Genomic DNA, 108,574 nt, shown 5'->3' with positions numbered 1-108,574 from the left:
TACTGCACTCAAAAAAAATTATTTTCTAATATAAAAAAATTAACTTTTTAACTTCCCGCTAAGAAAATTGAAAATTTTCAAAAATCGGTTCAGGTTATTGTTTTCACCCCGTTTTTCGAAAATCGAGTTTTCATCAGATCTCGACGTTTTGAGGTCCTAGGAAGCTTCCCTGACTATTTCCGCGGTGATGTCACCGTGTGTGTGTGTGTGTGTGTGTGTGTGTGTGTAAATCTCTCATAACTTTTGAACGGATCATCCGGATCGATCAAAATAAGCAGCGTTCTGAAGAGTTCCTTTGCCCCTAGAATTCTGATACTAATTTACAGAATTTGAGTCGATCAATTTTGAGAAATCTCAAAAATAAAATTTCCAAAAATTCGTTTTTTTTAAATATCTTTTAAACGGCTGAACCGATCAATTCCAAAAACTAATCAGCTCTTAACCTCAAAAAACCACGTCGATTGCCACCAGTCCGGTCAAAATCGGTTGATTTGTTCGGGAGATATCGTTGTCGAAAAAAATTGAAAAAAATGTTTTTTTCAGAATTTCTATGAAATTTGTGGTCTGACCAGTTTACGCTTAAAGATTTTTTAAAGAACTCAAAAGAAAAAAAAGAACTCAAAAGTTATTGCGGTTTGAAAATTCAAAAAATAGTGTTCTATAAAACTTCCATTAGCCTTTTGAGCTCTTCAAGCTCAAAAGCATAGAACAGCAATTTATTTGAGCTCGGAGAGCTCAAAATTACACAAAAATTTTATTTTCAAGCTCGAAGAGCTTAAAAAATAAGTGAATTGTTGAGCACTTAGATATGGAGGTAGCAGGAAGTTGCAGGGATGGCTTTTAGGGTCAACTGTTTTCCTAATTTTTTTTTTATATATAAATCTTGAACTAAAAAAAGTTATTTTTTTGACAGACCAAAGAAAATTTTTTTTTTTAACTGAGAATTTTATTAAGCAAATTTTTGTACAAAAAATTTATAAAAAAAATTTTTTGCTTGATTGAATACAATAAAATTATTTTCTTGGTTTAAAATTTTTTATTAAGCTTTCATAATTTAAAAAAGTGTCTTTTTTATTGATATAATTTTTATTTTATTGTTTTACAATAAAATTCACTGATAAAAAAAATTTAATTTGATATGAAGTAAAAAATTTTGAACCAAAAATATTTATTTTTTTGTTTTAGAAATAAAAAAATTTTTTTCAGCTTTATTTATTTTTAAAACTGGCTCATTAATTAATACTATCAACTTTGAAGTCACTATGTAACTGTCGTGACTTGTGAACTATAAATAAACAAAATTTTGCTTTATTAAATAATGACTTTTGTTAAATTGCACTGTACTTTCTTAAATATTGACGTTTTTAAAGATATAAGCTCATTCTGATGTTACACTCATCAAGAGTTTTCATTCGAGTACCCACATGCATTCTGATATATTTTTCATATATATATATATATATATATGAAAAAATGATGTGGGTACTCAAATGAAAGGTCTCGATAAATGTAATGTCGGGGTGAGCTTATATCTTTAAAAATGTCAATATTTCGCAAGATATTGTTAAATTTCATTGTACTATCTTAACTATTGACATTTTTAAGGATATAAGCTCATCCCGATGTTACACTCATCAAGAGCTTTCATTTGAGTACCCACATGCATTTTGATATATTTTTCATATATATATATATTATATACATATAATTTTTGATATATTTTAATTATATATATTAATTATTTTGATATATTTTTCATATTTATATATATTATATACATATAATAGATATAAATATATGACAAATTGATGTTGGTATTCAAATGAAAGGTCTCGATGAGTGTAATGTCGGGATGAGCTTATATCTTTAAAAATGTCAATAGTTCACAAGATATTTGTTAAATTGCACTGTACTTTCTTAAGTATTGACGTTTTTAAAGATATAAGCTCATCCCGATGTTACACTCATCAAGAGCTTTCATTTGAGTACCCACATGCATTTTGATATATATATATATATATATATATATATATATATATATATATATATATATATATATAGATATAGATATATATAGATATAAATACATAAAAAAATGATGTAGGTACTTAAATGAAAGGTCTTGATGAGTGTAACATCGGGATGAGCTTATATCTTTAAAAATCTCAATATTTCACGAGATACAGTGTCATTTGTTAATTATGTATCTAGAGATAGAGCATTTTTGAATGCAACTTAAATACTTATCATCATACATTGACTATTGGTGAGAATGATATGAAACTATGAAAAGGCACAACTCCAGGTCAAGACTTTTCTAACGATACCAAATTTAACCATAAAAACCTATTTTACCATATAAATACACTGACCACAAAATTTTGCTTATTTTCTTAATAATATAGATAACTTCAAATTTATTAATAAATTAATTTGATCCAAGACAAAAATTTGTTTTTAATAATTTTCAAAATTTTTCGAATCAATTTAATTTTTTTATCTATTATAAAAATTTCTGTTTAAGTAAATAAATAAATAGTAATAATTATTAAAATTTAAACTTGTATTTCCTACTATTTATTTTTCCAGCGTAAAACTCAGCAAAAATAAAAAAAAATAACCCAACTAAATAAATGTATCCGATAAATTTGTGAGCTACTTGCAGCGTATATATGAGTGCCAGCGGCATGTGTACAAGTGTAATAAATAACAATACACCGCTGCCTACAGCCGTACAGAAATCTACATGGCTTCTACCTTATATCCGAAGAGCCGCGACGCGTCATTAAAATAATTTATGGAGAAATAAGAATCGAAATCTTTTTTTTAATCCTTACCCTTCTTTCCTTCTTCCTCCCTGTAAGCCTTTTTGTACCTTACGCTTCCTCGCATCAGAGTCCCTTCATCATTTCTCCGGTTTATTTTATCTTATCCTCCTTCTTCCTTCTGTTCATCCACTCTCATCAATATTTTATTGGTTTTGAATAATCAATTAAATCCGAAAATTTTAATCATCCCAACCTAAATATAATTACAAAACAATCAAAATTAAATAAACAAACAGTCGAAATTAATTGCTTTCTTTTTTCTTATTTTTTTATATTATTAAATGAATTTTTAATTAAACATTCTGTACACTTGAAACAAAAAAAAATTCATATGCGCTGAGAGAAAAAATTTATTTAAAAAAAATTAACAATTTAATCATAAAAAATTAATTTGTTAAAAAAAACTTTTCTGGGGGAAAAAAATTTTTTTTGAATGGAAATTCGCATTTTCTTTAATTAAAATTAAATTAGCTGAAATCTGAAAATTTTTATAATTTTTTTTTATTGAAAAAATTAAAAGGAAAAAATTTTTAAATAAAAAATAAAAACATATTATGTGTAATCAAGTATCGATGTATAATTATTATATAAAATCATGTGTCATATAATATTAAATATTAAATAAAAAAAAGAAACTGATAACGCATTCTGTTGGATAGTGCGTAAGATGAAGAGGTAAAACCATAGGAGGGCGTGCGTGAATAAAATAAAAATAAAATAACAGAATTATTCTCAGTTGGGGGGCTATTTTCAAGACGTTAGGTTACCCCTCGTTGTGAGGAGCGCGCGCGACTTGAAAGTTTCACTGACCACCTGGTTTTTATTTAAAAGCATCCATTTTATCTTCACGTTTATCGACAAATTTATTTCGAGATAGCCTTTACATGTATTCTAACACCTTCCTAAACACTAACAAATTTGTTTCTACCTTCCTAAATTAATATGTTACCGTGTTTATTTAAAATTCCTCGGCTCTGATATATTATTAAGAATTTTTTGTAATTTTTTAGTCGTACGCAACGGAACTTTAGATAAATTGATGAAGATTTGTCACGTGCTTGTTGAAAGTAGATACCTACCACCTAACAGTTTGATAAATCGTAACACATTTTTTTTAAGGTTTATATTGGTGATTATCTGGATGCGTGGATCCTTGGATTTTAAGTTGTAAATAATTTTTATTTCAAGATACCAATTTTTTTTTATTAGAAAAAATTTTTGGTTTGAAAATAATCTATATTATTAAGAGAATAAGCAAAATTTTGCGGCCAGTATATTTATATGATAAAATGGGTTTTTATGGTTAAATTTGGTATCGTTGCACTGATAAAAAAATTAACTTGACTCAAGAGCCAAAATCTTGAACCAAGAATACCATTTTGAAGAAAATAATTTTCTTGAGTCAAGAGAATAAATTCTTGAGACAAGATAAATTTACTTGAATCAAGAATAATTTCTTGACTCAAGAATTTATTCTCTTGACTCAAGAAAATCATTTTCTTTAAAATGGTATTCTTGGTTCAAGATTTTGGCTCTTGAGTCAAGTTAATTTTTTTATCAGTGCACTGATAGAAGGATTTAGTTCTATTTAATAAGATTTAGTAACAGATACTAAATGATTTAGTAACAAACCTTTCATTACCAAATATTTAGTAATAGGTACTAAATCATTTATTAAAGCTCATTTAGTTCCACCAAATAAATATTTAGTAGTATTTAATAAATGATTTATTGGTACTCAATAAATCGTTTATTGGTAGCAAAAAAATTAATTTTTTAACTAATTTTAGCGTGTAACCTAACTTTTTAACTTTTTAAAATAAATAAAAATGATTAAAATAAATAATTTTAAGTAAAAATATAATGTATTATAAAGAAAAGAATCTCATTAAATTATATTTTTACGTTTGAGACATTTATAAAATTTAAAATTAAACAAATTTTTAACACATCAATAATAGACAAATTAAAAAATGTAATCTAAGCTCCACTGAGAAAAGACATAAATAGAAGATATATATTGGGAGTATGTGCGTTTTTAAAGGTTTAATAAATCTCCCAAAATCGAGCTGAATAAAATAATCTAAGTTAGTGAATAAGTTATGTATCACATAAACATTGGAATTAAAGCATAGCCATCTACCGACAATATTTGCCAAAGAAATATTTAGTACCTGTTACTAAATATTATTTGGTGGAACTAAATATTTATTTCCATGTAATAAGGCTTTGTTCATATAAAGAAATCATTTATTAAGCTGTAACAAATAATATTGATAGGTACAAAATATTTGTTTTTCCCAAATAAATGAATAAAAATTGTATTACTAAACCAATTTAGTACTCTGTACTAAATCCTTCTATCAGTGTGTGGAAAAGTCTTGACCTGGAGTTATGCCTTTTCATGGTTTCATCGATAGTCAATTTATGATGATAAGTATTTAGGCTGCATTCGAAAATGCTCTATCTCTAGATACATAATTAAGAAATGACCTTGTATCTTGTGAACTATTGACATTTTTTAAGATATAAGCTCATCCCAATGTTACACTCATCGAGACCTTTCATTTGAGTACCCACATCAATTTTTCATATATTTATATGCATCATATATATGGATATATGAAAAATATATAAAAATGCATGTGGGTACTTAAATGAAAGCTCTTGATGAGTGTAATATCGGGATGAGCTTATATTTTAAAAATGTCAATGTTTAAACAAGTACAGTGCAATTTAACATAATTAAGAAACCACCTTGTATCTTGTGAACTATTGACATTTTTAAAGATATAAGCTCATCCCGATGTTACACTCATCGATACCTTTCATTTGAATACCCACATCAATTTTTCATATATTTATATGTATCATATATTCATATATATGAAAAATATATCAAAATGCATGTGGATACTCAAATGAAAGCTCTCGATGAGTGTAACATCGGGATGAGCTTATATCTTTAAAAAATGTCAATCGTTAAGAAAGTACAATGCAATTTAACAAAATTCACTATTTAATAACGCAAAATTTTATTTATTTAGAGTTCACAGCTCACATAGTAACTGCAAGGTTGCTATTTGATAATAATTTTATTCCGATGGATAATTTTACTTCTTAAAATTACAATTCTGGTTCAAAGATGAGAGATAGAGTAAAATTGATAAGTACCATTTTTGTAGAGAGTAAAATTATCAAAAAAAAGTATTTAAAAATTTTTTGTATCTTCAATATTTGACTAAAAGTTGAGATTCAAAAGTTTTTTACATAAATAAATTGACAGAAAAAAATAACACAATTGTGACAGATCTATTTAGAAAATTTGTGACATTTATTTAAAGTTTTACCATTGAAATGGGAGATCCAATGAGGCGAATATTAACCCGCTAGAAGGTCTCACGTAGGATCGCCACCACAATTAGTATCCCGCTGGTCTTGTTCTTATTCGATGGGGGTCCTCATCGATCCTTTTATGCAATAGTATAAGTACATATAAGGACACAGAGCGTATATGTGTCTCTATAGGGTGAATAAAATGAAGCTGACAGTAAATCTAGTGTAGTATTGTGGCAGCCTTTTTCACGACTCAGAACCAGGACGCGCACCCTCTTTACTTCCTACTTCTTTTGTCCTCGCAAGCGACATTACCATCCAACTGTAGACCGAGATCATGACCGAAAATTATTACGCCTGAGTAACCACCAAAAATTACTAGGGTCGTATTTACTTAATTCGGACATTAATTTTTTTTCCTTTTTTTATCATAGATATCATCAGATATATCTCGTTATCATTTGTGCTACCGCAAAATTTATTCATAGAGATTGAGTCTTATTTATTGTTAATTATTATTATCATCGATTATTATCGTCAGTTTACGCTCGTTTTTATCGAGATTGTATCAATTACATTTATTGTATCGATGGTTATATAAAAAATATTTGTAAGTACGACTAATAGTAGCTAGAATAAGAAGAGGCGAATTTTGTTTGATATCTATTATAATTTTATGCAATTTTTTTTTTATTGAATAATAATAATAATAATAATTGGCAAAATTTAACTAGTAAAATAATTTTTAAAATAAATCAAACAAATTTTAACCTGTGAATAACTTATATATAATTGATGCAAAATTTGAGAAATAAAATTTTTTAACAGCAAAAAAAAATGTTTACCTTAAAAAAAAATAATAAAAAATCGATTTTAAGTTACTTAATTTAAAAATATTCCTTTCTCATTCATAAAACACACATATAAAAATTTATAGATGAAGAACGTCGCGTCGACAGACGACTATAAATTAAAAATCGAAAAAACAACGATCATCAGTAGGCGGTGATCTCATGTTAAACATAAAATATACAGCAACTAACCCATGTCATACGCGTGATATTAAGTAGCTATTTACCATATTTTAATTGCTGTATTTAAATTTAAAAATGATAAACGAAATTTTCTCCACATTTACTATATAAATCTCTTTAATTCTCTCTCCCGGCATATTATATATTTAAGTCCTTGAAGCAGCTCACTATATCGGCTTTACTTGTGCACAAAATCATTATTTTATTTTTAATAGCTTCGTAAAATTTCGACAACTAAATAAGTTAATAAAAATATTAAAATATATATTGCTAAAATTCATAAATAAACATAAATTAAAAACAAAAAAAATCTTAAATATTAAATAATATGATTTATTGAAAGGCTTTAACAATTTAAACTGGTATCCTTAGAACAGAATGAAAATAAATATCAATCACATAAGATTTAGTTAAATGAATACCTATTAAAATGTCTTATTAATATTGTAATAATCTTTTAATGCATGTAAATCTAAAATCAGGACAAGGCCACCTCTGAGAATGTTTTATGATCGGTTTTATAGATTTTTTTATGCCGCTATCTTCGTCCTAATTTTATTTTAAAAATAATTATTTGAATTATTTTTTAGTCCTGTCAACAAATAATTTTACTTTTTATTTTTTATCATTAAATTATCCGTTGTTTTAAATAATCTATCAAGTGCGAGATTTATTTTTTTCTACACATGAAAAAATGATTTATTAAAAATATATAAAAAAGTGTGAATACAAAATATATTTATATATATTATTGATGTAATATATAAATACTTGTACACATGTGAATAGCTTGAGGATCATGTAATGGTGCTAGTATGACGATGTAAATTATTTATTCACTGGTGACGGTGAATAATAGCCGTGTCTTGGGTGCTAACGCATTCGGATATATGTTATTGATCACCAAAATATTACGATGTGGGCGTATCAATCACCAACGGACTAGAATAAAATAAAATAATAAAAATGAGATATTATGAGTGAACAAGAAATGATGAAGAATAAGATTAAGAATAATAAGAAGAAGAAGACTGTAGAAAAATTTCAAACACTTGTTATGTTGGGAAGTTAATATTATCTTATACGATATATATACGTTTTATAAATGGATCGTCGATCGGAATGCATCTTACCTGGTGATTCATACTTTCATCTATCCATCATATTGGCTACTTGATTCTTTGACTGCATCATTTAACACTTTCTATATTAAATACTTATATATATTAATATATTTTATATTATGATCGGTGTCTATTTGACTGGGCGATGAGTTGAAGAATTTTTAAACTCTGAAAGAATCTATGTTGTGTATGTAAATGATATCAAGATCCGTTATTTAAAATTTTTAATTTTTATTTTAAAATTAACTTAACATTTTTTGTTTAAATATTTTATCAATTTTTTCTATTAAAAAAAAATAATAATAACTTCTTAACCAAGTTTATTATTATTATTATTGTTATTATGATTATAAAAATTTTTTAAAAATTAATCAAAAGATTTTCATCAAAAAAATTTTTTAAGTTAAAAATAAATAAAAAAAAATAAAATTTTTTTTATATTTCTCCGAACAACAATTTTTTTTATAAATCCTTTGATTATATCCTGCTATTAGCCATATAAATCTTTATTACATCTTAATATCTGTTTATTCGTTCTACAATCATGTCCGTATTACACATAGAGTTTTTTACAGCCTAGTAATTATAATCAAGGAGTACTAAAAAAAAAATTTAGTTACTTTGTGAGCAGCAAAGCGCACTCTGTGATTATATACAAGCAAACATACATTTTGTCTCGAGATATATTTCACGTGAAAACATTTATGAGCAAAAAAGCGGATGGTAGCCGTTTCTGTCACGTTATAGAGATCGTTTGCATAGTTGATTGCTAAATGTTGTGAAGATATGTACATAATTTTTTTTTCGACTGCTAAATTATCCAAGATTAAAAAAATTACCCTTTGTACTTGATATTTTATCTACTTTTTTTAATTACTTCAAATAATTTCCGCTTCAGCATCCAGTTTTTGGTGGAAATTTTTTCTTTGATCATTTATTCTCAATAAAAATTATATTTTTTTGAAATTATAATCTATATTATTAAGAGAATAAGAAAAATTTTGTGTCCAGGATAGTCATATGATAAAATCGGTTTTTTTTAGTGAAATTTAGTGTCATTGCAAAGGCCTTGATTTGAATTTGTGCCTTTTCAAGGTTTCATATCAATCTCACCGATAGTCAATTTATGATGATAAATATTTAGGCTGCATTCGAAAATGCTCTATCTCTAGATACATAATTAAGAAATAACCTTGTATCTTGTAAACTATTGACATTTTTAAAGATATAAGCTCACTCCGACACTACACTCATCGAGACCTTTCATTTGCGTACCCACATCAATTTTTCATATATTTATATATATTATATATATGAATATATGAAAAATATATTAAAATGCATGTGGGTACTCAAATGAAAGCTCTTGATGAGTGTAAAATCGGGATGAGCTTATATCTTTGAAAACGTCAATAGTTAAGAAAGTACAGTGCAATTTAACATAATTAAGAAACGACATTGTATCTTGTGAACTATTGACATTTTTTAAGTTACAAGCTCATCCCGACATTACACTCATCGAGACCTTTTATTTGAGTACCCACATCAAATTTTCATATATTTTATATATTTATATATATATATATATATATATATATATATATATATATATATATATATATATATCAAAATGCATGTGGGTACTCAAATGAAAGCTCTTGATGAGTGTAACATCGAGATGAGCTTATATCTTTGAAAATGCCAATAGTTAAGAAAGAACAGTGGAATTTTACAAATATTTTGTGAATTATTGAAATTTTCAAAGATATAAGCTCATCTCGACATTACACTCATCGAGACTTTTTATTTGAGTACCCACATCAATCTTCATATATTTATATATATTATATATATGTATATATGAAAAATATATTAAAATGCATGTGGGTACTCAAATGAAAGCTCTTGATGAGTATAACATCGGGATGAGCTTATATCCTTAAAAACGTCAATAGTTAAGAAAGTACAGTGCAATTTAACAAAATTCATTACTTAATAAAGCAAAATTTTAATTTTTTATAGTTCACATGTCACAGCAGTCACATAGTGACTGCAAGGTTGCTAGTAAAGATTAATATGTAAAAAATTAAATTTTTTATTTAGAAAAATCTTAAGCTCATAATATTTAATAAAATGGTAAGAAGGAAGAAAAAACAGCAACAAAATAGCAAAGGACTTACAAACAGCAATCACGGAGGTAAGTGCTAACTGAATCAAGCAGTCGAGCTTGAAGCGTTTCTCACCCTTAAAGTTATCATCAATGTAAGGAAAGTGAAACAGAGTACAGTAAGAGTACCTAAAAGATAAATTAAATTCATCCGCCGGCTAAATTTTAGTCATCATCAAATATCCTAGCAAACTAATTCTCTTTTCAACTCATTACATATACTTGCCACTTTACTATTCTACAAACAAAAGTCTATCATATATATGCATTGCACGATAATTCCACACGAATAAATCACACTGGATAATTTAATTATCATTATCGTTATTACATAAATTTAATAAAGACAAGACGGGAGTATATACCTACAAATGAATTGTGTTTCGTGTTTTCCTAACGAGTTTATATATATATTGTATATATGTGTGATACGTGATATACATGATTACCAATTGATTGTACAAATTTACTTTGGCTGCGTAGTTATAGTCGGTTTATATTTAATATAAATATTAGCTCAAGTGTATTTTCTGAATATTGTCAAATATTATTTTAGTTTTACTTTTTAATTATTAATATTTGCTTTTATTTTATCAATTTACTTTTCTATTTTTATTTCAAAATTTATAGTTTATTATAGTAATTATAGTAATAACTATTTTTACTTAAGCTTTCTTAATGATAATCGTCTCCATGTTTGATGTAAAAATATGTCTATAAATTGTTAGGTAATAACTAGATGCAATCACCATGCGATAGCCGAGATTTACGGTTTATAAATAATAAAATTTTAGCTTAAGGATTTTTTTATATTTATTTATTTATTTATTTCTTTATTAACAAAACCTGACAGCCTGTATGACCAGTTATGAGGTTACAAAAAGATACATTAATATATGTTGTAAAGTGTTTTACACATGTTGCAATAAGTAAATAAAAAAAAAAGAAAAATATTAACAAAATCTAAGTTATAGATGATAGGTGTTTGACTCTGACGTACATAATACTATATTTATTATTAAATTACTATAGATTAGATAAACTCAATATAATATGTACACGGTGAGAAATTTCCATTATTTTTTATTCTGCATGGATTTTAGATATTACAATGGTGCATATTACTAGTGAACCTTATTGACTCAGAATAAAATTTTACAATGGCCCATAGTAATTTCCGAAACAAATGAAATCAGACATAGTAAATGGTAGAAATTGAAATGTACCACAGTAAAATGAAATATGCAATAATTTAAATTTCCGAATGTACTATAGCAAAAAAAATAAGAAAACGTTTGTAAAAAATAAAAAATTTTAGAGTAAAAAATGTTTTTAGCAATCAAAAAAAATATCGAACCAAACAAGATTTTTTTTGTTTGCAATAATTTTAAAAATATTTTTTAAAATATAATTTTTTTTCATTTTTAACAATGAACGTAGGATTTATTTTGGCAGTTAATTTTATTATGAATAATTATAAACACAATATATAACTTTTAAATTATTTTTTATTATTATTAGAAGTGTCGGTTGCAGATTAACCATCAAATGTTTGTTTTCATTTTAATTTTTCACGGTAAATTATTAAATATTTTATTATTTATGAATCTTACAAATTTTCATTAACTATTCAGGTGTTGATGGATTTATAAACTAATATTTATTTAAAACTTAATGTTTATTGATATAATAAACTTATATATGTTTATTAATATCATAAACTTACTGATAGCGTCTGTAGACTTATGTTGACAAAACAAAGCAGCACGAAAAAATGAAAGAGCGCGCGTCGCGACTGACGCGCATACGTTTACTATGGGACATTTGAAAATTTCATAGTCACAATTTTAAATTTAAACCGAGTACACGTGACTAAATGTGAAACTTTTTTATAAATTTTTATTGTCGACTGAGCAACAGAAATTTTACTATGGAACTATAATGAAAAGTTTTAAGCACACTAACAGTTTTTGTTCTGTCAGTTTACGAAAATTTTTTATATATGTTTATGTAACAGTTGCATGGTTAAATTTACTATGGTCCCTAGTAAATATTGATTGGTACAATATGATATTCTTAAATTTTTATGGTAATATTTTGAATTGAGTCATTAAGGTTCAGTCTTATTATGTATGCATAGTAAATTTCTACAGAAATTTCTCACCGTGTATGATTATTTAGGAGCTGGAGTATGATCATATGCTTTAGCTAGTTAAATTGTCTAGAGTATTTAATACACCTGTTTTGAGCCAGGTTTCAGAAAAAGCATAAAAATCATACTCAGCCATACAAGTTTTGTAGAATATACTATCTAATTTAGTATTAAGTCCCCTGACATTCTGATAATATAATGTCAGGCAAGATGAGGTGGAGTTTAAGAAGCTGAGTTTTTGGGAGTCGAGGCTAAAATATTCCGACGATCCTTGATTATCATCGGTTGACAATCCTCAAATTCCGTTCCCCTGCTGCTGTCCGTTTCTGGAGTTGTTGACGTAGTTTCTTTTGTTCGCTCCTTTGAAGATCTGTTCTGTCGTGAACAATCGAACGATTCTCCACAGACAAGAGAGAGTTCTTGGCTTTCTTTGCTTTTATCAATCCATTTATAATCTAATCAACAGAAGCAGGGTTAACAAAAGTAACCTTTATTGGCCTAGGGTGGAGTGAGTTTGATGAATATTTACCCAGTCTTTATAATTACACTCTCCATAGCTTGGGTACTTTTTAAATCCGAACAAAAACAGTTTCACTGTAAAAAAAATCGCGCCAAGTCCACGTTCATAAGACTATCAAGAAAAAAAAAATTTGTTTTTTTCTTTACAAAAATATATAAAATAAAAAAATCCAAGTAACCGATATGATTGTTTATGATTTTCGGAAGTTAAAAAAAATTTGGTACAAATTTAAAAATTAAAAAAAAAATTTGGAACGTATTTAGTATGCTCGGTTGCAAAATATTTTACTTTTAATGAAATTCGTTAAATCTATTTACTAGGACATTAAAAAAATTGAAAGACACAATGACGCACACCAAGTACGTTCCAAAATTTTTTTCTTAATTTTTAAATTTATAACAAAATTTTTTTTAACTTCCGAAAATCATAAACAATCATATCGGTTACTTGGATTTTTTTATTTTTTTATTTTATATATTTTTGTAAAGACAAAAACAAATTTTTCTTAATAGTCTTATGAACGTGGACTTAGCGCGAATTTTTTACAGACAAACTGTTATTGGTCGGATTCTACTGCTTTTTGTAATTATAATAAAAATTTACAATTGGTACCAACTTAAATATGGCGTTGGTTGCATTTTTTATAGCAAATTATCCCCTTGAAACTACAGTTTATGTAAAAATAATTCCAGCGCACCCTGGCGGGTGTAGATGCAAGCTGTGAAATATCTTTTTTTAACTGTAGTTTCCCATCTAATGAAGGATTACTATGCATTCTCGAATTATTTAGTCTGTGGCAGATCACTTTGCCCATCGAAAAAAAGTCAGGATCGAAATTTTTGCGTTGCTATAGTTTGTGCTGATTAAATTTAATAATTTCAAGTAGATTAATTGTTATAAGTAAATATAATTAATTAATAACTGTCAAATAAAGTATGAATTACTGTTATAATATACAATTTAGGAAAAAAAGTACCGTAGAATTAAATAGAATTTTGCAACCTCAAAATAACCGTTCTGCTTACAGTAAACACAGTCGGTAGTCTGGCGCTCCGTTTACAGCAGATTTGAACGGAACTTGGTGCCAGATTCTACCGAATCTGTGGATAATTTTTAAAAATAATAGTGCTATCACAGGATCAATTACAAATAATTTAATGGACAAATGTGACGGAACAAATTTATAGAACCAAAAAACTGTTAAAAACTCCTCCAAAAACTTGACATAAAAAATTGACTACTAAAAAATATATAAAACCAAAAGGCACTGATTCTTGTCTCGACCTTTCTGATTTTATCAAATTAAACTATAAAAATTCCTTTAAAAATAATAATATGCTCGTCACAAAATTTTCCTTACTCTCTCAATTATTTAAATCATAAATAACTATCGCTAAAAAATATCAAACCCAATTTACGATAGCGATATACTCGTTACTAAATTTTTCTTAGTCTCTTAATTATTTATATTAATTTATGATATATAACTGCATTCACGTGTACAAAAAAAAAAAATAAATAAAAAAATAAATTTTGTTTATCGCGAAATTCGAACCTATTTAAAATTACTTCGAAAACTTATCATAATAAATAAACTATTTTAGAAAATCATATGAAACATTGAAAAGGCACTAATTCAGGTCTCGCCTTTCCAATCATACTAAATTTTATTTATCGAACTCATTTTATCACATAAACGCAAAAGACAAAAATTTTCTTATTCTCTTTATTCTATGTAGACTAGCAACCTGCAGTCACTGTGCAACAGCCGAGATTTACGAATTATAAATAAAAAAATTTTGCCTTAATGATTTTTTTATATTTATAATTACACTCTCCATAGCTTGGGTACTTTTTAAATAAATTTTAAAAATAAAAGTGCTATCACAGGATCAATTACAAATAATTTAATGGACAAATGTGACGGAACAAATTTATAGAACCAAAAAACTATTAAAAACTCCTCCAAAAACTTAGTATAAAAAATTGACTATCAATGAAAAATATATAAAGCCGTGAAAAGGCACTAATTCTTGTCTCGATCTTTCTGATGATACCAAATTAAACTATAAAAATTCCTTTAAAAATAATAATATGCTCGTCACAAAATTTTCCTTACTCTCTCAATTATTTAAATCATAAATAACTATCGCTAAAAAATATCAAACCCAATTTACGATAGCGATATACTCGATACTAAATTTTTCTTAGTCTCTTAATTATTTATATTAATTTATGATATATAACTGCATTCACGTGTACAAAAAAAAAAAATAAATAAAAAAATAAATTTTGTTTATCGCGAAATTCGAACCTATTTAAAATTACTTCGAAAACTTATCATAATAAATAAACTATTTTGGAAAATCATATGAAACATTGAAAAGACACTAATTCAGGTCCCGACCTTTCCAATCATACTAAATTTTATTTAAAAAACTCATTTTATCACATAAATATGAGGCAAAATTTCCCTTATTCTCTTTATTACATAGATTAATGAAACTAATTTTTAAAATTGCAGTTTAAATGCGGACTCGGTATGATGCATCGATATGAAAAAAAAAAAAAATAAATAAATGTAGGAGAAATTTATCAAAGATAGTTGACATGCACGAGAGCATCTGAGAGGAGCGATTAACGATGTTACCACAAAAAGTACGAAGGAATTAAAATAAAAGTATCGTAGAGTATTGTGTGAAGTAGTTGGGCCGATTTTACTCTTGATAGTTCATATATCAAATGCTTAGGCGAGGCGGCGACACATAAATACTGGTGTGCGGTGTATAAAAGTGACTACCGAGGTATAAATGATACTATATACCAGATATTATTCCAAGAGTCAGTGGATAAAATATACCGAACCTGTCTCTTCTATACTTGTGCTGGTATTGCGTAGGTTTCTCCATTTTCGGGGGACACTCCAGAAATATTCGACTATTTTTTATTTTTGTCTCTATAAGCATACTCCTCTCATAATATAAGATATTACTCTCCTCTATTCATAAGCGAGACAAACTTTTATATATAATATTTTTTAATATTTTTTATTATTTTAGCCAAGGACTAAACCAAAAATGACTTATGTCGCCGGCACTCTTTTAAACACTTTCTACGACACTCTTATTCCTACCATAAGGATTATTTTTATTGTATATATTAAAAATAACATATACATATGTATATATATATATATATATATTCCTCAGTTACTCCATCTCTTTCTTATCTCTTTTTCCTTGCAGTTATTCATTTTGTCCAGCACCCACGGGAGTCCCCCGCGACTAATGCCCACCCTTGTGTGATTTCGCCAACCTCTGTAAGAATCTTCGTATCAATGATTTGTGAGGTCCAAGCTAAAAATTATTCCACCAACTGGACTCGTTGAAATTCTATATATATTTATCTATATAAAAGTTGATCGATTTATAAAAGTTGACATTTAATTTAAAATGTTTTATTTCGCTGGATTTTAACATTTTGACATTTTTTGTCACTAAAAATATTTTTTATAATTAATTGTAACTTTGTATAAATAACACAGAAAAAAAGGTTCACTTGAGCCAAGAAAATATTTTCTTCCTACTTATTTTCTTGAGCGTAAAAAAAAAATTTTTTTGACAAAAAATTTCACTTATTTCAACAAAATTCATTCTCTTGCTTTAAGAAATACGTATCTTGATCCAAGAAAATTTATTTAAGCTAAGAAAATTTTGTTGTTTTGAGAAAATTCAGCCTCTTGCTCCAAAAAATTTGGTTCTTGATAGAAGTAAATTTTCTTGTTTTGAGAAAATTTCTCTCTTACTCCAAAAAATTATATACACAGTAAAAAATTTTGCGTCAATGCGTCAAAAAATTTGGTGTTAAAAATTTTTGTGTTAAATATTTAACACTTTTTTGTGTTAATTTAACACAATAAATGTTAAATTTACATATAAAAGTGTTGAATATTTAACACAAAAATTTTTAATACAAAATTTTTTGACGCAATGACGCAAAATTTTTTACTGTGTATAAAAATAGAAGTAAATTTTCATTAATATTTTTATTGATTAACATGTCAAATATGGGAAAATCAAATAATATTGAATCATTTTTTTTCATTCCATATGTGTAATTGCACGCTAAAATAATATAAAATGGGTATCAAATATTCAAGAGAAAAATTTTCTCAAGGTGAGAAAATTTTTTTCTTAGCTGAAGTAAGTCGCGCTGCTTCCCTAAAGTATCTAAAAATCTTGATCAAATATAAAAATTTATCGTATCAAGTATTTATGATAATTTGAATTAAGAAAAAATAACTTCCACCAAGAATAGAACTCAAGAAAAATTTTTACTTCGGCCAAAACAACTTTGGTCTTCCTTCTGGCATCCTAAAATTTTCTTGAGCCAAAAATTTTGTTCTCCAGTCAAGAAATTTTTTTTATGTGTAATAAAAAAAAAACTAATTTATTAAATACTAGCCTACAAAATCATAGATTCAATCGTAGAGAATAGAGTGATACAATGAAAATGAGGGGAAATTAATGGTAGTAAGGTTTGATTTGAGTTTACCATTTGTATCTAAATCAATCCCTAGGGTAGGAAACTAACAAACGCCTTATGTCCGTTTCTCAGGTTGTCATTATCATTATCTAAGCTTAACTCGCATATACAAAACCCTTACATTGATGTCTCAGAGTCTTAGCACGTACAATTTGCACCAACACAAAACAGATTAATTTCCACGTACTTGCAAGTAACTTTGACTCTGGCGGTTGGTCTTTTACATTTGGCTGTTTCCAAAGTAATTCAATAATCTTGGACCCCTAAAACCCCCTCGGCTTTCTCTACTCTGGTGTTCTGTGCCAGAGATCTAGCTCTAGTTCTGACGGATCTCATTACTAGTTCAAATGTTATTCTTGTACAAACCCTGCAGATTATTCTTTTGAAACAAATAATCTATGTAATTGAGAGAATAAGAAAATTTTTGTCTTTTGCGTTTATGTGATAAAATGAGTTCGATAAATAAAATTTAGTATGATTGAAAAGGCGAGACCTGAATTAGTGCCTTTTCAATGTTTCATATGATTTTCTAAAATAGTTTATTTATTATGATAAGTTTTCGAAGTAATTTTAAATAGGTTCGAATTTCGCGATAAACAAAATTTATTTTTTTTTTTGTACACGTGAATGCAGTTATATATCAAAAATTAATATAGATAATTAAGAGACTAAGAAAAATTTAGTAACGGGTATATCTTTATCGAAATTGGGCTTGATATTTTTTAGCGATAGTTATTTATGATTTAAATAATTAAGAGAGTAAGGAAAATTTTGTGACGAGCATATTATTATTTTTAAAGGAATTTTTATAGTTTAATTTGGTATCATCAGAAAGGTCGAGACAAGAATCAGTGCCTTTTGGTTTTATATATTTTTTAGTAGTCAATTTTTTATGACAAGTTTTTGGAGGAGTTTTTAACAGTTTTTTGGTTCTATAAATTTGTTCCGTCACATTTGTCCATTAAATTATTTGTAATTGATCCTGTGATAGCACTTTTATTTTTAAAATTTATTTAAAAAGTACCCAAGCTATGGAGAGTGTAATTATAAATATAAAAAAATCATTAAGGCAAAATTTTTTTATTTATAATTCGTAAATCTCGGCTGTTGCACAGTGACTGCAGGTTGCTAGTCTACATAGAATAAAGAGAATAAAAAAATTTTTGTCTTTTGCGTTTATGTGATAAAATGAGTTCGATAAATAAAATTTAGTATGATTGAAAAGGCGAGACCTGAATTAGTGCCTTTTCAATGTTTCATATGATTTTCTAAAATAGTTTATTTATTATGATAAGTTTTCGAAGTAATTTTAAATAGGTTCGAATTTCGCGATAAACAAAATTTATTTTTTTTTTTTGTACACGTGAATGCAGTTATATATCAAAAATTAATATAGATAATTAAGAGACTAAGAAAAATTTAGTAACGGGTATATCTTTATCGAAATTGGGCTTGATATTTTTTAGCGATAGTTATTTATGATTTAAATAATTGAGAGAGTAAGGAAAATTTTGTGACGAGCATATTATTATTTTTAAAGGAATTTTTATAGTTTAATTTGATAAAATCAGAAAGGTCGAGACAAGAATCAGTGCCTTTTGGTTTTATATATTTTTTAGTAGTCAATTTTTTATGTCAAGTTTTTGGAGGAGTTTTTAATAGTTTTTTGGTTCTATAAATTTGTTCCGTCACATTTGTCCATTAAATTATTTGTAATTGATCCTGTGATAGCACTTTTATTTTTAAAATTTATTTAAAAAGTACCCAAGCTATGGAGAGTGTAATTATAAATATAAAAAAATCATTAAGGCAAAATTTTTTTATTTATAATTCGTAAATCTCGGCTGTTGCACAGTGACTGCAGGTTGCTAGTCTACATAGAATAAAGAGAATAAGAAAATTTTTGTCTTTTGCGTTTATGTGATAAAATGAGTTCGATAAATAAAATTTAGTATGATTGAAAAGGCGAGACCTGAATTAGTGCCTTTTCAATGTTTCATATGATTTTCTAAAATAGTTTATTTATTATGATAAGTTTTCGAAGTAATTTTAAATAGGTTCGAATTTCGCGATAAACAAAATTAATTTTTTTTTTTTGTACACGTGAATGCAGTTATATATCAAAAATTAATATAGATAATTAAGAGACTAAGAAAAATTTAGTAACGAGTATATCTCTATCGTAAATTGGGTTTGATATTTTTTAGCGATAGTTATTTATGATTTAAATAATTGAGAGAGTAAGGAAAATTTTGTGACGAGCATGTTATTATTTTTAAGGGAATTTTTATAGTTTAATTTGGTATCAGAAAGATCGAGACAAGAATTAGTGCCTTTTGGTTTTATATATTTTTTAGTAGTCAATTTTTTATGTCAAGTTTTTGGAGGAATTTTTAATAGTTTTTTGGTTCTATAAATTTGTTCCGTCACATTTGTCCATTAAATTATTTGTAATTGATCCTGTGATAACACTATTATTTTTAAAAATTATTTAAAAAGTACCCAAACTATGTATAATGTGATTATAAATATAAAAAAATCATTAAGGCAAAATTTTCTTATTTATAATCCGTAAATCTCGGCTATCGCACAGTGACTGCAGGTTGCTAGTTTCAAATAAAAATTTTTATAGTAATTTAACTTATTAAATTAATTAATTAGTATTTAATCTTTAATTATTAAATAAAAATTTTTTTACAAATAAAATTATTTTTAAAAATCGCTCAGACGATTTGAAAAGAATTTTAAAATTTATTTACTGCAACTTGTAATCGAGATATATGTATCCTTAAAGTATAAAAAAAAATATAAGTAGTATCAAGAATTCAGAGTAGTCTTATAAGATTTTATGTATTATATTATTAGTCTTATATATGTATAGTCGTTCATAAATATATGAATATATAAGAGACTGTAGAACTACCAAAAAGGATTCACTCGGCAAGTTATGATTTAATATCTCATATAACCGAGATACTCAACAGCGAAATCACAATAAATATGCCTCAGATGATTTTAGTGTGCGGTAGCTCTTTTATTTATAATAACTAACTTATTAAACAATCGCTTAAGGCTATTTACCAACTTTTTTTTTAGTAATCTATATCAATATTAATTATTTCACAAAAAAAAAATTCAAATAAAATTACCGACGACTAAATGACTTCTATTTTCGTTATTATTATTATCATTATTATTGTAGGAATAATGAAAATAATTCTTGTGAAAAACAAATGTAAAATCATTGGTCTGCAAACGTGAGAAAATTTACAGATATATAATCCATATAAATACAAGAAGTCCAAATTGCGGATAGATATCGGCTCGATGAACAATTGTACACTGCCTGCGGCTATGTCGGAAACCCGCATTAAAAGTTAGCGCACAATCTTTTATTTAGGCGCGTGGCTGCATCTTTTAATGCGTGCATTCGCTTCAATGATTTTAGAAACGTGCCAAAAATATCATACATACGTATGTGTATTTATTGAGATTTTAAATCCTATTATTTTTTATGAATTTTTTTTCTTTAATTATACTGAGAGAAAAAATTATTTTTAAAAAAATTAATAAGAAATTAATATGTTTAAAATTTTATTTTTTAGCTGAAAAAACAAAAATTATTTTCACAGTAACTTTCTTGTTAAAAAAAATTTTTTTTTTAAATCTACAGACTTTTTTTCAACAAGAAAATTACTGCAATATAAATTTTCATTTCTTCAGCTTAGAAATAAAATTTGAAACAAATTAATTTATTATTAAATTGTTCATTTTTTAATAAAATAAATTTTTTTTCCAAGTTTTAAAAAAACTTTTTATTATTTTTCGATTTTAATTATTAAAATAAATATTAAAAATATAATTTAAAATTAACGATTGAAGTTAAATAAAATAATTTGAAATTTAACTATCAAAAAATAAATTTTTTTTTTGCACTTGAAAATAATTTAAGTATTTAATTGAATAAATAAATAAAAAGTAAAATATTATCGCGCATGTGTATTAAACACGTGCAATAATCTATCAATAGTAACACGAATTATTTGGTTTAGTTTAGTGAAGTCAAAGACCAACGGCTTAGCACGTGTCACGTAAATAATCCAGCTCTGGAGATATAAAGAACATATTATCAATGTTTTATTATATTATGTCAAATGAAAAGTACACCAAGCACTCGCCTACGCGTAAAGATAAAAAGGAGGATGAACTCCGCGAGGTCAGCCGGCGTTATCAATGCTCAGGAGCACTGGAACATCCCCATATGTCTCTTCTACATGTCCCTATGTCAACGTAGCAACCCTCTCGAGGAGGCGGAAACCTTTGGGATTGCACAATCGCATGCTGATTGATAATTTATACGGTGCGTGCAGGTTATTTGATTATCCATCTTCCCCAACTGTGATTTGGTCTATATATTTTATTTTTTCTTCTTACTCCATGCCCTCACATGATCTCTTTATGTCTTTAGAAGTTTTATTCCAACATTTATTTATACTTTACGCATACAAGGATAAATATAGCAGAAGTACTTAATAGTTTTTTTTACAAAAAAATTAAAATTAAATTATTTAATAATTTTATTATTAATTTTTTTGTAAAAAAATTAAAATTAATTAATAATTTTATTATTAATTTTTTTGTAAAAAAAATTCAAATTAATTAATAATTTTATTATTAATTTTTTTGTAAAAAAAATTAAAATTGATTAATAATAATTTTTTTATGGATAAAAATTAAAAAAAATGGAAATTTGATGGAAAAATAAAAAAAAAATAGTATTTTAATTATTTTTAAAAAATATAAACTTAAAAAAATTTTTGAAATTTCTTCACAATTTATTTCTTTTTTTAATTTCTAATTTTTTATATTTTTAAAAACTAAGCGTTAGTATTTTTGTATTTTTTGTGTACAAAATTAGCGATACTTATCAAGAAAAATTTCTAAACTAAAGAAAATTTTAAATATTAAAAAAAAATAAATAATAAGATAAAAAGATAAATTATTGAAATTTTTTGCAATTCATTTTTTAATAATTAAATTTGTTATAAAAATTTAATAAATTTTTCTTTATAATTATTTTCATTGAAAATTTTCCTCTTGATTTAGATATATGTTTTATTATTATTATGATTCTGATAATAACAGTAATTTTAATAACCATTTCAAAATAATTCCCATAAGTATTTAGCAACAGAATGTATAATAAATAAATAAAAAAGCTAAACAGGAACAGGGGCGTTGTGAAGAACTAAATCATTGCGGGATGTTATGTCACAGAGTAAAACGAGGGTAGTGAAGAAGCCTTCGCTACATGCGGGCGGAATTGACGGCGATGACAAAACGCGTCGTCAACGAGCTGAAGCGAACAGACGAGTGGTAAACTACGGCGTTGTACTGGGGGTCGCGGTGCCGATGATGACATAATTGGTATCATTCGGGGTCTTCTTTTGAGATGAACCATCCGGCAATCTCACCCCAATAATTTTCAATGAATAAGTGTAAGTCTTTTATTTGATGTTGTACTCCAACAGACTACCTTGCTATCGTTCACTTGCCCACATTTCCTCAATTATTACTTTATTTTTATTTTTTATCATTTTATTTTCATCAATACAGTTCATTTATTCTCATACAACTGTATCATGAATCACTATTTTTTTTTATCATTTCAAATAATAATTACTAACAACTTTGCAGTCACTATGTGACTGCCGTGACTTGTGAACTATAAATAAAATAAAATTTTGCTTTATTAAATAATGACTTTTGTTAAATTGCACTGTAATTTTTTAACTATTGATGTTTTTAAAGATATAAGCTCATCCCGATGTTACACTCATCAAGAGCTTTCATTTGAGTACCCACATGCATTTTGATATATTTTTCATATATACATATATATAAATATATGAAAAAATGATGTGGGTACTTAAATGACAGGTTTTGATGAGTATAACATCGGGATGAGCTTATATAATTAAAAATGTCAATATTTCACAAGATAAAGGGTCATTTCTTAATTATTGACGTTTTTAAAGATATAAGCTTATCGCGATGTTACACTCATCAAGAGCTTTCATTTGAGTACCCACATGCATTTTGATATATTTTTCATATATACATGTATATAAATATATGAAAAAATGATGTGGGTACTTAAATGACAGGTCTTGATGAGTATAACATCGGGATGAGCTTATATAATTAAAAATGTCAATATTTCACAAGATAAAGGGTCATTTCTTAATTATTGACGTTTTTAAAGATATAAGCTTATCGCGATGTTACACTCATCAAGAGCTTTCATTTGAGTACCCACATGCATTTTGATATATTTTTCATATATACATATATATAATATATATAAATATATGAAATATTGATGTGGGTACTCAAATGAAAGGTCTCGATGAGTGTAATGTCGGGGTGAGCTTATATCATTAAAAATGTCAACATTTCACAAGATAAAGGGTCATTTCTTAATTATTGACGTTTTCAAAGATATAAGCTCATCTCGATGTTACACTCATCAAGAGCTTTCATTTGAGTACCCACATGGCATTTTTTATATATTTTATATATATGGTATTTGTGAAATATATAAATATATAAAATATATGAAAAATTAATGTGGGTATTCAAATGAAAGGTCTCGGTAAGTGTAACATCGGGATGAGCTTATATCATTAAAAATATCAATATTTCACAAGATATAAGGTCATTTCTTAATTATGTATCTAGAGATAGAGCATTTTCGAATGTAGCCTAACTGCTTATCATCATAAATTGACTATTGGTGATAATGATATGAAACCATGAAAAGCCACAACTCCAGGTCAAGACGTTTCCAACGATACCAAATTTAACCATAAAAACCCATTTTATCATATAAATACACTGGCCACAAAATTTTGCTTATATATTCTCTTAATAAATATAGATGACCGGAAAAAAAAATATAAAATTATTTAAATGAATTAAAAATATCTCCAGTTTTTTCCTTAATTTCGCAATTAGTTTATTAATTAATTAAATTTAATTATTTTTCGTTCAATTGCTGGCCAAACTGGACCTTTTCTTCAAAAATAATCAATCACCAAAGGGTTTGCAGTGACTCCTATATAAAAAAATAAATTAAAAAGTAACTAAAATACTAAAAATAAAATATTTATCAGAATTACCCGTCAAACTAAAGTTTGCATATTTAATCATTTTGTAACCATCACCAGTTTCACGTGAGAAATCGATAGTAAGGATTTTATAAACCTTATCTTGTTCAAGTTTTCTGTAACTTGGAATACGACAACGTGCGCATCGTACGTAAACGGAATTCGGTATTACTTGTGATCCACTTGGCTGCGATAAATTGTAAGCGACCTGGAAAGAACAAATAAAATTACCACATTTTATTTATTTTCTTTACTGTAATTTTTATAGAAAAATTCCAGGAATATTTCTACTCCAGGAAAATAGTCGCAATTGTCTATTCAAATCGGCAACAGACTATGCTCGAGCATTTGAAGAATTTTAGCTCCAGTTATTATGTAGCTCTACCTTTACAACTCTATTATTAAAAGCTAGTATTATCAAAATATAAAACATTGTTATCTTTGAATGAAAAATTAAAATTAAAACATAAATTGAATTAAAAAAAAATTGATATTTTATAAAGTTATCGTGTTTACCCATCCATAAGGACTTGATAAATCCACACCATAAACTATTAAAACCAATTTTTTATGTAAAAATAACAATAAATAGATTTAAAAACAATTTTAATGAGTTCAACAACCATTTTTCTTTTTGACGGTGTGCTTTTTATATCAATTTTATGTATAACAAAATTGTCAGTTACGATTTAAAATGACGAAACATTGAATCTTCATTTTTTGGCTCTAGTAGAACATACCTACGCGCTTAACGCTTGCAATATTATCTATATAATTGAGAAAATGAAAAATTTGCCTGCACGGAAAAAAAAATATTGTTAAAATGACTATCCAACGTATCCTCAACCGACGTTTCCTTAAAATAACAATCCGGATTTCTGATTTAAGGATTCATTTGTTTGACTTAAAAGCATACAGAGAATAGCTCTTGTAAATATATGTAGTTTCGTCAAAACAGGCAATTGTTTCGTTAACGTGAGGATCTGTATAATTGAATTAACTAAATGTAACGCTAAAATAATGATATAGATCGTCATTTTGATGATACGCTGTATAGCTGAATTGGCTATACAGCGTATATCTCTAAAAACAAATGACTATACGGCGTATAAGGTACCGGCGGGTAATAAGGCCTAGCTAAGGGAGATTTTGAAAAAAATCGAAAATATTGCATTTAATTATTGAAATGTAACGTTAATTTTTAGATTAATACATAAGCTACAAAATATAATGAAGTAATGGTAATTTTCACCATAAACAAACACAAAATTGAATTTTTTCAAAAACCTTGCGAATAGGCCTTATTTTACTACTCAATAAAATTGGTATTATAGATCAATCATCACTTAAATTTAGCAACAATACTTCTAAAGATGTTGATAAAAATTAGAACAATGATTTTAAATTATTAAATATAAAATTATAAATAATGTTTACCATTTACTCAAACCGTTTTTTAGGAATTTTCCCGCGCTACTTTAGCATATGACGGATGATGAAATATAGAAGACAGGGAACATTGTATCGGGACTCTATAAACTTGTAGCGACATTTCTATGCTAGACGCTTCTACTAGAGAAGCCTTTACCGGAAGCGGTTATTTTAAATAACATTTCTATCACTTAGGCCTTATTACTCGACAGGCCTTATTACCCGCGGGTACCTTAGTCAGAATAACGATACGTATCCTTATTCTAACAATATTTTTTTCTCCGTGTGGTATATTTATATGATAAAATGAGTTTTTTAAATTAAATTTAGTATCACTGGAAAGGTTGAGACCTGAATTAGTGCCTTTTCAATGTTTCATTTGCTTTTCTGAAATAGTTTATTTATGATGATAAATTTTCGAAGTAATTTTAAAAAATAGGTTCGAATTTCGCGATAAACAAAATTTATTTTTTTATTTATTTTGTTTTGTACACGTGAATGCGGTTGTATGTCAAAAATTAATTTTCATATAACCTGCATTGAAAATGTGAGTTTCAATGCCTGTTGAGCCAACCGAAACTAGACAATTTCAGACCAATGCGACTGTGCCGGGCAGGTATCAATTATTTCTTCCCGGCGGACAGAAAATGACGATTTTATGTCCGCGAGGTGAAGTTGCAGCTTTATTTTCAATCCTATCAATTGTTTGTTTATTTTATACCTTTATAATTGTCATTCTAACCGTTAACTGTACTGACATATTATAATTCTGTTATTAAGCATAAATAAGAATGATAAAAGAAAACTTGTCAATTTACGAATAATGTTTGGTAAAAAATAAACTATTACTTTCTATTTTATTATAAGTTTCATAATAAAATGGTATTTTCGCTGTTCGTCTGAAACTATCTAGTTCTGGTTGGCTCCAGACATTGAAACTAGCATTTTTAATGCAACATATGAAATAGTATCTTACACATCTAGGGCAGTAAAATAAGAAATGTCTCAGATCACATGTAATTGTTGTCCGAGGCGAAGCCGAGGTCAATAAACATGTGATCTGAGGCTTTCTTATTTACTGCCCGTGGTGTGTATACTATTTTTTTGCCCTCCGGGCGGAAAGTGGCAACTTTCGTCCCGCTGCGCTAAACAAAGTTGCCGCTTTCCGCCTTCGTCGGACAAAAAAATAGTATACACTCCACGGGAAGTAAATAAGAAAGCCTCAGATCACATGTTTGTTGACCTCGGCTTCGCCTCGGACAACAATTACATGTGATCTGAGACATTTCTTACTTTACTTCCCTAGGTGTGTAATATACTATTTCTCCTCGATGGAGGCGGAAAGCGGCATTTTCGTTTAGCGCAGCGGGACGAAAGTTGACGCTTTCCACCCGGAGGTGAGAAAAAATAATGTGTGACGCGGGATGAAACACGATTTCAGACCGAGTGATGCCAGCCCTCACTTCGCTCGGGCAGGCAACTTCACTCTGGTCTGAAATCGTTTTGTTTCATCCCTAGTCACACAATATACTATTATATAATTAAGATACTAACAAAAATTTAGTAACGGGTATATCTTTATTGTAAATTGGATTTGATATTTTTTCAGCGATAGTTATTTATGATTTAAATAATTGAGAGAGTAAGGAAAATTTTGTGACGAGCATATTATTATTTTTAAAGGAATTTTTATAGTTTAATTTGATAAAATCAGAAAGGTCGAGACAAAAATTAGTGCCTTTTGGTTTTATATATTTTTTAGTAGTCAATTTTTTATGTCAAGTTTTTGGAGGAGTTTTTAATAGTTTTTTGGTTCTATAAATTTGTTTCGTCACATTTGTCCATTAAATTATTTTTGATTGATCCTGTGATAGCACTATTATTTAGACAAAATTTTCTTATTCATAATTCATTTATTAAATTGGAATAAAAAAATATTTTTAATAAAGATGATAATACTCCAATACTAGGTATTGATAAAAAATTTATAGTAGAATCATTATGTTATCATTATTACCGCTTCACTCGGTAACCTGGCGACGAAGTGGAGATGACTTCACGCAACTCAACTCAATTTAACTTAATTTAATTTAACTTAACTTACCTTACTTAACTTGTTTTATTTTCCTTTTTGGTATTTTTTGCTGCTCCGGAAACATTGATTCTCCAAGTTATCATATCATATAATTACATCTGTATTACTTTACTTTCCCATTACTTTTACTTTATATTAGTATATAATTTAAATATAATTTAAATTTGGTTATCTTGTCATACTTTAATCATTATTGTAAATTAATTATAAGTCTATATTCATGTAACCCTGTTAATGGTTTAAACTGTTGGGTTTATTATTCAATAAAATAAAATAAAATTATTATTATTGTAAAAAAGAATATAACAACTACAAGGGTAAAGCCAGGGCTAAGCCCTTGCAGTTGCCAAAGATTAATAAAAACATATCATGTAAGAACTCTAAGTATGTAGCAATTAAGTACTATAACCAATTACCACAAACATTAAAGACTTTAAACTTAAAAAATAAGATTAATAAGAAAAAAATTGTAAAGTGGATTGTAAAACGTAAGCACTAAATCACGTATTTAATATTATATTGTATTTTATTACATATTTATGAATGATACTTGTTTCAAGATAAGCTTGGTTATTGTTAATTAACTTTTCACAGGCCTATATACAGGTGTTAAATGTAACACCTCTATAGGTGCATACCTTGTATGTATATACAATATACTTTTGTATCCTGGTAAATAAAGATATAATATATAATAAAGATATAAAGATATAATAATAAATTGCGCTTAAGTTTTTAAAGTTTTTTACAAATAAAATTTTTTTTGTGATTTTCAATAAAAAAAATTTCTAAAAATTTTTAGATGTCGACTAACTTAATTTTCATAATAAAAATTGTGTATAAAAATTTGAATTTAAAAAATTTTCCCGCCCTTACCAAAACTTTGTTCTGCTAGCCAGGTGGCAGCACCACGCGGTAAGGAAAACTCCCGTTGTAACCTTCAGAGTAAAAACGAAAGTAAAAGTGACCTAATTCTTTTTATGAATGAAAGGTAAGATGGCGAACTCAAGTGGCGCTAGTAGTGCTAGCGTAGTAAGAGTACTTGCTACTGACTCAACTGAGTACTGTAAAATTACAAAGGATTTTGAGTTGAGATTTAATTCTCAGACAGACCAGGCCAGTATTGGTCACATCAGTTGTTAGGAGCACACCATTTTTCATTCCCATGTGCTAGTGTAATATTCACAGTCAAACAAAGAAACAGCCAGGTGGTCTTACAGATATATCAGTGATTTATAATTAAATAATTCTAACAATTACCTCCAAAAGGAAATTAAATCAAAATCATTGATAATATTTCATTTTTGCTTATTTATTTGGAAAAATAAATTCCCACAATGGAAAATGATATTTTACGGCAAATATGGAATACATTTAAAGAATTATCACTAGGTATTTATATATTTATATTTATTACTTGCTAATATAAAAATAAAATTAGATGGCATTAAAGTTAGCAGTCACTTGACCGTTTTTTAATTTTATTCAACAGACAAATTTTTTTTTAAATTACATTTTTAATTTTTTTTGAATTTCTGCATGTCAATTTTTTTTTTGCAGTAATTTATTTTTTTAAAAACTCAAATAATTATCAAATATCTGCTACTTTAATTTTCACAAAATTATTACAAAAAAATAAATAAAAAATTTCATTTTTAAAAAAACTTTAAGTAAAATTAAAAAAAAAATTTTTTTTTGTTCCAATTTAATAAATGACAAAAAAAATTAATGAATACATTTATAAAATAAATAAATAATACATTCACAATATCATCAATTTTATTTCTATTTTTATTTTTAGCTTCATTTTCATTATTTATATTTATATTAAATTCAAATATAATATTTTACTGTTACTATTAATGTATTCTGCCGATCAGCATTTTTTTGCAATAAATAAATAAAATAATAAAAATAAAAAAATTAACAATAACTTTATTATTATTTTTTTTATCTGTCACGAAAAATTCTTAAAATTATTAATTTAAATTATTAAATACCTGCTAAATAAATTTTTGTTAAAATTAGCAGACATCTGACAATTTTTAGAATTTTTTCTATTAAAAAAATTATTACAAAAAAACTGAAAGAAAAAATTCTACATGTAGAAAATAAAATAAAAATTTTAATTGACTTTTGTTGTTAATTATTGATCTAAGTATATTTTTTTTAATCTTACAGAAGTACCGTTCAATAGCAATGATGCTGAACCTTTTTTTTCTGATAAAACTGAGGACAATGTACCAATAAGAAAATTATTTATTGGTAATTTGGCTGAACGCGTAAGTTAATTAAATATTATTCACAAATTAAAACTATCCTTTAAGTTTATTAAAAAATTATTTATAATTAAAAAAGAATTATTTTTTAAAGAATATATAAGTAAATAATTAATTAAAATTTTATTTTATTTAACATAAATTATATATTTTTTTATTTTAGACATCGAATAAAGACTTGGAAAAACTATTTAGTGCCTACGGAAAAATAGAAGCTTGTTATGTAAAAAGAGTTGATGGTAGAAGTCATTTTGGCTTTATAACTTATGCCGATGTTGAAAGTACAGTGCAGTAAGTGTAATTAAAAAATAAAAAATTAATAACTAAAAAATTAATAATTTTTTTATTTAAGAGCCCGGCAGGCAGCTCACAGAATGGAAATAAAATTACACTCCAGAATCCTGCGGGTGACTGCTGCCGATTCTTGGCACCAGCCTGACAGTGTTGAGAAGCAAAAAAAGTTTCCTAATAAACATACTAAAAGTGATCCTGAGGCTGTTGTTGAAGCTCCCACGCCTGAGCCAGATAACTCGGATTCGGTGATAAATAAATTAAATGATGATTGTTTACGTGAAATATTTTTATACTTGCCTATTGCTGATCGGATACGCGTCGAAAGAGGTAATTTTTTTTTTACTTAAAATAAAATAAATTGCACGCCTCATAAGCGAAGCGTTGAGGTAGTGCTCTACTCTCGACATTTCAAAAAAAGCAGTTTTCTCGAAACTGAAATTGATTTTTTTTATTTATATCGCACTTACAGGTTAATCTGAGTGTACTAATATCAAGTCAAATAATTTGTCAGGCACATAAAATATATTTTAATAAATAGTATATTACACATCTAGGGCAGTAAAATAAGAAATGTCTCAGATCACATGTAATTGTTGTCCGAGGCGAAGCCGAGGTCAATAAACATGTGATCTGAGGCTTTCTTATTTACTGCCCATGGTGTGTATACTATTTTTCTCCTCGACGGAGGCGGAAAGCGGCATTTTCGTTTAGCGCAGCGGGAGGAAAATTGACGCTTTCCGCCCGGAGGTGAGAAAAATTATTTTGTTTAACATAGTAAATAATAACATTAAAAATAATCTTTTCTGGACGTCCGAGTGATTGTGTTTATGGATTGGTGTATGTGGCAGGGAAATTGGTCGAAAATATGATAGTACCGGAATAATTTTTTTTTTATTATCCAAAGTAACACACGATGGACTTTCTCAATGAATATGAGCGTTTAATTCACTGTCGTTAAATTATTATTTATAAAAAACTAATATATGACTGTATTTTTTTGTATATCTATCTATACATTTTATTATAGTATTTTTTTTTCCTCACCTTAGAATTTTGGCGCCACTAAACCATAGCAGAGTTTTATATTTTTTATTATGTTGCTTTTTATATTTTATTTTAATCAATTTTATTGTGAAAATGAAATTATGAGGCGTGCACTTTTGGATTTTCCAAACTTATTTTAAATTTTACTTTCAAAAAAATTTATGAAAATTTGGTAATTATTTAGAAGTGTGGTCAACCTCATTTTGGGCCGGAACTAAGTGAAAAATTAATATTTTCAATTTTTTTTTTTGATTCTGACTTTTTACGGTGGATTTATGATAAAAAATGTCGTAAAAGAAAAAAATAAAGATTTCGATATCTTTTTTACCTTCGAAAATTGGAAAAAATTTTGGCTCTCATGTTTTTGGATAAAATTTCTATTTTATCTTTTTTTGATATTTCTGATACATATTTTTTTGACAAGTACATAAAAAAACGAACAATTTAAAAAAAAAGTTGAATATCACAATTTTCTAAAAAATTTATAAATTTTTTTGAAAATTTGTTAAAAATCTTGATTATCAACTTTTGTTTTTTTATATTATTCATTTTTTCATTTATTTAAAAAAAAAAAATATATCAATAAAATCAAATAGAAATTTCGTTCAAAAAAATTAAAATTAAAATGGTTTCCTCCACTTGTAAATATTTATCAGAAATTTTTAACAATTAAAAAAATTTTTCAACATTTTGCCTAATTAATATTTATCAAAAATTTTTAACAATTAAAAAATTTTTCAACATTTTGTCTAATTAAAATTTTTTTTAGTGTGCAAACGTTGGCAAGCATTGAGCCACGAATCTTGGCACGCAGTTAAATCCTTAAACTTGTCAAAAAATTCATGGGGACTGTCACCAAAAATCCGAGTGCAAGTAGTGGACACAAGCACGCTCCGCAAGGTGTTAATCCGCTGCGGAAAATTTCTCACCCACCTTGACTTGTCACAAGTCTCCCATTTATTGGGCTCGAGTACTCTGACAATAGTCGGGAAGCTCTGTCCAAATTTGCAATCGGTAAATATAACCAGCATACCACTGTCGCAGTCAGGAATAAGCTCGCTGATGACCCACTGCCAGAATATTACCAAATTTATGATGAAGACACTTCGCGGACCCAGCGAGCGCGACTTGTCGCTATTTTTTGGAGTAAACAAAAAATTAAAGTACCTGTCAGTCGGAGGCGACGAATATATAATCGGGAAATCATTTGCTTCACTGCCTCAGGAGGTTCTTGAAGATTTGCACCTGACCCGCTGCACAGCTCTCGTGTCCAGTCACTTTGACGTGGTGATTAATCACCTAACAAATTTGAAATCGCTGACGCTCAATATGTGCGTGTGTCTCACTGACTCGACACTGGAGGCTGTGGGTAACAAGACAACGATAACGGACCTAAAATTCATGGGCACGCACCCGCTGATCTCTGCTAACTCGCTGAATAATTTAAAAAATTTAGTTAATCTAGAAAGATTGTGTCTGAAAGAAAACCTGGCGGTAAACGATGATTTTTTGATTAACTTGTCGCAGAATTGTAAACAACTTAATTACTTGGATTTAATGAGTTGTCAGGCGGTAACTGATCGAGGTATTAGTCCACTGACAACTCTCAATAAATTAGAAACTTTGATAGTTAATTTTGTCCCCCAAGTGACTGATGAAGCCATTGCGAATCTTCAGAGCCTCAAAGTTTTCAGTAGCTGGGGCTGCAAGGGTATTACCGACTCAGGTATTATTAATTTAATTAACACTGCTCCTAATTTAATTTCTCTTGATTTATCGGCGACTTCGATCACTAGCGAGTCTCTTCAAGTTGCTGTTACTGTTACGAGAAAACGCAAAAGTAATTTTATTCTTAAAATGATTATTGGGGGGACCAATGCTCATTCTTCGGATATTCAAGAAATTTCTCCGTTATTGCAAATAGTTAATCTTGATTTGTCAGTTTTAGAAAATACTACGAGTAAATATGAGTATTTATTGTAAAATTAATTTTTTTTTATCATTTATTTTGAATGCTTAAATTAATTTTTTTTAAATTAAGGGGAAACACCACTGTGACGGTAGAAAAAAAAAAGTGATTTTTAGGAATTTTTTTAACAGGGAAAATAAAGAATTTGGGGATCAAATTTTTTTTATTTTATTAAGGGTGCATTAAGGTAGTTCGAGCGTGATAGGTATAGCATAAGAAAATTATGAAATTTTTTCTATCGAAAGATAAATATATTAATAATTCATCACCAAAATTTTAGATCAATTAACCGCATCGTTTTTGAGTAATTAATTGTCAAAATTGCATCTTTTATACGTAGAGGTATGGAGAGATGGTAAAGTTAGTATGAAATTATTTGGCCCACTCGAGTGGTACGGAAGATTTCATACTAACTTTACCATCTATCTATACCTCTACATGTAAGGGATACAATTTCGAAAATTAATCACTCAAAAACAATGCGGTTAATTGATCTGAAATTTTGGTGATGAATTATTAATATATTTATCTTTTGATAGAAAAAATTTCATAATTTTCTTATGATATGCTTATCACGCTCGAACTACATTAAAGATCATTACCTTAAATTTTTATTAAGAAATATTTAATTATTACAAAGTTGATAACAATCTTGTAGAGGACTAGAAAAAATTCCCCTCTCTATGGTCGCATCGATAAATCAAAAACGGATCATTTGAAAATAAAAAACCAAATTGCTTTTTAATCAGTAAAGATGTACTTATCGTTGCACATACGGAATTTAAAAAATTTTACTTTTAAACATTAAGCCGGGTTAAAACAAAAAATAATAAGAAAATTTTTAATCAGTCGCCATTTTTTTGAAAATTAAAATTTTCAAAATTCCGTATGTGCAACGATAACTACATTCTTACTGATTAAAAAGCAATTTGGTTTTTTATTTTTAAATGGTCCGTTTTTGAGTTATCGATGCGAGGAGGGGGAAATTTTTTCTAGTGCTCTACGAAATTGTTAATAACTTTGTAATAATTTAATATTTTTTAATAAAAATTTAGGGTAATAATCTTTAATGTACCCTTAATAAAATAAAAAAAAATCCGATCCCCAAATTTCTTTATTTTCTCTGTCAAAATAATTCCCGAAAATCACCTTTTTTTTCTACGGTCACAGTGGTGTTTCCCCTTAAGGTAGTTGTCGCGGTACAATATTGTCAAAAAATTAGAGATTATATGCGCCGCAAAAGTATCTGAACTTGTAAGCTAAGTAATCTATAATTTTTACACTAGCCTGAACCCTTGGAGACGTAAACTATTCAGTATTCATATATATAGATATACTCTATGTATACTTTTTCATTAATTGTTGAACTTTAATCCGTTGTATATAAATAATTGGATGGTCAAAAATTTTTTTTTATTTTTTTTTAAACTCACAACAAATACAATAGAAAAACTGTCAGTTTTTTGGAAATTTCTGACAGTTAGTTATTTTTTTTTTTATAACTAAAAAAACTGATACAGAACTCCGGAGAGCGTATGCAATAAATGTTAAATATCCAATTTTTAATTAAATTTATCTCGGGTTATAGGTGGTCAATTGACTTCAAATTTTAAGGATAATTGTATCAGCGTATCCTTAATAAGTATACAAAAATTTAGAATTTTCTACACTATATATGCCTTAACCACGACAACTACCTTAATTTAAAAATATGAGTTATTAATTTTTGATGGAAATATTTTACAATTTAAATTATTTATATTTTTTTTACTGTGTGGTCTACTTAAATTTTGTACTATTTATTCTTAGAAAATTTGAATTATTTTTTTTTTTAATAATCTAGGTAGAAATATGATCTGATATTTGTAAACATATTTGTATGTCAAAAAATTGTGTTAGTAAATTCGGAATTATTTTTATTTAAATAATTTAAAGTATGATTCATATTGAATATCAAAGAATAAATTAAAAAATTAGGTTGTTAGTTGAAAAAAATTCTGATGAAGCGTAATTATTTTTAATTGTATTCCAATTAACTTATTGTAATCTTACAATTAAGTTAAAATATTTCTGTAATATTTTAAAGTGAATGTTTTAAAAAAAAAAGTATTGTTCTGGATACTTGAAAATTCCGTGAAAATTAAAAAACGGATTTTAATAAATTTTTAATTTCCATTAAAATGAAAAAAAAAAAAAAATAAATGATAATAGTAATTTGTAATACTTTGAACCAATTTCTGTTTACTCGTACTGTGATAAAATATAAACTAATAATACAGAATCCAGCACAAAATTAAAGACTTACAAGTAAATATTAATTTCTTTATTATAAAACTTTTATAAATTCTTTTAATAATTGTCTAGAAAAAATAATATGTAGAATATTAAATTTCAATAGTAATTAGCGTGTATGTAAATGTATTTAACGAGAATATTGAACTTTTCGCGCTTGTGACACAAAAGTCAAATCGATAATGCTTGTGATACTTATTACTTAATTATTAACTGCCATTACTCAGGAATAATTAACTAATCATTTTACGAATAATTGATTGGCCTAACACAGTATTTATATGTCTGCTCTAAATAATTGTATGTATGGTGTTTAAGCTTTTTACTTTAATTATTTTACTTGTAATTATTTTTTGCTTAGTCTTTGTAAGAATCGATTTTTTTTTTTTTTTTTTTAATTAAAAAAAGTCAATTAAATTATTGTATGTAGTTTTATTCAAATATTTGATGAATAAAATTTTGGTTCAAAAGTTGTTTTTAAGTTGATTTTAATTTCCCCAAAATATATATCAGTACTCCTTTTTTAAATTAAACAAAATTGTTATTATTTATTTAAATTTGGATAAAAAATCAGTGATATTAAACAAATAAATTAGCTAAAAAAATAAATTATTTTTAATAAATTCAATTAATAGTTTTTTATGATTTTTACATGAAAATTTTTTTAATAATTGTTATTAAGGAGCAATTTTTTAAAAATATTTTGTTAGTTCTTATTTATAACATTGAAGTTTACAGACATTACATATTTTTTTATAAAATTTTATAATAAAATTATTATGAAAAAAATTTCACATGTGAAAGTTAGAAAAAATTATTAGTTTTTTTTTATTATTGTAATTGATTAGTTATAAAAATAAAAAAAAGTGACAATTGTCAGCTAAGTAACTTCAATATTATTCTAATTAAGTTAATGAAAATAGTGAAAAAAAAATTTTGAACGTCTGATAATTTCATGAAAATTAATTTAACAGATGGTTTATAATTAAAAAAATTTTTTAACAAATAAATAGTAGCAAAAAAAAGTTGAACAAAAAATTATTTCTAAAAAATTGCATTTCTAATTTTTTAAAATTTCTACATGTCAATTTTTTTCCAAAATTTATATGTAACAAAAATTCTTTGTTATCAAATATCTGTTAAACTAATGAAAATTAATTTAGCAGATATTTAATAATTTTTAGAACTTTTGTTAACAAATAATTTATGGTAAAAAAAATAAGAAAAAAAAATTGGTATGTAGAAATTTAAAAAAATTAAAAATGCAATTTTTTAAAAATAATTTTGCTAAATTAATTTATGACATTAAAGTTAACAGTCACTAGAATTGTTTAATTTTTTTTAACAAACAAATTTATTCAAAAAAATTATTTTTAAAAAATTGCATTTTTAATTTTTTTAAATTTCTCCATGTAAATTTTTTTTGCCATAATTAAAAGAAAAAATTCCAAAAATGATAAAATATCTGAAAAATTTATGACATTAAAGTTAGCAGTTGCTTGACAATTTTTTGATTTTTTTTTTAATAAATAAATTTGCTCCGAAAAATTATTTCTAAAAATTTTTGGATTTTTAATTTTTTTAATTTTCTAAATGTCAATTTTTTTCCTCATTTTCTTTGACATAATTTATTTATTAAAAAAATTCTTAAAATTATAAAACGTCTGCTAAATTAATTTTCATATTAATTTTCAATAATACTAAAGTTAGCCGACGTTTTTAAATTTTCTTTTTAATAATTAAATTAGAACAAAAAAATATTTTTAAAAAATTGCACTTACAGTTTTTCAAGTTTTTAATAAATGACAATGTTTTTTTTCTTTTTTTTTGTAGTAATTTTTTCAATAAAAAAATTCTTTTTTAATTTATAAATGTCGGCAAACTTAATTTTCATAATTTCAGTAGTATTATTGTTCTAGCGATCTTACCAACAACAAGTACAAATATCTAACAGTATTTCTTATTTAATTATATGTATATTCCTGCTCTCATATCACCACAATCTGCTCGACCGACTTTCCAAACTCGTATCTCATGTAGTAAGTTAGTAAGTAAGTAAGTACATATAACAACTGGCAATCACACATATAATAATCATCACACACGATAAGAACATAAGTATATACGTATACGAGGTTCGTAAACAGCGGAGTGCGGAGCAACGGAGCAACGGAGCAGAGGAGAGAGCCAGAGCTAAGGAAGAGGTAGAGAGTCGGAGGTCGGAGTGAACCGAGAACCGAGAAGTCTTGGTGAGTTTTCGTTGGTCTCAAGGCAACCTAGACCTTGTACATTCTTGACGGTACTTGAGCTGACGGTCTTGACAGCAATAACCGACTCTTGTCTTGTCAACTTAGTCCGCTAAGAGCATTCACAGTTGCCGTATCACATTCGCATTCATCTTAATAATAACACAATGCCGAATATCATCAATGACATCAAGTTAGACTTCAAAGATGTGTTGTTAAGACCCAAGAGGAGCACTTTGAAGAGTAGATCAGAGGTAACATTTATTCTTTATATTTTATTGATTTTTATTCCACTCCAGTTTTATTAAATGTTTATATTTACGACAGTCCTGTCAAAATAATTCCAATCGATAATAATTCTGGCTTCCGTAAATAAAATATCACACATATTTATATTTATATTTATATTTATATATATTTAGAACTATTTTATAAATATCCAGCGGTAATTATTGTGTCAGACTTTTTTTAGTAAAGATTGAATGAAGGAATTAGGAATTATGAAACATGTTAGATAAAAAAATAGTAAAAGTGTATGATTGATGTGCTTTTTTTAGGTGGACCTCTTTCGTGAAATGACGTTTCGTAATTCGAAACGTACATACAAGGGTATACCTGTGATGGCCTCGAATATGGATACTGTTGGTACATTTGAAATGGCTAAAGCTTTGGCTAAGGTACTTGCTTACATTTTTTTTAATGAAAATTAAATTAGCCGACATCTAAGAATTTTTAGAATTTTTTTTATTGAAAAAATTGTTAAAAAAAAAAATTTCATCTGTAAAAAACTTGAAAAACTATTAGTGCAATTTTAAAAAAATATTTTTTAGTTCTAATTTAACCAATGAAAAAAAATTAAAAAAAAACGTCGGCTAACTTTAGTATTTTTTTTGTTTATTCATTGTGAAAATTAAAATTACATTTAAGTTAGCAGTCACTTGATAATTTTTTTAATTTTTTTTTTTTAAATTGCATTTTTTATTTTTTTTTTATTTCTACATGTCAATTTTTTTTACCATAATTCACTTGTTAAAAAAATTATCAATGTCTGCTAAATTTATTATAAATTAAATTAGCTATCTGAAATTTTTTATTGAAAATATTAATAAAAAATTATCAAATGTCTGCTAATTTTAATTACATTATTTATTATATTAATTATAATGATATTTAAAATAACTGACAGCTGAAAATATTAATTTTAGTTTAAAAAACACAATAATAATAATAATTAACTAATGTTTTTTTTATTTAAAATTTTTATTTTTTTATTTATTGAAAAATTTAATTATTAGTGTCATGGCTTAAAGAATCATTAGTAAAAGTATCATTTAATGATCCAATGATAAGATAAAATAAGTCTTAAAATTAAAAAATTTTAAAGTCAATTTAAAATTATCATTATTAATTTATTATTATTATTATCAAAAATTATCTATAAAAAAATTTTTTTCATACATTTATTTTTTTTTTATAACTATTTTATGTTAAAAAAAAAAAATAAACAATCAATATCTATCTAATAATCTCATGATATAATAAATATTTTTTTTCAGCATGGAATTTTCACAGCAATGCACAAATATTATACTGCTGAAGAATGGAAAGAATTTGCATCAAAAAATCAAGATTGTTTAAAGCATATGGCTGTGAGCTCAGGTACCAGCGATAATGACTTTGATCGATTAAAAAACGTTATTGGAGCTGTACCTGATATTGAATTTATCTGCTTGGACGTGGCTAATGGATACTCCCAACACTTTGTCGAGTATGTAAGAAAAGTCCGGGCTGAATTTCCGAGTCATACGATTATCGTAAGTGCAATTGATATTTTAAATAAATAAATAAGCTTAACTGGTTTGTACTGTTTATAATACCAGTACCAGTACCAGTACCCGCTAGTACTCTGTATATCAAATTTTTATCGATCAAATAACTTAAAATAAAAAGAATAAAATTAATAATCTCGGTAATGAGTCACGAGCAGTTTCTTATCATTAGGTTTAGTTTATCTATATATTTATTCATATTTATTAGGCAGGAAATGTCGTAACTGGAGAAATGGTTGAAGAATTAATACTCTCCGGCGCCGACGTAATTAAAGTTGGAATTGGTCCTGGCTCTGTCTGCACCACTAGGATGAAAACGGGAGTTGGATATCCACAATTGTCTGCTGTTATTGAATGTGCTGATGCTGCTCATGGGCTTAAGGGCCATATTATTTCCGTAGGAATTTTTTTTTATTTTTAAAAATTTTTATTATTACAATAAGTGATTTAAAATCATTGAAGTTATTATAATTAAAGCGATTTATTTATTTTTATTTTAAAGGACGGTGGTTGTACATGTCCAGGTGACTTGGCTAAAGCATTTGGAGCTGGTGCTGATTTTGTTATGGCTGGCGGTATGTTTGCGGGTCATGATGAATGCGGTGGTAGTGTTACGGAACGAAATGGTAGAAAAGTTAAACTTTTTTATGGGATGTCTTCCAATACTGCTATGGATAAACATTCCGGTGGTATAGCTGAGTACAGGTAATTTCATAATTATTATTTATATAATTAAGAAAAGGAAACTTTGCCTGGTGTATTTATGTGATAGAATGAGTTTTTAAACTAATTAAATTTTTTAAAACTAATTAAATTTAGTTTCATTGGAAAGGTCGAGACCTGAATTAGTGCCTTTTCAATGTTTCATATGCTTTTCTAAAATAGTTTATTTATTATGATAAGTTTTCGAAGTAGTTTTAAATAGATTCGAATTTCGCGATAAACAAAATTTGTTTATTTATTTATTTTGTTTTGTGCACGTAAATGCAGTTATATGTCAAAAATTAATTTATATAATTAAGATACTAAGAAAAATTTAGTAACGAGTATATTTTTATCGTAAATTGGGTTTGATATTTTTTAGCGATAGTTATTTATGATTTAAATAATTGAGAGAGTAAGGAAAATTTTCTGACAAGCATATTATTATTTTTAAAGGAATTTTTATAGTTTAATTTGGTATCATCAGAAAGATCGAGACAAGAATTAGTGCCTTTTAGTTTTATATGGGTGATTCTCTATAAGGACGTCTTAAATCTGTACAAAATTGTCCGACCAAATTATTTTTGATTTTATTAGAAAAAAAATTAACAAGGTCTACAAAACTATCAGCTTGATCATAATAAATAAACAGCCGAATTAATTTTTCCTTTTTCGATATTTGTGTATCTTTTGCCATATAACATGACAGAGGACTGCTTGCCAGGGGACTGTTTTTTCTATCAAATTGAGAAAAATCAAGCAAACTATTTCAATGCATTCAACTTTTCAAGTTCTCAATGAATGTTTACATTAATTAGAATAATATTAAGATTTATGAATCCAATTTTATAAATAAATTATAAATAAAAATAGCTGCCAGGGGACTGAGTTTTGAAGTGACCCAGACACATATTTCCAGCACAAACGGTGCTTTGACACTAAATAAAATGGCGATAAAGCGCTAATAGCCCTATGGTTATTAACTCAAGGCTAGTTAGATCCTTATAAACCTTACAAAAGGTAAAATAACACGCTAGATTTTTTTTTTGGCTTTGAACTTCTGGCAGGGGACTGATCTTAAAATGCCTGGAACAAACTTTGGTTTAATGAATTTAATGAAACAAATTAATTTTTGATACTTTTTATTGAAGAAGATTGTTAGTTAACTAATTAAGTTTATAAACATTATGGACCAAATTATATATTATGGACGAATAACTTAAAATTTAATCTTAAAATTTTAATTTTGGGAATGGGACAGTCCAGGAGACTGATATTTCGGTGGTTTATGAATTTATAGCAAAAAAACCAAAATTTATTTCATTTTAGTTTTCAATGCTCCAAATAGAAATGTTTTTTTACTTTCGTAATAAATTTTTTTTAGTAACAAAATAACAATTTTTCTAATAAAAAAATGCCTGGGACAGCAAAAAACATCCTTACAGAGAATCACCCATAGATTTTTTAGTAGTCAATTTTTTGGAGGAATTTTTAATAGTTTTTTTGTTCTATAAATTTATTCCATCACATTTGTCCATTAAATTAATTGAAATTGATCCTGTGATAGCACTTTTATTTTTTAAATTTATTTAAAAATTACCCAAACTATGTATAGTAGGATTATAAATATAAAAAAATAATTAAGGCAAAGTTTTCTTATTTATAATCCGTAAATCTCAACTGTCGCACAGTGACTGCAGAGGTTGCTAGTTTCGAATAAAATTTTTTATAGTAATTTCACTTATTAAGTTAATTAATTAGTATTTAATCTTTAATTATAAAATAAAAATTTTGTTACTAATAAAATTATTTTTAAAAATCGCTCAGACGATTTGAAAAGAATTTTAAAATTTATTTACTGCAACTTGTAATCGAGATATATGTATCCTTAAAGTATAAAAAAAAATATAAGTAGTATCAAGAATTCAGAGTAGTCTTATAAGATTTTATGTATTATATTATTGGTCTTATATATGTGTAGTGGTTCATAAATATATGAATATATAAGAGACTCTAGAACTACCAAAAAGGATTCACTCGCCAAGTTATGATTTAATATCTCATATAACCGAGATGCTCAACAGCGAAATCACAATAAATATGCCTCAGATGATTTTAGTGTGCGGTAGCTCTTTTATTTATAATAACTAACTTATTAAACAATCGCTTAAGACTATTTACCAACTTTTTTTTTAGTAATATATATCAATATTAATTATTTCACAAAAAAAAAAATTCAAATAAAATTACCGAAGACTAAATGACTTCTATTTTCGTTATTATTATTATTATCATTATTATTGTAGAAATAATGAAAATAATTCTTGTGAAAATCAAATGCAAAATCATTGGTCTGCAAACGTGAGAAAATTTACAAATATATAATCCATATAAATACAAGAAGATCACAATAAATGTCTCTTAATTAATAAATAGAATTTTTATTATTATTGCAGATCATCGGAAGGCAAGACTGTCGAGGTGCCTTATCGAGGAGCTGTAGAGACAACCGTACTGGACATCCTCGGTGGACTGAGATCAGCATGTACATATGTCGGTGCTTCTAAAATACGTGAATTGTCTCGGCGTGCGACATTTATACGATGCACGCAACAACTTAATAATATGTACGGTCCACCTCCAGAATTTTAATAACTGTTTATATTATTATTATTATTATTATTAAATTAATAATGATAATAATGTACTTAAGTTATTACGCGTTCGCTAGGTAAAAACCGCTGGTTATTTAAACAATTATTCAATAGCTTAAGGAATTGTTCGAATTGCCTTTTTTAAAATCTATTGTAAACTTTATAATTGTGCAACGAAGCTTTGTTTATTAATCGGTTTTTTATTGACCATTCACGTTTATTGATGTTTAATAATTGCTGAGGTTCTGAATGTCGCGGCTCTATTATTCTAGCCGCAATGCGACAGTATTAAATACACAACTGTTATCAATTACATCAATTTTTATTATACTATCAAAAATTATGATAGTTATAATATTAATAATTATTTAATTTCTTCTCGTATCATTAATTTGAACAAATGAGTTTGTAATAACAAAAAAAAAATCCTGAAGAGGGAAAATACGTGTAAAAAAACATTTTCATCCTGATTTTTTATTAATTTTTTTAAGGTATGAAAATTAATGTTATTTATTGAAACTATCAGATTATTTTATACATATATTTATATTTTTCCATATTTTACGACAATATAACTTAAAAAGTAACGGAGATATCGGCTGATACACATCGTAGGTTGTCTTGATATTATATAATATAATATTATATGATATTATATAATGTTATATCGCATGCCTAAAGGTTAAAGGGCTTATAGCTAAGGGTTAATAGGGATTTGTGCTGAAAGGGCGTATAAAAATTTTTTTTTTTGCCATTCGGTTTGAAATTGTTTGAAACGTAAAAATCTGTGAAAAAAGAGTTGTAATTTTGATTCCAAATGTTGAATAATACATTCACAAGTTATACAAAAATAACAGCCTCATATACAAAGTTTGATATAAATAAATAGAAAATAAATCAATCAAAAACAAATTACGTAAAAATTAAGTAATTAATTTAGAGTAAAAACTACGTAAATAATTTAGAGTAAAAACTACGTAAATAATTAAATCACGCGTACTTTATTGTTTTGTTAATATATTTTCTTTTTTAACTTTAAAAAATTGTATAGTTGGGATTTTACGCCGCTGCTACCACAGAAAGTTTTTTTTTTTTTACATTTTTAAACTACCAATATGTTCTTTTGTAAACTGACCGAAAAAAAAATTATAAGCCCTTTCACCTCTAAATCACCAAAATTTCGAATTCTTAAAAGTAAAAGGGCGTATAATTAAAGACATACGCCCTTTTACCTTTGTAATTTTTTTTTTCAATTTTAAGCGTAGAATGTATCTACTACTCGATTGGCAATAAAAAAAAAAATATACGCTCTTTTACCTTTGCAAAAGTAAAAGGACGCATAAATTGTTATAAGCTCTTTTACCTTATAAATACTATATAGTATAAATATAATATAAGTAAATATGATTTATTTAATGCCGGAAGATGGACGGTGAAGTTCCTAGGGTCCACTACCGACTTAGCAGTTGGTGTGCACTATGGAAGTCACAATTTTTATCTGAAATTAATGACACAGAAAAATTACTTTTCTTTATACAATTACGCTGAATATGAACCTCCATCATAAGTGATATTTTTATTTAAACTATTTTTTTTTTTTAATATATAATGTATGAAAAAAAGGTAAATAATCACGATTTAATTTCAACCTCTAAAAAATGAAAATTTTTTTTTTTGGAATTGAAATTCATATAGAAGATACACATAAAAAAAGTATAAATGATAATAATAATTAAAATTAAAATTATAATGTAAAATATGTGACGTTGACTCAAAGCAACCTATGATGTGTATTAGCTGATATCTCCGCTATTTGTCAAGTTATATTGTTGTTTAATACGAAAAAATACTCATAAATATATCTATAAAATAACCTGATAGTTTCAATAAATAATATTAATTTTTTTTACCTTAAAAAAATTAATGAAAATGGCCTTCTACACGTATTTCCCCCCTTAATTTAATTGAGTTTTTTTTTTTTTAAAAAAAAAAACTACCAAGCAATAAAATATTGTTTGATAAAATTAATCGATTGCACATAAATGTCAGGAAATTTAACGCACATTTAACTATTTTTCTTTTTACTGAACAGTATTGAGATTAATTGTAAGGCGCGTAATTGAAAGTGTAAAAAATTTAATAATTGTCACTAGCAATTGAATTTTTTACTATAAAAGTAGGAAAAATAATGCAATTAGAGTTTTAATTAAATTATTATTATTTAAAAAAATTGTAAAGAAATTATTAATTTTGCTTTTAACGCAAATAATAAATTAAATCGCTTGAAAAAAAATTTTTTTTTGCTCAACAGCTTTAAATTTGAATTTATAAGACTTGTATTGATTTATTGTTAATTAAATCAAAAGGTATTAATTGTATTGAAGTTATTATCAAAAAAATTCAACAATTTTTACCATTAATAAATTGTTAAATTTGAATTAAATTATTAAAATAAAATATTAATTAAATTACTACCGATTTACAAGTTAATGCGAATTAATTAAAAAAAAAAAAAAAAAAAAAAAAGTATTTTATATTTATAATAGTTTGGTGTCTAGCGTGATAAATAATCCATACAATCGTACCCAAAGAAATATGTGTTATATTAATTATCAATTTTTATTTATTATGTTGTAAAATGATAAAATTATAAATCAATAAAAAATTGTTTAAAAAAAAATTAATAAATTTTTTTATAAACATTTCAGTAATTCGTTAGTAAATCTAAGTTTTAATTATTATAGCTACATTATTATTATTATTTTGAATATTTATAATAACATTCATAAATAACCAATCATCACCTTAAAAATGCACTGTAAATTTTTTTTTTTTTAATTATTTTTTTTGACAAGTAGAAAAAGTTAAAAGACGGCATAAATAATAAATTTAATTTTTTGTTCACTATTTTTTAAAAATTCAAACACACCAACTCACTAATTGTATAATACAAGGACGGTCTTAATTAAAGATACATTCACAATTTGATTAAAATAAAAAAAAAAAATTATAAATTTATTTGAATCCGACATTTATTTTCTTCTTTTGACCGCTGCCGTGAAGACGCTGATTTAAATCCTGAAACGATAGATTCAATAAATTTATGAATAATTAATATAATAAATTAGTTTGATAAATAAATTATTTTTATGAACCATAATTAACAGTTAATATATATATATATCAATTAATAGGAAAAAATATATCAAATATAAATAGCAAAATCGACTACAATTTTAATAAAATAAGATGGTGCGTCAAGTCTAAAAAATAAACAAAGAGTGCTATTATTTATAAAAAATGTGGCTGATAGACATTAACGTGGTTTTTATCTAATGAAAATAAATTCATTCACTAAATAATATATTACGGTATAATTATTTGGTCAATAATTTAAAAAATAACAATCAGAAAACTAATTATTAGCGTAAAACCTATTTTAAACATCAAAAAGAAGAATAGCAAGTGTTCAAAGAAGTAATGGTCATAATTATAATATAATATATCTTTAATTAGTTTGATTATATATACCTTTTAGTTATTTATATTTATTAAATTAATTACCATTTATAATTAATTATCTTTAGTATTTTTGTTACTACTTCTGGTGATTTTGTTGGTGAATTGTTGAGCTCCCAATATTATTTATCCGATTCTTCATTGAAATTATTTTTAGTTAATTGTTAACTTATTTTTTTTTTTGTAAACACTTTTAAATATTTATTATTAATACACTTTATGATTTATTACAATATTTGTTTTTTATTCAACGAGGTTTGTCATTTAAAATAAGCTCGTAGATAAAAAAAAATTTTTATCAGTTTTTTTTTATTTTTTTGTTTTTAAATTTTAGAGAAAAAAAAATTCAAGACATTGAATAAAATTTTAGAAAAAAAAATTTTTATCAAAAATTTTTTTTTTATTTTTTTTTTAAATAAGAAAAAAAAATTCAAGAAATTTAATAAAATTTTAGAAAAAAAAATTCAAGAAATTGAATAAAATTAAAAAAAAAAAAAAATTTTTTAAGAAGTTTTTATCAAAAATTTTTTTTGTATTTTTTTTTTAATTTTGAAAAAAACAATTCAAGAAATTGAATAAAATTTAAGAAAAAAAATTCAAGAAATTGAATAAATTTTAAGAAAAAAAAAATTCAAGAAATTGAATAAAATTTAGGAAAAAAAAAAAATTTCTATAAATTTCTAAGAAAAAAATTTTTTTTATTCTTTCAAGAAATTACTAAAATGTGACATCAAAAAAAAATATTCTTCTCTATTAATGAAGAATATAAAACAACAAACCTCGTAAAACTACCATGTTAAATAAAAATAAATATATGTATAAGAAGACAAAAAATCAATCAATACCAATAATAATAAATGATACAGAAATATCGTATAATAAATGTGTTGAAAAACAGGACGTCCATCGATTAACTGGTATTACGATAAACGTCTTCTATTTACACCTCTCCTATTTCCTGAAGAACGCATTGACATTTATACAAGTATCATTTGACAAGTGAGTAATTAATAAACGAAGATAAAACAATATAATGATAAATAATAAATGCATTGCAATTGCTAAGCAAAAATGTCAAGCCTATGTTTATATAAATCGGTAAATATGTATAATATAAAAAAATTTATAACATTGAAATTTGTCGGACAGGCTCTAGGCTCTAGACAGCTGCTTTCCGGATCTAAAAATGAAACTAATGGAGTGCAATATCAACCTAAATTACATTAATTAAAATAAAGATTAACAAAAATTAAATGACTAATCATAATTATAATATATAAAATATAAAAAGGCATAATGGGTATTAAATATCAGTAAAAGTTTACACAAATTAAAATTTTCTCAACTAGTGATATTGGTTGATTAATACAAGATTATCAATTAATTAATAATTCATACCATTAATGACAATATAAAAAAGCCAAAATAATTAGAAAGACAATGATATCATTATTGTTAATATTAATAATTATTATTAGCATACGAGGCTGCTGCATCAGACACGAAACCTAACAATACATATTTGTCTTATAAACTTAATTTTACCCACATCAATATTCAAATTATTAATTTCCAATTTTTTTTTTTTTTTTTTTATAAGCATTCGTAGTACAATATCCTAAAACTCGTCTGCTGGCCACCTACTAATACATACCTTCTACTATTGTTATCCTCGTAATTATTTTTTTTTATATTACAGTACAGTAAAAATTTTCATGATAAGAAACATTTAAGACAATTTTTTTTTTTTTTTTTTTTTTTTAAAGAACACTGAAGGACTATATTTGTTTACACATTAATTATTTATTTATAAGATTTAGCAATTAAAAATATAATATCCTACGGTGGTTATATACTTTTTGTTTATTAATTATTAATTATTTTAATAAAAGAAAGAAGAAATTGACGGAGGACTTGTATTACTGTTCTTTACTATATCTTCATACTTTTTATGAATTTAAATTATCTTTTTTTCGCTATTATACGGATCGTCAATTACCATAATTGTTAATTATTATTATTATGATTATTATTATGATATAGTTTATATCAATTCAATATTTTGTAGTAACTATTTTAATGAATTAATTTTTTTTATATAATGTGAAGACAACAGCAGGTTACCGCGTCCCAATGGAAAGCTATCTGAAAACTGTGGGAAATGAAATGATTACTGTAGAAAAAATAAAATATGTTTATATAATTAACAAATTACAATAAATTATCAGTTGATAATTATCATTTTTTCTTTGTTAAATATTTTAAATTGTCAAAGGTGTAAAACATAATTATGCATTCAATATCATATCATATTTAGTTATTTTGTTTCATTTTATAATTATTTGTCCTGAAAATTTTAATAACAACGCCAGATGTTAAAAAAGATAAAAAAATAAAATATAGATAGATATACATTTATATAATACTAATGCTAATTAAAAAATACATACATGTATATAATAATAGAATAATTATATATAATATCGGATTAATATTGTTACACCATTGATAAGCAATCGATTGATTGTTTAAAATTGTTAATTACAATTTTAAATTTTATTGAGCTTTAAAAAATTGCATATTTAATATTTTAATTTAATAAAATTATTATACATAATAGAAATTATAAAAATTAATTTTGATAATTTTATAAGAAAAATTTTACATTAAATTATTTATATGCAATTTTAAAAAGCTGTTATTGAAAAAAAAGATAAATATTCACTTACTTAATTATATTGTAGAGACTCTTAATTATCAGCATTGGGCTGGGAGTAAGAGTAATTCTGATAGCCAGCTGGGAATCCCGGATTCTGTTGTCCTGGATTCGGTTGCTGTGGAGCTCCAGCACCTGCGGCATAGTAATTACCGGGTGTTGAGCCAGGATTCATCCCCGGATAGGCTCCATATGCTTGTGGAAAAGCGTTTGCTGGCGTTGGTGGAGCAGCTGCAGCTCCGGTTTGAGCTTGCATTGTTTGCTGTTGCATTTGAGCTTGAGGCATTTGATTGCCCTGTGAAAAATTATTAATCATAAATCAATTTTAATTGAACATTGATAGAAATTAAATGTCATAAATTATGATCCTAATGTCAACAGACATTTATCAATTTTTATTTTTATTTTTTAACAACTAAATTTCTATAAAAAAAATTTTAATAAAAAGTTCCAAATCTAAAAATAAAAAAAATTACAAATTTTTAAAAATAGTATTGTAATTAATAGTTTAAACGCAGTTATTTTTAAATATTTTTTAATAAATCAGACGAGATATAATAAATCATACAATAATGGACATTTTAATTATGAAATTTTTGAAGGACCGGCAGATAAGATAAAAAGTGAAGCAAAAAGGGTGATTCTAAAATAATATTCCAGATGTACAAATAGTGATTGTTAAATATCAAAAAAAGACTATTCGGCAGCCGAAATGCAAGTAGCTTTCACAATGAATCCAACAACTACTGAAACAATCATTTCTCAAACGAATGCAAAAGTAAAATTCCATTAAATAGACAGAAATAGTAAGTAATTTTTGGCCTTGACTGATGGTGAAATATGCAAGTTAAAGTTTATTTTATAAACTTTCAGATGCAATTTACAAAAATTTTACAAGTTATCGCATACAATAGTTATTTCTCAATGAAACAGTAAAAGATCCAATTTTTGAGGATTTTGAGGAATTTAAATTTTTGTCATTCCTAAACTATTTAATTTAGAAAAATAGATAAGTATGCGAATTAAAGCTTATTAAATAATATTTCAGATACAATTCATAAAAATTGAATATGATATCTCGTTTAATTGTTATTGCACGGAAATACGATAGAAGTGAAAATTTTTGTAGTTTTTGAAAATTTTTAAATTGCTCTCATTTCAAAACTAATCGACCGATTTCGCTCATCTTTGAGCTTAATCTCGGAAATCGTACTAAGAATGAGTATGTTACGTTTTATTAAGATCCGTATAGAATTGCGGGAGTTAGAGAAGAGACAAGGCCGGTTATATCGTATATATATATATATATATATATATATATATATATATATATATATATATAAACTTTTGAACCATATCGACGTTCTAATTAGCAAATTGTCTAACTCCATTTTAGAGAATCTTCTATTTGTACGAAAAAAAACAATTAGTTCAAAATTTATTATCACTTTAAAAAAACCATTTAATATCATTATTATCTAATAGAGATATAATATTTAGGTTTGAATCATTCAAATAATTTATAATTCGATTATGGCTACATCAAAATGTTAAAAAATCACCCACTAAAAAATAAGGAGTTAGACAAATTGCTAATTAGACCGTCGATATGCATTTTCTGAATCTGCTTGACGAGCTGAGTCGAAATATAGCAAGATTTTTCAAAAGTTCCGTCATGAAGACCAATACAATAGTTAGATTTCTATGAAATCTACTAATTAGTGATTATCAATTATCAATTATTTAAAATTTTCTTTTTTTGTTTTTTTCTTCTCTCAAATTTCTTAAATCTATCTTCTCTTTACAAATGTTATTTATTGTATATAAATATTAATTAAACATTCTAACCATGAAAATGTAATATATTGCTGTAAATTGCCGAAGGCGTTTCTTTTCAAATAAATAAATAATCTTTTTTTTAACTGACACTTCAACAACCGACAAATTAAAATAATAAACATTTTTTTTTTAAATTAAAATAGTTTTTAAATAAATTAAGAACGGGTGTCTTTAATTATTCCGACAAATAATTTTTTTTTACAAAAATAAAAAAAAACTGTCAAATATCTGCTGATTTTAGTATCAAAATAAATTAGAAAAAAAAATGAAATAAAAATCAAATTACCTTTCCAGCTTTCATTTGGGCCTCTATAGCCTCGGCTTCCTTCATTTTACCAATACTGCGATAGTACTCGGCCCACTGAGCACTGTAGTCCGCCTGACCACCATTTTGGGCAGCATTTTGCTGCTGAGCTTGTTGGTTCGCTTGCGGTTGCTGTTGAGCTGTCTGAGCAGCTGCAGCACCAGGAGTCGCAACGGCGGCAACTGCTGCTTGTTGCTGAGATGGATCGCCTTTACCTTGCTTGGATTGTTGTTCGATTAACTCAGCTTCACGGTGCATACCCAAGGAACGGTAGTATTCTGCCCATTGAGCGCTGTAATCTGCTTGTCCTGTTTGAGGGTTTATTTGCACTGGTTGTGCTGCAGCAGCTAAAAAATTTTATTTTATTTTATTTAAACAAACAATTATTTAAATTTATGTTAAAAAAAAAAAAAAAAAAAAAATTATATATACCAGGATCAGCTGGTTGAGCTTGAGTAGGCCATGTCTGATAACCTGCACTTGCATTCCATGTAGGATTATAGCCTATTGCACCTTGAGCACCAGCGTATGCTGCATTACCACCTTGGAAATCATGCATTGGGTCATTTTGCTAAAAAAAAAAAAAATAATAATTGGTATTAAAAATCATAAAAAAATACACACAAATAAAATAATTAAAAAAAGCGACTTAAAATAAAATAAATAAATAAAATAATAAAAATTTTAATTTACATACCACGCCTAATTTTTCATTAAATATCCTTTTAGCGTGTTCAACTTGTTCCGGAGTACCGCGAATGATGAAAATCTTTTCAGTCTCAGTTCCTGGATTTCTGCGATCAAGTTCACAGTGTGCTCCCGTTTGCTGGTTAATTTGTTTAATTGTCTCACCACCTTAAATTTAATTAAATAATTTAATAAAATAATATAAATTATAAAAAAAAATTTAAAAAAAAAAAAAAACCTTTTCCAATAATTATTCCGCATTTTGTTGAAGGTACATTGTACGTAGCTTCGATTTTATCTTGCATGTTACCACCTCCTTGACGACGATCCCAGCCTCCGTATTCATTAGGACGACCGCCGCCTCCGCCATTGTTATTGTTACCTCCGCCAAACCCATTACCACGCGGGCCGCCTCTTCCTTGAGGCGGTCTATCATCTCGTCTCTGCAATTTAAATTAATATCAGTATTGTTTTACAACAAAGTGAAATAGGTCTGATGTTAAAAAAAAATAAATAAAATAAAAAAAATTACAGACCGTTACACTATCAATGAGCTCTTGAATTCGTTGACGCGCTTGCTCGACAGCCTGTGGTTTTCCAGACAGTAAACATTTTCTGTCACCTGGACCTTCCTCTCTTCCCTGCTGGAATTGTACGCGTGCTCCAGTTTCAGACTGAATTTTTTTAATCATATCACCTCCTTTGCCAATTACAACACCAACAGCCGCTCTTGGGACTAATACTTCGCAATTATCACCGTTATTCGATGACGAAGGGCCATGGTTATTAAAACCATTGTCGTTTGAAAAACTATTACGGTCATTATTTCTCGGTCCACGGTTATACATTTGAATTTCTTTTTCTGCTATTAATTCATAGACTAATTGTTTAGCGTACTCAACTTTTTGTGGATCTCCAGTTATTCTGTAAAAATAAAAAAAAAAAAAAATTAATCAATTTTTCTAGGATAATAATAATAATAAACAAATTTGCAGTCACTATGTAACTACTGTGACTTGTGAACTATGAATAAATAAAATTTTGCTTCATTAAATTGCACTATACTTTTATAACTATTGACGTTTTTAAAGATATAAGCTCATTCCGATGTTACACTCATCAAGAGCTTTCATTTGAGTACCCACATGCATTTTGATATATTTTTCATATAGTGATATATATAATATATATATAAAAATATGAAAAATTGATGTGGGTACTCAAATGAAAGATCTCGATGAGTGTAATGTCGGGGTGAGCTTATATCTTTAAAAACGTCAATAGTTTACAAGATACATAATGTCAATAGTTTACAAGGACATTTCTTAATTATTGAAATTTTTAAAGATATAAGCTCATTCCGATGTTACACTCATCGAGACCTTTCATTTGAGTACCCACATGGCAATTTTCATATATTTTATATATATGGTATTCGTGAAATATATAAATATATGAAATATATGAAAAATTGATGTGGGTACTCAAATGAAAGGTCTCGATGAGTGTAACATTGGGATGAGCTTATATCTTTAAAAATGTCAATAGTTCACAAGATACAGGGTCATTTCTTAATTATGTATCTAGAGATAGAGCATTTTCGAATGCAGCCTAAATTTTGCTTATTCTTTTAATAATATAGATTATGATAATAATAATAATAATAATAATAATAATAATAATAATAATTATTATTATTATTATTATATGACTGAAGTTTTATTATTATTATTAATATTATTAGTATTAGTTAATAATAATTGACTCTTTTAAATTAATATAACAATAATAATAAATATTTATGAAAAGAAAAAAAAATTTTTAATAAATATTAACCTTAGAGGTTTTTCTTGTTCCTGAGAAGGTCCATCTTGAATTACAACCATCTTAGCTCCAGATTTTTCCTGAAGCTGTTTAATGGTCTCGCCACCTTTTCCGATAATTAATCCAACTTTGGGACCAGGAATCATAATTTCTAAACTTCCCGGGTGACTGTTGTTACTTATTATAGGTCCACCACCTCCTCCACCTCCGTTATTGCCACCAACCCCACCGTTTCCACCTCCAGCATTCGGGTTCGGCATATTCATCTCACCCATACCTCCTTCAGAGCGACACCGTTGATTTACTATCGACAGTACCAAATCCTTGGCACGACTGCAACACAAATAAAAAAAAGAAATTTTGTAAATAAAACATATAAATTAAAAAATAAATTAATAGAATTAATTTGAATAAACTAATTATTACTAAGCAATATACAATACACATAATACAATATTTGTTTGCAAAGCACAATCATATGGCTGTAATGTTTCGAAATATCAATACCAAAAATAAAAGTTTACATAAATTTTTTCATATAAATATAATAACAATGAGACTAGTAGTAATAGTGGTTAATGATATAATTTTGCAATTACTTTTTTTTTTTTTTTTTTTTTTAAATAAAATACAAATAAAATAAATAGACGTCGTGATTTTGTTTGAGAAACCCATGCACAATTCTATCCTCCCTACAATTTTCTCACTGTCTTAAAATCCCTATTGGTAAAAATAAAAAACTATTATACATTAATTTTAATAAACAAAAAAAAAAAAAAATAATAAAATATTTTTTTTTCAATAAAATATGAGCAGTAAATAATATATATATGCTTATGATTACAATTGTTCAATAATATATGAGGAATAAAAAATGATAAATGAAAAAATACGTAGTGTCCATGGTTGCTCCAGGATCTACAATAATTCTGAAAAAATGTCAACGATTTTGATATTTCTATAAATGCATGTGCGATATCAATCAATTTTTAAATTATTAAACACTTATATAAATATATATTACAAATATATATAAATATAAATATGTTAAACATGGCAGACATTTGTTTAAAATAATATCGAGGAGGATAGTTTGCTTGGTAATTATAATGGTTAATTTTTTAAAAATATATATTATATATATACGTTTTTATAGATATATCTAAAGCAGATAAAAACATAATGTCGTGAATGTTTTTGGGGATTTCATATGGGATTGCATTGCATACAAAATAATAATAATTAAATAAAATATATAAGTATAAATAATACGGCATTAATAAAAACAAGAAAATAAAAAAAAAAAAAGGGAAAACAAGTTACTTGACAGCTTCTCTTGGACCCGTTAGGGTACAAAGACGTTCAGGCAGACCGCCACTTTCGGGTGCCATTTGTATTTTACACCCTGTTTCACTTTGCAACCTCGTTATCTGTTCACCACCTCGTCCAATTACTAAAAAAATACATACAATTATTAAATTATTTATCTGGAAATAGAAAAAAAAAAAAATTATATTAAACTAAAATTTATGTCACATTATTAATCTCATGGAATTAGTTTTTTTTTTAATAATATTTAAAATTTTATAAAATTTATTATAGAATTTAGAATCACTTGTTAGTATTTAAAAACACAAATAAAATAAAACATACAAAAAAATAAGATAAACTGTGATTCTAATTATTAATAAATATATTATTCAATTCTAAATTTAAATACCAGTCCGAGATAATAATGTTAATGATAATAAATCTTTCACTCGGATTAAGTACAGTTATTTTGATTGAACAGTAATTACTTTAATAAATAAAATAAATAAAATATATATGTATTAATATAGACAGTAAATGTTACTGGGAATAATTATCGAGTAGTAAGTTTCAATCAAAATATTTGTCTAAATCAGTTAATAAAAGCAATTATTATGTAAAATTAAAAATAACGCGTAGATCAGTTTTTTAATAAAGATTAGGAATTTTTCTTTTAATCAATAAAATTCCTAAACTTACTTAATCCGACCATTTTGTCCGGAACTCTGATATCTTCAGTGCATATACCTCCCAAGCCTGGTGTTGGTGACGATACCGGACCTCCTCGGTTCCCGCCATTGTCACTCATTCCACCCAATGGTCCTCCTCTCATTCCAATTAATGGATCTGGCGCCAATTTTTTTGCCTCTGGTTCTGAAAATTCGTCATTGAAACCTGCAAAAAATAATTATTTTATTTCATTAATATTTTATATCAACAATTTAATTTATATTTCTATTAATTAAATTAATTTTTTAAAATTTCTATGTTAATTTTTTTTATAAAAATTAAGTTAGCCGGTAAGGTAAGAGCTCCAGTAGCTGCTCATGTACCAGTACATAAGCAGCTATACTACTGGGGGTTTTACTTTATAACTAAAAATTGAAAAAATTTTCTTTTATTGAAAAAATTATTACAAAAAAATAAAAAAACATTTAATTCGTAAAAAACTTTAAAAACTGTAAGTGCAATTTTTAAAAAATATTTTTCAATTCTAATTAATTAATGAATAAAAAATTTAAAATGTCGGCTAACTTTAGTATTATATATTTGTCTACTTATAAAACATAATACTGAAATAATATTAAAGTTGGCAGTCGTTTGATTATTAATTTCCTGCTAAGAAAATTGAAATTTTTTTTAAATCGGGAAGTTATTGGTTTTACCCCGTTTTCGAAAATCTAATTCTTATCAGATTTCGACATTTTAAGGTCCTAGGAAGCTTCCCTCAATGTATTCGCGATGATATCCGTATGCCTGTGTGTATGTATGTATGTATGTGACTCTCTTATAACTTTTGAACGGTTTAACCGATTTCTATTCATCGCGGTAGGCGCCATTCGAAAGGGCTTGGCCAAACTTAGATTTTGAATACAATTTGGACTGATTCGAACCAGTAGATTTTGAGAAATCTCAAAAAAAAACTAAAAAAAATTAGAAAAACCGTAGATCCTGAAGGCCATCCGTGCAACTTCCCGCTAATTCCATACATAGGTGCTTAAAACTGCACTAATGATGTTTTACAATTTATGTGTTATTTTAAGCTCTTTGAGCTTAAAAAAATAGCTTTTCTATGCAATTGAGCTCTTCGAGCTCAAAAGTCTAATAGAAGTTTCATAGAACAATATTTTTTTAATTTTCAAACCGCACTAACTTTTGAATGCATCAACCGATTTTCACGCGATTGGCAGCATTTGACGCAATTTTTTCAGTTTAATGTAGAATTATCAAGTTTGAATTGGTAAAACTAAAAAATTTGAAGTAATTCCAAAAAAAAAAACACTTTTTTCGGTTTTCTTTCGTTCATGATATCTCTTGAACGAATTGACCAATTTTGACCGGCTTGACGGCGATCGACGTAATTTTTTCATGCTAATAGCTGATTAGTTTTTGAAATTGATCAGTGCAGCCGTTTAAAAGTTATTCCAAAAAAGGTCGGAGTTATGTTAAAAAAACACTTGTTTCCAAATATTTTAACGAAGATATCTCTCGAACCAATCAACCGATTTATACGTTCTTGGCGGCGATCGACGCGGTTTTTTAAGCTCTAAAAATTATTCTATTTCATCAAAAACGATCCGAGAAGAAATGACGAAGTTATGTCAAAAAAACACTTTTTGCGGTTTTCTTTTGTTCACAATATCTCTCGAACGAATCAACCGATTTTGACCGGATTAGCGACGATCGGCGTGGTTTTTCAAGCTTAAGGGCGGATTAGTTTTTGAAGTTGATCGATAAAACCTTTTAAAAGTTATTCCAAAAAAAATTTTTTCTTCTTTTTTTTTTTGAGATTTTTCAAAATTTCTCAAAATCTATCGGTCCGAATCGGTTCAAATTCACAGAAAATCCAGGTTTGAGGGAACTCTTTAGAACGCCGTTTAGTAGATTCCGATCGGTTCAGTCGTTCGAAAGTTATAAGCGAGTCACATAGTCACACACACACACACACATACATACAGACATAGTGACAACATCGCGGGGGTAGTCAGGGAAGCTTCCTATGACCTTAAAACGTCGAGATCTGACGAAAACTCGATTTTTGAAAAACGGGGTGAAAACAATAACTTCCCGATTTTCGAAAATCTTCGATTTTCTTAGCGGGAAGTTAAAAAAAATTTTTTCAAACGTGGTTTTTTTGTAATAACTTTTAAACGGCTTTACCAATTGATTCCAAAAACTAATCAGATGTTAACCTTAAAAAACCACGTCGATCGCCGCTAATCCGGTCAAAATCGGTCGATTCGTTCGAAAGATATCGTGAACGAAAGAAAACCGAAAAGTGTTTTTTCGGAATTACTTTGAAATTCTTCGTTCAATCAATTTAAACTTAAAAATCCTTTATGAAGATTAAAAAACTGCGTCGAATGCCGCTAACCGCGTGAAAATCATTTCAATCATTCAAAAGTTATTGCGGTTTGAAAATTCAAAAAATAGTGCTATATCAAACTTCTATTAGACTTTTGAGCTTGAAGAGCTCAAAATGACACAAAATTAATATTTTTGAGCTCGAAGAGCTCTAAAACGTCATAAGTGCAATTTTTAGCGCTCAAGTATGGAATTAGCGGAAAGTTGCAGGGATGGCCTTTAGGGTCAATCGTTTTCCTAATTTTATTTAATAAACAAATTAGTTTCAAAAAATTGCATCCTTAATTTTTTATAATTTCTACATATCAATTTTTTTGCCATAAATTATTTGTCAAAAAAATTATAAAATATCCCCTAAATAAATTTTCATTATCAATTCTCACGTTCTATAAATTTCAATTGAATTAAATAATCACTTAAAAATTAATAATAAAAATTTTAATTACCTGAGCTGTCTTCAAGAGGCCTTTTGATTCCACTATCACTGTTCTGACTACCTCCAGGATTGATTTTAGCAGCAATCTAAAATTAAAAAAAAAAAAAATAATAAATTAATGATAAACAAAAGCGTCCTATAATCAATACTATCATTCATTTATTCAGGTCCAGAGACTCCAGTCAGCATTCAATATTTATGAATCCATATTCCCGAGCATAAAAGACTGAATAAAAATTTAATAAAATAAAAACGTAAAGTTCTCAACCAGCAAAAGGTCATTCTCAGTCAGGCCGTGAATAAATTTAAACTTAAAACATATTTGGCATATATATTTATACCCAAGTATGCATTAAATATAAGTTTATAATAATAGACTATATATATATATATATATATATATATATATATATATATATATATATATATATATATAAACGTATGAATCATATACCTGTTTAGCACGTTGTAATGCCGCGGCAAACGCCGAACTCTGGCTGAAATTCTGAGGCGGAGCTACCGCTGAGTAGTCACTCATTGTTAACCATCAAATTTTTCACGTACCGGTTTATTATTTATGCTCTTTCTTTATAAAGACGGTATTTATAAATAATTGTTTTAAATTTTTTTTATCCACGGATAAATTTATTTTAAAAACTCCTTTTGACTTTTTAATTTCGGTGATAATACCTCCGTAAGACCTGATCACTGGTGCCTGGGGAAAAAGCACACGAAAAAAGGGATATTAAATATACTGTATGATATATACCAAAGAATGTATGGTTTAAGAGAATAAGATAATTAGTAATGGCGCGCAAGCGTCACTGTAATATACTGTAATCACCAGGAACTAGATACGATACCGATGCTACTGAGAACGAGGATAAAACTGAACGTTGATAACAATGAGGCTGATGATCCAGGGTAAGCCGAGTCACTTGCAATTAGAGATTACGAATTGGAGCTGTAATATTTTTTCACACACTTGGATTGTTTGGTTTTGATGTAACTACTATACAGTATGCGCCCTGTTAGCAAGTCGTAATATTTTTACTCCCGCGTTGGAGTTATTTAAATAAATATATTTTTGATGATTAGTTAATTAACTACCTATAAATAAGTGAAAAATAATAATATTCACAAGTTTATAAGTTCTTTCAATACTTTTAAGATCAAACTCACAGCACTTGATTGAACTTGTCTCCAGTTTCTAAGCAATTTTCTTCCCAAGCTTCTGGCAATTTACTGACGCCACCTAGTGGAGCTTAGGCGAATCTGTGACCTGAATGGAGAATCCACCAATCAGAGCTGGATATTCGGGCCAATCAGAGTTGAGAAGTGACACAAACTGTCGCTGCTTTTAAATAAAATTTTATTATTGAGTTTTTTTTTTATTTTATCTCTGTTTTGAAAATATAACCTAACGGCGGGTGATTGTTGATTTTTTTCATTGTGATGATATGATAAATATTTAATTATCAGGTTATTTGTATGGAAGTATATGTGTGTTTTTTATCTGATAGTTTTTATAGTTTTGTAGTTACGTGTCTTGTTAATGATAAATATTGCTCCTGATAATTTTTAGTTAACTGTACTTGTTGATTAATTATTTTTAATATATCAGTAATAGTTGATATATTTTAATATATTTAAATATTTTTTATTTATTGAGTTAATTTTTTTAAAATGAAGTCTATTAAATTGTGTGTTGATGTGCCATTAGAAGAGAAGAAATTGGAAGAAATAGTTGATGTTGCTAAAGATTTCGCTTTGATAAATGGTAAGTATAATTTTAATTGACAATTTTCTATGATACTAAAGTTAGCCATGAAAATTAATGAAAATTAAATTAGCCGACATTTAAAAATTTGAATAATTTATTTTGTTGAAAAATGATTTTTAAAAAATTAAAATAAAAATTTTTACATGTAGAAAATTTTTAAAATTATACGTGGAATTTTCAAAAAATAGTTTTTTAGTTCTAATTTTTAATTAATAAAAAAATAAAAAATTTTTAAGTGTCGGCTAACTTAATTTTCTAATTTTTTTTTAATAATTAAATTAGAAAAAAAAATATTTTTTAAAAATTGTACTTATAGTCCTTCAAGTTTTTTACAAATGAAATTTTTTTTTTTTATTAATTTGTAATAATTTTTTCAATAAAAAAAAAATTATAAAAATTTTTAGATGTCGGTTAACTTAATTTTCATCAATTTTCGATGAAAATTAAGTTAGCCTACATCTAAAAATTTTTTTATTGAAAAAATTATATGACATTAAATTTAGTAGTCACTTGATAATTTTTTAATTTTAATAAATAAATTCGCCCCGAAAAATTATTTCTAAAAAATTCCATTTTTTATTTATTTAATTTTCTAAATGTCAATTTTTTTTTCTCATTTTCTTTGATATAATTTAATTGTTAAAAAAAATTATTAAAATTATAAAATATCTGCTAAATTAATTTTCATAAAAAATTTTGATTTGCGAAAAACTTGAAAAACTATAAGTGCAATTTTTAAAAAATATTTTTTAGTTCTAATTTAATAATTGAAAAAAATTAAAAACGTCGGCTAACTTTACTATTATACAATTTAATACAAATTGAATCGTATTTTTTTTTTTCAGGCATTTCAATGCATTCAAACAAGCGTTTCGATCGTAATTGTGTGAAGATATCAAAATTCACACTGATACCAACGAGCTTTCCGAGATGTGAATTTGATAAGGCTAAAAATATACAAGTTACTATTAATAAGTTAATGCATAAAGTAGCTTATGATGATGAGTTTCTTACAGAAACTTTACAAAGGTAATTTGAATAATTATTTTAATTTTTTTAGTATCTTCAGTAGACATACGTCAGTTCTTTGTATTTTTAGACCAATTAAAAAATGATAAGTCAAATTTTATACAAAAAAATTATTAATTTGAATTATTGATACATTTTTTAATAACTAAATTATTAGCTTTGAAAATTAATTTAATAAATAATATTTAATTATGAAAATTAATTTACCAGATATTTTATAATTTTTTTAACAAATAAATTATGGCTAAAAAAGTTGACATGAAGAAATTTAATAAAATTAAAAATCCAATTTTTTTGGAATAAATTTTTTTGTTAAATAAAAATTAAAAAATGATCAAGTGACTGCTAACTTTAATGTTATTATTTAATTACAGTACCATTAAGGCTGATGAATTCACTATGGAATTATTTAATGTGTACAAAATTGTCTTCAAGGAAGGATACGCACAGGTAAAATATTTAATAATTAATTTAACAATTAAAATGATACGGAAGTTAGCTGTCAATTTTTTTTAATTTGATAAAAAATCAATTATAATAAAAATCAAAAGGTTATTCGACAGCCGAAATGAAAGTAGATTTCATAATGAATCGAAAAAAAAAACTACCAGGATTGTATACAGAAAAAAAAAATAAAAAACTAGCGCAACAGCAAGTTTCATAATTGGCATAGCGGAATAGGACATAATTTTGAGACTACACATATGATATAGTACTCAAATTGAAGCTTATTTAAAGAGCTTCAGATGCAATTTACAAAGATTCAATAAATTATCCCATTCAAAAGTTATTCGAGCAAGAAAGTGAAGAAATATGTATTTTTAAGATTTTGAAAATTTTGAAATTCTGGCATTTCTAAATTACTTGACCAATTAAGCTCATCTTCGAACTTGACTTCGGTATTTATCTGTAGAAGAAGTATGTGGAGTTTGGCAGAGATCCGTTGCTAATTATAGACAATATTGTCCTGACAAGTCGCTTTATATCCCATATATATATATATATTAGGGTGTGCCAAAATGTAACTTCCGTGGAGAACCTTTTAAAATTGGAATTTTGAGTTCCACTTTTAACAGCAGTTGTGTTTGGGCATTTCCTGAGATATTTCGGGTTGAGAGAATTCATTTGATTATTTATAGGATTTTTAACAGGAAATTTAATTGGGCACTTCCGGCCAAATTTTGAATTTTCACCGGAAATACCCAAACTAAGCTTCTGTTAAAAAATTCTATGAAAATCAAATACATTGTCTCACACCAAAATATATCAGGAAATGCCCAAACGCAGCTCCTGTTAAAAGCAGAACTAAAAATTCCAATTTTAAAAGGTTCTCCACGGGAATTACATTTTGGCACACCTTATATATATATATATATATAAACTTTTGAACCATATGTATTTTGTGAATCAGTTTGATGAACTGAGTCGAAATATATCAAAATTTTTCAAAAGTTCCGTCATGAAGATCAATTTCTATGAAATCTACTAAAAATGATAAAAATTTTTATTAATAATTTTCACATGTGGAATTTTTTTAATAATAATTAAATTGCTGTAAAATTAAAAAAAAAAATTTAATGTCTGTCAACTTTAGTGCCATAAATTGAAATAATATGTCATAAATTATATAATTCAACAGGAACACAGTTTGGGATTATTTAGATCGGATTATTTGTTAAACAGTGATTTGAATATTAAACAAATTGAATGTAATACAATTTCATCAAGTTTTGCGGGATTAGCACCAGTTGTTTCTAAACTTCATAAATATGTACTGTCACAACTAGGTCAGGCGAATAAAATTAAAAATGTGAGTATTAGTAAACTTTAAAATAAAATTATATTTTTAAAATTCCAGAAAACATATTAATATTTTTTTTTTTATAATTTTTAAAGATACCAGAAAATAATTCAACAGTAGGCTTTGCGAGTGGATTAACCGAAGCATGGAAAATTTACAATAATAAAGAATCTGTGATATTATTCGTCGTTGAAGAGATAACATATAACATTTGCGATCAACGAGTTATTGAACATGCGATTCATAATATTAATCCAGAAATAAAAGTTATCAGGCGTACGTTTAACGAATTAATTAAACAGGCACAGCTTAGACCGAATAAAGAATTATTTGTGTAAGTTAGAATTTTTTTATTAATATTTATTTAATATTTATTTCTTAAAAAATTTTTTTTATAGAGAAAATCATTTAGTGTCTGTGGTGTATTATCGTACCGGTTATGAATCATCGGCATATACATCACAAGAAGTATGGAAAGTTCGTTTACTTATGGAACGTTCTCGGGCAATTAAATGTCCATCGATACAATATCACTTAGCAGGCACCAAAAAAGTCCAACAAGCTCTAGCGCAACCTGATGCATTAAAACGTTTTCTTAATGAAAACGAAATTACACTCGTACGTCAAGTATTTGCTGGTTTATATTCTTTAGACTTTGTAAGTATATTATTTATTTATCTATATAATTGAACTCTGTTATGCAATAGTGTGTTAAGTACATAAGATTTTCATAGTACTTAATGGATTAATGTATAACAGTATCAAATTAAGAGAATAAAGAAAATTTTGTTTCCGATGTATTTATATGATAAAATAGGTTTTTTAAATTAAATAAATTTAGTATCATTGGGAAGGTCGAGACATGAATTTGTGCCTTTTCAATATTTCATATGCTATTTATTTATTTAAAAAATTTTATGATGTATAACAAGATGACTCATAGCTAGTATAGTAATTCAATAGTAGTAGTAGTTAAATTGCTAAATTAAAAGACTATTGATGTGTTAGCAACTGCAACCCAAGAAAATAATAGCAATTGATAAAAATAAAAAGAAAAAAAAATAATGATAATCTATATTATTATAAGAGGTTCCTATAGGAATATTACTTTTGCCATGTAGATGTCAGCTAAGAACGGGTTTTAAGAAATTCCTCCCTTAAAGGTGTTTGCGGAGGCGTTAACAATGAAAAATTCCCGTTTTTAAAATATAGCTCCTATCGACTCCAAATTTGATAGGAATCTTCTGTAAGAGATATAGAAATAGTTTATGAAAAAATTTTATGATAGATCACCCCAAAGGGGGTTGTGGAAGTAGGCATTAACAATGAAAATTTTTATTTTTCAAACTATAGCTCCTACAGACTCCAAATTTTGTAGTAATTTTCTATAAGTGTTCAAAGAGTTCATTTATAATTTTCAACGTTAGATCCTTCTAATAATTAATTTTAAAATTTTTGTTAAATACCCGTGCTAAGCCGGGGTGATCTACTAGTAATAATTATAACAATTAAACAATTGCACATATTCAACGCCATTTAGTTGCTAATTTACCAAGTAATGCTGTATGCTGTTACATAGCCATTAGGGCAGTTCAAAGGGTATTATTTATTTATTTATTTATTTAGAAGACGCCAATCGGCAATATACATCCATAAAATTACAATATAAAGAAAATATATAGTTTATAAATTCGAGAGAAACGAAAGAAAAAAAGAAAAACAATTTCACATTTTACAGATTTGCAAAAAATATTACAGTATATCCGGTGAGATTTATCAAGATTATGATAAATTTTCAAAGTAGTTATAAAAAGATTCGAATTTCGCGATAAACAAAATTTTTTTATTTATTTATTTTTGTTTTGTACACGTGAATGCGGTTATATGTCAAAAATTAATTTATATAATTAAGAGACTAAGAAAAATTTAGTGACGGGTATATGTTTATGAAATGGTTATTTATGATTTAAATAATTGAGAGAGTAAGGAAAATTTTGTTACGAGCATATTATTTTTAAAGGAATTTTTATAGTTTAATTTGGTATCATCAGAAAGGTCGAGACAAGAATTAGTGCCTTTTGGTTTTATACATTTTTTAGTAGTCAATTTTTATGACAAGTTTTTAGAGGAGTTTTTAATAGTTTTTTGGCTCTATAAATTTGTTCGGTTACATTTGTCCATTAAATTATTTTTAATTGATCCTGTGATAGCACTATTATTTTTAAAATTTATTTAAAAAATACTCAAACTAAGGTAAAAGACTCAGTTATTGATACTTGCAATTTTCTTTTAATTAAAAAAAAAATCAACTCTAATAAATTAATAAATATAATTTTTTAATTATAAATTTTAAGATAATTGATTTTTTCAGAACATTTTATTTTTTTTAATTAGAATAAAATGCAAGTGTCAAACAACTAGGCCAGTGTCAGTAACTGGGTCTTTTACCTTATGTATAGTGTAATTATAAATATCAAAAAATCCTTAAGCTAAAATTTTCTTATTCATAATCCGCTAATCTCGAAATTCACATAGTTACTGCAGGATGCTAGTTATCATTAATTATTATAATAAAGCAATTTATGGTTAACATTCTTATATTTAAGGACAAAAATGGTGATCAAGCTGTGGAATTAGCGATATCAAATCCAGAAAAATTTGTGATGAAACCGCAACGGGAAGGTGGTGGTAACAATATTTACGGATTAAATGTCAGAACATCTTTAGAGTCGATGAAAAATTCTAAATCACGTACTGGGTATATTCTTATGGAGTATGTTGATGCACCACGAGAGAAAAATTATCTTCTAGGTCCCAATGATGAAAAAAATTGTTTGCAAGAACTTATTTCGGAGCTGGGAATTTATGGAATAATTATTGGGTAGTGTATTTTTTATCATTATTTTTTAAAATTAAATTTATCATTAACTGTCTAATTTTTTTATTCAAGGGATCAAAATAATATTAAAATAAATAAAGAAGTAGGACATGTGTTACGCACTAAACCATTCGGAGAAGATGAAGGTGGAATAATTGCTGGTGCTGGTGGACTTGACAGTCCTTATCTTGTTGAATAATATATTTACATTTTTATTTTTATACAGTTTATAATGATAATGATTTACCGAATAAATATTATACATTGTTGCATGTACGGAATCAATTTTTAAATTTTGTCGATTAAACTGATGATTTTTAAGTTTATTAATTAACAAGTAAAATATTTTATTACTCAAGAATATGTTGTTTGTTTAATTTTTACAGACGAGGATTAATTAGTTTAATATTAATTCAGCCTTTAATTGGTAGTAAATTACTTAATTTGTTTTACAACAATTTAATTACTTTTAAATTCATGCAAGGTGCTTGAGAAAAAATTTTTAAAGTAATTAATTTTTCATTTAAAAATTTTTTTATGTTCAAAAAAGTAATTCACAATTTCAAGATTAAACATTTTTAAATTTGAATTTACAAATATTTAATTTAAGAATTCAACAGTAAAGTTTTAAAAGTATAAATGAAGTATAACAAACAAAACCATCTAAAGAAAAAGTCGGTGAAATTTTTGGCGCTGATCAAGAAATACAGTCGTTATCATATTAAGTAAATACTCAAAAATTAATTTAGATCTACGTTTAATTTTCACTGTTAAAGACAGTAAAAATTTCGGCTGTAATTTCAATGCCCTCGATCTTAACATATTTGTCTTTTATAATATAATTAAACATAATTTCGTATAATAATAAATTTATCATCGTTCATTGGTTCCAATTAATTAACTAAAAAAATTTCTTTAAGATAAATTTAAATAAATTTAATTAACATACTTAAAAATTCGAAGAAAGAAAAAACTTTCCATGGGCTCCAATTAAATAAAAAATTAAGTTTAAAGAGATCATGTAAAAGCCCCAATTATTGACAAGGGTCTAAATATTGACACCCTAAATTATTTTCAAATATATTTAATCATCTGTAATAAGAATAACTATTATATAAATTTTTATTAAATTCTAATTAATAAAAAAATTGAAAAAGATTACTGCCAGTTCAAAATATTAAATATTAATTATTAAAAAAAAAAAATAAAGTTAGCATCAGTTCATCAAACTTGATTAGAAAAGCATTTTTTTTAAATGCCGAATTTAAATTAATTTCTTCATCTAACAATATGATCTTTTTTTTTTTTTTAATTAACAATATGTGAAAAATTTATAAAATTGAATTATCGAAATTAATTGCATGCTTTATAATATTTAAATAATGGGTGTCAATAACTAGTTGATAATTTTTAAGTTGAATCTCATATTGACAGCCATTCGACAGCGCTATGACGCCTTTTTTCAAGTTTAACTTAAAAAATTAACTGTAAGAGTTTGAATTCCTGATTCAATAAATTATTTTTAAATAAATTTTTATATTTTTAAAAGTATTTAATCATTTATGGAAATTATTATTAATAAACTTTAATAAAATTGATTACTTAATAATAAGCATTGATTACTTAATCAATAAATAAAAAATAAGCAGATGATTCTAGGCATGCTTAGTGTAGGTGTCAATAATTGGGGTGAAGGTATGTCAATAATTAGATCAATCAGTTTTTTAACCTGTCAATAATTCGTGTATCCGGATAATCTATTTAATTATTTGAAATTAATTAATTAATATCAGTGATTATGATTTAAAAAAAGAAATTGATTAGTAAAAATATTACTTGAGACATTACCAGCGATATTGATATTTGATTGCTTAAAAAAAATCAAACATAACTTTGTCTCTAATAGTGTCAATAATTAGGGATTATTTATTTTACCTTATTATTTCTTGATAAAAAAAGAGTTTTTCTATGAAATCTATTGTCTGAGTTTAATTTTGACACTAATAGGCTCAAAAGTTTTAATAAAAATGTCAGCATTGACTTTAATATCCTCGATGCTGACATGCTTGTCTTTGATAAAAACATAATTTCGTATGAGTGTAGCTAGGAGTATTTTCATGCTCATCATTCCGTATTTCCAGCCGATACACCCTCGAGGACCTGCGCTGAAAGGAACGTAAGCAAAAGGATGCCGTAGTGCGACCTGTTCAGCTAAAAATCGATCAGGGTTGAATCTAAGAGGATCCTCCCAGAAATTTGCAGAGCGATGAAGTTTTGATACTGATAAAATGGCAGCAGTGCCTTTTGGTAGTGTGTATCCTCCTCCAATATCTAAATCATCGCTCACTTCTCGGATCAAAACTGGTACTGGAGGAAAAAGTCGCATTGTTTCTTTAATAACTCGGTCTAAATATTTCATTCGGTTGAGATCTTTGATCTCTATTTCCTTTTTGTCGTTTGTCTTGGTACCAAATATCTCCACAAGCTCCTCGTAGCATTTTTCCTAGAAAAAAAAAAAAAAAAATAGCAGACATTAAAAAATTCTTTTAATAATTTAATTATAAATAAAAAAATATTTTTTTTTTTTAACTGCACGGATAGTTTTTCAAATTTTCTGCATGTGGAATTTTTTTTTAATTTTATTAAATAAAAAAAATTTCTGATAACTTTATTTTAATAATTAACATTTGTAAGTATAACACTGAATTTTATGAAAATTAAATTAGCCGACATCTAGAAATTTTAAGAATTTTTTTTCATTGAAAAAATTACTACAAAAAAATTTTTTTTAAACTTTCATTTGTAAAAAACTTAAAAAACTGAAAGTGCAATTTTTAAAAAATATTTTTTTGTTCTCATTTAATTACTGAAAAAAATCAAAAACTTAAAAATGTCGGCTAACTTTAGTGTTATAAATTAAGTTAGTCGACATTTAAAAATTTTTAGAATTTTTTTTTATTGAAAAAATGATTTCAAAAAAATAAAAAAAAATTTTCACTTGTAAAAAACTTCAAAAACTGTAAGTGTAATTTTAAAAAAATATTTTTTTGTTCTAATTTAATTATGAATAAAAAATCAAAAAATTAAAAACGTCGCATAACTTAAGTATTTTTTGAACTTTTTTTACTGTAATTGATTTGTTATAAAATTTTAAAAAATTGACAGCTGTCAGCTAACTTCATTATGATTTTGTAATAAAAATCAATTTAGCAGATATTTAATAAATTTTAGAATTTTTTAAAACAAATAAATCATAGCAGAAAGAATGAAAAAAAAATGCTGACATGTAGAAATTTTAAAAAATTATAAATGCAATTTTTTATAAATAATTTTTCAAAAAAAATTTATACATTAAATAAAATTAGAAAATTATCAAGTGGCTATTAACTTTGATGTTATGATTTTGTAAGTTTATATAATCACAAGTGGAGTTCAAGGATAATTAAAATTTATGATACTGAAGATAGCTGGCAGCTATCTTCAATTTTTTAAACTTTTATAACAAATCAATTGAATGAAGAAACTGAAGTTAAATGACATTAGAAAATTTTTAATAAATTTATAGCAATGAAATTAATGTGAAAAAAATATGACATTAAAGTTGGCAGTCACAACATTTAAAAAATTTATTCCAAAAAATTATTTCTAAAAAATTGCATTTCTAATTTTTTAAAATTTCTACATGTCAATTTTTTTTCCATATTTTTTTCCAAAATTTATATAAAACAAAAATTCTTAAAATCATTAAATATCTGGTAAATTAATTTTCATGGAAAAAATTTAATAAAAACAATCATTTTATAAAAATTAAAAAAAAATTATTAATGGAAATTTTTAAAAGCATTTTTTTTATTATAATTGGTTTGTTACAAAAATTAAAAAAATTAACAGCTGTCAGCTAAATGCAGTATCATAATAAATTAAAATAATAAAAATGCTTTAAGAAAATTCCACTAATGATTTTTTTATTAAACTATTTTTAGTGCTATAAAATTATAAAACAATTATTCAAAACTTAATTGTACATCTGGAAAGTTAGCAAGCATGTAAATAAAAAACGTATTGGCAATTGCAGTTGTATCATTAGCAGCAGTTATCAGAGTAGTGACTTCATCTCTTAGGTCTTCGTTTGTAAGTTTTGATCCTTCGTTTGACATTTCCATTAATAAGTCCAAATAAATTTTTCTTTTAGACCCACCCGTTTGCGTAACATCATCTTCACTATTTTTTATTTCAGAAAATAGTTTTCGTTTTTTTTCGATAACGTTATTTGTATGATTATGCAAAAAATTTATGCAATCTTTGTGGACTTTTGATAATTTTGTTAAGTTGAAAATTATATCAAAGTGCAACCATATTTTCAGCATTCGGTGGGCAAATATTGCTTTAAGTCTTAATAATTAAATTTTTATTATTATTAAATTAAGTTGATCTAAATCTAACTTATTCTGATTTTCGGGTCAGTAATAATTACCTGTTAAGTGCTTGTACATAAGTCGAATCTCTGCTAGTTTGTACATTTACAGATACTCCCATCGCTGTTTCTAAATTTTTAAAATTTTTTAAATTTTCATTTAATTTTTATTTTAGTTTCAATTTTAGCAACATAGTTACCACAAATTATGTTGAGAGTGCAACGTGATATATAAGGAAACAATTCGAATTCATCCTTGTTGATTTGGGATTCCAAAATTTTTACCAAAATATTGGATTGTTCATTCATCACTCCCACGAAGGATTCAAGTATTTTTGGGTGAAAAGCTGGAACTATCAATTTACGACGGATCTTCCATTTGTTTGCTAATAAAATTCATTATTTATTTTTGATTTTTATAAAATACTTTTAAATGATGACACTGGAGTAAGAGAACATCTGATAATTTAAAAAAAAATTAGGAAAACGGTTGACCCTAAAGGCCATCCCTGCAACTTCCCGCTAATTCCGTTAATACCTGGCCGCTTTTTTGAGCTCTTCGAGCTCAAAAGTACAATCTGTGTGTTGTTTTAAGCTCTCCGAGCTCAAAAAGATACCTTTTCTATGCTTTTGAGCTCTTTGAGCTCAAAAGTCTGATAGAAGTTTCATGGAACACTATTTTTTGAATGTTCATACCGCAATAACTTTTGAATGAATGAACCGATTTTTACGCGGTTGGCGGCATTCTACGTAGTTTTTAAGTCTTATAAATCATTTCTAAGTTGCAATTGGTCAAACTAGAAATTTCGGAGTAACTCTGAAAAAACACTTTTTTCGGTTTTCTTTCGTTCACGATATCTCTCGAACGAATCAACCGATTTTGACCAGCTTGGTGGCAATCGACGTGGTTTTATGATGTTAAGAGCTGATTAGTTTTTGGAATCGATCGGTAGAGCTGTTTGAAAGTTATTCCAAAAAATGTCGAAGTTATGTTGAAAAAATCCTTATTTCCAAATATTTCGTCGAGGATATCTCTCGAACTAATCAACCGATTTCCACGTTTTTGGCGGCAATCGACGCGGTTTTTTAACCTCTGAAATTATTCTATATCATCAAAAACGATCCGAGAAGAAATGACGAAGTTATGTGAAAAAAACAGTTTTTTCGGTTTTATTTCGTTCACGCTATCTCTCGAACGAATCAACCGATTTTGACCGAATTAGCGCCGATCGGCGTGGTTTTTTGACGTTAAGAGCTGATTAGTTTTTGAAATTGATCGATCGAGCCGTTTAAAAGATATTCCAAAAAAACCACTTTCAAAAATGATTTTTTTCTAATTTTTTTTGAGATTTTTCAAAATTTCTCAAAATCTATCGGTCCGAATCGGTTCAAATTCTCAGGAAATCTAAGTTCGGCGAAGCCCTTTCGAATGGCACCAACCGCGATGAAATCGGTTCAACCGTTCAAAAGTTATAAGTGATTCACATACTTACACACACACAGACACACATACATACAGACATAGTGACAACCTCGCGGGGATAGTCAGGAAAGCTTCCTGTGACCTTCAAACGTCGAGATCTGATGAAAACTCGATTTTTGCAAAACGGGGTGAAAACAATAACTTCCCGATTTTTGAAAATCTGAGATTTTTAGCGGGAAGTTAAAAATTCATTATTAAAAAAATTTACATTTATAACTTTTTTAAATTTATGCATGAAGAATTCCTTATTAAATTTTTTATCATAATAATTTAATTGTTATAAAAATCTAAAAAATTGTTAGATGTCTGCCAACTTCAGTTTCATTTCAAATATTGTATTTATCCTATAATATTAAAGTTAGCCGACGTTTTTAATTTTTTAATTTTTTTTTCATTTATGAAATTGGAACAAAAAAATATTTTTTAAAAATTGCATTTTAAGTTTTTTACAAATGAAATTTTTTTTGAATAATTTTTTCAATAAAAAAAATTATAACAATTTTTAGATGTCGGCTAACTTAATTTTCATATTTATTGTTAGTGTGCGCTTACCAGGAGCTGTTAATAATCCTGTGCCGATAAAAGGATGTAGAATTTTATATAATCCATCCTTTTCGATAGTTTTTGGACTACGAAAAACTGCCTAAAAAAAAAAAAAAAAAAAAAAAAAAAAAAAACATCAAATTTCGCTTATTTAGACATTAAGGGCCAGTTTTTCGATCCGGGATAAAATTTTATCCAAGATATAATTATTATTGTCAGTATATCTATTAGGGTGGCCCAAAAAAACCGACTATTTTTTTTTTAAGTCTCGAGTGAAAAAATGTTAGTTTTTGATGTTTTAAAAACCCTCTCCAAAAGACAGTTCAAAAAAAAATTTTTAAGAGGTCATTCCAAATTTTTTAAAATTTCAAAAATCGTCAAAAATCGAATTTTTTTTTTTAATTTTTTTTCTCGTTACAGTATAATTATACAGACTAACAAACATTAAGTTTCTGAAAATTTCAGTTCAAAATTTAAATTTTGAAAGGTTGCCCATAATTTTTTTCCATTTATTAGTGCATTAGTTTAGATTTTTCGAGCGACTTTTTACTATTCAAATTAAAATTCTATGCATTTTTTTTTTTAATTAGTACAATAGTCGATAAAAATACACCACGAGATGAACTAAAAATTGAGCACAATATAGAAAAAATAATTTTTTTTAATTTAATAAGGTAAAGTACCCAGTAGTTGAACAGGTTTCAAAGTAAAACTTATTTGACCCTACTTTTAATATATAAAGATGTAATTATTAGTTAAAATCAGTGATTTTCATGAAAATATAAACAATTTTGAATTGATTGAAGTACAAAATAACGCAGATAACTGATTATTTATATTTTGACAACGTTTTAAAATAGACTATGAAAGGAGTAGTAGTTGAACACTCCGGGAGCAGTAGTTGAACTAATAAAATATATGGCAATAGGCACATCAAAAATTTTCAACATTTTATTGAAATATCAAAAGAAAAATAACATATATTATTGAATAATATTAAAAATAATACTGTGAATATTTAATATGTTCATTTAAAAATGAGAAATATTTGTATTTAATTTTTTAATTACATTTTTTATGAATGACAAACCAAATTTTCAATTATAAATCAAAAAAACTCCATTCAAAACGTTCAATAATTTTTAACTACACTAATTTTTAATCATAAAACTTATTTAAATTGCAGTAATTAATATAAATCACAATTCTGATCACTAGTCTATAAACCTATTAAAATTTATAGTGCTGTTAAAATTATACGGCCTCAGCCTGTTCAAGTTTCGGGTACCGCTTTGAAAATTTGGAGGTATAGTTGAACGCTAAAATTTAATATAAAAATTATAGTTTATGTCTTTGCAAAAAATATATGTTATTTACAAAAGACTATTTCATTAGATGGTACAATTTTTTAACTTCCCGCTAAGAAAATTGAAAATTTTCAAAAATCGGGAAGTTATTGGTTTTACCCCGTTTTTCGAAAATCGAGTTTTCATCAGATCTCGACGTTTTGAGGTCCTAGGAAGCTTTCCTGACTATTCCCGCGAGGGTGTCACTATGTCTGTATGTATGTGTGTGTAAGTATGTAAACCTCTTATAACTTTTGAACGGTTGAACCGATTTCATCGCGGTTGGTGCCATTCGAAAGGGCTTCGCCAAACTTAGATTTCCTGTTAATTTTAACCAATTCGGACCGATAGATTTTGAGAAATTTGGAGAAATCTAAAAAAAAGTAGGAAAAAAATTTTTTTCTGAAGTGATTTTTTTGGGATAACTTTTCAACGGCTCAACCGATCGATTTCAAAAACTAATCAGCTCTCAACCTTGAAAAACCACGTCGATCGCCGCCAATACGGTCAAAATCGGTTGATTCATTCGAGAGATATCGTGAACGAAAGAAAACCGAAAAAAGTGTTTTTTCAGAGTTACTCCGAAATTTCTAGTTTGACCAATTGAAACTTAGAAATTATTTATAAGGCTTAAAAAACTACGTAGAATGCCGCCAACCGCGTAAAAATCGGTTCATTCATTCAAAAGTTATTGCGGTATGAACATTCAAAAAATAGTGTTCTATGAAACTTCTATCAGACTTTTGAGCTCAAAAAGCTCAAAAGCATAGAAAAGGTATCTTTTTGAGCTCGGAGAGCTTAAAACAACACACAGATTGTACTTTTGAGCTCGAAGAGCTCAAAAAAGCGGCCAGGTATTAACGGAATTAGCGGGAAGTTGTAGGGATGGCCTTTAGGGTCAACCGTTTTCCTAATTTTTTTACTTAAAATGATGATATACCGTTTTTTTTACTAATTGTTCGGTTTACGATTTAGTACCTTTTTCATGAAAAAAATAGCATCTATCGGCGGTTCTCGACATGTCAACTTTTAAGTTAATAAAAATATAATTGTTTTGATTTATAATTGAAAAAACTTACAGAAATCAATTACTGTATTATTTAATAATTATAATAATCGCATATTACTCATAATAAATTTACGGATTTTGTATTATAACAATTTGAAAAGTCTGTTCAAGTACTAGTCCCATTTTTATAAGTGTTCAAGTACTGGGTACTTTACCTTAATTTTATTTAATCAACTTCCAAGCGTAGGTTCGAATCCCAAGCTGGTCCTAGAAACCAGCTTGGTTGAGATTTGACGTTTGCTGCGTAGGTTGAGATTTTTACAAACCAAAAAAACCCCACCGTACCACTCCCAACAGTTAAAGTCGGCGATATGACTAATTAAAGAAAAAAAAAAAAACATTATGAGCGACCTTTCAAAATTTAAATTTCGAACTGAAACTTTCAGAAACTTATTTTTTTTTGGTCTATAACATTATATCGTAACGAGAAAAAAAAATAAAAAAAAAAGTTCGATTTTCGATAATTTTTGAAATTTAAAAAAATTTGGAGCGACCTCAAAAAATTTTTTTTAAGCTGTCCTTTGGAGAGGGCTCTTAAAATATCAAAAACTAACATTTTTTCACTCGAGACTAAAAAAAAAGTCAGTTTTTTTGGCCCACCCTAATATCTATGTATCTAAAATATATAGATATATTTTAGCATTGAATAAAATTTTATCCCGGATTGAAAAACTGGCCCTAATTATATTTTTACCTGTAAATTGTAATTACAATTTTATTTTTAATTTTTATAGCAAGTAAATTATTAAAAAAAAATTTTTTTTTTAATTTGCACTTGTAATTTTTTTAAATTTCTAGACGTGGAGATTTTAATATTAAAATTTTTTCACAATAATTTATTTGTCATAAAAATCTAAAAAGATGATATTAAATAAAATTGTTACCTTCATTTGATCGGGATCAAATAAAACAACGCACAATTTATTTCCCAGCCAAAATCTGATCGGTGAAAATTCAAATTCATCTAATAAAATGATTCTGCTAATAAATTTGTCGACGCTACCAAAAAAAAGATGAGCATTTCCGATAATTGGTAATACCGGCCAAAGCCCTGGTATTTTATACCCTGCTTTATATAAATCTAATCTATTGTAATGATAAATCATTATTATTACCAGAACAATTATTAGCGCGGTTGCGAATAACGTTGATAATAATGAGTCCATAATTAAATTTATCTAGTTTATTTCGCGATGGTATTATTATAATTACTTTAAATTAATGGAAGTTGTTTTACAGAATATTAATAATATACTGACGAATAAATTTATATAATTTCCTTCTCAAATTTTATATTAATTAAGTTTTATATAAATATTGATTTAAGGTAACCTAATTTTTTGCGAAGAGATAACATTTTCCGCAGTTGAATGAAGATCGATCTTGTCATTAGTTGACCAGATACAATGTAATTTCTTCATTATTGACGTTTTTAAAGATATAAGCTCATCCCTATGTTATACTCATCAAGAGCTTTCATTTGAGTATCCACTTGCATTTTTCATATATTTTATATATTTCATAAATATCATATACATAAGATATATAAAAAAATTCATGTGGGTACTCAAATGAAAGGTCTCGATGAGTATAAAATCAGAACGGGCTTACATTTACGAAAATTTTAATTATTGAGGAATGCTCATTGCATATTTTTAACTAATGATGTTTTTAACTATATAAGCTCATTCCTAAAATTTCTAAATTTAAGACGTGTGTACAGGACAACGTCTCTCGGGTCCGCTAGTATTTTATATATATATATGAATATATGAAAAATATATCAAAATGCATGTGGGTACTCAAATGAAAGCTCTTGATGAGTGTATCATCATGATGAGCTTATATCTTTAAAATTGTCAATATTTAAGAAAATACAGTGCAATTTAACAAAAGTCATTATTTAATAAAGCTAAATTTTAATTTTTTTTTAGTTCACAAATCACGACAGTTACATAATGACTGCAAGATTACTAGTAAAATCTTAATTTTAAAATTGCGGCTTTTTTATTGGTCTCAAGAAAAAATTATAAGAGACTTTTTTTTTATAAAATTAAATTTTCAAGAACTTTTATTTGAAAAAATGATTTATACGACCAAAATTTTGGCCAAAATATTAAAAACTTATCGCCATTAATTATTATTTTGAAATTAAAGCAAAAATTCCGACTCAATCTTCTTATACTTTTGATTGCTCAAAGATAAGAGAATCAATTAAATTAATTATTTAAGTATTTATTCTTCTGATTCAACAGCTGTATAAATTAATTTAATAAATATGCATGAGTTAAACCCACGACGAAAATTTATCAATTACACTTTCAATTGATATTGATAAATAAAAATAAAATTTTTCTATGTAGAGATGTGTTGTCTTCGCTTGATTTTCACGGTGATAGGAGTCATGGTTTTAATAAAGATTTCAGCTTTAACTTCGATGTCTTCAATATTAGCAAGCTTGTCTTTTACGAGTACATAATTTCGTAGAAGAGTAGCCAGGAGAATTTTCATGCTCATCATTGCGTACTTCAAGCCGATGCAGTTGCGAAAGCCACCACTGAAAGGAATATAAGTATACGGATGACGTTTGGCGATTTCTTCAGGCAAAAATCGATCAGGATTGAAGCTAAGAGGATCCTCCCAAAAATCTGCAGAGGGATGAAGTTTTAATGCTGCTACGATTACAGTACTGCCTTTTGGTAGTGTGTATCCTCCTCCTATATCCAAGTCGCCGTTTACTTTCCGGTTTAAAAGCGGCGCAATGGGAAACAGTCGCATTGTTTCTTTAATTACTCTTTCTAGATATTCCATTCGGTTTAAATCTTCAATCTCTATTTCTGTCTCTTCTGTTATTTTGTCACCAAATATTTCTACAAGCTCCTCATAACATTTATTCTACAAACAGAAATATTTTTAAGTTAATTGTCAAAATATGAAATTCAATTACAACCAAAACTATGAAAATTAATTGAGCTGATATTTGATAATTTTTTTAACAAAAAAAAAGGTATTGTTTTAAAAAAATTATACTGAAATTAAAAGACATATTATTATTTTTAAAATTATTTTAACAAACAAATTATAGCAAGAAAATTTTATTTAAAAAATTCCATCTCTAAAAAATGATAAATGCAATTTTTTAAAAATAATTTCATAGACCTGGTTTATTTTTTAAGAAGAATAAAAAAATTTTCAAGTGTCTGCTAATTTCAGCATCATAGAAAAAAAAAAAAAAATCTGACTAAATTTTAGCAAAAAAATTTTATTTAAAAAATTCCATCTTTAAAAGCTCCAAAAAAATTATAAATAAAATTCTCTAGGTCTATTTAACTATTAAAAAAAACTATCAAGTGTCTGCTAATTTCAGTATCACGAAAAAAAAATTGACATTGAAATTTAAAAAAATAAAAAATTAAATTTTTTAAAATTAATTTTTCGCTACTAATTTATTTGATAAATAAAATAAAAAAAATAATCAAGTGATTGTTAATTTCTATGTCAAAAGTTTGACTCAAAACAATAATACTAAAATTGAGAAACCTCTGATAATTTTTAGAAATTTTCTAACTAATAAATTTTAGCAAAAAAATGTTATTTAAAAATTCCATTTTTAAAAACTCCAAAAAAATTATAAATGAAATTCTCTAGGTTTATTTAACTATTAAAAAAAAGTTATCGTGTCTGTTAATTTCAGTATCATGAAAAAAAAATTGACATTGAAATTAAAAAAAAATAAATTTTTTAAAATTAATTTTTCGGTACTAATTTATTTGTTAAATAAAATAAAAAAATGATCAAGTGGCTACTAATTTCTAAGTCATCCAAAACTTACTTGTACTTCTGGAAAATTAGCAAGCATATAAATAGTAAACGTATTGACTGTTGCAGTAGTGTCATTACCAGCGACTACCATAGTATCAACTTCTTCACGGAGTTCTTCGTTGGTTAACTTAGTTCCTTCTTTAGACAATTCCATTAACAAATCAAGAAAAACCTTCCTTTTAAACCCTGACAGCGCAACATCATCTTTTTCATTTATTTTTTCAGACTGCTGTTTAAGTTTTTGTTCAATAATGTCATTTGTGTGCTTATGCAAATACTTTATGCATTCATTTTGTTCCCTTGCTAATTTTGTAAACTTGTAAATTATATCAAAGTGCAACCATATTTTCAGCATTCGAAGGCCAAATATTACCGTTAATCTAGATTAAATTTATTTAGAAAGTTATTATACCTATTTTAATTGATTTAATTCAATTATTCGGTCGTTATTTACCTTTCGATGGCTTTCACGTAAGATGAATCTCTATTTGTTTGTACATTTGATGACACTCCCATTGCTGTTTCTAAAAAATAATGGTAATTTTAATTTTTAACAAATACATTGAAATTAAGTTAGCCGACATTTAAAAATTTTTGTAATTTTTTTTATTGAAAAAATTATTACAAAAAAATTAAAAAAAAATTTTATTTGTAAGAAACATAAAAAAATTTGTGCAATTTTTAAAAAATATTTTTTTGTTTTAATTTAATTAATGAAAATAAATAAAAAAATTAAAAATGTCGGCTAACTTTAGTATTATAATAAAATGAAAATAAAGTTAGCCGACATCTAAAGATTTTTATAATCAAAAAATTATTATTAAAAAAAATTCATTTTTAAAAAACTTAAAAAAATTTTAAGTGCAATTTAAAAAAAATTTTTTTTTGTTTCAATTTAATTAATGAAAAAAAATTAAGAATGTCAGCTAACTTTAGTATTATAATAATTTTGTTTTTTATTTTGTAATTTTACATAAAAATATAATTACCACAAATAATGTCAAGAGTACAACGTGATACATAAGGAAATACACTAAACTCATGGCCGTTAATTTCAGATTCCAAAACTTTTACCAAAATTTTCGACTGTTTATTCATCGTATCGATAAATGATTCTATTATTTTAGGATTAAATGTTGGCATGATCAACCTACGGTGTACTTTCCATTTATTTTCTGAAAAATAAATCAAAGGCTATTTTTATTATTTTCCTGAAATAAATCTGAGGAATTTTTAATTAATTGAAATAATTATAAATGCAAATTTTTAAAAATACTTTTTTTGCTATAAAAATTCCAAAACTTTTAGATGTTTGCTAATTCTATTATCTTATAGACTTACCGGGTGCTGTAATCAATCCTGTACCTAGAAAAGGATGGAAGAATTTGTATAAATCATCTTTCTCAATGGTTTTTTGACTTCGGAGAACTATCTGAAAATGAAGAATTAATTAATATTAATAAATTTCACTTTAAAACTAATACTTTATAAATTATGATACTGAAATTAAGATATCTGATAATTCTTAGAATTTTTTTAACAAATAAATTAAAGCTAGAAAAATTTATTAAAAAATAACTTTTTTAGAAACTTTAAAAAATTATAAATGCAATTTTTTAAAAATATTTTTTTAGACTTCGTTTATTTTTAAAGAATCAAGTCTTTGGTAATTATTAATTATGATGGTGAAATTGAGAGAAATTTTTTAATTTTTTGGATTTTAATAATCATTAAATTATCAAAAAAAATTAGGAAAACGGTTGACTCTAAAGGCCATCCTTGCAACTTCCCACTAATTCCATACCTAAGCGCTCAACATATCACAGATTTTGTTTTTGAGTTCTTCGAGCTCAAAAATATAGTTTTTGTATTCTTTTAAGCTCTCAGAACTCAAAAGTTTGATAGGAGTTTCATAGAACACTATTTTTTGAATTTTCAAACTGCAATAACTTTTGAATGAATCAACGGCATTAAACGCAGTTTTTTGAGTTCTTTGAAGAATCTTAAAGCGCAAACTGGTGAGACTAAAAATTTCAAAGAAATTCTGAAAAAAAAATTTTTTTCAATTTTTTTCGACAACGATAACTCACGAACGAATCATCCGATTTTGACCGGCTTGGCGGCGATCGACGTGGTTTTTTGATGTGAAGAGCTGATTGGTTTTTTGGAATCGATCGGTAAAGCCGTTTAAAAGTTATTCCAAAAAAACCAGATTTGAAATAAATTTTTTTCGTATTTTTTTTCTAGATTTCTCAAAATCTACCCGTCCAAATCCACTCAAATTATATTCAAAATCTAATTTTGGTCAAGCTTTATCAAATGGCGCCAATCGCGATGAAATCGGTCAAGCCGTTCAAAAGTTATGAGAGGTTTACATACATACACAGACACACACATATGGGTGATTCTCTGTAAGGATGTCCTAAATCTGTATAAAATTGTCCGACCAAATTATTTTTGATTTTATTAGAAAAAAAATTAACAAGAGCTACAAAACTATAAGCTTAATGATAATAAATAAACAGCCGAATTAATTTTTGCTTTTTCGATATTTGTGTATGTTTTGCCATATAACATGACAGGGGACTGATTGCCAGGGGACTGATTTTTTTTTATCAAATTGAGAAAAATCAAGCAAACTATTTTAATGCATTCAACTTTTCAAGTTCTCAATTAATGTTTACATTAATTAGAATAATATTAAGACTTATGCATCCAATTTTATAAATAAATTATAAATAAAAATAGCTGCCAGGGGAGTGAGTTTTGAAGTGGCCCAGACACATATTATCAGCACAAACGGTGCTTTGACACTAAATAAAATGGCGATAAAGCGCTAATAGCTCTATGCTTATTAACTCAAGGCTAGTTAGATCCTTATAAACCTTACAAAAGGTAAAATAACACGCTGGATTTTTTTTTTGGCTTTAAACTTCTGGCAGGGGACTGTTCTTAAAATGCCTGGGACAAACTTTGGTTTATTGAATTTAATGAAACAAATTAATTTTCAGTACTTTTTATTTAAGAAGATTGTTAGTTAACTAATTAAGTTTATAAACATTATGGACCAAATTATATATTATGGACGAATAACTTAAAATTTAATCTTAAAGTTTTAATTTTGGGAATGGGACAGCCCAGGGGACTGTCATTTCGGTGGTTTACGAATTTATAGCAAAAAAACCAAAATTTATTTCATTTTAGTTTTCAATGCTCCAAATAGAAATGTTTTTTTACTTTCTTAATAAATTTTTTTTAGTAACAAAATAACAATTTTTCTAATAAAAAAATGCCTGGGACAGCAAAAAACATCCTTACAGAGAATTATACAGACATAGTGACACCCTCGCGGGAATAGTCAGGGAAGCTTCATATGACCTCAAAACGTCGAGATCTGATGAAAACTCAATTTTCGAAAAACGAGGTAAAAATAATAACTTCCCGATTTTTGAAAATTTTCAATTTTTCTTAGCGGAAAGTTAAAAAAATTTCACAGTTAAAAATTAAAAAAAAAAATATTTTTTCTTCACAATTAATCTATCTATACCTATATATAAAAATTTATAGCTTTGCGTTAGTCTCGCTAAAATTCAAAAACGAATGGACCGATTTCAACAATTTTCTTTTTGCTTTGTTAGCTATAGTTCAAGGATGGTTTCGAAAGAAGAAAATTTTTGAAAAACCCGAAAGTTAAGCTAAGGAAATCAACAGATCTAAAATTGTTAATTTAATTGTCTATCTTCTGTATATACACAGTAAAAAATTTTGCGTCAATGCGTCAAAAAATTTTATGTTAAAAATTTTTATGTTAAATATTTAACACTTTTCTGTGTTAATTTAACACAATAAATGTTAAATTTACACATAAAAGTGTTAAGTATTTAACACAAAATTTTTTTACACAATGACGCAAAATTTTTAACTGTATATGTACAAAAAAAAAATTTCATAAATTCAGTAGTCATTTTTTGGGCTCAATTTTTAGGCGATAATGAGAAGCGAGTTTAATTTAATAACTTGACAAAATTCTAAGCGCACTTCATACAGCCACTATTAATTCTTTATAGAAGTAGATTAGAGTTTATAGATTGATAATCGCTGATCGAAAGGTGTAATAAAATAAATTGTAGGTGATACGAAGTTCACCGGGTCAGCTTGTTTATAATAAAAATTTTGAGTATCATAATTAATTTAATTTTCTCAACGGAAAAGCATTAGACCAATTGATTACCTTAATTTGCTCAGGATCAAATAAAATAATACACAATTTGGGGCCAAGCCAAAATCTAATAGGTGAAAATTTGTAATTATCTAATAACATAAGTCTTTTCATAAATTTTTCGGTGCTACCAAAAAAAATATGAGCATTTCCAATAATTGGTAACACCGGCGTAGGTCCTGATATTTTATTCCCAGCTCTATATAAATCCAATCTATTGTAATGATATGTTATTAATTTAATTAGCGCACTTATTAACACGATCACTAATGTAAATGATACTAATAATTCCATTTTACTTGAATGGAATCTAATGAATCAATTATATAATAGTTATTATTAATTAAATTTAATCTCAATGACAGTAAAATGTTAATTGCATACTGATGGATAATTTTATCCCATTTCCCTCATTTCATAACTTTCTGTTCTTATTCAAATTAAAACCAAATATTGGTTGATTGCGATATACTTCAGCATATTTTTATATATTTCAATAAGAATAACATATTCGGCAATCAAACATTGATTATGATAAATTATAATCTTTAATGAAAAGATTTAAGTTTGATGAGTTAATTAATGCATTGCATTTATAATTACATGAATTACAATAATGAGGAAATTTAATTAGTTAGTATATCACTATATTTTATGATTTGCCTTAATAGATACTCTCCTCAATAAATATTTATTCCATCCGCACTATTGATATTTACGTCTATGTGGTTAATATATTTTATATGAATTAATTTAAATTAATAATTGTCCTAAATTATTATTTTATCAATAGTTATTTTTAATTAAAAAAAAAACTTTTTTCTAAAAATTTAAATTGAGTTAATTTTTATTTGATTAGAACTAATCAATAATTTTTCTTCATTAAAATTATGTTTAGTATTCTTCATATAGAAATAAAGTAAATATTATTTTTTTTTTTATTATTATACTGAACAAGTTATGAATGTATATTTTATTTTTAAAAATATTACGAAAATAATGTTATTTTTATAAAATAAAAATATTATTCTTCAATAAATTCCTTCTTTAAATCCATAACAGATAAATTATTTTAATAATTTTAAATACTTTACAAATAATATTTTTTTTATGATATTTTTTTTATTAAAATTATTTTAACACAAGTTTGATAATTAAAAAAATTTTTTTAAAACAAATAAATTATAGACAAAAAAAAAATTGAAGAAATTTAAAAAAATTAAAAATGCATTTTTTTTTTAATAATTTTCTTGGAAAAAATTTCTTTGCTAAATAAAAATTAATTTTAATTTTTTTACAATTATAAAAAATTAAATTTTTAAATATGTTGGTAAATTTTTTTTTCATCACAAATTTATAAATAATAATAAAATAAAATAATTTAAAAAATAGATTTGTAAAGTAAAATTTTAAAAATAAAAAAAAACAAAAGACAACTGACAGACTGTCTACTGAGTGTTAAGTGATTTAACTCGGCACAGTTAGTCACTCGTTATTATACACTCATTAATAATTGTAAAAAAAATTAATCTATTATTTATAATAATAAATATTAATATTTTTTTGAGCATTAATAAATAACAATAATATGCCACGCTGTTTGATGAAGTCGATAGTGAGATATCACAAAGAAAATCGTTATGGAGGTGAGATCTACAGTGATTTTATTGACAGATTTTAAAGTGAATAAATTTTATTTTATGAAAATTAATTTAACAGATATTTAATAATTTTTAAACAAATAAATTTTGGCAAAAAAAATTGACATTTAAAAAATTAAAAATGCAATTTTTTAAAATCATTTTTCAAAACAAATTCATTTGTTATAAAATTAAAAAATTTTCAAGACTGCTAACTTTAATGTCATTTTATTTTTATTTGTTACTTGCAGATAAATTACCTCGATACATTAGTGCGTCGGTGTCAGGGATCTCCAAGAAGAAGTCGAACGTCAAAGAAGCTAAAGGAAGTAACAATATTAATTATTCATCCTTGCCAATTATGACAAGATATTATTTTAATAAAAATAACTTACTGAGTGATCAAGTACCTCTGGGATTAAGATTAAATCTCGTTGAATTTGATGATTATAACAATAATGATTATTCGACTCGTAGAATAAATGAGTTTAACCTGGAAAATAATTATAACTATAGTTTATATCAAAATGAAATTGTTGATAATTATACGGAAAAGAAATCAGAGATCCAGTATGTCAAGAGAGATATTAGTGATAATATTTTTAATAATATAAATCAATTAGATATTACTGGAAAAGAAATTCAGAGTGATGAGGTAAGTATTTTTTGGTTAAGTACATATTGTTTTATGACTGTGAAATTAGCAGACACTTGGTAATTTTTTAATTATTTTTAATAATTAATTATTAGGTCTAGAAAATTGCATTTATGATTTTTTAGAACTTTAAAATAAAATTTTTTATGAAAATTAAGTTGGTCGACATTTAGAAATTTTTGTAATTTATTTTTTTGAAAAATTAATGAAAATTAAGTTAGCCGACATTTAAAAATTTTTAGAATTTTTTTTTATTGAAAAAATGATTACAAAAAAATAAAAAAAAATTTTCACTTGTAAAAAACTTTAAAAACTGTAAGTGCAATTTTTAAAAAATATTTTTTTGTTCTAATTTAATTATTAAAAAAAAAATCAAAAAATTAAAATCGTCGGTAAACTTTAGTGTTATAAAAATTATTATAAAAAAAGTAAAAGAAAAAATTTCACATGTCGAAAATTTTAATAACTATACGAGTAATTTTTTAAAAATATTTTTTTAATTCTAATTTAATTAATAAAAAAAAGTCAAAAATTGTTGAACGTCGGCTAATTTTAGTATCATAATTTTTTTGCTATAATTTATAAGTTACAAAATTTCTAAAAATTATCGGATGTCTCTCAATTCAGTATTATTATTTTGAAATAGAAATTAGCAGTCACTTGATTATTTTTTTATTTTATTTAACAAATAAATTAGTACCGAGAAAATATTTTTAAAAAATTTCATTTTTAATTTATTAAAATTTTTATGTCAGTTTTTTTTGTCATTTTTTTTTATACTGAAATTAGCAGACACTTGCCAATTTTTTTAATTTTTTTTTTTTTAAATAAACCAGGTCTAGAAAATTATTTAAAAAAAATTGTATTTATCATTTTTTAGGGCTTCTAAAGATGAAATTTTTCAAAAAAATTTTCTTGCTCTAATTTATTTGTTAAAAAAATCATCAAATGTCTTTCAATTTTAGTATCATAATTAACACCTTTAATTTTTACTTTTCAGAACAGAAAAAATAGTAAAAAAAACAAGGTCTTGCATTATTGTCCTTACTGTAATAAAAGTTTTGATCGTCCCTGGGTATTAAAAGGACACTTGAGACTTCATACTGGTGAAAGACCTTTCCAGTGTCCTGTTTGTCAAAAATCATTTGCTGACAGGTATACTTATTAATAACTGTTAAATTAATTTTATAATTTACAGTTTACAATTTTTCTTAAATGCTACAATTTTATTGCAAATAAAATTAACCGGCATTCAATTTATACTATCTTACAAAATACAATTATCGACATTTTCTTTTTTTTTATCAAACAACAGTGAAGCACATAATTAAATTTATTGGATTAATCCAATTACTATTCCAGTAGTACAATGTTAGTCATAATATGATTGGTTCTATTCTGAGACAATTCTAATTTAAATAATTTATTTTTACAAAATTTTATTTCGTAGTAGATTATCACATTAGTATCTAAGTTTAATAAAATATAAATTAATTAATTAATTTATTTAGTTAGTATTTAGTATTAAATTTATTTATTTCAAATAGAAATTTTAGTAATTAATTATAAAGAAATATATTTTAATTTGATTGAATTAATTTATTTTACAGATCCAATTTGCGAGCGCATCAAAGAACAAGAAATCATCACGAATGGCAGTGGAAGTGTCAAATTTGCTTGAAAGCATTTTCTCAGCGACGTTATTTAGATCGTCATTGTCCCGAAGCTTGTCGCAAATATCGTTTGTCACAAAAACGCGGAGATTAATATAAAACAATAAAATTAATAATATTTAAATCATAGTGATAACTATTAATAAATTGTAAATTGTTTGTTCTAATAAATACATTTTTTAAAATTTTATCTTCTTTTGGTTAGTACACAGAAAAAAAGGTTCACTTGAGCCAAGAAAATATTTTTCTTCCTAATTATTTTCTTGAGCGAAAAAAAAAATTTTTTTTGACAAGAAATTTTACTTATTTCAACAAAATTAATTCTCTTGCTTTAAGAAATACGTATCTTGATCCAAGAAAATTTATTTAAGTAAAAAAAATCTTGTTTTAAGAAAATTCAGCCTCTTGCTCCAAAAAATTTAGTTCTTGATAGAAGTAAATTTTCTTGTCTTGAGAAAATTTCTCTCTTGCTCCAAAAAATTAAATATCTCGATAGAAGTAAATTTTCATTAATTTTTTTATTGATTAACATGTCAAATGGGAAGATCAAATAATATTGAATCATTTTTTTTCATTCATTATGTGTAATTGTACGCTAGAATAATATAAAATGGGTATCAAATATTCAAGAGGAAAATTTTCTCAAGGTGAGAAAATTTTTTTCTCAGCTGAAGTAGGTGGCGCTGCTTCCCTAAAGTATCTAAAAATCTTGATCAAATATAAAAATTTATTGTATCAAGTATTTATGATAATTTGAATTAAGAAAAAATGACTTGCACCAAGAATATAATTTAAAGAAAAATTTTTACTTCGGCCAACAGAACTTCGGTCTTCCTTGAGGCACCCGAAAATTTTTTTGAGCCAAGAATTTTGTTCTCCAGTCAAGTAATTTTTCTTTCTGTGTATTAAAATTATTTTATAAATTATATCGCTGTCTCTATTTATGTTGTTAAAGATTTCTATAAATTTTTACTTAAATAATATTTTATGACTCAAAAGTATTTGTCCTGCGTTTAATTTTGATAGTTATAGGATTTATAGTTTTTAAAAAAACTTCAGCTTTAATTTCAATATCTTCAATGTTAACATGCTTATCTTTCATGAATATATAATTGCGTAAAAGCGTAGCTAAGAGAATTTTCATGCTCATCATTGCATACTTCAACCCGATACAATTACGAGGACCAGCACTAAAAGGAATATAAGCATACGGATGCCGTTTGGAAACTTGCTCCGGCAAAAATCGATCAGGATTAAAGTAAAGCGGATCATCCCAGATATCTGCAGAGCGATGAAGTTTCCATATTGCTAAAAACACAGTACTGCCTTTTGGTAGAGTATATCCTCCTCCAATATCTAAATCACCGTTTACTTGTCGGATTAAAAGAGGCGCAATTGGAAATAGCCGCATTGTTTCTTTAATTACTCTTCCTAAATATTTCATACGGTCTAAGTCTTCATTTTCTATTTGTCTGCCTCCATTTATTTTGTCACCAAAAATTTCTACAAGCTCTTCGTAACATTTTTCCTACAAATATAAATTTTTTTAAGTTAATTATCAAAAGATAAAATTAAATTATAACCAAAACTATGAAAATTAATTGAGCAGATATTTAATAATTTTTTTTCAACAAAAAAATTATAGTGAAATTGAAAGACTTATGATAATTTTTAGAATTTTTTTAACAAATAAATTAGCAAGAAAATTATTTTAAAAATACCATCTTTAGAGGCTCTAAAAAATTATAAATGCAATTTTTGAAAAAAAAAATTTTCCAGACCTAGATAATTTATTTTTAAAGAAAATTATTAAGTAATTGTAAAGATAATTATTAAAAAAAAATTCATAAAATTGTCAAGTATCTGCTAATTTCAGTATCATAAAAAAAATGAAAAAAAAAAATTGACAGAAATTTTAAATGAAATTTTCCTACAAAAAAAATATTTTTATAATCAACTAATATTTTTGGTATTTAATTTTCATAATTTAGCACTAAAAATTAAAAAATAAAACGCAGTATTTTTCAGTAATTAAAAAATAAAACGCAATATTTTTCAGTAATTAAAAAATAAAAAATTATTAATTAAAAATTTTAATAAGAAAAAAGCCTTACTTGTATTTTTGGAAAAATAGCGAGCATAAGAATAACAAATGAATTAACTGTGGTAGTTGTATCATAGCCAGCAAACATAATATTTTCAACTTCTTCGCGAAATTCCTCGATTGTTAATTTAGTTCCTTCGAGCAACAACTCTGTAAAAGAGTCTAGAAAAGCTTTTCTTTGAAATCCGATTTGTGTAACAGCATCTTCATTCATCTGTTTGGAATACTGTTCAAGTTTCTTCTCTATAATGTCATTTGTATGTTTGTGTAAAGATTTAATACACTCTTTCTGGTCTTTTGCTAATTTTGTTGCATTGAAAATAACGTTAGGATGTAACCATAATTCTATCATCCTTTGATAAAGTATTTTCATTATTCTAAACAAAAATAATTAATTTAATTATTACTTAATTAATTAATTTAATTACTTTATGATTTATAAGATTTTATTTAGAGTTAATATCCACTTACTTTTCAAAAGCTGCTGGATAAGCTGAATTTTTTTTTATTTGTTCATTCGAAGGAACTCCCATTACCGTTTCTACAAAAAATTTTTTTTATTAAGTCAATTTAACTTGAGAATTATTTTTAATAAAGTAATTACCGCAAACAATATCAATTGTACAAAGTGATATGTAATTAAATATGTCAAATTCATCTTTATCGATTTCAGGTTCCATAATTTTTACCAATATTTCACATTGTTTATTCATTGCATCAATAAATTTTTCTAGTACTCTGCGATTAAATGTCGACATTATTAACTGCGATGTACTTTCCATTTGTTTGCTGTAATAAAAATTATTTATTTATTATTAATCAAAGTTGTAATAAAATTAAAATGATCTATTAACATTAATTTTTTTTTTCTTTCTTTTCTTCAAAAAAAAAAAAAAAAGGGCTTATAACTATAAAAATTTTTTATGATGAACAGATATATATATATATATATATATATATATATATATATATATATATATATTTTCTAAATGAAAATTTATTTTATTTTATTTTATTTATATAATATTCCCAATGCAACATTAAACTGTGTACCTCCTTGCCACAACCATATTTCTAAGTATTTAATGCAATAAACTAATAATAAAAAAATAATACTAATAAATTAACATTAATTAATTATAAAAATTATGAAAAAAAAAATTAATTAAAAAAAATATTTTTAAAATAGAAATTTTTTTTTTTAATTATTTATCATGAGCCTGAAAGTTTGTAAATTGTCAGGTGTCTGTTAATTTCAGTAACACAAATTTATTCATCATGAATTTATTCATTATTGCATGAAGTAAATTCATTATACTGTTTATAAACTTATACAAATGTTAAAGCTAGAGTATCAAACTCAGTGTGCTAGAGAAGTTGCAATAACTTAATAAGTTGTACAAGGATTATATATTGTAATATTTGCTGTTTACTTTCGCACACCCACGGCTCATGCTTACCGGGTGCTGCAATTAATCCCGTGCCAAGCCAAGGCAAGAAGAACCTCAGCAACTCATCCCTTTCAATGGTTTTTGGGCTGTGAAGAACTATCTGAAATATAACAACAAGTAATAGTATTAAACGGTTCTTCAAACATTAATTAAAATAAATTATCTTCATGCTCCATGTTGGATATTACTTTTTTTTTATAGATAAAATTACATGATAATATATAAATTTCAGTATTATTAATTATCTACACTTTAATTTTTGCGTTTTACTGAATGATAATTAATGTAGTATAAATTTAATAATTTTAAAAATTTTATAACAAATAAATTATGGCAAAAAAAATATTTTTATTATTTTAAAAAATAATAAATGCAATTTTTTAAAAATAATTTTTTTGTTAAATAAAATTAAAAAATTGTAAAGTGGTTGCTAATTTTAATGTAATTTTTACTAGATGTAATTTAATGCGCTACGCTTAATTTTGAGATTTTATAGAGTAAAGTTATAATAAATAAGAAGATAAAAAAAAATGTTGCAAAATCACCTTCATCTGTTCGGGATCAAATAAAATAATACACAATTTGTGACCAAGCCAAGCGCGTACCGGCGATACTTTGAATTTTTCCAACAATAAAATAATTTTTCTAAAAACATTTTTGGTTTCACCAAAAAGAAGATGAGCATTTATAATAATCGGTAACACTGGCTCAAGCCCTGGTATTTTACTACCGGCTCTGTATAAATCCAATCTTCTGTAATGATATATTATCAATTTGATGAAAGCAGTCATCAATATCGTCGATAAATCCATTATATTACTCAATTTATTTTACAATCAATTTTGGATTTTTTTTGTGAATAAATATTTATGCAGTGAAAATTTTTGGCACTTTTTTTAATTTTATAACGATTGAAAAAAATCTTCCTTATTTTTCTAAATAAATATTTGAGATGGTATTTATAAATAGTATCTCAGTTTAAGTGAAGAATATTTTCAGTAATTGCTACCACTTTGAATATGTTGTTGTTTCGTAATATTTCAATATTTTAAATCAAATATTTATATTTCACTTGAAAATATTTTCTCATCTTTCAATTAAAAAAAAAAAAAAAAACACTTTTTTTATTTTTTCAATTTTTTTTAATGCATCAAGAAATTTAAAACCAATTTAAATATTTTTCTTTAAAAAACAATCTGCTGATAGAATTCTCAAGTGTATAAAATGAAAGAAATCATCATGAATATCAATATTGGTAATTATTAAAGTTAATCTATAAATCTATATAAATAATAAAATTATCTTCATTTGAAATCGTTTTTTAACTCGCTCTAGATTGCAGTTATTTTTTTTTTATCACACAACAAATACCCGAAAATCTTTTTTGTTCTTATATGAATTTAATTATTGCGCGAAATCATAATTTCTTCTTGATTATCATTTTACTTTCTCATTCATAATTTAAAATTAGACGTCTGCTAGCTATCTTCATTACAATATAATATTTATGTAATTTTTATCGAAGCTTTTAAGATAACATTTATTACGAGTAATTTACGACTTTTCTTATTAAATACTTAAATTAATAAAATATGAAAAAATTTTCCATAACAGGACATAAAGATGCTGAAGTTAGTTGACAGCTGTCAATTTTTTTAATTCTTATAACGCTATAACAAATAAATTTCAATAATAAAAAATTTGTTCCAAAAAATTGCATTTTTAATTATGAAACTAAAATTAGCTGACAGTGAAAAAATTTAATTTTTTTTTTATTAATTAAATAGCAATAAAAAAATATTTTTAAAAAATATTTCACGTATAGTTTTTCAAATTTTTTGCATGTGGAATTTTTTCTTTTAATTTTTTTGTAATAATTCTATTAATAAAAAAATTCTGAAAATAATCAGCTGTCTGCTAATTTTATTTCCATTTTTAATTTATTTAAATTTTTACATGTCAATTTTTTTACTCATTTTTTTTGACATAACTTATTTATTAAAAAAATTCTTAAAATTATCAAATATCTGCTAAATTAATTTTAATAATATTCTCTTATAATTTTTTTGTTATTTTCCAAATCAAGAATTTTTTTATTAATTCTTTTCTCAATAATTTTATTGCAATAAAATGATAAAAAAATTTCTGAAGTCTGTTAACTTCAGTATCGTATATCCGAACAAAAACAGTTTCACTGTAAAAAAATCGCGCCAAGTCCACGTTCATAAGACTATTAAGAAAAAAAAATTTGTTTTTTTCTTTACAAAAATATATAAAATAAAAAAATTAAAAAATCCAAGTAACCGATGATTGTTTAAGATTTTCGGAAATTAAAAAAAATTTTGTTACAAATTTAAAAATTAAAAAAAAAATTTGGAACATATTTAGTGTGCGCGGTTGCAAAATATTTTACTTTTAATGAAATTCGTAAAATCTATTTACTAGGACTTAAAAAAAATTGAAATACACAATGACGCACACCAAGTACGTTCCAAAATTTTTCTTAATTTTTAAATTTATAACACAATTTTTTAATTTCCGAAAATCATAAACAATCATATCGGTTACTTGGATTTTTTATTTTTTATTTTATATATTTTTGTAAAGAAAAACAAATTTTTTTCTTAATAGTCTTATGAATGTGGACTTGGCGCGATTTTTTTACAGTGAAACTGTTTTTGTTCGGATTTTAGTATATTTTGTAATTATAATAAAAATTTACAATTGGTACCAACTTAAATCTCGCGTTGGTTGCATTTTTTATAGCAAACTATCCCCTTGAAACTACAGTTTATGTAAAAATAATTCCAGCGCACCCTGGCGGGTGTAGATGCAAGCTGTGAAATATCTTTTTTTAACTGTAGTTTCCCATCTAATGAAGGATTACTATACATTCTCAAATTATTTAGTTTGTGGCAGATCACTTTGCCCATCGAAAAAAAGTCAGGATCGAAATTTTTGCGTTGCTATAGTTTGTGCTGATTAAATTTAATAATTTCAATTAGATTAATTGTTATAAGTGAATATAATTAATTAATAACAGTCAAATAAAGTATGAATTACTGTTATAATATACAATTTAAGAAAAAAAAGTACGGTAGAATTAAATAAAATTTTGCAACCTCAAAATACCGTTCTGCTTACAGTAAACATATCGGTAGTCTGGCGCTCCGTTTACAGCAGATTTGAACGGAACTTGGCGCCAGATTCTACCGAATCTGTGGATAAAATCATCTCTTCTGAAAACAAATTAAATTTTCTATTTCAATTTAATAATTGATAGGCTGATTCAGGGGAAGGTGGATTGTGAACGTCTGGCAGACTCTATCACTATTACTTTTAGAGCCCCGACCTGGAGGGATAGTACTCCCTTCCAGCTTCCACTCGCTGGCACCAACTTTGCTACATCTGCCCCCATATACCGATTAATAAGTGCCTTCAATACTTTTTACAAGATAGATAACAGTTTGGATGTTTATAAAATAAGTAGTTATGAATGTTTTTCAAAACTTTGTATGTCAAACATTGTATAAACTGGAGCAAAATATTTACTTTTGATAGTTAATTATATAGTGACTTATCATAATAATAATTTTAAATTAAACACTTTGTATTAAATTGTATGTAACATGGAACCCGATTAATGGCTTTGCTGTAGGGTTCATTGAACTGATAAAAATAAAATAAAATAATAGAAGAAATTGTGAATTATTTAAAATTTTTATTTTCTGAATTTTTACTTATTATTTTATGATTTAAAACAAACATTAGGACTCTAGTCGATAATTGACAGGTTTTCCATTTAGAATTTTTGTAAAAAGTTTCTCAAAAATTTTCAATTAAAAAAATTTCACGCCTGCGCATTTTTCTAAAGAAAAATTTTCATAAATTTAAAAAAAATACAAACACTGAAGTTAACTGACAGAAATTTTTTTTATGATTTTATAGCAATTAAATTATTACAAAAAAAATAAATTAATAAAAAAATACCACATGTGATAATTAAAAAAAAATGATTTTTTTTGTTGTAATTAATTTGTTACAAAAATTAAAAAAAATGACAGCTGTCAATGGAAATTAAGTTAAGCCGACATTTAAAAATTTGTAGAATTTTTTTTATTGAAAAAATGATTAAAAAAAAATAAAAAATAAATTTTCACTTGTAAAAAACTTTAAAAACTGTAAGTGCAATTTTTAAAAAATATTTTTTTGTTCTAATTTAATTATTGAAAAAAATAAAATCGTCAGCTAACTTTATTATTATCAGCTGTCAGCTAACTTCAGTATCTTAAAAAATACTATTGTTGAAAACTTACCTTAAAGCTTAAGTTTGACAAACGGCGCATGCGCATTAATTTACGGTGTACGTACGCCATCTTCACCGCTATAAGCTACAATAAAGAGAAAAAAAAAAGAAACGGTTACTGTTATAATAGTGTTTTTATTCTTTAATAAAAGATACCGAGTGTATTATTCAAAAAGTTAATAATCGTTTGCATTTAGCGCAGTGCGTTAGTTGGCGATAAAATAATAACGTAAAAAAAATAAATGCATCGAGCAAAAATAATAGTTTCTATAATTTAAATAAAAAAAAAAAAAAAAAATAAAATGAACAAACAATAATAAATTAATCGATTGATTAATAAACTTGGTGAAAAATAAATAAAAATTCATATTAAATTTATCAACATAAAGAAAGTTTTGAACTAGCTACAGTAATAATATAAATATTGTATATTATTTTGTAATATAACACAAGTGTAAATATAAATGTATGCGTAGAGACGCTCAAGAACATTTTGGTGAGAGAGATAGACAATTCTGAATTGTGAGTTTCAGAGTTCTGCTTTACAGAGCAACAGAGAGAGAAAGACATACGGGTTATTGTTGGAGCGTATACCAGTATAATATATATAATATATAATATATTTAGTTAGCTAGCTTATGTGTTCTCTCTTGTAGCGCATACGGCTAAAGATCGAAACTTGACATTGGGTCTGACGGCCATTTTGGCATTTTGTGTTCACCATTCAAGTGATACGCTTCGTTGCAATATACAATCCCTGGCCATCCTTTTCACGGTATATTATTTTATCTAATGCTATTGTTATTATTATTCATTAATTTATTATTTTATTTATTTTGTAAATCGTTTAATTTTTTTATTACACTACCGATTTATTAATAACTTTTTTAGACTCTGAGCAAAGTACAAAGAATTTAGGTTGAGGTATATTGTCGCTTCCATTTTTTTTATTTTACCGGTTCAGTGTCTATATTTTTTCAAAAAAATATTTATTATAATTTTTTTTTTCATTTTTTAAATTTATTTTTCCATTAAACGAAACTTTCTTTATTTTATTAATTTTTTCATTCAAAGATTGAATAATTTTTATTTAATTATTTTTGAAATATTTTATTATTGAAAAAAAAAAAAAAAAAAAAAAAAAAAGCTTGTAATAAATATTCGAAAGTATTTAGAGAAAAAATTCCAAGTGGTTGAGATAATCCGACAATTGTTTGCGGATTAGTATAATAATAACACGAAAAAGATGATCTCATTTTGTTTTTACTTTATTTTTCACGTTCAGCACACTCAGATATAATCTAACGAATTCTCTAGAGTGTTATTTGTATAAAGAAATTTGCTAGAAGGTTATATAGTTGAATTTGTTCATAATTAATTTATTTTTTTCGTAGTTAAAGACGATACAGTAAAAGTGCGTTATCGAAATGATGACCGAAACGCATATTAATTCTAATCACATGCTGAGCTCAAGTTTGGGCTCCAAATCAGACCTCGAGAAAATGGATGATGTTGGTTGGAAATCCAAACTTAGAATTCCACCGCGAGACAAGCGGATTAAAACGAGTGTAAGTTATTTTGGAATTTCATTTATTTATTTTGGAGTTGATAATTAATTTAATGATGATTTTTTATTTGTTAATAGGATGTTACAAACACACGAGGTAACGAATTTGAGGAGTTTTGTTTAAAACGTGAATTATTGATGGGAATTTTCGAGAAAGGATGGGAAAAGCCATCTCCTATTCAAGAAGCTAGTATTCCAATTGCATTGTCCGGTAAAGACATTTTAGCACGTGCTAAGAATGGTACAGGAAAGACCGGAGCTTACTCTATTCCTGTATTGGAACAGGTAATAAATATTTTATTCGTTTATTTATTATTTAATTTCAGTGCCAAGGCAGTATAGCCAGATGACAAAAATATACAAAAAGAGTTACAATAAATAATATTAATTATTTTTATTAACGAAAATTTTTAAAAATAAGTTCAATTATATTATTCAGGCAGTTTTATTATACAGATTAATTTTTATTTATTTTATTTTACTTCTGGTAAACATTCTATAGAGGTACACGATACATGTGCATAGACACTAGAAAAATACAATAATATTTAATTATATAGGATAAAGGACCTCATTACTGACACTTTCTTTGATTTTGGTACTTATTCAATTAATGAAATCATTAATTTCAATAATGAATATATTATTTCTAATCTTGAAGACCTTCCCTGAATAAAAAAAAGTATTGAGACAAAGAAAAAAGTATTGAAAAGTATTGGATTGACTATAAAACCAATAATTTTCAATACTTTTTTCTTTGTCTCAATACTTTTTTTTTTATCAGGGTTTAGATCAAAGAAATTTTTAATTTTTATTCCCAGTAGAACATTTTTTCATTGAAAGAAAAAGTGCCACTAATAGGGTTTTTTCCCTTAGTTATTTATTAAGTTTGAACGCCAAGGCGCGAAGCCGAATGGCAAAAATTTTATATATTAAGTTTTACTTCACATAAATACTGTTAGTACATATTAAAATATAAAATTTATATAATACACAAGTGGATATATTGTTTTTTAAATATTTTGGAATGATCAATTTTTATTAGCTCACTATTTTATTGTTCAAGATTTTTAAGAAAATCAAATACTCTCGTCTTAAAAGATTCTAAACCAAAAGAATTAGAAATTTCTGGAGACAAATCTTGCCAAAACCGTATAGTTGATATGACAAATGAGTGTTCGTAGTTTGCAGTGACAAAATTTTGTATCTTGAAATATATACATAACGTTGAAAAAAAAAAAAAAAAAATAAAATAAAAACAAAATTAAATAAAATAAAATAAAACAAAATAAAATAAAAAAATTAAATAAAAATTTTCAAGAGCTTGCATATATTCTAATACTCGATATTAAAATTATATATCGACGTTCTAATTAGCAAATTGTCTAACTCCATTTTAGAGAATCTTCTATTTGTACAAAAAAAAAACAATTAGTTCAAAATTTATTATCATTTTAAAAAACCATTTAATAGAGATATAATAGATATAAAGGGCGATTCCGCGGGAGACGATTTTTGACATAAATTTTTAAATCACAGTATTTGTTACTTTTTTTTATACCAATTTTTTTCAATTTTAGGAGGGTAAGAGAATTTGTGTTGCACGAACGTCGAAGTCTAATTTGAAAAGCAAATTAGTTTTGATAACTGCTACTAAAAAAAAAAACGTAGAAAAGTTGCAAAAAAAGTTACGCAAAAGTTACGCGTTTCTGATGTTTACAGCGATTCTGAAGATGAACCTTAAGTCTGATAAATCGCCGACTATTCCAAACAAATAATTTATTTTAGTTATATAGGGAAGTGCTAATTAGTGATACAGCATCTATGATCTCATATCTTTAATTTAAAGTTACATGGAAATGTTTATATTCACTACAGTGAGACGTGTTGCATCCGCGATAGTTTTTACGTTGCACCCGCGGCTGGATAAAAAGTGAATAATTTATAATATTTATTTCTTTTAATAATTTTATTTAAATTAATAATTAGTTTGTTTTGTATTCTTTTAAAGAATGTAAAAATAATTTAATAAATATTCCATAATTAACAGAATTTTTTCATTCTAGCTTCATGACCTTTAATGGTGGGCCGATTTCGTTGCACCCGCGATAGCACTTTGAACCTCTCCTGTGTCTATTTAGACATTTTATTAAATGTTTTTTATATTAATTTTTGTAAAAAAGATTGCAATGTAATCCTGCGACCAGTCATTTCTTTAAAAAGAGTTTTTATTTTCTTAGTAAGAAGCCTTGAGTGAGTCTAAATGTTGCACCCGCTAGTACGGAATCGCCCTAAAACCATCTAATAGAGATATAATATTTAGATTTGAATCATTCAAATAATTTATTAAGATTATTTATTATTAAAATTATTACGATTATTATTATATTATAATTTATAATTCGATTATAGCTATATCAAAATGTTAAAAAATCACCCTCTAAAAAATAAGAAGTTAGACAAATTGCTAATTAGACCATCGATATTATTATTATTTATAATAAAATTGAAAAATTTTTTTTTTCTTATTTAGATTTTTGAAATTTTTTTTTTTTACTTGTCATTAATGATTGTTCGATGATTGTTTTGTAGGTTGACCCACGAAAAGACATAATTCAAGCTTTAGTGATAGTGCCTACTCGAGAGTTGGCATTGCAGACATCTCAAATCTGTATTGAACTTGCTAAACACATGGATGTTAAAGTTATGGTAACTACTGGTGGAACAAATTTACGTGACGATATTATGAGGATTTATCAAAAAGGTATCATCATTTAATTATGTTTCTCTATTATATCAATTCCTCAAAAGTATATACGAATAATTTATTTATCTTTTTTTTTTTATACAGTTCACGTAATTATCGCAACACCAGGAAGAATTCTCGACTTGATGGACAAAAATGTCGCAAACATGGATCACTGCAGGATTTTAGTACTAGATGAGGCTGACAAACTTCTCTCACAAGATTTTAAAGGAATGTTGGATCACGTTATTTCAAGGTATACATTATTAAGTATAATTATATAATTATATCTGTTTTTTTTTTTTTTTTTTTTTTCAAGTCCAAATATTGAAAAAATAATTACTATGAATTTATTTATAATTTAATAACTTTACCCAAATATAATTTGAATTTATTAAATGAAATTTAAATAATTAATTTTTCAATTTATAATGACAAATAATAATTATTAAATATTTTTGTAAAATAGATTGCCATCGGAACGACAAATATTGCTGTACTCGGCTACGTTCCCACTGACCGTTAAGCAATTCATGGAAAAACACTTGAGAGATCCATACGAGATAAATTTAATGGAGGAGTTGACGCTAAAAGGTGTTACGCAGTACTATGCATTTGTACAAGAACGACAGAAAGTCCATTGTCTCAACACACTATTTTCAAAGTTGCAAATAAATCAGAGCATTATATTTTGTAACTCGACGCAACGTGTTGAACTTTTAGCTAAAAAAATAACAGATTTGGGATACTGTTGCTACTACATACACGCTAAAATGGCTCAAGCACACAGAAATCGTGTTTTCCATGATTTCCGCGCTGGTCTCTGCAGAAACTTGGTATGTTAAATTAAAATAATATTTTTTACAAACTAATTAATGTTAAGGACGTTCATGCGGTATGCTAGAGTCAAATGAGTACTAACTTTTTATGAAAGTTATTGGGGTCTTTAGAAAAATTTTTAAGTATATCAATATTCTTATAATGATTTATAATTTTTTTTTATTTACCTGAAATATTTTTTTGGCATTTATTTAAAAAAAATCAGTAAATATAAATTAGTCGTTGATTTTAGGTCTATCTATATTATTATTATTATTATTTATTTATTAAGGCCATGGATTCAAGACTCCTTGCGGCCCTCCAAGATATTGTTTATCAAATTTGACAAATCTGTCATTTCTAACCATGTAATCAGTTTTATTCAGGTACTTGTTTTCAGTACAGTTAAAAATCAACTAAAATAATTTAAACTAGCAACCTTGCAGTCACTATGTGGCTGCCGTGACTCGTGAACTAAAAAAGATTAAAATTTTGCTTTATTAAATAATGACTTTTGTTGAATTGCACTGTATTTTCTTAACTATTGACATTTTTGAAGAAATAAGCTCATTCCGATGTTACACTCATCAAGAGCTTTCATTTGAGTACCCACATACATTTTTGATTTTTTTTTTCATATAAGGTAAAAGCCCCAATAGATGATCACGTACCAGTATATGATCACTCCATGTATTTGTATATCTATATTCACAAATATAGGTATACAAATACATGGAGTGATCATATACTGTTACATGATCATATATTGGGGCTTTTACCTTATACATATATATAAATATATAAAATATATGAAAAATTCATGTAGGTATTCAAACGAAAGGTCTCGATGAATGTAATATCGGGATGAGCTTATATCTTTAAAAATGTCAATGGTTCATAAGATATTTGTTAAATTGCACTATATTTTTTTAACTATCGACCAATTTGATGATATAAGCTCATTCCGATGTTACACTCATTAAGAGCTTTCATTTGAGTACCCACATGCATTTTTATATATTTTTCATATATACATATATATGACATATAAATATATGAAAAATTGATGTGGGTATTCAAATGAAAGGTCTCGATGAGTGTAACATCGGGATGAGCTTATATCTTTAAAAATGTCAATGGTTCATAAGATATTTGTTAAATTGCACTATATTTTTTTAACTATCGACCAATTTGATGATATAAGCTCATTCCGATGTTACACTCATTAAGAGCTTTCATTTGAGTACCCACATGCATTTTTATATATTTTTCATATATACATATATATGACATATAAATATATGAAAAATTGATGTGGGTATTCAAATGAAAGGTCTCGATGAGTGTAACATCGGGATGAGCTTATATCTTTAAAAATGTCAATGGTTCATAAGATATTTGTTAAATTGCACTATATTTTTTTAACTATTGACCTTTTTGAAGATATAAGCTCATTCCGATGTTACACTCATCAAGAGCTTTCATTTGAGTACCCACATGCATTTTTATATATTTTTCATACATACACATATATGATATATATAAATATATGAAAAATTGATGTGGGTACTCAAATGGAAGGTCTCGATTAGTGTAATGTCGGGATGAGCTTATATCTGTAAAAATGTCAATATTTCACAAGATACATGGTCATTTCTTAATTATGTATCTAGAGATAAAGAATTTTCAAACGCACCCTAAATACTTATCATAATAAACTGACTATCGATGAAAATGATATGAAACCTTGAAAAAGCACAAATTCAAGTCAAGACCTTTGCAATGACACTAAATTTAACTAAAAAAATCGATTTTATCATATAACTATCCTAGAAACAAAATTTTTCTTATTCTCTTAATAATATAGATTATATTAACAAGAGCCGGTCCCTATGATTGCAGCTTTTCATTTCTCATCTAAACAAAGAAGATTTTCGAAAAAAACGCTCAGCTACGTAATAGATACGTAATTTTATATATAGTATTAAGGTTTCCGCATGAACGTTCTTAATTGATGTTTCGGATCAATGATAATTGATAATTAATAAAATAAATGAATCTTAATTTATTACAGGTGAGTAGTGATTTATTCACTCGTGGTATCGACGTACAAGCAGTTAATGTCGTGATAAACTTTGATTTTCCAAAAATGGCCGAGACGTATTTGCATCGTATCGGTAGATCTGGTCGATTCGGTCATTTAGGTATTGCCATCAATCTAATAACTTATGAAGATCGTTTTAATCTTCATCGTATTGAGCAAGAACTTGGTACGGAAATAAAGCCAATTCCCAAGGTGATAGATCCTAGTTTATACGTAGCTCGACCTGAAGATAATACTAGTTTGGACGAAGGTAACGTGTCGAAGTAGTTTCATCAATTAAAATAAATAATAGTTAAGCAACAGCTATTAAAATACAATAATAATGATAATAATAACTACAACAACAACAAAAACAAGATTTGAAAGAAAAAAAAAAACAAGTGATTCGTGACTCGTACTACACGTGGCATATCCATTATCAACTTCGAGCACATCGATATGAGCGTATTGAATAATAAAGATAGTGAATTATTTAAAAATTACATTAATAATCTAAAATAAAAAATGGTTACTTAAGTTTTGAGGTGCGAAAGGAACAGTGAGAAAAAAAAAATGATGATCTATTAAAAGGGAACAGTAAGTGCTCTTTCGAAGATAAAACTTAGATTCATAAAAGACTTTGGAATAATAAACGTGAAAAATAATAAATTCATCGTAATAAAAGTATGATAAAAGTTAAAAAAGTAAATGTGTTACTTGTAAATAAAATTTATTGCCGAGCATTGCTAAAAGAGAAACAAAATAAAATTTATTATTTTATTCTGCTCGGTTTATATCTAATTCAATTAAGTAAAATAAAACAAAATGAAATTTTTAATGAAACTTGGTGACTGAAGTGAACGTCAGTGTGCAGTTGCGAGTCATTTTTTCTTTGTAAATAGATATTACTTATAAGTGTAAATAATTAATTATAATTAGCTCAGAGTCAAGCCATTATCAAGTGCACAAAGCGTAGAAAAAAAGAAATACAATAATGTCGATTATTAATTTATAATTAATAATTGAAAATATTCATTAACATTAATATATATAATAAATATATATATATATATATATATATATATATATATATATATATATATATATATATATATATATATATACATATATATATACACATAAAGAATCAATACATACACAGAAATAAACGTTACATACACACGTGAATTTAGTCCATCATTGCATTTTATCGTAAATGTAAATACAGCATGAGATATATCATTTTATTAGTAAAAAAATTTTTGATACGAAAGGCCTCATACTTTCAATATTCCTTCTACTCTTTTTTTTGTTACTGAAAATAAAAAGGAAAACAACTTGAATCTTGAAATATTAAAAAAAAAAAAAAAAAAATACATAAGCCGAATAAAAAAAACAAAACTAGAAAAAGGCTTGATATTTATATACATAAATATTATTAATTAATATTACAGTCTTCATTTAGTTTATCTTTTAAAATTTTATTTTTTCGAGCTCACTGAAGCTTTAAACAATAAAATATATTTATATATACATAATAAATTACATACTAATGTTTCTTTTTCTTTACTTTTAAAATCTAATTTACAGAACGTGTGCAAACAATAAAAAAAAATGTATAGTTTGATTGTGGCTTGATTTTGTAATGTCATTGAAAGCAACTCTGAAATTCTAATCACACTTTTTTTTTTGTATAAAAAATATTAATAGCTGTCGAAAAAATTGAAAATAAAATCGGATATTTTTTGTTTACCTTGAAAGAGAAATATTTTTTTTTTTTGTTTATAACGATGAACTTTTTTTTTTTTTTATTTATAATACTGTGATTGAGAATCAGAGATTGTATAAATTGACTAGTTTTATACAATTATTTTTATAATTATTTGGCTAATGGGTTACGTGAGACACAGGGATCGTAAAACAAAATATAATTATAAATAATTGCGACGTAAAAATAAAAATAAATTTAAACAAACGTGATTACGGTATCGGAATTAAATTTATTACTTAAAAATATTTTTATCTGTATTAAATATATATGTATGAAATTTATCTCAACGGAGGTGCCGCTAAACAAAAAAACAAGTTTATAAAGTAAAATAATCATTGTATCAGGAACATTGGTATAGTGCAAAATGATGATAAAATATTAAATTCAAAATTTTTTTTTACACACAACGATCTCGCGTGTCCATAGATCACATTATACATAATTATTATTTTTTTGCTTAACTTTTTTTGTAACGTAAAAAGTTGATTAAAAACGTAAACGGATAATCCGTTTCATTGTATAATAGTAATAATAATAACGGTTAATAAATAAAACATATAATAACAATAATTATGATAAAATGTGTATAAAGTCTGGTGACGTGTGTGAAGACAGACTTGAGCCATTTATTTGTATATGTAATAATATAGAGGGCCAACAAAATAAAAACGAATTAGCTTCACGGTAGAAGGAAGCAAACGCGGGTTTTCAGTCGTGACATAATACACACATGAACTTAAAACAAAATAAATTATAAAAGTTTACAATAATTGTGAGAAAACGGTTTAATCTTGCAACGAAAATATTATTTTTTTTTTTTTATTATTTGCTAAAATTTATAATTGCCAATTAAATTTCTTAATCAAAATTAATAACAATTATAATTATTATCGTGAATAAATAATCCGAAGACCTTGTCTCACGCCCACGGGTCAATTAGTAGCAATCGACAATCAATGATGATACGAGTTAAGCGTGCCTCGTATCAGCATTGCAATCAAGTCCGCCACGAGATCGTATTGCTTTTAAATGAAAAAAAAATAAATAAATAAACTAAATTGTAAAGTTAAATATTTATAAAGTAATTAGAAGCAAAAAAAAAAAATGTTTTTAATAAATTATTATTACAAAATGTTTTTCAACGTATGAAAGTATGATCTCAAAATTGAGTGCAGCGTGTGGGGATATGTGAGTAAAAAAATATAAAAGATAAAAAATAACAAAAAAACAAAAAAATAACATAACATAACGGAAAATATTGTACATTGTATTTCGTTGCTACGACACCAGAGATTAAGATAAAATAATTATTTAAAACAATAACAACAACATCAACAACAACAAAGTCATCAATTGTTTTTTATCGACTTATATTTTCAAAGCTAAAGTATTTACCTCTAAAGTGTGATTTAACTTTAGTCGGCATTGTATATAAAGACAAAGAGAATTTAAAGCACTATCCACTAATGCACCTCGCTATTGTTAAATACTAAAAAAAAAAATCTAAAGTTTTAAAATAAATAACAAGAGCTGAAAAAAAGTATATCAAAAATGAAAAATAAAAAAAACTTTTAAGCTGTGCTAAAAAATATTAAAGTTTTACGGATCGAATGCGATTTTGCAATAGTGGGTAGTCAAGTACGTTAAAAAAAAAAATTTTCAATCGCCGATTAAATAAAAAAATTTTTCGCCAAGGCTATTAGCAAAACCACACCGTGAATAATGTAATTAAATTTAATGAATATTGACATGTACTATGATAAAAAATTCGATTGATGACTAAATATGATTAAATTTTTGACTGTATATTGTGAATGATTGAAACGCGTGTATGTTGGTCTGTCTTTTTATTAATTATTAAAAATAACGTATTAAGTTGGTTTGTAAAACATTTAAACAGAAAAGTAATTGTAATACCATTTATTAAAATCTGCGATAATTGGAGTGTACGAAAAAAAAAATTGTTAACATCGGAATAGTTGATAATAGTAAAAAATGTTAAAAATTAAATCAGTGCATTGTCAAGCAGTGATTTAATTTTTGATAATATCTACAATGAGAATTTGTAATAATTATAAAGTATATTGTGAGTAAGGAGGTGGAGAGAGAACAAATATGATCAGCAGAGCGGATATAAAAGTTTTATAATTGTAACAAGAATAAATGTCAGGATAAAATAGTGAAGGATAAAATTCCGAAAGACTTTTTGTCCGCATTTGTGTTCTCTCGAGTGCACTTGACGTAATAAAAGTAAGGGGAATTATATGCAGGTTCGTAAGTGCACGACAAAAGGCGTAGTAAGGTCGTAAAAGCAATGAGGAGAAGAGAAGGAGAGATGAGAACTTGGAAGAGATTACAAGCGCATTGAAGAGTAGTGAGTTAAACGAGCGAAGAGAATATTCGTTCACTGGAGCACAAGAGAGAGAATTACTCAATTAATATCATTGAGATTTAACTTGATAATTTTCGCGCATGCTCCTGCGTTTGCCGGCTTTCAGCTCTCAACTTTCATTTTTAGTTTGTTAATTGATTGGTAATATTTTGAGTATGTATTTTAAAAGCTCAAACAACTACACGGAAAGAACAAGATAACACTGGGTATCATCCCAGATTATACTCAGTGATATCTCTAGTGAAAAAAAAAATTTCAGATAGTAGCTAGTATAATCCAGATTATACTGCGTGATATCTGGATTATACTCAGTGTAATCTGAATTATACTCATTGTAATCTGGATTATACTAGCTACTATCTCAAAATTTTTTTTACTCAGTATGATCTGGGATGATATCCGGTGTCATCTTGTTCTTTCCGTGTAGACTGTTTGGTTATATTTGAGTGCAAGCTGTAACTTTTTTTTGTTTCTTTTAAAAGAGAATAAAAAAAAAAATACGCTTTCGGTATTTTTTGATCGGCAAACGCAGGCGAAAACATGAAAACTTTTAATAAATAATCTCTCTTGGCTGGTATAATAAAATAGGGAGTTTTTTTATATAAATTTTTTTTTGTATTAAAAACGTTTATTCGCGAGGCGGGTTTACGTTAGAGCGAAGGCTTTAAAACATCACGGAAATTTGAAAAAAGTTTAAAATTGCATTGAATTAAGAATGACGACCCTAGTAATAATAATAAATAAAATAACGTATGGGTCTTAGTGTACGGAGTATAAAAATAATGATAAAAAAATAGAAAATGAAAAAAAAAAAAAAATAAAAAAAAAGGGGGAGAAATAGTTGGGGAAAAATCTCTTACGAAAATGTTACCAAGTGTGCGTCAATTGCGCTCTGTTAACATTTTTGTGGAGATTTGTGAGTCAAGATGAAATGGAAGAGGGTTAAGAGATGGGAAAAAATCTAAAAAAAAAAAATAAGTAAAAGAGGGCGGAAATGTATAAGATGGAAAAAAATAAAGAGCGACATTGGGGCGTCGTCAACATGCCGGAATCGATCCCCGTGCTATCGTAGTAATAATTTAAGAAAATTAAAATGTTAAATACTTATTTTGTTTATAAATTTGAAATTATCTGTTACAATAGCTCTGTTCCTTTTTTTTTTGGTGATTTTTGTGGGATGCCAGACACGTACTAAGATAGCACGAGAGTCGTGATTGTTTTTTTAAATAAATTAAATAAAAAAATGTAAAAAAAAAAAAAAAAGTAAAATGATAAAATGTATTTAACAAAAAATGTAAAAAAAATTGTAAGGGAGCCGGTGATAAAAAATTGCAAGTCCGTCGTAAATAGCAGACAGTAAAAAAAAGTTTGTGATTCTAAGTGAGAGGTAGAGAGTTGAGAGATAAAAATATGTGGGGGAATGAAAAATTTTCTCAACGATTTTTTTTTTTTGTGTTTTGTCGAGTCAATTTATATTTTTCTTTAACATTATTTTATTTTCTTTCTTTCGTCGAGATATATTTGCAATTTTTATTTTGTAATGAGGTGTC

At 26.0% G+C, this 108,574-nt stretch overlaps 9 protein-coding genes across 12 annotated transcripts; 5 read left to right on the top strand and 4 right to left on the bottom strand.

Moving 5' to 3' along the window:
• The first annotated feature begins 29,392 nt into the window (after positions 1-29,392).
• LOC123259977 (F-box/LRR-repeat protein fbxl-1-like) lies at positions 29,393-34,059 on the top strand. The gene is made up of 5 exons (XM_044720824.1): positions 29,393-29,793; positions 30,583-30,683; positions 30,844-30,971; positions 31,033-31,301; positions 32,788-34,059. The coding sequence occupies exons 1-5, from the start codon at positions 29,739-29,741 to the stop codon at positions 33,999-34,001; spliced, it is 1,767 nt and encodes a 588-aa protein (XP_044576759.1). The 5' UTR covers positions 29,393-29,738; the 3' UTR covers positions 34,002-34,059.
• Positions 34,060-38,192: 4,133 nt separating this feature from the next.
• On the top strand, positions 38,193-44,125 carry LOC123259978 (GMP reductase 1-like). Its single transcript, XM_044720825.1, has 6 exons — positions 38,193-38,779; positions 39,083-39,202; positions 40,082-40,339; positions 40,563-40,751; positions 40,857-41,059; positions 43,513-44,125. The coding sequence occupies exons 1-6, from the start codon at positions 38,693-38,695 to the stop codon at positions 43,706-43,708; spliced, it is 1,053 nt and encodes a 350-aa protein (XP_044576760.1). The 5' UTR covers positions 38,193-38,692; the 3' UTR covers positions 43,709-44,125.
• A 4,434-nt stretch (positions 44,126-48,559) lies between these two features.
• On the bottom strand, positions 48,560-60,690 carry LOC123259974 (far upstream element-binding protein 3). 4 transcript variants are annotated; one of them, XM_044720820.1, is made up of 13 exons: positions 60,613-60,690; positions 59,885-60,540; positions 59,441-59,516; positions 56,610-56,804; positions 55,923-56,052; positions 54,612-54,932; positions 53,312-53,699; positions 53,014-53,218; positions 52,786-52,943; positions 52,521-52,659; positions 52,071-52,435; positions 49,959-50,240; positions 48,560-49,381 (listed from the first exon to the last, which is right to left on the bottom strand). In XM_044720820.1, exons 2-12 carry the CDS (start codon positions 59,966-59,968, stop codon positions 49,980-49,982), a joined length of 2,322 nt encoding a protein of 773 aa, XP_044576755.1. In that variant the 5' UTR covers positions 59,969-60,540; positions 60,613-60,690; the 3' UTR covers positions 48,560-49,381; positions 49,959-49,979. The 4 variants fall into 4 exon arrangements, with proteins under 4 accessions (XP_044576755.1, XP_044576753.1, XP_044576754.1 ...); XM_044720818.1 differs by having other exon boundaries at positions 59,885-60,145; positions 60,275-60,670; XM_044720819.1 differs by having other exon boundaries at positions 59,885-60,145; positions 60,294-60,670.
• Positions 60,691-61,047: 357 nt separating this feature from the next.
• On the top strand, positions 61,048-67,193 carry LOC123259976 (glutathione synthetase-like). The gene is made up of 8 exons (XM_044720822.1): positions 61,048-61,210; positions 62,059-62,242; positions 62,617-62,692; positions 63,882-64,052; positions 64,139-64,377; positions 64,442-64,700; positions 66,650-66,924; positions 66,994-67,193. Exons 1-8 carry the CDS (start codon positions 61,117-61,119, stop codon positions 67,118-67,120), a joined length of 1,425 nt encoding a protein of 474 aa, XP_044576757.1. The 5' UTR covers positions 61,048-61,116; the 3' UTR covers positions 67,121-67,193.
• A 1,641-nt stretch (positions 67,194-68,834) lies between these two features.
• Positions 68,835-77,013, bottom strand: LOC123259234 (cytochrome P450 4V2-like). The gene is made up of 6 exons (XM_044719574.1): positions 76,661-77,013; positions 73,371-73,461; positions 71,536-71,721; positions 71,396-71,465; positions 70,941-71,313; positions 68,835-69,424 (listed from the first exon to the last, which is right to left on the bottom strand). The coding sequence occupies exons 1-6, from the start codon at positions 76,940-76,942 to the stop codon at positions 68,897-68,899; spliced, it is 1,530 nt and encodes a 509-aa protein (XP_044575509.1). The 5' UTR covers positions 76,943-77,013; the 3' UTR covers positions 68,835-68,896.
• Positions 77,014-77,933: 920 nt separating this feature from the next.
• On the bottom strand, positions 77,934-84,186 carry LOC123259233 (cytochrome P450 4C1-like). Its single transcript, XM_044719573.1, has 6 exons — positions 83,830-84,186; positions 80,940-81,030; positions 80,588-80,773; positions 80,053-80,122; positions 79,609-79,978; positions 77,934-78,671 (listed from the first exon to the last, which is right to left on the bottom strand). The coding sequence occupies exons 1-6, from the start codon at positions 84,109-84,111 to the stop codon at positions 78,132-78,134; spliced, it is 1,539 nt and encodes a 512-aa protein (XP_044575508.1). The 5' UTR covers positions 84,112-84,186; the 3' UTR covers positions 77,934-78,131.
• A 1,120-nt stretch (positions 84,187-85,306) lies between these two features.
• LOC123259235 (histone-lysine N-methyltransferase MECOM-like) lies at positions 85,307-87,978 on the top strand. The gene is made up of 4 exons (XM_044719575.1): positions 85,307-85,463; positions 85,709-86,112; positions 87,113-87,267; positions 87,723-87,978. The coding sequence occupies exons 1-4, from the start codon at positions 85,406-85,408 to the stop codon at positions 87,877-87,879; spliced, it is 774 nt and encodes a 257-aa protein (XP_044575510.1). The 5' UTR covers positions 85,307-85,405; the 3' UTR covers positions 87,880-87,978.
• Positions 87,979-88,645: 667 nt separating this feature from the next.
• On the bottom strand, positions 88,646-91,915 carry LOC123259602 (cytochrome P450 4C1-like). Its single transcript, XM_044720196.1, has 6 exons — positions 91,886-91,915; positions 91,350-91,440; positions 90,494-90,678; positions 90,361-90,430; positions 89,900-90,266; positions 88,646-89,313 (listed from the first exon to the last, which is right to left on the bottom strand). Exons 3-6 carry the CDS (start codon positions 90,669-90,671, stop codon positions 88,771-88,773), a joined length of 1,158 nt encoding a protein of 385 aa, XP_044576131.1. The 5' UTR covers positions 90,672-90,678; positions 91,350-91,440; positions 91,886-91,915; the 3' UTR covers positions 88,646-88,770.
• A 4,069-nt stretch (positions 91,916-95,984) lies between these two features.
• On the top strand, positions 95,985-103,245 carry LOC123260116 (ATP-dependent RNA helicase me31b). The gene is made up of 7 exons (XM_044721068.1): positions 95,985-96,421; positions 97,041-97,214; positions 97,292-97,498; positions 99,806-99,977; positions 100,065-100,215; positions 100,429-100,795; positions 102,853-103,245. Exons 2-7 carry the CDS (start codon positions 97,074-97,076, stop codon positions 103,147-103,149), a joined length of 1,335 nt encoding a protein of 444 aa, XP_044577003.1. The 5' UTR covers positions 95,985-96,421; positions 97,041-97,073; the 3' UTR covers positions 103,150-103,245.
• The last annotated feature ends 5,329 nt before the right edge of the window (positions 103,246-108,574 follow it).

Source organism: Cotesia glomerata, linkage group LG2, assembly GCF_020080835.1.
Source record: "Cotesia glomerata isolate CgM1 linkage group LG2, MPM_Cglom_v2.3, whole genome shotgun sequence".
NCBI lineage: Eukaryota > Metazoa > Arthropoda > Insecta > Hymenoptera > Braconidae > Cotesia > Cotesia glomerata.
This window is presented reverse-complemented; position numbering and strand designations above follow the sequence as displayed.

Coding starts and splice junctions, on each gene's coding strand:
- LOC123259977 (XM_044720824.1), top strand. CDS start 29,739: ATGGAAAATGATATTTTACGGCAAATATGGAATACATTTAAAGAATTA. Junction 30,972..31,032: donor GATGTTGAAAGTACAGTGCA/GTAAGTGTAATT, acceptor TTTTTATTTAAG/AGCCCGGCAGGCAGCTCACA. Junction 31,302..32,787: donor TCGGATACGCGTCGAAAGAG/GTAATTTTTTTT, acceptor AATTTTTTTTAG/TGTGCAAACGTTGGCAAGCA.
- LOC123259978 (XM_044720825.1), top strand. CDS start 38,693: ATGCCGAATATCATCAATGACATCAAGTTAGACTTCAAAGATGTGTTG. Junction 39,203..40,081: donor TGGCTAAAGCTTTGGCTAAG/GTACTTGCTTAC, acceptor ATTTTTTTTCAG/CATGGAATTTTCACAGCAAT. Junction 40,752..40,856: donor TTAAGGGCCATATTATTTCC/GTAGGAATTTTT, acceptor TTTATTTTAAAG/GACGGTGGTTGTACATGTCC.
- LOC123259974 (XM_044720820.1), bottom strand. CDS start 59,968: ATGAGTGACTACTCAGCGGTAGCTCCGCCTCAGAATTTCAGCCAGAGT. Junction 56,053..56,609: donor GGACAAAATGGTCGGATTAA/GTAAGTTTAGGA, acceptor GTATTTTTTTAG/TAATTGGACGAGGTGGTGAA. Junction 54,933..55,922: donor GGTCCAAGAGAAGCTGTCAA/GTAACTTGTTTT, acceptor TTTGTGTTGCAG/TCGTGCCAAGGATTTGGTAC.
- LOC123259976 (XM_044720822.1), top strand. CDS start 61,117: ATGAAGTCTATTAAATTGTGTGTTGATGTGCCATTAGAAGAGAAGAAA. Junction 62,243..62,616: donor CTTACAGAAACTTTACAAAG/GTAATTTGAATA, acceptor ATTTAATTACAG/TACCATTAAGGCTGATGAAT. Junction 64,053..64,138: donor AGGCGAATAAAATTAAAAAT/GTGAGTATTAGT, acceptor TAATTTTTAAAG/ATACCAGAAAATAATTCAAC.
- LOC123259234 (XM_044719574.1), bottom strand. CDS start 76,942: ATGGACTCATTATTATCAACGTTATTCGCAACCGCGCTAATAATTGTT. Junction 71,722..73,370: donor AGGATTATTAACAGCTCCTG/GTAAGCGCACAC, acceptor GAATTTTATTAG/CAAACAAATGGAAGATCCGT. Junction 71,314..71,395: donor TATGTACAAGCACTTAACAG/GTAATTATTACT, acceptor TTAATTATTAAG/ACTTAAAGCAATATTTGCCC.
- LOC123259233 (XM_044719573.1), bottom strand. CDS start 84,111: ATGGAATTATTAGTATCATTTACATTAGTGATCGTGTTAATAAGTGCG. Junction 80,123..80,587: donor TACTCTTGACATTATTTGTG/GTAATTATATTT, acceptor ATTATTTTTTAG/AAACAGCAATGGGAGTGTCA. Junction 78,672..79,608: donor CTAATTTTCCAGAAGTACAA/GTAAGTTTTGGA, acceptor TTCTGTTTGTAG/AATAAATGTTATGAGGAGCT.
- LOC123259235 (XM_044719575.1), top strand. CDS start 85,406: ATGCCACGCTGTTTGATGAAGTCGATAGTGAGATATCACAAAGAAAAT. Junction 85,464..85,708: donor CAAAGAAAATCGTTATGGAG/GTGAGATCTACA, acceptor TGTTACTTGCAG/ATAAATTACCTCGATACATT. Junction 86,113..87,112: donor AAGAAATTCAGAGTGATGAG/GTAAGTATTTTT, acceptor TTTACTTTTCAG/AACAGAAAAAATAGTAAAAA.
- LOC123259602 (XM_044720196.1), bottom strand. CDS start 90,671: ATGGAAAGTACATCGCAGTTAATAATGTCGACATTTAATCGCAGAGTA. Junction 90,431..90,493: donor TACAATTGATATTGTTTGCG/GTAATTACTTTA, acceptor AATTTTTTGTAG/AAACGGTAATGGGAGTTCCT. Junction 90,267..90,360: donor TATCCAGCAGCTTTTGAAAA/GTAAGTGGATAT, acceptor ATTTTTGTTTAG/AATAATGAAAATACTTTATC.
- LOC123260116 (XM_044721068.1), top strand. CDS start 97,074: ATGATGACCGAAACGCATATTAATTCTAATCACATGCTGAGCTCAAGT. Junction 99,978..100,064: donor TATGAGGATTTATCAAAAAG/GTATCATCATTT, acceptor TTTTTTATACAG/TTCACGTAATTATCGCAACA. Junction 100,216..100,428: donor TTGGATCACGTTATTTCAAG/GTATACATTATT, acceptor TTTGTAAAATAG/ATTGCCATCGGAACGACAAA.